The sequence below is a fragment of the Cololabis saira genome, chromosome 9 (assembly GCF_033807715.1).
Source record: "Cololabis saira isolate AMF1-May2022 chromosome 9, fColSai1.1, whole genome shotgun sequence".
Lineage (NCBI taxonomy): Eukaryota > Metazoa > Chordata > Actinopteri > Beloniformes > Belonidae > Cololabis > Cololabis saira.
Genome location: NC_084595.1, coordinates 11738962 through 11883140, shown reverse-complemented (window position 1 = coordinate 11883140; position 144179 = coordinate 11738962). Strand labels below are relative to the sequence as shown.

General features: G+C 39.5%; 3 protein-coding genes across 4 annotated transcripts in view; 1 reads left to right on the top strand and 2 right to left on the bottom strand.

Annotated features, from left to right (window-relative positions):
* slc4a5a (solute carrier family 4 member 5a) overlaps positions 1-7369 on the bottom strand; it is a 77709-nt gene extending 70340 nt beyond the window's left edge. For both annotated transcript variants that reach the window (XM_061730496.1, XM_061730497.1), the window contains exons 1-3: positions 7141-7369; positions 1439-1497; positions 436-642 (exon numbers count right to left, since the gene is read on the bottom strand). In XM_061730496.1, coding sequence (XP_061586480.1) covers positions 436-642; positions 1439-1496 — 265 coding nt within the window. In that variant the 5' untranslated portion in view covers position 1497; positions 7141-7369. The remainder of the gene's footprint in view (positions 1-435; positions 643-1438; positions 1498-7140) is intronic.
* A 6740-nt stretch (positions 7370-14109) lies between these two features.
* On the bottom strand, positions 14110-39206 carry zgc:110329 (uncharacterized protein LOC550500 homolog). The gene is made up of 8 exons (XM_061729843.1): positions 38928-39206; positions 34251-34436; positions 31112-31186; positions 30887-30982; positions 29359-29475; positions 27369-27419; positions 16942-17058; positions 14110-15241 (listed from the first exon to the last, which is right to left on the bottom strand). Exons 1-8 carry the CDS (start codon positions 39012-39014, stop codon positions 14906-14908), a joined length of 1065 nt encoding a protein of 354 aa, XP_061585827.1. The 5' UTR covers positions 39015-39206; the 3' UTR covers positions 14110-14905.
* Positions 39207-56877: 17671 nt separating this feature from the next.
* tacr1a (tachykinin receptor 1a) lies at positions 56878-117199 on the top strand. The gene is made up of 5 exons (XM_061729763.1): positions 56878-57266; positions 77612-77806; positions 107705-107855; positions 112351-112547; positions 116857-117199. Exons 1-5 carry the CDS (start codon positions 56878-56880, stop codon positions 117197-117199), a joined length of 1275 nt encoding a protein of 424 aa, XP_061585747.1.
* Positions 117200-144179: the final 26980 nt, after the last annotated feature.

Sequence of the window (144179 nt, the reverse complement as noted above, 5' to 3'; positions counted from 1 at the left end):
GTTAGGATAAATGATAACATGCCTCTGAAGTTTGACTTTTTGCACCATTACAATACTTATAGGCAACTAGTCATCATATCTCCTGCTCTCTGAAACACATGTTAATGCTCAATAGTACACATACGTATATGGTTCTTTAATATATTTGCATTATACTAAGATGCATTCATTTTTAATGGCTTTTGTCCTTAATGGCTTTTTCCCCCTTACATTACTTTTACTTTTATACTTTAAGTAGTTTTGAAACCAGTACTTTTATACGTTTACTTGAGTAAAAAACTTGAGTTGATACTTCAACTTCTACAGGAGTATTTTTAAACTCTAGTATCTATACTTCTACCTGAGTAATGAATGTGAATACTTTTGACACCTCTGCTCTCAGGAGGCTGACCTTCAGGTGGCTGTCGTGTCACTGCTCTCCGTCCTCAGACCTACCTGTGCGGTTGATGTCTTGGAGACTCTGCTCCGTTGACTCCATCAGTCCCTCTTCTACGTCTATGTCTCTGTACCGGTCATGGTGTCCGTGGTGACTGTAGTGTCTTTCTCTGTCAGAACCGGGAGGATCACGAAGGGAACGCCTTCGCCTGCGTTTACGTCGATATCCCCGAGATACCGGGACACCAATATAGATGGACTGATGGTCTGGAGGAAAAAGATGGCCCTGATTGTTATAGCTGAACATGTACAATGGATATCAGTTGCACTGAAAAGTGTTTTTATGGGCAATTGTCTTAAAAACCATTAATAAAACCAAAAGTTTTTTACGATTTAAGTGGGCTGAATGAATATTTGAATATTCTGAGAAGGGAATGTAAAGTGGTAAACCATTTCAGCATACTGTGAATAAATGAATCATTACAGCCTGTGTCGGCTTGTTAAGCGCGGCTTCATTCTCCAGGGGCCCGGCCGCACATCAAGACAACTAGTCAAAGGCACATGTTGGCTCATTTAATTCCCAATTTGCTAAAAAAAAAATCTAAAATAATTTAAATTGGATGTTGCATTTTTTTTCACGTATCATATTGCTGCAATGTTGCTGTAAAACTGATTTAACATACAACTCCAGGTGGAATCACTAAACAACAGGGAGGCACGAAACAATTATAGACGTGTTGAAGAGGAACATAACCTCAGCATGAGGCCGCACAATTATGCATTTACAATCCCCCAGCACCTGAAAATACAAGGAAACTCTCCCAGTTGAATCTCCGCCTCTCATTTGCAGCCCGTTATCAACACCCACGTGCAAAAACTCTCCGAAGAAAACGCCCAGAGAAAAAGACACTAATTAGAAGCAGAATTTCATTCATGCTCAAGCAGCCACTTGTATCAGCTCTAAATGTCAAATCAGGGGGAGAGACTGATTCTGTTAGCGGATGACAAGTCAATAACAGAGCTGCCATCGACTGGACTGACACAAACGTGCATGCACTCTCACCCTCCTCGTCCTCGTAGCGAAGGTGAGACATCCCCATCCCTCTGTCTCCATGGTCCATCCTGGAAGGAGATTGATTTGATTGATTGAATTGTTTATTTCGAACCCATAAGGAAAAAAAATATAAGATTTTAAAACAAATTCAAAACATACAGAAAAAAAAGCAACAACAACAAAAACGTAATACAAACAGGGGGAAAAAATAGTGTCCGAAAAGGAGCAGGTAGAAGTAAAACTTATTTAACCCCGCCCCTTTGTTACCTCTATCATAAATTAAACATAAATATTAATAATAAATAGCTGCAATTACCTAATAGGCTACCGATTTTCCCATTGGTTGTGCCTTTGCACATAACCAGCTAACAAACACCATATTGCATTAACATAACTCCTTCTCAACCAAATAACTTCCCAGAACTTCCTTTTTGTACCGTTTTTTAAATTGATTTATATTTGTACCGGTACATTGCTTCAACCCATCACCCAACCCATTCCATAAATCTACTCCAACAACTGAGATACACATGCTTCTCCTTTTAGAATGAAAACATTGTTTTTTGAAATTATATTTTCCTCTTAAATTATAACCCCCCTCCCTGTCACAAAACATTTTCTGTAAATTGCCTGGAAGTGAATCAGTTCTCGCTTTGAATATGATTTGTAGAGTTTTTAGTTTGACAATGTCCCAGAATTTCACATGTCTGTAAATGTAGTAGTGCACCAGTTAGCCATTGTGTCTGTGTCTCTCCTTTCTTTGTTCTTAATTCTCTCTGTCTGTTTTCTCTTTTCCTGCTCTGCCCAGCTGGTCTTCAGAAGGAAGGTCCCCCTAAAGATCCAGGTCCTGGTCCAGGATTCTTCCCTTCTAAAGGGGAGTTTTTTTTGCCACTGTTTAGCTTCAGGTTTTTCTCCCACTAGAGGAGTTTTTACCTGCCAGTGTTTATGTTATGTTTATGTAATAATTGCTCCGGGGTCATGTTCTGGGTCTCTGGAAAGATCCTAGGGACAACTCCTGTTGTAATAAACGCTATATAAATGAAATTGAATTGAATTAAATGCAGAGGTTTTGACCTTTTTGAGAAGTAGATTAGTTTATTTGTAATATCCATCTTTGTGTGGGCATTTGTTGTAATGATTTGTGTGTGTGGTGTTGCAGAGGGTTCTATCTGGGACATGAGCCTCCAGCTGCAGCAGCCGCTGACCTCCATGTTGGCTTACAGTGCAGATCAATGGGAAAATAATTAAGAGGGTGGCCAGATCAATAAAAATGTGCATAATTAAAGCAAATGTAAGGATAACTTATCGCACGTGCCACCAGTGCGCACACTTAAAGCCACCAGCAGCGTTTAGGGCTGCCCCACCCGTGCTGGGTGGGGGTGGGGTTGTACGGAGATAATACTGTGTACATTCATGGTGCATCACACACAGGGTTGGACAACCTGAGGCTTCACTGTCACGTCATTTCCAACTTCTGAACGGGTTAAAGAAGAGAATCAAAGGAGAAGTCAACAAGTCCCAGTTCACATGTGGGACATAACAAGTACTGATGCAGAATTATCTGCTTATTTCTTTTTCAGGTTCAATAAAGTGTTTCTAATATCCGTGTTGAGCTGCTGCTTCGGTTGGAGATAAGGATGAAGAGTTGAGACGTGTTTACACTGAGGAGAAATGTAACGTAACAGAACGCTCGCAAATGGATCACTGAATCATGTCATCAACCTCGGCTTCCTCAATTAAACAACAACGCAGAGCTTTTTATTAAATGTAATCCTGTGCTTTCAAAGACAGAATGATCGACTTTTTAACGACATCCCCCTTTAGAAAAAACTGTTTAGCTGCAGTTATTACTGCTCAGAGCATTCAGTATCAAATAATTTTCCTTAAAAATGACCAGTGATTGATTCATATATATATATCTCGATATTTTCTAGCTGAATGGCGATACTCGATATATATCGATATTTTTTCTGTGACATAATTGGGGTTTCCCCTAAAGCATTATAGCATAGCATCTCTGTTAGCTTCATTTTTTTCAGTTTTTCAGTTTTAATACAAAGCCTCGTGCCAAATGTCACAAAGGTACCTTTACTGCACAATATCAAAATGTATAAAACTAATGAAATAAAAATAAACTGCCTGCATAAATAGAATAAAAATGCTTCTTGAATAAAATAAAACAAATATCCCTTTCCTGCATTAAAATTCAATTAAAATACACTGTGCACTTAATACAATGTAGACAGTAACAGGCAGACTTTTCCACTGAGGTTGACAGTTGTGCAAATAACAAAAAATGTGTTCAAATCTCAAATAAAACATGTAAACAGATATTGCATCTCTTTGAGCAAATCTCAAATGATTACAAAAATTCAACTACTGTACATTTTACAGATTTTGTGCCAGGAAAACTAACCTGTCAACACTGTCAGGTTTCAGCACACAAAGGTACTTTTTTGCCAGCGTGAGGGGTCAGCGTTGATGTACAGTCAATTTGTCACAAAATAAGCTATATCGATATAAACGATATTGTCTCGTACCATATTGCATTTGGAAGAAATGGATGTGGTGTGCTCCGGACCAAAGCAGAGGAGCCATACTGATTATAGCCACAAGTCTAATTGCCAGGCTTTGCGATGTTGTGGGGTTGTATCAGTGCCCCTGGCAAAAGTCGTTTACATGTCTTTGATGACAGTATCAGTGCAGAAACGTACACTGACATTTTAGATCAATATTATCTGCCTTCAAGGCACATCATTTCATGTGTTCATTCAGTTTTTCCATCAAGACAATGTAAAACAACATTCTGTGCCGGATATAAAGACAAAGCTGAGGCTGTAAGGGATTCCTGCAGTGGCCTGCATGCAGATCTGACCCCAACCCAACAGAGAACGTGTGCAGAATTTGGAAAATAATATGCAACCTTGCGCCGCAGTGCAGCTTAGGATTTGCTTGCAGGAAGAATGAGAAAAACAACTGAAACGCTTCATCGCTTGGTATCCTCAATGCCAGAATTCAATTTAAGCATCGTGATCTGGTATGGCAGTGCTACATCAGTGTCCCAACTCTCTTTGGAGCACTATTGTAGCATTCAGAATGGATTTAAATAAACAAATGACTTGAAGGGGTTCAGAATCAGAATCAGAAAAAGCTTTATTGCCAGGTCAGACATAATCAGACGAGAGAACTTGACTCCGGTTTACACCGATGGCACCATTAATACGGACGCCATTTTATGAATCTACATATACAACTGGCCCTGTGCAGTCAGCACTCGTTTTTCTTTTTTTAAATAAAAATAAAGTCATGGGTTCATATTGTCTGAAACAAGATGAAAACCAAGCTTAGAAGAATCTAAGCACTTTTTTTAATTTACATTTTCTCTATCCCTCTCTCAAGACTGTACAGGACTGTCTCAGAAAATTAGAATATTGTGATTTTCTGTAATGCAATTACAAAAACAAAAATGTCATACATTATGGATTCATTACAAATCAACTGAAATATTGCAAGCCTTTTATTATTTTAATATTGCTGATCATGGCTTACAGTTTAAGAAATCTCAAATATCCTATCTCAAAAAATTTGAATATTCTGGGAATCTTAATCTTAAACTGTAAACCATAATAAGCAATATTAAAACAATAAAAGGCTTGCAATATTTCAGTTGATTTGTAATGAATCCAGAATGTATGACATTTTAGTTTTTTTAAATTGCATTACAGAAAATAAAGAACTTTATCACAATATTCTAATTTTCTGAGACAGTCCTGTATTTGATCTCTTCTTTTGAATTCCCCAGGGTTTTTTCTTTTTTAATAAGCATGATCTATGCCACACAGGAAGCACCAGCCTCGGGGTGGTGGTGGTGTCTCTGGTGGAGGGAGGGACTTGAGCTGCTGCTGTGAATGTTTGTGTCTCTGGCTTCCTGCCTCTGTAATTAGCAGTGTCACATCAGTGTCCTTCACACCCAGTGGACAGCTGGGTGTGTAGCTGCAGGCGCTCCCCTTCACCAGCTGATCGATGTGCTCGTCATGCCGAACCACCCGCCCCACATACACAAATATTACACGCTGTCACAGAACTGCGCGCACAAGACAGGCCGCGCCGGTGTTCTGCCAATTTCTGCTACCTGCCGAGAAATGCTACTTTGTGGTTTTGCGCATGCGCAAAGTCGATTTTCAAAGTTTGCATCATTTCTTGCACGATGTAAAATGGATAATAGCCTATGGGATGTTGAGTATTTGATCCTTCAAAATACACTACCCCATGACATGAATTACATTACACTTCGTGAACATTATATGATAAAGAGAAAAAAAAAACTATTATATCGCTTTATTTGATATTCATTCAGTTATTTGCCTTTATTTAACCAGACAGGTCATTAAGAACACTTGGGGGAAAATAAGTGGTTTAGCGAGTAAAACACAGTAAAATCGTAGCTCTGCAAAGGTAGAAAACCATTAGGTAGCATTTTTTGGCAAAGCAGCAAAAAATGGCAGAACACCGGTGTTCTGTCGATTTCTGCTGCTTTGTCGAAAAATGCTACCGCCGCATAAACCGATAGCGTCTGTCTATCGATTTTTCCTACCCTATCAAAAATGCTACCTAATGGTTTTCTAGCTACAATTTTACTGTGTTTTACTCCCTAGTCCACTCCCTTTTCCCCTCCAAGTGGTCCTTGTCGCTTGCCAGGCCTTTATTCTAAATAAGAATGTGTTCTTACCTACCTGGTTAAATAAAGGAGAATGACTGAATGAATATCAAATAAAGCGATATGCCAGGACACTGCCAGGATGAATGTCAGCTGACTTACACCCCCCAATTTATTAATTTTGTAAACACTATTTTTGGATTGATATTAAGTATAAAATATATATCTTCTTACGGATTTTAAGGATGTTCCTCATCGTTAATAGCAGCGTGGACTGAAGGGATGCAAGAAATGATGCGCGAGGCAATCAAACTTTGAAAATCGACTGTGCGCGTGCGCAGAACCACAAAGTAGCAGTTCTCGACGGGTAGCATGGATTAGCAGAACACCGGCGCGCATCTGACTGACTCAAGCTGTCGTGCAAGTAAAAGTTTTAGGGCCCATCGAAAAACTGCATGAAAAATGATGTTTGTTCACTTCAGTGACAAGTTTACTTCTAGTGTAAAAATATTACACGCTCCAGGTAACACAAACAGATGCTCATCTCCCAGAGACAAAAACACCAGGTATGAAGTCTTCAAAGGCCCAATTAATTTTGATGTACTTTTCTCCTGGTTACAAGAAATATTAAAATGTGAGGTGAAGTGAAAAGAATAAGAGGAATTCATTTGTGCTTGGGTCAATTTAAAGACATCTCAATAGCTAACCCTATTTAATTAATTATATTTATATTCTCACCATCTTAAATGAAAACTGTTCATTAGGCAGTATAAATCAAGAATATGCTTCCACCTACAATGTTGTGCTGGTTTTTCATAAACAGATAACGTCTTCCTAAAGAATTGCTCCTCCAGTTATTAGACAAAAGGTTGCAGAAGCAGGATCGCTTTCTGAATTTGGGCCTGGTCCACAGGAAAACTGACAATTTTAAGGTTTTGTCTCTCTCAACATGCTGAAAGAGTGAAATGACATCCATCCAAGCTCAGACAGATGGAAATCAGACGTGCAAAGAAAGACAGATCAGACCGTAAATCACAAGAAGAGGATATCCTACCTGATTTAGTTGTGTGCTGGGATGAGAGACAGAAGAAAAGACTTTCTCTTCTCATTGAGTTGCATCAGTGAAAACATGCCAGTGAAGCTCCAGTAAACTATTGACTGGTACAGCCTCAGCAAAGAGGAACGCTTCTGTCTGTTTGTCAGTATCTGTCTGTCTGCCGGGCTCTTGCTCGTTCTCTCGCTCTTTGTCATAATGGGGTCAGCAATGGGAAAACGGGGGATGAGCACAGAGCTCTCTGCAAGCGGCTGCCCCCAGATGTGGTCGACCAGAGCCAAAGAGATGGATCTGTTCACCACACGAGCAGGTCCACACGTAAAGCTGCATGGACACAGTGTTGAAGGATCGAAAGATAACGGGATGAGGTTCATGCAGACATGTAACTGCTGATATGCTGTCCGGAGAGAGAGAACAGCAGCAGGCACAGATGCTTTAACCTTCTTTCTTCTTTGAATCAGCTTGTTTACTTTTTTTAATTATTGATGGAAATGCAGAAATAGCTTGTTGCACATCTGAAATGTGGGCATATGGATCCCTACTGATTTTACTGAAGCTCATGTTTTGGTCTCCGCAATTCAAGTGATACCACATGCACATTATTCCGATATCTTAAAGCTTCATACGTTTTATATACTATAACTTAAAAAAGTGAGACTTTTTGACATTAGATTTTATTTTTTTAATGTCAGCAACACATCTAAAGAAAAGTTGACGTGCAGAAAAAAGACAGGAAAAGTAAGAGTTACTAAGATAAAGTACCTCAAAGAACATCTGGGAAGTAATTAGATTTTAAACCGTTGTTAGTAAACCGTTAAAGGTTGTTAATAAACCTTTGGGGATCGGGCCATTTGGCAGGCTTTTTGACTTAAAAAATTTATATAAATCACAGCTACATGATATTTGAATATGTTGTAGTAGGGAGGCGAGTTTTAAAACATTTGAATCATGTCCTTACAATAACCTGTTGCCTAGCAACAAGCCTCCAAAGTCAAATGAATTTTTTTTTTTATTGATAGTTAAATATCGCAAAAACTGTAATAATTGGCATAATGAGGTTGTATGGTCCTTTACTGCCCATCGGGCCGGGTGTTTGAAAATTTGAACAATGTCTACGATAAAGTTCGGCCGAGCAATAAGCGCCACAATTTTTGCCATCTTTTTTTGCTTTTTGCATCTAGCGTTGCCATAGTAACACTTCTGACTGAGAAAAGTAATGCCCATCGAGGCACGATGGAGACGCATCTAATGATGTATGCCATGCATGGGTGCACGTTGCGGTTCGGGCCGCATTAACGGACGAAAAAAGCGTGCAGAATAATAATAATAAGAAAAGGGAAACCTTTTCTGTATACTATTATATCGCCTTCATTTTCATGTTTTTCCTCGTTTTTTCGAGCGTGTTTTATTTTTTGGGTATTTTTTTCTTCCATATCAGAGCGGGGTCATGCTGTACACCCGCTGGTGCACCGTGCGCAGCGGGACTTTAGCTTGCTAGCAAAATGCTAGCAACATTGCCCTTTGGGCCATTCTGGACGATTGCAATATGGGCATGCCACTACTTGACTTCCCCAACCTGACACCCGTCCTCAGCACCTCATCGACAGAGACAGAGACACCCCAGAGGCCAGGGCTGCATGACCCGGGCAGATTCCTGCTTCTCACTCTCGTCAGATGTTTTTATGTTGTCTTCTTCTCCTCTGCTTCGTTTAATTTTAACAAACTCCATGTAGCAGCAGTGCAGCACTAGTGAGGAGGGGAAAGAAGGAAATTATGTTATTCATAAGGGTTGATTCTCGTGATTATTTGGATTATTTCAGGAGGATGAAAGGCAGAGTCTTTGGGAAGCAAAGATGGACAGAGCGTCAACACACGTTACCATGAAACCTTTAACATCAAAGTCCAGAGTTAAAAAGATCTGATGAACCTGTTTGTTGCACTCAGGTGTGTTCAGTCCACCTTACAGTTTTTCACTATTGCTTAAACACATTTCACGATACTGCCCTCACTTTTCACAAAACTCTAAACACAAAATACTTTTCTAAAGCTACGTACACTAAACCTCACAGTTTCTTTTCAAAACCAACCCATCACACCAAAACAGATGCTCATATGCTCAAAAACCAACCCATCACACCAAAACAGATGCTCATATGCCCAAAAACCAACCCATCACACCAAAACAGCTGCTCATATGCTCAAAAACCAACCCATCACACCAAAACAGTTGCTCATATGCACAAAAACCAACCCATCACACCAAAACAGTTGCTCATATGCTCAAAAGCAAACTCTGACACCAAAATACCACTCAAGGCCTGTGAAAATGTAAACACTACTGAGCATCATTAACCACATTACCAAAAAAATTTAAAACACAATGTTCACAGTGTGAGACTGTTCTTTTTACAGTTTCACAACTGCCAGGATGCATTTGAGCAACCCTTATTTATTCTCAAATATGTTTTGGGCATTTACTATAGATTTGTGCATTTCATGGGAATAGTTACATAATGCAGAAAATGCAGTAATATCACAACTCAATGCAAAAATTAGTACCGTAAACTCCATAGAGGATCCATTACACTCAATAGATACAGTACAGTAACAATTGAGAACACAATGTTCAGGGTGGTATTTCTTTTATTACAGTACGTTTGAAAATTGACACAGTATGTTGTATGTTGACACCGAAATCATGGGGCGGCATCACGTTGGGCTGGGTGGGGCCACAGGACCTCATCAACGTCACAGGCAATATTGTCCATAGCCAAACAACGTGGGAAGAATGCCCTGGCATGCCACACCCAGCCTTGGAACACCTCCACAGCCACATCATCACAGGCCAGGTCCATAGCCCTGAGAAGGTTCTCTCTGGTGTAAGGTTGGCGGTCATAGACCTTCCACCGCCATGATGAGAAGAACTCCTCTATTGGGTTTAGGAACGGAGAGTAGGGTGGCAGACATACACTAATGAATTGCTGATTGATGTTACAGTTTTTCACAATTGTTTAAACACATTTCCTGATAGACTACCTCACTTTCTCAAAACTCTAAACACAAATTACAAAACTCACACACAAAATGCAAAATCCTACACTTCTCTTGCAAAAGCACACTCTACCCTCAAAACAGTGTTAACTCTTCACTAAATGGTATTTCCTTCTCAAATGCCAAACACATCTGACACGAACTCCTCTTCTCCTGTCTTGATCATCCATTTTTGTTTTTGAGCCTTCAGCAAACTGCACTGACTTATATAGGTGTGGTCACATCATTTGCAATAGGTGTTTTCAATTATGAGTAGTTGTGTTTACTGATTGACACCAGGTATGTTCATTGTGTTCAAGTTTTGCTGATTGTGGGTAGCATTTTGCATCACATGAGCTTCACGATGGATATTGGAGCAGAGTTATATGCAAAATGTGTTTTAGCACGGTAAAATGTGTTTAGAGTTTTGAGAAAAAGGGGATGGGTTTTGTGAAAAGTGTCTACAGGTGAATTGTGTTTGTGGTTGTGGCAAAAGGGGGGTAGTTTTACTAAATGTGTTTAGGCAACTGGTCATTTGGTTTAGAGTACTGGGTTTTGTGTTTTGGCAATAGAGAAAAACTGTAAAGCTGCTGGATGTCAGTAGTCACGTCTGACCACTGGGGGGCAGCGCAGCACGTTGCTGGTGCTGGACGGTCACGTGGTCGGCTTTGATTGACAGCTCTCCCATCGTTGTGATCTGAGATCATCGTGGTTTCATCGGAGCAGGAATCTGATCCCAGAAGACCGGAGACGTTTCTAAAAAGATGTCTTCTGGGGAAGTCTGATCGGCCAAAGGACTTTCAGTTCCTGCTTTTTGGAAACAATGGGGTTAGCTTCATCGGGGCATGACCTCCAACTTTCCTCGGAGTAGTTTTAGCTGAATAACGTAACGAGGGGAGGAGCCCAATGTAACAAGGGGATGGCCCCAGTAACGAGGGGGCGGGCCCCCTGTGACGAGGCGAGGGGCCTTGGAATGAGGGGGCGCAGCCCCTTGTAAGGGGGGGTGGCCCCAGTAATGAGGGGAGGGGCCCCCTGTGACGAGGGCGTGGGTCAACTTCGGAGGAAGTCCATCTCAACCGTCTGTAAACGCAGTGTTGTTGTTGAGCTCCTGAAGCGGTCGCTGCTCGTAGCTCTGCCTCTCTGACTCTGCCCCCTCTCTCTCCATCTGCTGGACTCTTTCAGAGTGTTGGAGCCAAATAAATAAAAATACTACAAAATACTTTGATTTTATTTTGTTTTATTTATTTAAACTGAATAGGAATTGTCACCCCCCTTTATGATGACGTCATGTTTAGCCTGTCAATCAGCCATGGTGGGTGGTTGTCCTGGTAACCATTATAGCCACCTGGGTCGTGATTGCACTCAGGTGCGACAGGGGGAAGACAGTTTTTCGACCGTGCAAGACGTGCAAGGAGGGCAAGACGTGCAAAGGCGTTCTGTCACTCAAAAGTTTATGTTAAGTTTAAACAGTGGAATTATGTTTGCTTTGACTACTGCTGAATACGGAATAAACGGATAGGCATATCCGACCCGGATCCTAAGTCTGAGCGTTTGAATCAATTTGGAGCACGCGTCCTAACAAACCCAACCCTGTTGCCCTGCTGTACAGCCTATTGGTACAGGCTCTACACAGAGTTTTCCCCGAAGCTGATCGGCCTGATGGGGGCGCCGGCCCAGGTGGAGTACGTCTCCAGGGCCTACCGGGTCTACTACAGCCAGGGGCCCAAGGACGAGGACAACGACTACATCGTGAGTTCTGACTCCTCCGCCGGAGACGGTTCCAGGAACCCAGAACTCACCTCCACCTGTGTCTGCTGGTGGACCACACATATCCATATATATATATATATATGGGGGGGGGGGCAGGGAGGAGGCGGCAGCCTGTGTGTGTGAGTGAGACTCTGTGTTTACACACTGTACCCGTATCTATCACACAGACATCCGCGGTAAAGTAAAATTTGTCCTGATGGACATACATAATCTCAGCAACCAGCAGAATGAAGCCTCATGACAGCTCATAAAAGCTAAAACCAGGACCAACATCAGGACTGATGTCGGCGGTTTCCTGCACCTACATGTATACTGTGCAGCAGCAACCGAAGGATTTGGCTCCTCAACAAGGCAAACGTTTGGGCCCACATTGATGGTACAGTAGGAACCGGAGCAGTTCTCAAGGAGGGGAGAATTTCCTTGAAATAACATTTCCTTATGTCATTTCTTTCTTCACATTAGAAGAAAAAAAACATTGTATAGCCCTGGGTAAAGATGCAAAAATGCAAATCATGCCATTGTGAAAATTAGCTTTTCATCATTAAAGGATGTCTGAACTTTCTCCCTTAACTTCTCCCCAGTGTCTTAATGACTCTTAATGGGATATCATTCATCACGTCTGAAGTCACAAGACACACAGAAAAAGATCATTGACTTCTACACACCGAGTGGTAAAATAGTGTAAAATAGTGATGAAAGAGGCAGAAGCATCAAGTCTGAAAATAAAAATGACCAAACTGGGGACATGAGAGCAACAGATGATGATTACCTGAGTGAAAATCTGTCCCCATTGGGATTGCTTTTGAAAAATGTTTCCATTTATTCCACACACCCCATCACCCATCAGTGAAATAAAATGTCAGCCTTTACATGTTCATATGCTGACATGAACTGGGAGCAATAATTCACCTTCTTTCATCTGTGGGGTTAAATGAGCCCCAGTGAGAAAACATACATCTGTACTTGAGGTATATTTGGCACAGCGAGGGGGGGCACACTTTATCACAGAATAAGTCATAAACGCTATGACAGGCACAACACAGAGCATTTCTAAGTAACAGGAGTGTGCCCAGACGCCTTTGACATAATAAAATGATGAATGAGAGTAGCTCTTCTTGCTCGTAAAGTAGTCACTCTTCAACATAACAAAAGTTGAAGTTTGCTCATTTGATGACGTTGATTATACAGGACTGTCTCAGAAAATTAGAATATTGTGATAAAGTTCTTTATTTTCTGTAATGCAATTAAAAAAACAAAGATGTCATACATTCTGGATTCATTACAAATCAACTGAAATATTGCAAGCCTTTTATTATTTTAATATTGCTGATTATGGCTTACAGTTTAAGATTAAGATTCCCAGAATATTCAAATTTTTTTGAGATAGGATATTTGAGTTTTCTTAAGCTGTAAGTCATGATCAGCAATATTACAATAATAAAAGGCTTGCAATATTTAAGGTGATTTGTAATGAATCCAGAATGTATGACATTTTTGCATTACAGAAAATAAAGGACTTTATCACAATATTCTATTCTATTTTCTGAGACAGTCCTGTAATGACCACTGCCTCTTCTCTGACTGCTGCCTACAAATATACATACCTTAACTCCCTCCCATTTCTGATCTCACCTGATCGTCATAAATAAAATGTATTATTACATTGACTAGCGTGTTTACAATTTGTTATACCAATTTATTTCCGTTAATTATAAGACAGCATGATAAATAAATAACAGTAAAATTATGACCAACCTCTCTCCTGAACTTCCATCAGGCAATTGGTCTGTCTGAATGTCAAAAAGGTGAACTGATTCATGGTGACATGGTGAGACAGGCGGAGACCATAGGCTGTATAAAACCGGCATAATATATATATATATATATATATATATATATATATATATATATATATATATATATATATATATATATATATAAAGCTGAACAGCCAAAGGAGGAGGGACTGCAGTACTTCTTAACAAAAGATAACGCGATCCCTGACATGTCGTTGTGAAGAAGTGTCTCACTTTAATTTTGATCTACTGAATAATAAAGTCATTCGTTTAAATCGAATCAGTGCATTTCAAGAAAACCCTTTCAATTTTGACAAATAAAAAGAAGCCCAACCATGCAAGAAAAGTAAACAGTAGACAAAAATCAGCAGTAAAAGTAGACAAATTCAGTTTTATTGACAAGAACAGCTGTGCTGACACAAGGCAGGAGTTCGCTCAAAACAAAGCAGAACTCATACAAAACTGTCAGTTGTCTTTTACACGGTTTATAGTCTGTAGTTATTTTTTTTTGAAAAGATGGAATGAATAAAAAGATTATTGAAATGGAATAGCTTCTTGATGACAGCCTAACAAGTCAACAGTTTTTTTTTCCCTCTTTAAATTTACTTCATATAGAGTACAAAACATGCATCCCAAATGATTCAACAACTATCACTCTTACAATGTATAGTGATTACACAAAATCATAAAAAAACAGATATGACAACTTGTATACATCTGTTACAGATGCTACACGCAAGACGTACTTGGCTAGTTCTAATTTCCAAACAATGAAAAAACATCTTTTCAAACCACCGTTATCTATACGACCAAAGAGTACCGTCCTCTGTTTACTGGGCTATGTTTAAAATAGCCTGAGGTAAGCTTTAGCATATGAGACATGGCTCAATCAAGGCTAAAAAAATAAAAACACAAACAAGACAAAGAGTTTTTTTTTCCTAAAGAAAAGCCAATGTCACATTTTTCTGTTTTAATTTAGTTGTAAACAAATTCAAAGTGCCAAAGTATATGTGATCCCTTTTGGTCACCAAATCCTTCCCGATACAATGACCACTGTTCCACCGTGATGTAGTGCAACACAACATACCAAACAAAGTTACAAAGACAGGAAAAAAGGCAAAAAAAAAAAAAACTAAAAAAAAGGCAAAACCAGGCAAAAAACAAACCCTTTAGTGGTCCCTTTTCAGCTTCCGACCGACGTCGACCTCGTCCAGCCCGCTGGCGGATCTGGACTGCTGCAACTCCCGCAGCTGAGCGTGAGTGCGGGGCGGCTGCTTCTTCAGCTTCTGCAGGTGAACGTCAATGGGATCCAGTTCGGGCTCGGCGACGGGCACAGGCAGGTAGCCACCGTCCCGGGGCAGGCACATGCACCAGCCGGCGCCGGCCAGGTCCAGCTCGCTGTACTCAAAGTCGGACTTCTTCAGCTTGAAGTCCACCATGTCGACGGACTCGCTCATGTCCACCAGCAGGTTCCAGAAGATGCAGCTGAGCATGATGCCCAGCAGCTGCAGGCAGACACAACATCCTGTCATTGCACTTGTTCACTTGTTGTAGATTTTTTTTATTGACTAATGAAGGATGAGCCAAATAGGCCTGTGTTGAAAAAATCGATTTCCCAATTCTAAATCGATTCTCATGAATTCCTAAAAATCGATTTATATGTCTAAAGATCGATTTATTTATTTATTTATTTTTTTTTATGTTTTATGTTTTTTTTTAATGTATTTTTTTTCATCATTACATTACAACTTTTGGTTATTTTTTTGTTTATCCCCAAAAAAGTATTGTTTTGTTGGACACAAGAATAACTGGTGCCATGTTTTTGCCTTTAAATATGTTTACTGTAAAGGTATGAAAACATGAACGTTTTCAGTTATAATTGCATAAATTGTCTATATTTCATTACTTTATATACTGTCTTGGGGTTACATTTGCAAAAAATGCTAAAAACCAAATTCTCAAAAATGAAAAACACAAGTAGACCAAAAATGGCACAAATAAAAACGGAATGTAGGAAAAAATAAAACCGATTTCATCCGTCTCTGTTTGCTGCCCTGGATCTGTTTGGTAATTCTGACCCACATGATGTTTCTGAAAGCAGTTCTATCAGCATTCTGGGAGCTGATTGGTCCTTACAGCATCATTAGCTGCAATACTTGCTGTTGAATCTTAATATAATACTAGTATAAATATGTTGCAGAACTACAGTCATATAATTCATGCAACAGCTCAAAAAACAGTTATTTAATAACACTAACCCAAATCAATATCGGAATCGAATCGGATCGAATCAAATCTTGATAATCGATTCTGAATCTTAAGAATCGGAATCGAAACGATTCTTGACATTTGAATCGATCCCCAGCCCTAGAGTCAAACATGATCAATTACTCAACAGGTATTTTTCATCATATAATCGCCCCAAGTCAAGAATATTTTCCTGAAACAGGAATTGCAACAGTCCAATGACAACAGCAGGTATGGCAGCTAAAACATGCATATAAAGATATTTCTTTTGCCATTTTAGTATACACCACACGATTCTTCGGTATTCGCCGTACCTCTTTCATTTGTTTAGTTCATAAAAGATATTGTAAGTAAATAATTTACTCATCATTTTAGGTTAAAATACTTTGTTTCAAAAGTTGCAAGTGAATCTTCATCATATATACACAGTGTGAAAAAAAGAAATCCTGTATTAAAAAAAAAAAAAAAAAAAACTGACTCAAGATGCATCAATAATAGTTTAAATGTCTCACAGCAGCCCTCTAATTAAATGTGTTAAAGTTAAGAGCATCTTCAAATGTATTTTTTTTTTTAATTTATGTACAGTACGATACAATGTATTCTGCAGAAGTTGTGCTGGATGAGCCGAAGATATTTATTGTTATCTGAACCAGCTGCCACAGACACCTACATTTATGCAAAGGGAGATTTGTTTGCAGCGGCATGTGCAAGAGATAAATTCAGGTTTACCGAAATAAATCAACAAGATAAAACTGGCAAAATCCCTAAAGGAAGTTGCTGGAAACTTTGAGATTCATCTGTGTCGAAACAATCTTAAAGTGCTAAATACTTTAACAACTTTCACAGGAGGTGGTGATGGTGGACGGGCTGCAGTCTCAGTAGAAGATGTGCATTTAGTTCAAAAAGTTCAATTCAAACACTTTAGCTCTGGTGGGACTTTGCTTGAGTTTTCAATTACCTGCGGCAGGCCGATGGCGCAGCAGAGTGCGATGGTTATTCCAATGTTGTCATTCATCCAGAGGTTGACTGCATGGATGCAGCCTCGCACGTGGATCTTCTCTTGCAGGTCTTCACGCTGATGGGCAGAAGAGAGGAAGAAATAAGAAGAAAGTTTTACTTTTAACTCAAAGTCAAAGTCACTTCATTTTCACAAGAAAAGAAAATTCAACCAGTGAAGTTCTACAAACCCAAAGAAGCTGTACAAAGAGTTTGTTCTTACTTCAGATTTGACCTGCTTATTTGCAGTCAGAGGAAAAATCTAAAAGCTGTGGGATATTTTTGCTACACTATATTCTTTAAGAACTTAACATCTGTTAATTATCATAAGCTGTGTGATCATAATTCCATTCTCAAAATAAACTACTATTCTGAGGCTCTTTAATGTGAAATACACTCGTGCTAAAGTTGGATTTACTTATTTAAATCAAACAAGCCTTATTTATAGATGCAGCCACTTAAGCAACGGCCAGTCAATATCCACCAGGGGAAAACTCCCATAAGCCATCGATTTGTCAGATACAGACTTGGCTGGGAAGGTGTAAGGTCCATGCATGAAGTGGCTGCAGGAAGATATACTATACTGCAGCATATTAGATCAGAGGACAAGATGGTTCATAAATCACATGGTCATTACGTTGTGCTTGCATGAAAGCTTCACCAATTTTACCACGTCTTCCCTATTACCTAGTCTATTATGTTTTATTTGGACGTTCAAACGGGGCACTTTAGGCCAGTTTCAATTTACAATTTCATTTTCAGAAGAGTGAAAGGACCTGTTAAAACCTGTAACAAAAAAAAACAAACAAAAAAAAAAACACACACAAATGGGGTTTTTCCCATCGTACCTACTCGGCTCGGCTCTACTCTGTTTTAGAGGTTTTCCCTAAGTGATAGTACTGGTAAGCACGCCCGCCGATAGGGGGGGACAAACGGGTCTGTTGTCCCGGGCCCAGGGTAGAGGGGGGCCCAGAACTGAAAAAATAAATAAATAAATAAATAAATAAATAAATAAATAAATAAATAAATAAATATATATATATATATATTGTGAGATACCAGTCCTGTGCCCAGTTGATATTTGGGCCTTGGGGTTTGAGGTGGGTGGATAAAGAAGGGTGTCGGCAAGAGAAGTTCCAGTTTTTATCAAAAAAGGTTTATTTTCTTTAGTTTTTCCTCAGGCATAAAAAACAGAGACACATACTCAGAAACTGCCTCCCTCTAGCAAAAGAAAAGAACATCCAAGACTGTCAGGTGAGGCACCCTCTTAAATAACCCAAACCAAATTGGTCCAATTGGGCAGCTACCATCTGCAGGGGTTTACTCCCATCCATAAACATAACAATTTCAAATCACAAGGTAACAAAAAGACAAGACCACAAAACCTTAATCATTTAACAATAATCATAACACTTAAACATAATCCCACATAAATCCCAAACTGAAAAATGACAATAAATTGGTACATTTACAAATCCAATCACCCCTCACCTGTCTGACACATTCACACCTGTCTGCACTCAGCATGAATAAAGGCGTGGTCCCACTGCGGTGCGCGCCTCCGCAATGGGACCCAGCTGCCTGACAGCTGCGTAGCATGCAGGTGAGCAAATGCTGACCAGTTTTATTAAACAAAAACAAAATGAATTGTGACTAGTTAATACCACACCACATTGACTGCAACTAAATAAACATTACAATAAACCTTGGTCCCTGAGCTCATGAGGGGGGGAGAAATGTGCATGTTCACTTTCTCACACTTCCCTCCCCCTCTAAAGTCTCGCCAACAGGGTGGCGAGACAAAAAGTCTGCCACCACATTTTGCTTGCCCGCCCGATACTGGACCTTGAAGCGGTAGGGCTGCAGTGCCAGAAACCACCTGGTTATTCTGGCATTAGAGTCCTTCATCCGGCCAAGCCACTGAAGAGCTCGGTGATCAGTCTCCAACAAAAAGTCTCTGCCTAGCAGGTAATACCTAAAAGTGTCCAGAGCCCATTTCAACGCAAGGCATTCAAGTTCCACGGCGGCATATTTGGTCTCCCGGGGGAATAGCTTGCGGCTAATATAAGCCACCGGCTTCTGTTCGATCCCTTCCCCCTGGAGCAGCACCGCACCCAGTCCTACACCCGAAGCATCCGTCTGAACTGTGAAAGTCCTATCAAAGTCAGGGCTCTGCAGCACTGGATCTCGACACAGGGCCCCCTTTAGGTCATTGAAGGCCTGTTCCTGCTCAAACCCCCACTGCACCCGGTTAGATCCAGTTCCTCGGACAAGATCAGAAAGAGGGGCTGCACGGGTGGCAAAATCTGGTACAAACCTCCGGTACCAGCCCACCAGACCCAGGAATGAACGTACATCCTTCTTCGTCTGTGGCTGGGGACAGTTCCTGATAGCTTGAACTTTGTCTTGTTGAGGCCTTATCACCCCTCTACCCAGCACATGGCCCAAGTACCGGACCTCTGACTTGGCCAAGTCACACTTGCGAGGATGTACAGTAAGCCCAGCCCTCTTAATCCGCAGCAAAACATCAGCCAGATGACACAAGTGATCACTCCAGGTAGTACTATAGATCACAATGTCATCCAAATAAGCTGCAGCATAGGTCTCGGTGCCCTCCAGAACACAGTCCATAAGCCTTTGAAAGCTTGCAGGGGCCCCCTGCAGGCCAAACGGCATAACCACAAACTGGAAAAGTCCCTGAGGTGTTCTGAAGGCCGTATAGGTTCGGTCCTGCTCAGCAAGGGGCACCTGCCAGTACCCCTTACACAAATCCAGGGTGCTGATATAACAGGCCTTCCCCAGACGCTCAAGTAACTCATCCAGCCTGGGCATAGGATAAGCGTCAAAGTGTGACTGGGCGTTCACTTTGCGGAAGTCTATACAAAAACGGACACTGCCGTCTTTTTTGGGCACAAGGACGACTGGACTGCTCCACTCACTGTGGGAGCGTTCAATGACACCTAGGGACAACATCTCCTCTACCTCATCCTTAAGCAGAGGCAGAAGACGTTCTGGAATCCGGTACATCCTCTGCCGGACCGGTGTTGTATCTTTTAGGGAAATATGATGTTCCACCAAGGTAGTAAAACCTGGCTTTTCTTGGAACAAGCCCTCAGGAAGAACAGCCTGCAGCTCCCCCTGCTGCTGTGGAGCCAAGTGCTCTAGGTCAAGAGCTGCCGGTGGCTGGGCTGAGGGAAAGAACTGCTCCGGATGGTCCTCCTCTTCTCCCACAGCTTGGACCAATAACTGAGTGCTGTGCTGGGGACCTGGCTCCTGCCACTCCTTTAACAGATTGACATGAAACACCTGATGCCTCTTCCTCCGACCAGGCATGTCAATCTCATAGGTGGCGCACCCCACCCTGCGAGTGACAGTAAAAGGCCCCTGCCACTGAGCGAGCAGTTTATTCTCAGAAGTGGGTAGGAGCAGAAGGACCTTTTGCCCAGGCTGGAGTATGCGCTCCCGGGCAGACTTGTCATACCATACTTTCTGCCGGTGTTGCGCTTGCTCCATGTTGCTTTGCACCAACTCTGACATCTGCTCCATCTTCTCCCGCATTTCTAGGACATGGGACAGGATGCTGTGGGTTGTCTGGGCTTTCGGACCCTCCCAAGCCTCTTTCAGTAGATCCAAGGGCCCCCTCACTGCTCTGCCATATAAAAGTTCAAATGGAGAGAACCCAGTGGATGCTTGCGGTACTTCTCGATATGCAAACATCAAGTAAGGCAACCAACGATCCCAGTCCTTCCCATTGGCGGAGACATACTTGCGTAACATACCCTTCAGGGTTTGGTTGTAACGTTCAACCAAGCCGTCAGTTTGGGGGTGATAGGGAGTGGTCCTGATTCCCTTAATTCCTAATAAGCTATAAACCTGCTTCAACTTCTTTGACAGGAATGCTGTTCCCTGATCAGTTACAATTTCTTCAGGAATTCCTACTCTAGAGAAAAGCTGAAGGATGGCATGTGAGATAGTGGAAGCTGTCACTTTACGGAGAGGGAAAGCCTCTGGATATCGGGTAGCATAATCACAGACAACTAGGATGTAACGGTGCCCTCTCTGTGTTCTTTCCAGTGGCCCAACTACATCCATACCTATCCGCCTAAAGGGAATGTCTATGATTGGGAGAGGCTGAAGGGGAAATGGACTAGCCTTATGTTTGCTAGTGAGCTGGCAGATGCTACAGGACCTGCAGTACTCTTGAACATCTCTATACATTCCTGGCCAATAAAACCTGGCAGCCATTTTCTCAAACATTTTAGCTGTACTGAGATGCCCAGCCCAGGGGATGCTATGGCTAATAGAGAGTACACGTCTTCGTAGTGGACCGGGAACAACCAACTGTTCTGCCAAATTCCCCTCTGGCTGGTGGTACAGCAGCCCCTCTCTCAACAGAAAGGTTTCACCCACCAAATTAGGCTGAACCCCAGTAGACACACCATCCACACTACTGACATTGCTACGTGCTTCTTTTAATGTAGAATCCTCAACCTGCGCCTGCTTAAAACCCTCCATTCCACTCTCACAATCTCCACCGCCCGCCTGAGTGCTCTCTCTCAGTTTTAATTTCTGCAGAGTCCCAACGAGCTTCTCTCTGCGCTTCTGCCTACGACTCTTTTTGTTCTTGTCAGGAGACGTTGCTATCTCACTATCAGAAAAAGCCAACTCTTTCAAAAGAAATCTGGGGTCAGTTGACTGAACTTTTGTCTGTGATCTGGTTATGACCGTATTAACTGGTTTCTGGGCCTGAACCAACTCGGGTAGGATTAAAAGGTCCTGCCCCAGAACCACTGCATAACTGAGACCTCTCACCACTCCTACAGTGAGACAATAAATCTGTCCCCGCACCTCGATGTAAATCCGAGCAGCCGGATACACATGCTCGTCACCATTTACACAAACCACCGTCAGCTTTTTGTCAGGGAGATACTCTTTTCTGTCCACTAGGTGGGGCTGTACCAAGGTCTGGGAACTCCCCGTGTCAATAAGAGCACTGACCCTCTTCCCCCCTATTGCCACTATTACAGTCTGGAGCCTCATCACAATCTGCCCCTCTAACCCAGGGAGACAACAATTACCATCCTTTCTAGGCTGCCTGGCTGGACAGTTTGGCTTGATATGTCCCTCCTGGCCACACTGGTAACACACAGTTCTTCCCTTAGAAGAGGTAGACTGTCTATGGGACATCTGAGAGCCTCTCTCCTCTACTCTATTGTAGTCACTGGACCTGGGACCACTCGCTCCACCAGACCCGTCTGACTTACCCCTCGCCGGGGTTCGGTGTCCGGGATCACACCGGAATGTCTTTGGTCCACGGCGAGCAGCAACAAAGTTCTCCACCAGCTCTGCGGCTTGTTGGCCCGACAGCGGATTGTGCTCCTTAACCCACACTCGGACCTCAGGCAACAGGGTGCGGATAAACTGTTCCAAAATGAGGACTTCAGCTACCTTCTCCCCCGTCTTCTCCTCCGGTCTAACCCATTTACGGAACAGATCCTTCAGGCGCTGATAGAGTTCTCTCGCGGTTTCACCAGGCTGGATATCTGGTTCTCGGAATCTTCTCCGATAAACTTCCTCATTAATTTCGTATTTCTGCAGGATTGCCTCTTTAACTTTGGTGTAATCTGTGCTATCATTAATGTCCATCGCCACATAAGCGCCACGCGCCTTGCCACTGAGATAGGGCACCAGATACACAGCCCAATCATCTCTGGGCCATCGATAGGCGGTAGCCAGTCTTTCAAAAGTGACCAAATACTGTTCAATATCCTCACTCCCTTCCAACCTGGGGATGGCAGCCCGTGACCATGAAACCGGGGAAGCTCCAGCCCCCGACGAGCTTTGACTGGCTGACGATGTTGGCCGTGGTGATGCATACAACTGCAATGGTGACAATACGGCAGGTTGCTGCTGCGGCGGTCCAACGGCATGATGACCAGGCTGCTGCTGCTGCTGCTGCGGCGGCGGCGGTCCAACGGCATGATGACCAGGCGGCTGCTGCTGCTGCTGCTGCTGCTGCTGCTGCGGCCCAACGGCATGATGACCAGGCTGCTGCTGCTGCTGCTGCTGCTGCTGCTGCTGCTCCACTGGATGCTGGACGGGTTGCTGCGGCGGAGGTCTGGCAGGATGCTGACCCCCCTCGAAGTCCTCACGGAGCTGGTTAAGCTGAACCTGCACGCTCCTCCAGCGCTGCTCCTGCTTAAAGAACTCCCTCTCCTGAGACTTCAGTGTCTGCTGCAACAAGGCATATAGACCAGCAATGTCTGATATTCCTCCCTCCGCTCCAGGCAGCCCATCCTCCAGACTCACTGCCTCCTCTTCATCCTCATACCGGATAAGCCGCCGACAGGCCCCTTCCTCCTTGTCTCGGTCATCCATTGACACCCGAGTCCAACTCTGCTTTGCACCCCGACCTCGTTTTCCACCTCGTTTCCCCAGCGGCGTCTAGAATCCCACCACTGCCACCAAATGTGAGATACCAGTCCTGTGCCCAGTTGATATTTGGGCCTTGGGGTTTGAGGTGGGTGGATAAAGAAGGGTGTCGGCAAGAGAAGTTCCAGTTTTTATCAAAAAAGGTTTATTTTCTTTAGTTTTTCCTCAGGCATAAAAAACAGAGACACATACTCAGAAACTGCCTCCCTCTAGCAAAAGAAAAGAACATCCAAGACTGTCAGGTGAGGCACCCTCTTAAATAACCCAAACCAAATTGGTCCAATTGGGCAGCTACCATCTGCAGGGGTTTACTCCCATCCATAAACATAACAATTTCAAATCACAAGGTAACAAAAAGACAAGACCACAAAACCTTAATCATTTAACAATAATCATAACACTTAAACATAATCCCACATAAATCCCAAACTGAAAAATGACAATAAATTGGTACATTTACAAATCCAATCACCCCTCACCTGTCTGACACATTCACACCTGTCTGCACTCAGCATGAATAAAGGCGTGGTCCCACTGCGGTGCGCGCCTCCGCAATGGGACCCAGCTGCCTGACAGCTGCGTAGCATGCAGGTGAGCAAATGCTGACCAGTTTTATTAAACAAAAACAAAATGAATTGTGACTAGTTAATACCACACCACATTGACTGCAACTAAATAAACATTACAATAAACCTTGGTCCCTGAGCTCATGAGGGGGGGAGAAATGTGCATGTTCACTTTCTCACATATATATATATATATAATTTGTGTAAAAAATATGTAGTATTTGAGTTACATAAAAGCTTGTTATTTGTTTTCTTCCTAATTGGCCTTGTGGTCAAGAACCCCCAACACAAAAATGGTTTGGCCGCTGATCAAAATTTGATGTTATCATTTAATTCAACCATTATAATGGTCAAAATGTCCGGTCAGCACAAGTCTGGTGCTCAGAAAAGAAGAGAAAAGAGAAGAAGGGAAGAAGAAAAATAGAGGATTCTCTACACAAATATTTTAAAAAGGGTGGTGACGGTGAAGCTGGAATTAATAAAGTCAGCGTAGAGCAAGGTAACAAACAGCGCAGCCAACGTTTACCAACCTTGTAACTTAACCTAACTGGCTAGCTCTAATGTTAACGTCCATTAGCTTGTATAAAAACCTGAAGAGCAGAGGGAGAGGAGAGGAAGAGGAGAAGGAGAGATCCGGGCGCAGGGGGGCCCATCTTAGATTATTTTGTCCGGGGCCCAGGCAAGACTGTCAGCTGGCCTGCTGGTAAGTACCTCCTTTTTTTGTACCTACTTCCTACATCCTTTTTTTGTACCAACTCGGCTCCTTAGTCTTTCCAACAGGTGCTTCAAAACAGATGCAAAGAGTTTAGGGAGTTTTCATTTTCAAACTGAAACAAGACTATGTTAATAAACCTGTTATTTTACATATTTTATCCCTAAACCCTGGCCAACATGCAATCATAGACTGTAAAAAGAACCTGTTGTGAAATCACTCATGGCTTTACTGGGGAGGAGTTTTGAAAGATCTTTCTCCTGCACTATACGGAGCCGTGTTGCAAATGGCTCTTTTGTGCAGTTTAGAGTCTCGTTTTTGATGACAATTGGCTTGTAGCTTGTTGTCTATGATTTGGTGGTTGTTCAAAGGCAACATTCATACTTTTACGTCTCTTTATTTAGGAGTTATTGAGCATAGAGCTGAGAATCTGCCAATATCTGTCCAACTTTACCGGACCTGCACGATTCACGTATTGGAACAGTCTGGGGACAGAGAAGGGCGATCACTAACGTCACTCTCCTGCGACACTTGGGATTGCCGACTCAATTTAAATGATGTTACGCTTTTTGTGGGGCGGACACAAAAACAAAGAAGTAATGTCCTTTTCTTTATCATTTTAATTAAGTCACAAAATGAGCAGTGGTAAAGAAAACAATTTAAATACCATTTGGATGATTTATTATTAATTAAGTGACTGGAAGACATCAAAACAGTCATGTAGTGGCAGGAAGTTATACAGCTGTTGAAAAACTGCTTTCTCTATGATTTTACTAAGAAAGGAGAAGTTTAATACGGGCCTATAGCTGTTCATGACTATTCTTTTAGTGGCTTAAGGACGTCTGTTTTTAGGCACTGAGGAAAGATACCTGAAAGCAGAGAAGCATTTACAACATCTATAACAGGGTCGGCAACCCAAAATGTTGAAAGAGCCATATTGGACCAAAAACACAAAAAACAAATGTCTGGAGCCGCAAAAAATGAAGGCAACACATGCTGCATGTATCTATATTAGTTATAACTGGGGGAAGATTTTTTTTTTTCATTATGCACTTGTGTCGAGAAAAAAGTCGAAATCTCGAGAAAAAAGTCGAAATGTCGAGAAAAAAGTCCAAAAGTTGAGAAAAAAGTCGAAATGTCAAGATTAATGTTGAAGTACAATTTCGCCAAAAAAATTGGAATGTTGAGAAAAAAGTCGAAATGTCGAAAAAAAAAGTCAAAATGTTGCGAAAAAAGTCAAAATCTCAAGAAAAAGTTGAAATGTTGAGAAAAAAGTCAAAATGTCAAGGAAAAAGTCAAAATTTTGAGAAAAAAGTGGGAATGTCAAGAAAAAAGTCAAAATTTTGAGAAAAAAAGAAGAAAAAAAAGGAGAAAAAAAAGAGAAAAAGAAGAAAAAGAGAAGAAAAAAAGGAAAAAAAAGAAGAAAAAAAGAAAAAAAAAGAAGAAAAAAAAGAAGAAAAAAAGGAAAAAAAACAGTCAAACATATTTGAAAAAGCTCCAGGGAGCCACTAGGGCGGCGCTAAAGAGCCGCATGCGGCTCTAGAGCCGCGGGTTGCCGACCCCTGATCTAGAAGATCCGAGGACAAACAATGTGGAACACTTTTCAAAAACCTGTTGGCAGAGTATCAAGGCAGCAAGTGGTGGAGTTCAGGTGATGTATGATGTCATCCAGGTTCTTATGGGTGACTGGACAACATTGTGTGAAACATATCCTGCATCTAGCATAGGAGCAATGACTGTCTGATTTTCTGAATTTTGTCAGTTAAATCATTGCATTCACGGTTGGATAGAAGTTCGGGGTCCACAGACTCAGGAGGGGTTGTTAGCTTGTCAACAGCAGAGAACAGAATGCGTGTATTATTGTTGTTTTTGGCAATGATATCAGAAAAATATGATTGCCTTGCATCCCTCAGCTCCATATTATGTATGCTTAGTCTCTCTTTTTAAATGTCACAATGACTGTAATTTAGTTTTCTGGTGTGATTTCGTTGTTTGCCACCTGTGTTCAGCTTTTCAACTCTTTTTTTCGTAGATATGATTCTACAGGCCGACGCTGCAGGGACACACACACATGATCCACTGAGCGGTGCCCCTCACTCCTTCTTATCTTCTCCTCTTCTCTTTCCTTTCCTCAGATCAACCCCCAGTTATTAATTAGAAGTATCTCATCACCATCATTGTTCTTGTACAGGACTGTCTCAGAAAATTAGAATATTGTGATTTTCTGTAATGCAATTACAAAAACAAAAATGAAAAATTACAAATCAACTGAAATATTGCAAGCCTTTTATTATTTTAATATTGCTGATCATGGCTTGCATCTTAAGAAAACTCTAATATCCTATCTCCAAAAATTTGAATATTCTGGGAATCTTAATCTTAAACTGTAAGCCATAATCAGCAATATTAAAATAATAAATTTAACCCAGGTTCTGCTCAAGGTTTCTTCCCTCCTATAGAGGAGTCTTTATGTGCCATTGTTCCTTCTAATAATTGCTTGGGGGTCATGCCCTGGGTCTCTGGAAAGCGCGTTGAGATCATTTGTGTTGTAATAAAAAATGCTTATAAAATCAAATCGAATTAAATTGAATTAGCCCAGCATAAGTTAAACTAATAGTGGAGGAAACATGATTGGGGACAAAAAGAGAAACATTTATGTTGTGATCATGTTGTGATTACCTGATCATTCAGAGTTTTGTAGCCACAAAGGGTGTTGATGACCTCTCCCACCTGTGAAACGAGCCAAAAAGTCAAAAGTCAGGAACCAGAAAAAGGTGATCCCAGATAATAAGAGATGGTACCTTGCAGAAGGTAATGATCCCCGTACGGAGGTGTTGTTATCTGTCCCTGCCAGCTACGGCATACACTTGAAATAATGGCTGCATCTATGGCAGGTAGGACTGATAACAGCTCAAAGCTAGGACACACTTTTGAAACATCTTTTCGGCCCCTGTGAGTTTGTGAGTTTGTGAGTTTGTGTGCGTGTGTGTGTGTGTGTGTGTGTGTGTCTGTGTGTGTGTGTGTGTGTGTGTGTGTGTGTGTGTGTGTGTGTGTGTGTGTGTGTGTGTGTGTGTGTGTGTGTGTGTGTGTGTGTGTGTGTGTGTGTGTGTGTGTGCGTGTGCATCATTAATTTATCCAGCAAAGCTCCACTGCCTCAAGAGATTATCAGTGCTTTGAGACCTGAGTCTCAGTGAGAATGTGTTATGGAGGTTAAACGGGGCCACGAGGGGCCAATGTTTCAATTAGATAGATATATCTCCACAGCACCGTCCACCTCTAATAGCAGCACAAAATGCTCCTCTTCAGTGCAGTCTATTATAACAGTTATAACTAAGGCAATTCTAATTAATAAGAGTTACTCTTGGTTTGATAAAGTACAAGACGTTATTATCCAAGTGGATTTTCTGTGGATTTAAGCTGGCTATCTACATGTGTGACCAGCAGTCGGCTATGGGCAGCCGGTGAAGGTCAATGGCAGCTTTATGTGATCACATGGTACAGGCATTTGTTTATTATTTAACTGAAGGGGCTTCTCTAAAATGCGTTATGTGAAGGTGGAATTATTTATTATTTAACTGAAGGGGCTTCTCTAAAATGCTGTGCAAACATAAATCTATACAGAATGCTTTTTGCTGCCCATCTTACAGGTGGCTAAATGCTTAAAGGCTTACGCTGCCAGCTGCAGTTATATTCCAGGTGCATCAGTTAAAATGATCGAGGTATTCATTTCCAAAGTCCTTTTAACTAGAAGCAGGCCTTTACTACGGAAAATGATCAAAAACCTCCCAGGAGGTATCTCGTGGTTTGTCTCCAACTAAATTACAAACTGTGGTGTGGAAAACAAACCACCTCTGTCTTTCTGCCGTGTAGAAAAAAGGGAACTTTCTTTATGCCCAAGACTTTGTATTGACTGGTAATGAGAAATAATGTTTACTAAACCTCAAAGCACATATGGATCATACCTGGTCAGATCAGGCAAGCAAAAGTCATAGTTATTGTTCAATAAAGGTGTCAGAATCTGTGTTTAGTTTACAAGGGAGTAAATATGTATGGACCTTGTGATGGGCTTACCGGCCAAAAATATACCTGGATTTTCTTGCACTGACGCATTTACAGGGTCATGTACAGGGCAGGGAGAGAGTCTTGTGGTCATAAATGTTGTTTTATTGTACTTTATGGGAAAGTCTAGCAAGAGTTAAGTGTTCTCATGGCAACAAGCTGCAAGAGTTGTGTATCATTTTTGCGTCATATAGATCTCTTACATAACCATGTCACAAATCCTTGAATTTAGACAGTTTAAAGGTCACGCAAATTAATTTAAGAAGGAAAAAAATGAATAAGAAGTTGTGAAAAAAATAAAACATGGTTTGCCACCACTTCCAACTTATTTTCTAGGTACATGTGGGACTAATGATGGTAATAAAAGCTGTGTAAATATGTGTAAACAGTTGTATATTGCACTTGGAGCTGATGCTTCTAGGTCTGTTTATTCAATAAAGTAAGTGTGAAAAGCAACTAGATCAGAATCAAAGGCCCTAACTGATCTTTTCTCTTTTGATTGAGACCAAAAGTAACTGAATACAGCCGTGAACCGCCCCAGGAGAATGAAAACCATCTGCTGGTGGAGGTTCCTACAGCCTGAGTGTGTAGTAGTGTTGCCAGCACTCACCTTGTGTCGAATACAGCAGGTGTAAGGAACCCCACAGGCCAGAGGGCCCGTGCCATTGCAGAAATGGTACTGGTTGACTCCCCAGTCCTTATACTCATCTCCCCCACAACAGGAAAACTGCAAAAAGGGAACAAAAAAATAAAAAGTCAAAACCCAGAATCAGATGAAATATACTAACAAAATAAAAAAACGCACAAGCAGTGAGATGCAGCCTCTGCTGTTCACTCGGAGCAGAGTTCACTCCCCAACCTGCCATCACACTCTACAACCCCCCAACTCCCAGACAGACCAACTCCGAGTGGATCCATCCCTTAAAGAAACGTCACTGTCATCTGCACGAGATGCTCACACCAAGACTGTTGCTCCTCTAACCGTTACGGGCGTTTCCTTTGGAAAAATAATCCTGTGAAGTTTCCTACATGTTGAGATTTTTCCAAGAACGACCTGCTCATCTCTATTATCCCCTGATCTGATCCGCGTCCTGTTACACCAGCCACCACAGAAAAAAAACAGATAAAACCTAAATGAAAGGATGGACACAGGTGCAGAAGGAGGATTTACTGACACAAAAAATAGATCAAAAATGGAGGAGGATATTAACTAATTGTTTTTTGACCTCAAAAAGATTAAACGTTCATTAAAAAGCCTTTCGCCAAAGCAAAGTCACCTTAAACATCCATTTTTGATCTCTCTTCCAGCACTGGGAACGTTTAAGGTTCGCTGAGAAAACTTGGAGTTACAAGTGCGTTTTAGAAGCTTAACCATATTGCATTTGTCAGTTACTGTGACTTAGATGAAGATCAGAGCATATTTTAGGCCAAAATAGTGCAAAAACCCAAAAGGTTCACATACTTTTTCAAGCCACTGCAGCTCTATTAGTAGCGGTCCCTCAGTCAACCCCAAGAAAGAATTCTGGTCTTGAACTCAGCTGAATAGTTGTACATTTCATTATGATTCATTATAATAGACAACCAATTACAAAATGCAGGTCATCTAATAAAAAGGAAATGAAGCACTAACAAAAGCAGAAGATTTAAATATCACATCATTATTTTATTGGTGTTCTGCAGCTCTTTTGCAGAGACATTAAACCTGTAGAAAGTTTGTTTCATTGCTACACCAGCTTCAGTTTTACCATCATAGCACAGATGAAGCAGAATAAACATTTCCTTCATTTTCACCTTTTGTCTTCATTTGATTTGTTGTTAAAGAAACCTTTACATCTCTGCTGGAGCTCATTTCAGATCAGCAAAACATTTCAGAGATGTTTGTCCTTGCAAGGACTGAAGATTACGTCGTTCTCAAAAAGCTCTACTTGTCTTGCTGGATGTCGTCAGTATCTCGTGCATCAATTATGCACCAATACAGAGGAGGCGTGACTGCATTTTTGCAGTGAGATGTTTTTTGTTTCTTTTAACATGCAGCGTGACACAAAAAAGAGGAACAAAAAAACCTCTAACTGGCACAACCCACTTTTTTTTTTAATATCCCACACCTATCAAAATAACAATAATGAAAATGGTTATACCTTTTGCTGTACATAGTCTAAGATGTTTTTGAAGTCAAGATCATCGTAGTAGTGCTTTATTCCTTCTCGTATACTGCTCTGGAACAAGGCAGACGTCTGGATAAAAGACAGAGGTTATGAACACAGACATAAATGATACTGCAGTTAGAGAAGAGTCACAATCTCCTAATATTCCCACTGTTGGGCTAAATATAAAGACGTAACAAGATGGAAGACAAAATTTACCTTATTTGCGAAGATGAGCGACAGGACGAGAGCTACGGCCTGCAGAAGCAGCAACACGCACAGAACACACAGGAACTGTGGAGAGAAAGACTCATTCAGCTACATCTCTCCAAGGAGGAAATCCCTACTATGGAGGATGGTTGTTTCTGATTGAAGCATCTTTCTGCGGTGGAGCCGTTTCATTGGGGGTTTTTCTGAACCATTTCTCATCAGTCCGCTCTGCTCTTGGATGTGGCATGTGCCTGGATATCTTTGGCTATGGTCAGACTGCAGCCCAAGTCAGACATTTAGAGCCATTCAATCAAATCCCATCTACCTGTCTGGTTGTTCATATATCACAATCATATAACCAGTACTGGAGTTGAGGGGGGATGAGGGGGGATGGCATCCCCCCGGAAATAAAAACGGTCAAAATCATCCCCCCTGTAAAACTGCCATCCCCCCTTTCCATCCCTTATGTCATTTCATCAATGAATGTGGTTTTACTGCTATTTCAACATTTAGAGTCATCACCAGAAAAATAACTTATTTGACAATTTTCACCTGTTTCAAGTAAATTTTCACTTGAAATAAGTAGGAAAATCTGCCAGTGGGACTAGATTTATCTTCTCATAAGCAAAAAAATCTTGTTCCACTGGCAGATTTTTCTACTTATTTCAAGTGAAAATCTACTTGAAACAGGTGAAAATTGTTGTTTTTTCCAGTGATGAGTCTTGTTTTAAGTGTAATAAGATTTTTTTTACTAAAATGAGACATTTTAACTACAAATAAGACAAATATTCTTGTTAAGATTTTGAGTTTTTGCAGTGATCCATTTTACTTATCCTGTGGACAGAGTCATATTGATAAGTTCAGAAAACTGTTTTTTATTGTTGTGTTTTGATGTATTTGATGTAAGCCCAGTGGATATTTAAAGCTTACAGAAGGCTGCATTTAACTGCTGCTATGTCATTCCTGCAGTATTTCTGCAGGTGTTTTGGTCAGTCATATTATTTGTAATATATTATATTATTTGTAATCAGCACAAATTATCTGTCCCCATATGAGAAAATCCACCATCCCCCCTGATTCTTTTTTACAACTCGAGTACTGCATATACCACAATCATATAACCCATGTAAACAAAAAAAATTAGCAAAAACAAATATATTAATGGTATTAAGCATTAATATATATGCAGACAAAAAAAATGCTACTGCTGAAAGAAAACGTACTTAATAAATTAAAAAATTAAAAAAATCAACAGATTTGATGACGACCAACTATTCAGGAATATTGTAAATTTGGAAAAAGATGTGGCCAGAAACTGGAAAGACACAAGACCTGTGACAGAGGACAGAGGACGAGGTCTCTCTGCAGATCAGAGACACTGATGCAGTCCTCCAAGATAAAACTGTTTAACCGCTCCATCAACAGGCCTTGACAGGAGCAAATTGCATCAGTAGTAACAGTAACACATTTGAAATCATTTTACATTAGTGACGGTCGTTGATGAAGCAGCGGAATACAAGAGTTCCCTGCTGAGCCGCCAGCCTGTCCTGCAGCTCATAAGAGCTGCCGGCCTGCTGCTCTGGTTGGTCTGGCAACGGGGCTGAAACCTGAAGATAGGTTGACTGGTTATTACCAGATAAATGACTGCAGTGGGAGAGTGAGAGAGCTAGACATATTTGATATGTGAAGTCCGATGTGGAGCAACAATCGGCCAGCAAGTCTCACCGCTGTCGTAAGCAGCTTGAATGATCGGTAATCCAGAGAATGACGAAAAGGTTAGAGATATAGAAGTACTGTGTAGTGTAGAAGAAGTGTAGACGTAGGGCTGAATATTGGCCGAAGTCATATTAATACTGTCTAAGACGCTTCCTAAATGGACACATTTTCTCTTTCCCACTCGTTACAAAATGTTAAATAAATGGCTTTTGTGACTGAAAGCAGTAAGTAAAGCGTTATGGCAAGTTATTCTAATACCAGTACCAATGTGAATTAAAAATGAATTAGCATCAAAAAACAGCTTAAACAACTGCAGGGCTCGGCCTTTGTTAAAAAGTATGAAATTAAAAAATTACTGGTTAATTAAAGACTTAATAAATCAAAAACCAGATACAGTAATAACCGTTGCACTGCAGTGATGGCTGGGCTTCAGGTTACAGCTGGAGAATATGTATCAGAGCGGGATTTTCATGCAAATCTAAGCAGTCAATTTAATTGTAGATTGAGGTCATTCCTCACAAAAACATGTAAGACCTTTCTGATATAAAAACAGCCACAATCCACTGTTTCAGGGAAACAATGAATTGATATTTTTCTCATTAACTTTCATGACTTTTTTAGGAAAAATCAAAGCACACAGACATCACTGACTTTTTCAATGCTAACATTTCATTTTCTTTTTCATTTCAGCTTATGTAGGTATTGACTGTTGCATAGCAACCCCAACTACACATCACTTCTCCTTTTTGAGCTTCTTATATTCACAAGACCAGCAGTTGTGTCCTGTCCATGTGAGGGTGGGAAAAAAAGGGCATCTGACTGTTCATCAGATCTATAAACTGCTGCACAAATATTTCTTTCTATATGAAAAAAAATGAAGTAAATGTACAGGACTGTCTCCGAAAATTAGAATATTGTGATAAAGTCCTTTATTTTCTGTAATGCAAAAATGTCATACATTCTGGATTCATTACAAATCAACTGAAATATTGCAAGCCTTTTATTATTTTAATATTGCTGATCATGGCTTACAGCTTAAGAAAACTCAAATATCCTATCTCAAAAAATTTGAATATTCTGGGAATCTTAATCTTAAACTGTAAGCCATAATCAGCAATATTAAAATAATAAAAGGCTTGCAATATTTCAGTTGATTTGTAATGAATCCAGAATGTATGACATTTTTGTTTTTTTTTTAATTGCATTACAGAAAATAAAGTATTGTATTTTGAACCTGCACCTGATAAACCTGATAAAGGTATTTGTTTAATTTTATGTTGCACGCAGGTCACTTATGTTATGTTGTATTGCTCGAAATAAAATATGAATTGAATTGAATAAAGAACTTTATCACAATATTCTAATCTGAGACAGTCCTGTATATCACATGTAACAAACTTTGCAGACATGCATTTGCCTCCAGCATCCGTACCATGTGGAGCAGGGTCTTGTTGTCCCTCAAGGATCCAACCATTCCCACTACGGACACGGTGAACATGACCAGCCCCAGCAGGATGAGCACCACAGCAGGAGCCAGAAACAAACCCTCCAGGGTTCGATTCTTCTGCCTTTCCACTTCCGCATACACTCCCACACAAAGCACACAGAGACCCATCAGCTGTGTGAAAAGAAAGCAGAAAAGAGAAGGCACTCGTTAGACCTGTGAAATACATGCACCCAAATTAGGGGGTCATTTCAAAACTTCTGCAGTTCCTGATGGCGGGTGAAACAAGTGATGGATTCATTTGAATCAGGTGTGTTGGGACAGGGAACACATCAAAAAAAGACACCAGTGCATAATTCACTTGCTTTCAGTTTCTTTTGCCACTATTTGCTCGATTACAGCAAGAGGATAATAACACGAGTCATGGCGTGTTCTTGAATGATATTTTGAATCAGCATAAAAGACAGTAGACTGTGTAAAACAGTAAAACAGAAGACTGTGTCCTAATTTTACAGCATTTACTATTTACTACTTCCAATCCAGTTTATTTGGAGGTCATTCCAGGACAAAGTGATCTGAAGGGATCTTGTAAATAAAACATTCAATGTTTCTTTCTAAATCCCTTCCTGACTGTTTGACTCTTTGTACCCGTGTGTCCTGAAATGACCTGAATGTTGACAGCAGAAGTTACAGGGAGTGAGAGGATGTTTATAGACAAATAAAGAACTGGGCTTGAAATTGTACTTATTTTGTACTTTGATTATGGTATGTAATCATAATCACCACCAGCTCCAAGTACACCTACATTCATAAGCTTGTTTTACTCTTGATTTAAAAGCTTTATTATAACACATATTACACTTTAAAATGCATTAATGTAGTTTGTAATTAATCATTATGTAATCTGCTAAATATCAATCCAAAGTTGTCTTTACCAGGTGATGTTTTAAAACTTATATCTAACAGGTAAAAATGTTGACTTAAACTAAGTTGTTGCTCTGTTCAGTTTTATTTTGAAAAGAACATTTTAAAAAGCCTTGAAAGAAGCTGCTTTCAGTTAGGAAATTTAAAGAAACCTGTCTTTTTCTTTTTAGACAACCAGATTTCGGTGTCTTGTTGGGAAACGTGGTGCTGCAGCATCTCTTGCCTCTGCAGGTGAGTCTCAACATGAGGCGGACTAAACCACTTTATGCAAAGCTGCAAGGGGCAGAGAAGCTGTTTCTGTTGTGTGTTGGGGGTTTTATTTATTTTTATTATATTTTAACAGTTATCAGAAAAAAATCATTTTAAGCACCTGTTTAAGGTAAACCAAGGGCACCATATCTCTTTGGTCCATCAGTACATGGTTTCAGTTTTACCCTCACTATGACACCCCTGTGAGCTTCCTAATCAACACCAACCTGTGGCTTGTGAGAACATTTACTGTATATGATGCAGAAATATGAGAAATCAATGAAAACTTATGTTGAAAACTTTGGCCCAAATTCTAACATGTTCATATGCAATAAACTGATTTTTTTTTTCTTTTTCTTTTTTAGTTTTAACAAAACACAATAGTATATTTGATACATTTAAAAATGAAGGACTCAGTAAATCCATGCAGGTGGAGGTGATTAGACTAGAGATGCACCAGTTGGTCCACTTTTATTATTTATTTATTTATTTATTTTTTATTTATTTATTATTACATTCAGACAAAATGTGAAACTCTTCTCCAATACGGTTGACGTTACAGAGGTTACAGAATCTCTGACTTCTATCCAGACCTTTATACCTTCCAGTGACTTTTGGTATTGTGCTGTTATTCGTCCTAAAATTACAAATGGCCTGTCTATACTTTTGATTTTGACATAGTAAGTACTGTACTAAGTACTTTTACAACCTATGACGTTGCACAGTTGTGAATTTGTTGCAATAACTACAGCGCCACTTAAAAAAATAAACCTGACATTTTACTGTACGGACCCATCAAGTGGCATTTTATCTAGTTTTATGAAACTGACTCCGGGATACAAACACACTATCAACCCTTTTGAGCATCTCCAATGTCAAAAACCTTGAAGTACAGTACAGCAGGAGCAGAGGAAGCCTTCAATCTCCCATTTCTAAATTACCTCTTCCTCAGGTGATGTGCTGCTCTGTGCTCCTTCAGCCACTCGCTGAACAAAATTGTAGTAGATTAGTCAGCCATGGCATTTACAGGAAACAGCCATTATTAGGATCATTACAGTAATGCACCAATGTACTATGTATGTGTGAGGGAGAAAGGGACTGAAACAGAGTACTGCACAGGGCTCTGCAGCCATCAATTTCACTAATTTGCATGATAAGAATAAAAACCATGGAGGTGGAGTAGAGACATTGTGCAAAAAAACTAGAACTATTGCTAACCCCCACAAAGTCACCAAACTGTTGGTTTGCACAGAATATTTGAGCCAAGTCATGTGTTCAAAACACTATGACAGACTTGTTTCTATTTTTACTAACGAAAGATTACTCCCCTCTTTATTTATTTTTAATCTCAAACGCAGGCATTCTGCTTATAAATTGAGAGAATTTAGTTCAAGTTTAATTACTCCCCCAAATCCTCTGCATGGGATTATCAAACACCTCTTGTTTTGGTTTGATGTGATAAAGATGATAATAAACCAAAAAAGGATCTTGAAAGACCACCCCAAACAAAAGCTGAGCTTTGACCAATGAACAGTGACACTCTACAAGGCCCAAACCTGCGTACAGCAACAGCATGGATGAGTAAGCGTTGATGCAAAGTCAGAAATGTGCCATCAAGCCCACGGGACACTGCAGCTTCATTTCTTTCATTAGAATCCCACTTAAACTGCATTAACCAAACTCCAAATTCCCACGGCAACGATATCTTTAATTAAGTCTAAATGTCTAGCTTGAAGCCAAAGGTGCCTTTGTCCTCAGAGCTGAGCCAGTGCCCTAAATCACAGCAGCCAGTAGAAGAGAGTAGAGACCACCACATCAGGGTGGGGGGGAGGGCTTCCCTTGAGATTTTCACAGAAACGTCAAATAAATATGTTTTTAATAATCATAAACACATTTCATGTCTGGACAGACTGTTTCTAAAACTACCCAACCAACCCACCTTACCAACCAAATTATATTAAAGGATAATTAATTAATTCATTCATGAATTGTTGCAGGGAAATAGTTGTAAACTGAGGAACTGTAGTTTCTGAACAATTCATTTAGGCAGGTAATTACCCTGTTTGTAATTGAATTAATGAATTAATATTATTTCGAACATGTATATAAAAAATAAAAATAAAAATAAACAGTAACATCTTCATATGCACATAGGTTCGAAAAAGGAGTAGGAAGAAGTATACACTTTATCCTAGTTCCTTCCTACCCCTTTATAACTCTATGAATTTACATTATTGCTATTATTATATCTACACAATATCCATATACATATAGTCTATATAAATACTACGTAAACATGCCTATTACTACATAATTATCCATATAAGTATATAGAAAATATAAATTAATATAATATAATAAATTACATAAATATTATATCAATAGAAAATACAAATATTATATAAATCTATATAAATATACACTATATAAACTACATAAATATCCCTATAAATATATATATGCTACATACATAATAAATATATAACATATATTACATAATTATAACTATCCATCTCAGCATCTCTCTGTGAACATTCCTCTGATATTTTTTGGTAGATGATTCCTTGCTTTGAACATTATTTGCGCTGTTTTGTATTTAAATTGTAATTAACAGAAAGCATTTTTTTCCAATAATAAAAATAATAGTTTTATTATTGTTCCTATTACACCATTTATTATATTATTATAAGACGAGCTCCTCAGCTTGCTGTTTGTTTGTTGTTTTTTTTAAATCGGCAAACTCAAATCATCCCTTTAAGCGCATCCAACGCCCTGCACCACCGTGCTGTGTTTCTCCCTGATCGCTTTGCATTGTTTCAAAATCAGACACAATCACGAGTTCATCGTTAAATAATTTGTGGATTTCCCACTCGTCTCCATCTACAGTTTCATTTGAATAAAAATGCACCGTATTTAAGATATTTATCGTCTACACTGACATTAACCCTTTCCTAGCTCGCTGGTAGTCACAGATTCCCATACCAAATTCCAATCAAATTCTGTGTAATTTAATGTTTCATCGCTCATCGATTCATTCGAATAAATACTGCTATGATCGATGTTCCTTTGCTTATCATTATAGTTTTATGGTGGATTCGGCGTGGGTATAATCCAACATAGGGGCATTGCTATAAATAAACTCCCATATAAACACCATTTCACGGTGAGAAGCTATCGGGTTGAGATCCGCTGTTTGTGAAGGCAAGGTACTGATTTAAAATGAAATCACATCCAATGGTAGTCGTGGTTTTCATTTTATGTATACGCCGAAATGCACAACCAACAATATAGATTCACAATATGAATAGATAAATATATTGCATATTCTCAATGTGTCTGGAGAAGAAGGTAGAGAAAAAACGAAAATTATTTGAAGGAAGTTTGGTGGAGACGCTCCTGCTTGGCTCAACACTATCCCATTTAGCACACTGTTGCTGTTCAAGCTGACCTGTATTGGATGCACACATCCTAAACCGGGGTACACACACTTACCGAGAAGATCATAGAGTAGATATTGAGGGTGAATTTGATGAAGTAGTAGAAGTGGTTGGTTTTTCTCATCTCAGAGTAGGACGGCATGGCTGCTTCCTTTTACCAAGCTAGCTCGCAAGCTCGCCTTCGTTTAATGTAGTAGAGCTGGAATTTTTTTCTAAATGAAATATCCGTAATAACACAAAGACACATTTATGTGTTATAACTAGATTAGTGCGTGAACAGCAGCTTTCATTTCTTGTATAATAGACGACTGATTGTAGCCGTCGGAACGACAGCACTTCCGCGCATGCGCGCAGCCGGCCACGCTTTGTTTTGACTACATCCTTAAAGGGACAGTACACACAACCTCATTAGTGCCTGTAAGCCGACAATAATACCTTTAATACCATCTGCAGGGCAAGGCAAGGCAAAAGTATTTATAAAGCACATTTCACATGGACTCAAGAGTTCACAGAGTTCACAGAGTTTATTATTACAAATAATTAAAAAAAACACAAATACAGATAACAATCAATCAATTGGTTTGTAAAATGGGACTCCCCAGAAGCTACTGTAGCTTATGAATAAGGGCCCAGTCACACAGCAAAACAACTATAAATTACACATATAATACATACATATAATAACCTTATAACCTAAAAAAAAAAGAAACAACACACAATAAAACCCTGAGACCTCCTCAGATTTCCTAGATACAAAGATATTCTTGTAAAAATAATACATCAGGTATTGGTACATAAACATAATTTAATAAGAAGAGACATCATTTAATAACATTTTTTGTTTTAGCCTCTTTTTGAAAATTGAGAGAGATCCAGACTCTTTTATAGCACTATCAATCTCATTCCAAATTTTTGGACCTTTGCAGGTTACACTGAAACTTGTACATTTCAGTTTCCTTTTCTTTCCCTTTAAAAGTTGTTTTCCCCTTGTGGTGTGTTCATCAGTGGGAGCACAAATGGGGATGAGATGACAGAGTCTGTCATTGAGTCTAAACACTACATTATACATTACACAGGCATTGTGGAAAATGTTACACTCAGTAAGTTTCAGAGGCTTATATCCATAAAAAAGAAGATCAGAGGGAGCATTAAATTTGCTCCATGATATAACTCGGATCACTTTCTTTTGTAAGATCTTTAATTTGTCAACATAACTTGGATATGTATTACACCATAAAACATTACAATAATTTAAATGAGGTCCAAATGGAGACCGGTACAGAGTTAGGAGAGCTTCAAGAGGAAGAAAATGTCTCAGCCTATAAAATAAGCCAACATATTTAGATAATAACAATCAAAAACAGGAGTGATGTGTTCATAACTCTTGGTTTTGGTTAGAATTCTGGCTGCAGCATTTATGTAACACTTGCTTTGTTAGTTCTGCAAAAAGTGCATTTGAAATAATCTAATCTACTGGAGATAAGAGCATAAACCAACTTTTCAGAGTCTGATTGTGACATTTAAATTCAGTATTTTCGATTTTTCATAAATGTACATAAACATCGTCTAAACTAGTTCAAACATTTAAAACATCTTGCATGTTGATAATTGATCAGATCAATTAAGAATCAGAATCAGAATCGGAAAGAAGTTTATTTGTTGCAATACAAAAGAGCAAATAATATTAAAGAAACAAATGTACAACAAGTTGGTTCTAAAGTGCTGGAGTAATGAGTCTGTAGGAAATAAAATGTACATGAGGTGACCTGGGATGTGTGTTAATGTGATGCATAAGGTCAGGAGTGAAGTCTTTACGTTAATGTAACGTGGGGTGGGGGGGCAGTCTGTTGTAGACGGGGGAGACGGGGGTCCGGGGCCTTTTGATGAGGCCAGCTGCAAGATACAGAATACTTTATTAATCACCAAAGAGAAAATAATAGTCATTATAAATAAATTTCATTTGGTAGCAAAATTGTGTTTTGGCAGCAAAGGAAATAAAAACAAATAGAAAAACCTAAAATTAAACCATAAAATTGTTAAAAGTAAAAAAAAAAAAAAAAAAAAATGTTTTTTTTTTCCTGTGAAATGTCAAATATCAAAGGAATTCAAAGAAATCAAGTCAGAACGTGTGTGTTATTAAAATAGATTAAAATGGAAGGAAAACATGTATAGATATAGCCAGGGCTCCTTAGAGTATTTGTAATGCATTACCTCTGTACTCAGTACAGCTAATCTCAGCTATTGCCTCAGGTTGCATCATTGTCCACACTTGTTGCTTGTTGGATATATTTGGCATGCTGACGACTTTACTGATGTAGCCACAAATAGGTTTACACATTTGCAGAGCTGGCCATGTGTTCAGCCCTTTCTGTAGTTAGGAGAAGTGTTTCTTCTTTAACCTCCTAATACCTGGCAAGGTTGCATGCTGCCTTAGTTCGTTGTACAACAGTTTCAGGTTCATATTAACAACTTTGTCATGCATTGTCTCAGGTTTTAGTTGGTGTCCTGGGTGCACATAGTAAAGCCAAAACATGAGCCAAACAGTCATCAGTGTACTTTTTGTATGATTATGTCACTCTAGGTACACTCCTGTCCCTGACATCTGGACTGACAGATAAATATGGGGTCACAAATCCTTAAATGCATTCATGAACATTGTCATGCACCAACATGTATCCTCAGCGTATTCCTTAACTGATGTTCATTAATGCCAAGAAAATATTGGTTGTTCCCCACTTTAAACCACACCTCTTATAAGGATTCTCAAATTGATAAAGATATTCATTTAAAAAAAAAATTTAAATTTAAAAATCTAAATTCGGTAAAAAAGTATATACTGTGTATATATTTATTTATGTTTATTTATTTCGATCATGTGCTTAATATGGTACACTCATTCATAGCATATCGAATGTTGCAGGGGAGTGAATTATTCTTTGCTTTGTATATTATCTGTGCCGTTTTAAATTCAACTAAGTCAGTCAATTTTAGTGCGTTTAATTTCCAGAACAAAACATTAGTGTGATGATAAAATCCTACATTATTTACGATTCTTATTGCTTTTTTTGCATTAGATAAATGGGTTGAAGATTGGTTTTAAAAGTATTTCCCCAAATCTCCACACAGTACGTCAGATACGGTGAAATTAATGAATTATAAAGTATGTATAATGTTTTTAGGTTTAATATGTGTTTAGTTTTTCCTAGAATGCCGATACTTTTAGCCAACTTTGATCTAATATATTTCATGTGGGGCTTCCAGTTAAGATTGTGGTCGATTATTACTCCTAAAAAAGAAACATCATAGACTCTTTCAAGCTTTACATTATCAATACTTACTTCAACCAGTATATCTGAGGGTATCAACTTCTTGCCAAACAAAATAAATTTGGTTTGACTTATATTTAATGATAGTTATTTAATGATATATTTTTTCCAAGGTAGTCTCACATCTTTCTCAAAAATTCTGGCTTAACTTCCTATAAGTACAGTATTAAGTTACTGAAAACCCAATTAAATGAAAAGATATTCATGTAATTTGAAGATTTGTTTTCCCTCTCATCAGACTACTCTGAACCACTGATCCAACTGTTTGCAAAGGTGAGGTGAACTTTAGTTTACAAACCTGATTAATTAATTATGTCATTTGACTCAACGCATGTCACAGACATGACACACAGAGCAACTGCCTGACTGGTGACTATAAACACTAAGGAACACAGATACTCTTCTCTGAAATCTGATTTGTTAGTTTCATAACATATAATGAATACAAGTATTCCAGTCGGATAAAAGCCTTTTTCTAGGGGATTCTTCCTGGCATGGTTGAACCGAGTAAAATTTTGCAAAACATGGTAACATAAAGTACCCCTACTGCACAACGGTAGGAGATTATCACAGAAGCTTCTTCACTGAGAAGCCTTTAAGCCTCTGTTGGGACTTATTAGATAGATAAGGTACGTTTTATTTTGTCTGACCTGTTGGATGAATGAAATGGCTTGTACCTGCAGAGTTCTGTTCACTTGCTCCCACATTAACATCCCTCTCAGACATCCCTCTCCAGTAAGGAAAGAGTTTTGCTCTGTATCATCTTCTGCCGTGCCAATTTCCTCCCTGGCCAAGTAGGCTATTGTAAAAGCTGCTAATTATCTCTGATGCTGTGAGTTTCTCCTGAGTTGTCTTGGATTAGCAGAATTAAAACCTTCTTGTTTATCAATCCAGCATCTGCTTGGAGGAACTTCAGATCAAACCTCTGCAGAGCGGCTTAAACTGAGCTGTTGTTGTTTTCTCAGTTGCACTCCTCGCTTCAGTTCCCTACACAATTTATCTATTGGATTATGGTCAGGCAGTGGATTTGACCAAACAAAAAAACATTAACTTTTATTCTTCCCGGGCCATTCTGTGGGAGAGTGATATCCAGGCTTTGCGTGCTTCACTTGCTCCAAGACCAAATTTCCCTTGTATTTTTGTTGTTGAAAGGACAGTCGCCACTTACTCTCAGAATGTGCTTGTATAATCCTATGGATAGTTCATGCATAGGCTGAAATTCTATCTTTGCCAAATTGCAGCAAAATAGCTCCCACCCATAATACTACAACCCCAAAGAAGAAAAGGCTGAGACAACAGAAAAAATGTGAATTCAAAGAAATACAAACAGGCGTTGCACCTGCTCATAAAAACGTGTTCATTTTGGGCTCTGCTGTGGTTAACAACAGGTGCAGGAAAAATCCTATTTAATAGGGTTAAAAAAAACAAGGCTCAGGGTGGTGACAGAAATGAGAAACCAACACAGTACGGAGCACATGCAGCATAAAGAGAAAACACAGCACACTTTATCGCAGAAGTAGGCACATCTTAACATCAAGGATGGATGAGAACTGTCAAGTTGTGTGTCAGACCCTGCTGTGGATTAACTTTGAGCGGTGTTTACATCAGACTGTCTGAGCTGAGGCAGTTCTTCAAACAGGAACAGCCAAATATTTTCCAGGGCTGATCCAGAGCCCCCGAAAGCGCTTTCTTGAAGTCATCGGTGCTTCAGCCAGTTGTTAACGTCAGGGGATCACTTACGAATGTTTAATGACTGTGTTCAACACAGACACAAGATGTTAAAATAGCCCGTTTATCATCAAATAAAACACATTATGTCTATCTTTTATTGTGACTCAGGTGATGACATCACATTTTATTGAAAATAGAATCAGAAAACTTACCAAATACAAGGGGTTCTCATAGTGTGTAAAAACTCCTTGGACACAAATGTATTTCAAGGAATGTATGTTGCAGTTTCCAGTGATATCCAAGTGAGCATCTTTGCTGTAAAGAAATCAATAAGCTGCCCAAGCTGGTAAATGATCAGTGACTGAGTAACGCGACGCATGTAAGATGTCACAAACTGTTCACACATGTTGTATAATGTCCAGAAAATAAGGAATGGAAGGTTGTCCAGATAATGTTCTACTTTAATTGCTCTGTGTATCTTGGATTTGTTTAATTCTTAATAGTAGCAGCATAAATAAGTGAGGTTTTTTTTAATGTATCATAGCTTTATCTTTTCTTTGGGACCAATCTTTGTTTGTGTCAGAACCCAGGTCCCTGGAAAGGTAGTGTCACGTTCTTTTGAAGGTATTCGCTTAAATAAACACACAGCTACAGTAGATATGTCTTGAATTGTATCTTACCCTTTTCTCCTTCCCAAACAGAATCTGAGAATCATTTGTTCTTTAGTGTCTGTTTCAGAACAAAATAAGAAAACTGTGATAAGTCTAGATAATTCTTGCTTTTTTGTTTTAAAAGAAGATGAAAAAAACAGTAGGCCTACAAGGTAAAAATCACAAAAGTTGTGTATCAATCAATCTGTCCGTTTTCTCTAGTTCATGATAAACTTTGAAGAATTGAGATTTTTTTTTACAAAATTTCTGTTCTAAAAACACATGAGAAAAATAAGATTGACAAACAATAATGATAAATAAATGTTTGTTTGAGTGTGAGTGGCGGTTGGTTGCTGTTTCTGCCCACCTTGGAGCCATGCAGCTCTCTCTTCATGACAGCTGTGGTGGTAGGACGTGATAGCGGCCATGAGGGGATGTTCTGTGGCTGAGACCTAACTGCATCCTCCAGGGGATGTGCTCCACAAAGGCATGTTCTTCAAAGACCACCGAGGCCAAAGCAAGCTCTGACCAAAATGAGGTGTCTAAGCTTTGAAGAACTTCCTGTTGCCGTCACTGTGTGAGAACTAAACTCATAACGGGGATGAAAACAAAAAATGAATAAAACATGAGCGCTCACCAGGATAGATCCTCAGAAGTGACTCCACACAGTTTCCCCACAACTTTGTTTATCTAGACGATGGCAGGATCAGCTTTGTTGCATCTAAAATCCATGGTCAGAAACCAGATACTGAATCTTAAGTACGCCATTGAACTTAGAAAAGCCACAATCCTCACATGGGAATAGTAAAACTTTTATTTTGAAAGGGTTCTCACTCAGTAACATTCAAAACTGAACAGCTAAACAAGATGCATGAGGGCTGTACATTATACTTGAAAGACGACGCATTGGATTTAACTTCTGATATCAAGCCATAACAATGAACATTTATAAGACAAGACCACATAGTTGACCTTTGAGTGAATTAGATACAAAGTTCATATAATAAAGTTCACATAATACTTGAGATAAAGAAAACTGAAATGATCAGAATGATGTGACCTGATATAATAAAAAAACTGTGAAATGGGTTTGCTTGCATTCTTATAATTCAAAGGAAAATACCAAACTTCATCCATCCATCCATCCATCCATCCATCCATCCATCCATCCATCCATCCATCCATCCATCCATCCATCCATCCATAAAAAAAATAAAAAAATTTAATCCATCTTCCTCCACTTATCCGAGGTCTGGTGGCGGGGGCAGCAGCCTAACCAGGGTAGCCTAGACTTCCTTCTCGCGGACACTGCGGCCAGCTCATCATTTCCTTTGGGTGATAACTACAGATGGAAAAAGGAAAGTGGGATTTTTATCTGCAGGAAGATGATAATTGCATTGGGAGACTGGACGAGGGTTTCATCTGCAGGTAGATGTTACTCGGTGCAGGGGGAGCTGGAGAGAGCATTTTTATCTGCAGGTAGATGTTAATCATTGCCGTTGGAGTCTGGACGAGGATTTCATCGGTGGGCAGATGTTAATCGCTGCTGGTGGACCCAAAATTAGGAATTCTATGTGTACAGTAGTTTTGAAACACTGCACATGAAACCACTGGATGCAGGTGAAGAAAATCAGATTCATTTCTGCATGTTGGTGATTCCTGAATGTTGATTTTGAACATGGAGACTGGATCATAGTGGCGTGAAGGGCGAAGGAGGGTGGATGAGTTATTTTTCAGATGTATTTTTGAGGCTGCATGTGCACAAACGAAGATGCTCTTTATCGATTTGGGTTCCTGCTGGCTTTTCTGAGAGAAGCTGGACTCACTAATTAAAAACAAAAAATTAAAAGTTCTCCAAATCTTTTAAAGATACATGATTGTTTACAGATCACAGATCATGTTTCACTTTTATCTAGTTTAGTTTTTCTCAGTAGCTTTAAAGGAAATGAAAGGAAATCTGATATGAGCACATGATAAAGGGCAGGATGAACTCCAGTCCCCCATGACTGTCCATGTTGACGTACATCAGTCTGTACTGACTGATGTGATGATGGTTGGTTTAGTCAGAGTTTTTGTGGTAAAGGTGCAGGGCCAGGCTGTCAGGATGGACACAAATGTTCCTGTGAGAACGAGAAAGTATTTTCCATATGAACTACTTCTACAAGTACCCCTCAACATGCCATCAACCACTTCATGGTGAGTGAGTGGTTGTAGATCTTTGGCAGGTATTTGACTTGCTGACCGCACCTGCCACTGTCCGACAGTCTCTGCCATGAACACGCCCTCATCCCGGATGATGGTGATGATAGCCACACCCCAGAAAAACAGCTGATTAACGACACGCGGAAAAGACTGGAGCCATCAGTCGAAACATGAAATGATAAAGAAAACATCCCCTTTATTAATTATCATCTCCTTTATTGTTGCTGGAGGAAATCCTGAACTGTTACCGTTTGGAAAAAGTGCTTGCCTGGATGACTTTCGAACCTTTAATATAGCTTGACTTCTATTATTCCCTATAGTTTCTGTACCATGTGACTTCTAGGGTTTTTCATCTCAGGGCTCTTTGAGCAGTACATCAGGACATTTTAAGGTCTCGATACTAAAACACATAGAAAACAATGCAGACTTTCAAAGCGCTAAAATCTCACATGTTTACATTGGAAAATGGCTTTTTGACATTTGGCATTTTCTGGTGGTCTGTAGCTCTCGCCAGGATGCAGGTAGGGGAGTAAAGACGCAATCAAAACTCGCTGAGTGAAATGGCACATAGATATTCTGAGATTTGCCACCCGGGCAATTGTATTTATCAGAACAGGTGCAAAAGGTGCAACCATACCAACCATGAAATCATGTAAATCCTCTTTCGGTACTGGTGTTTCCACAGATGTGGATAACAGGCTTGCTCAAAAGCGGGACTTAAACTTGCATCATGACAGCTGTTATTGTTAGTGCACCGTCTGATTAATCCCATGGCATGTGTCTTCAGAAAACTAAGGCCGGACCAAACTTCCATCACCAACTATGTGGTGCAGCTTATGTGCACGTGCACAGGGTGCAAGTAGCTTTTGCTCACCATGGTTGTGGCAGCTAGATTTCCACCTGACAACTCAAATCACCTCCAGCTAACGATGTCTGACGGGGGCGGGGGGCACTAATACATTTTATGTTTATGTTTTATGAAAAGCACTTTGTGTTGCATTTTTTGTATGAAAGGTGCTTTATAAATAAAGTTTGATTTGATTTGATTTGAATAGAGTCAAAAACATTTTCACAATTTTTTGGGTCCAAAACCATCACTTAGAACTTTCAATAATTGCTTTGTTTTACTTTAGTGTTAATGCGCTCCCAAAATGTTACATGGCCATGTTTACAATGGAAAGTTAAACCCCCATGAGGGGTTGTTGCCTTGCAGAACATCCCACCAGAAAGTTTGAGCCCTGTAAGGCTGAAAATATTCAATAACATTTCCCTACAATATTTTTATCCCCAGTTTTTTCCCATTTTTACCACCCCGTGCTAAGTCAGTCCTTGGTATTGCCATCCTCTACCAACCCCGGGAGGCCCTGCACTGAGCTCAGGTCTCTTTCTTAACCTGAGGAGTGAACAGGCCGCTTCTTTTCACCAGACAGGGTGGGGTGCCCCAATATTCAATAACATTTCAACGTTTTTTATCAGCCTCAGTTGGTTAGGGTTAAAAAGGAAACTCTTTGCGATAATTCTGAATCAGAAAGCACACAGTTTTGCTGAAATCATGAAAAATGCATAGTTACAGACTGACAACCCCTAACCTGAATCCTGCTCTGTAAAAAACAGGAAACTTATTTTACTATTACAGAAGTTTACAAACGTACTTGTTAAATACCATCTTTTTTTTTTACTGTCTGCATATATATATATATATATATATATATATATATATATATATATATATATAAGTATATAAGTGGTTAATACCATGATTTTCTTAAAACCTTTATCCATTACATATATGTGCATTTTAATCAGGCAGCAGATGTTTTTTTAAGGTGTGTGCATGTGTGTCCTTCACCGTTCCTCTTTGACACATCATCTTATGATAATTTGACTGTTACAGATCACATGATTTACTGGCTTTTATTAAACAATTCCATCATTTAAAGTAATTTATTTATGAATAAAACTTTAAAGATGGAGGGAACTTTTCAAATAAAAATTAGCTTTCAGAAGAAGAACTGACTTCAAGGAGAAATAATTTACAGAAGAGTTTGTCTCATACACTTGGAGGATAGAAGTTGTCCAGTGTTTAAAATTGGAGGATGAGGAATAATTTGTTGAAAATCCATAATTGTGTAGCACAAAAGGATAAATCTGTAGTTAATGTTATATTCATATTGAAGCCGACTCCCTGAAAGAAAGGCAGTAGAAGTTAGTCACTCATTTGAAAAATCATTTGAATAATTTCGTTGTAGCCAATTAAGGCCAAGAAGTTTTAAAATTGAATGTTTAGAAGAAAGTCTTTTTAGTATTTGATAGCCAAGCTCTTTAAAACAATACACCCACTTCTGCTGCAGACGTCACCAACACTGTTTCAGGTGAGTAGTTTCATCAGACATTTAAAAGGATAAAGAATGGATTCATGTTCACATGTTTTTGCTCAGCGGCTGCAGTTCAGGTTGACAGTCAGATTCATTCCAGTAATGAAGAATTACCTTCATTTATGTTTAGACCTATTTGGGGGATTTGGGGATTGGCAGTGACACCTTTGCCCTTTAATATACTTTAATTATAACTTGTGGCTTGTTTCTCTGTATTCTCATGTTTCATGTGACCTCCGGGGTCAGGACTTTTCATTTCAGAACTCTTTGAGCAGGACGTCAATGAATTGTGAGGGCTGTGGAACTCTCCACATTAATACAGATAGTTCAGTGCAGACTTTCAAAGTGCTCAATATCCATATTGAAGGTTTGTTCTTTGACTATTCACATGTTCTTGGGGTCATACAATTGTATTGAAAAGCTAAATATCCAGAGCAGAAGTGCAGAAGTGAAGACAGTAGAATATTGAAACTGGTGGTACATTCTGTAGCTACTCCTATATGTCATATATTCAATCAGTGTTTAAATAGAGGGGTACATCCAACAGTATGGAAGGATGCTAAAATCATCCCACTTCCAAAAGACAAGAATAAAACATTTACTGGTCCAAACAGCCGTCCTATCAGTATTTTACCGTTGCTAAGCAAAATAATAGAAAAAATTGTATTCAAGCAGGTCATGGACTACTTTTCCAATAATGATTTACTCTCACCCTTCCAGCATGCTTACAGGGAAGGTCATTCCACAAGCACTGCACTTTTACAAATGAATGACGATTGGTTATCTTCTATGGATAATAGGAAATTAGTAGGTGCTGTTATGCTGGATTTTAGTGCTGCTTTTGATGTAATTGATCACACCTTGCTTGTAGATAAGTTACAGTGTTATGGTTTCACCTCCAATGCATTATCTTGGTTTATTCATTATCTCTCAGGGAGGAAACAGAGTGTCTTCTTTAATGGCAGCTATTCAAAATGGAACCCCATTAACTGTGGAGTTCCACAAGGTAGCTGCCTAGGGCCTTTGCTATATTCTATTTTTACAAACGATTTGCCATTGGGTATAAATAATGTTAATACAATTATGTATGCCGATGACACAACATTATATAGCGCGGACACATCTGAGCAAGCTGTAACTGACACCTTAAATATGGCTTTAGTAGACACTTACAAATGGATTGAGAGCAACAAGCTGGTGTTAAATATTTCTAAGACAAAGGCCATTGTGCTTGGATCTAGACACATGTTAGGTAAGAGTCCTCAGTTAAAACTGTCAATTGGCACCACACAAATAGAACAGGTGAACACTATAAAACTTCTGGGAGTAACTATAGATAGCTCTCTATCTTGGTCCAAACATATAAATAATATTGTCGTCAAAATGGGAAGAGGAATTGGGATGACTAGGAAGTGTTCTGCATTCATCACTCCCTCGATAATGAAATCTGTTATTCATTCTTTGGTTTTGTCTCATTTAGAATACTGCCCTGTTATCTGGTCATCAGCTACACAATCGGATCTGAAAAAGTTGCAGATTGCGCAGAATAAAGCGGCTCGTCTGGCATTAGGCTGTTCATACAGGACAAGTATTAGTTATATGCATGAACATCTGGCATGGCTAATGGTTGAAAAGAAATTAGCAGTGAGTCTTATAATGCTACTGCGGAACATTATTTCCACTGGCAAGCCGTATAGCTTGGCTCACCAGTTAGAAATGACTTCTGAACATGGTTACAACACCAGGGGAGCAGCTTCTGGTAACATAAGAATACAAACCACACCTAAATCAAACTGTCTGAAACATACTGGTATATATAGGTCAATAACCCTCTGGAATGCACTGCCCAAAAATATATTTTCTACAATACATAGCAAAATTACTTTCAAAAAGAATATCAAGATATACCTAGCCAATTTGCCAAGTACATAACTGTGATTTGTAAATCTGTTCTTTTGATTTATAATGTGAATTTGTTCTTTGTATCTGTGTTCTTTGTATTTTATTTTATTTTTTATTTTTATTTTCTGTTTTTATTTTAAATTGTATTTTTAGCTGTACATTTGTATTGTATTTGTTTTATTCAGGACCCCAGGAAGACTAGAGGCTCAGTCATGTGTCTCTAATGGGGATCCTTCAATAAACATAAACATAAACATTATGTTACAAGTGAAAACATTCATGTAACTGAGTTCACTGCTGCCAAATTTTGCTTACTTTTTTCTCCAGCCCAATAAACGTTTAATGGGTCTTTTAAATAACTATATTTAAAATGTTTTAATTCTTCAGACACAAATGTTACTCAGGAAGATGAAGAACTGCAGTTTCCAATCATCACCAGTAGAGGTCAAAGTGCAAATTATAAAATGACCAAACCTTTCTTTCTTTCTTTCTGGTACAGACACAAAATCCATCAGTGATACAGACAGTACTAGGTCCTTTAGATCTTAGTACAGTAGATCTGTGGAAAAAGAGGAATTAAAAAGGCTAAATTGGATAAAAATAACATCACATTATTTTTATATAATACTCTATTCTTTAACCCCTAAAAACAATTGTGGTGGCAGGTGCAAGCTGGGATAAAATCCTAAATGTCTCTGAACAATGGAGAGTTGAACACACTGCTGTGACTGTGACTTAAGCTCATAGCTTTAATTCTGTAAATCCATAGTTACGTTTTATATTAGACAACACACATGTCTCAGGATTTTCATGTTTGAACTGGAGTTAAAAATTGTGGAAGATCTAAAATTGGGAGATTTTTCATTCACTTATTTTGTAAAGAGTCCATTCACAACAAAAGGGCCTCTCAGGACATTGTACAGACAGCGGGAACAGATTCAGTGCAGTTAAATGTAATAGACCAGTTCATTCCAGTTATAATGAATTAATAATCCTGTGAAGTGTGAAATTGATTTTGTTGTCATCAATTTATAATCCATCGCAGTCACATGTAAATTCTTACGATGTTAAATAATAAACAATAATCCAGCGGATGACACTGAATCTTTACTTCAATTTGATGGCCCATCCCAAGCACAGGGTGAATGTAGGAGTGAGTCTTTTACAGGGAGCACCAGACCCAGGGAAGGAAAAGATACCAACATAAAGAAAGGGATTAGTCCAGGAAGTGGTGTAGTGCAGGGTTTAAGCAGGTATAAAGAATTTACCTGCTTACTTTTCAGTCAGGATTGGGTATCCCCACTCCTAAATCCCCTCTGATGCACATCCTGTAGTGGTGTCTGCAAGATAAAATGCATGACCCACTCTAAGCTTTCTCTAATTGACTCGTTGCCTTCATTGGTTAGTTAGTTAGGTTTAGGCATGAGGACTGATTAAATCATTAGAGGCAGAGTGGGGCAGGTCAGGCCTGGGAAAACAAATATTATTACCATAATTTTTTTCCAAAACACTTTTCCTCTCACCTCACCTCCTCACCATGTTCAGGCTTCCTCTTACCGGCCAAAATGGATGGATGGATGGATGGATGGATGGATGGATGGATGGATGGATGGATGGATGGATGGATGGATGGATGGATGGATGGATGGATGGATGGATGGATGGATGGATGGATGGATGGATGGATGGATGGATGGATGGATGGATGATATAATCTGATAAGGAAGTACAGTAATACAGAAATGCTACAGAGCTTACTTTAGTAATAAAAAATATAGCCATAAGAGAAATGTTCTTTGAAGTGAATTTTCCAGTCTTATTCGGTTACAAATACTTGGTTCACATAAATCAGGAATAAGATATATCAAACTATCACAGCACTTTTTTATGTGTGGATTGTGGAAACTTTAAGTTTATAGTGATGCACGAAGAATGTTAACTATCACTGTGTGTGTGTGTGTGTGTGTGTGTGTGTGTGTGTGTGTGTGTGTGTGTGTGTGTGTGTGTGTGTGTGTGTGTGTGTGTGTGTGTGTGTGTGTGTGTGCATGTTTCACTTTGAAATCCCACTCTCTTAACATGACACCATCTGAAGTTACGTTATTTTCAGAGGGTACAATGAGTTTTGGGGGGGGTATTGGGGGCTTTCCATCATAGGAAAATTTAAGTTAAAAAGAAAAAAAGTAAGAAAACAGTTACAGAAATCAACGTTGAATTGTAACGTGCCCTAGTGTGCACTGCCTTGTATTTTTTAATTCGTAATACAGTAAGAGTTATGAATCCTTCAGCTCTATTTCTGACATCCTACAGAAGACATGATTAGCTGCCTCGAACTCACTGAAAATGTCATAGAAATTGGACTTTTATAATTGTCATGGACGTCAACGGGCTATTATAAATAGAAATACATCAATATCAAAGTGCAGCCCAAACTGGAGAAACATTAGAGAAAATGGAAAATTCAAATTAAAAAAGGGATTCTCAGATTTACTTTGACTTCTTTTTCTTGAACATGGTGTTAACCCAAGACATTTCTCCTTATTTTCTCATCATTCATTTTTGCATTTAGACAACAATCCGCCTCCACCTCCCTACCTGCCTACACATCTCTATCCGTATTTCCTGATTGAACCTCGGGAAGGACTACAGACGCAGCCGTGTCCTCCAGGATGTCATATGGGGCTCGTTGGCGTTAGAGACCAAACGTGCTTGAAAGCAGCAGCATTTCGATCAGTGAGTGACAGAGAATAGAGACAGAGCAGTGTCAAAGATCTGCAGTACCCAGATCAGTAAACCATTCATATGAATGCATGTTTGTTCTTTGATCAACAGCTTTTCTTTTTATGGGAGACTGTTTTTCTTTAAAAATCTTTGCCTTAAATGATATTAAGCTTATAGCTTATAGCATTCGGAGGCTGCAGCTTTTCTTTGTATTTAATCTTTTCCTTTCTCAATCAATCATGATGCAAAGCTCATTGGCATTTAAAGGTTACAAACGCCACACTAAGCACTCTTCCTCGGAAAAAAAGCATTTTCATAAATCTGCACATTAATATGTGTGAATAAGATGATGTATTGTACATTATAAAGATCAGATCATTCATTTTGTATTTTCCTTTTGCTTTAAATCTCTGGAAAGTCTAAAATCGTCCCTGTGAGGCGGTACTCCATTACTTTAGCAATATGAACTAAACATAAACATTGCCATGTCCTCACTAGTAAAGCATTTTTCATGGTTATAATATGCTGTTTAGTAGGGATGAGGATCGATTCAAATGTCAAGAATCGATTCCATTCCGATTTTTCAGATTCAGAATCGATTATCAAGATTTGATTCGATCCGATTTGATTCGATTCCGATATTGATTTGGGTTAGTGTTATTAAAACTGTGTTTTTTTTCATGAATTATATGACTGTGTAGTTCTGCAATATATTAATACTAGTATTATATTGAGATTCAACAGCAAATATTTGCAGCTAATGATGCTGTAAGGACCAATCAGCTCCCAGAATGCTGATAGAACTGCTTTCAGAAACATCATGTGGCAGAATTACCAAACAGATCCAGGGCAGCAAACAGAGATGTATGAAATCGGTTTTATTTTTTCCCACATTCCGTCTTAATTTTTTCAATTTTTGGGGTATTTCGGTTTTTAATTCTTGAGAATTTGGTTTTCAGCACTTTACGCAAATGTAACCCCAGGACAGTATATAAAGTAATGAAATATAGACAATTTATGCAATTATAACTGAAAATTTTAATGTTTTCATACCTTTAAACATATTTAAAGGCAAAAACATGGCGACACTTATTCTTGTGTCCAACAAAAAATTCCTTTTATGGGCATAAACAAAAAAATACCAAAAGTTGTAATGATGAATAAAAATCTATCTTTAGACATACAAATCAATTTTCTAGGAATTAATATGAGAATCGATTTAGAATCGGAAAATCGATTCTTTCAACACAGGCCTACTGTTTAGGCACTTAGGAGAAGAGTGAGGATCAAATCAACTTTCATTGTAATTCAGCTGTACACCTTCAGTTTTAATCAAAGTAATACACCAGCTGAGAAATTAAAATGCACATACAACAAACAACAAGTGAAGATTTGCTAAATTAAATTCTGAAAACTGGTCACATACCAAGATGCCCTTTCACTGAAAGCCATGCTTCAGTGTCACTTAAACTTCCACACTCTAAACAACAAAACTGTAGCTATAGAAACGCCCCATCTTTTTACACAGGCGCAGTGATGAGAGTAACGTTTCATTCAGCTTCAGAATTCATTTTGGTACCACGAAGCAGCCTTCTGACTGAGCTCGTCCATCCTCTGCTGGGCAGACGTCAACATATCTATAACACATTTGCTCTTGCTTACAGTCATGGCATTTCTTAAACTCTGCAGGACTACGAGTACACATCTGTTTGCTTGAGACTGGAGATCCACGTGTGGATTTTGGTACGGTGCTGAGCCTCCAAGATGAGAAGGAACAAACATGTCCCAGAGCCTCCGCTCAGTGCATGGGCTATCTGTAAAAAAATGCATTGTCTAATTTTCTTGTTTGTACTTTGACGAGAGACTTTTTTTAGTGTGACAGGTGAAGGAGCCTTCAAAAGTGCTTTTGACAGCTACTGAGCTTTTTTGGTGCCATGTGCACTCATTTCCCACAACAGTTCAGACTGTGAGACCGTGAGACCACAAGAGGGGGCAGTGAGTGGAAAGTACATTCAGTGATGCACTCATCATATTACACACAACGTGAGAAACACTGTCCCTTGAAATCTATAAGAGGACTACAGTGCTGCCTTCAACACGTGGATATTATTATCAGCACAACTGCCCTGTCGTTCTTCTTAATTCTCATTAATCAGCTAACTAGTGGATTCATTTAGCTGTGCTCTCTTGGTTTTGTTCTGCTTTGCTGCCCTGCTTAGGAAATCAGACAGAAGGTATTTAGACAGGATGATCATTTTGAACTCCCCCCGCGGCTTGAACGGGTGAAATGACTTACCTGAGCTCATCTATAATCGTACACTGCAAAAACTCAAAATCTTACCAGGAATATTTGTCTTATTTTTAGTTAAAATTTCTCATTTTTAGTCAAAAAATCTCATTACACTTAAAACAAGAGTCATTACCAGAAAAATAACTTGTTATTTGACCATTTTCACCTATTTCAAGTAAATTTTCACTTGAAATGAGTAGAAAAAGATTTATCTTCTCATTATAAGCAAAAAAATCTTGTTCCACTGGCAGATTTTTCGACTTATTTTAAGTGAAAATCTACTTGAAACAGGTGAAAATTGTTGTTTTTTCCAGTGATGAGTCAAAATGAGACATTTTAACTAGAAATAAGACCAATATTCTTGTTAAGATTTTGAGTTTTTGCAGTGTAACCATCGAGCCTTTCATTGGACGGCTGTGTATTGGCTCCATAAGTGGGTGCGCAGCAGCCCCTCAGTTGGAGCAGAGGAGCTCTAAGACGCAAAGAGCGAGAAGACGAAGCCGAGCTTTCTCTTCTGTGAGACAAATGGAAGGAGCGCACGCGTGTTCCGACGCTGTGCCGCGCGTAAAATCCGCCTCTCGGTTTTTACGCATGGCGGAAAAATGAAAATTAGATTTTTATGGAACTGTTGCTTCAAATAGATAACAAATTTCCAATCCTTGAACCTACGACACTAAAGAGAGCGGACACCTCGCAGACCACAATCAAAACTCCGATCAGAAAAGTACTTGTGGCGCTTCGGGCGTGCGTAAAAGGCGGAGACGTTTTCCGAACCTACCTGTTGTTTTGTTTTGTATTTGGTATCGGAATCATTACCTTTGTAGGGCATTGATTTTAGGGTTTAATCGCGTCTTTTAGCATAAACACCACAATGGATTCTGTATTCAGTACCACCGATGTGCCAAATGACACCATCAACTTTAATGAAACGAGCACGAACGTGTTTGTGCAGCCGGTGTGGAGAATCGTCCTCTGGACCATCGCATACATGTGCATTGTGGTCGTGTCCATAGTAGGCAATTTTACAGTGATGTGGATCATCGTGGCGCACAAACGCATGAGGACAGTCACCAACTATTTTCTCCTGAACCTGGCGTTCGCCGAAGCCTCCATGTCCGCCTTCAACACGGTCATCAACTTCGTCTACGCGGTGCACAACGAGTGGTACTTCGGACAGATCTACTGCCGCTTCCACAACTTCTTCCCCCTGGCTGCGGTGTTTGCCAGCATCTACTCCATGACTGCCATCGCTCTGGACAGGTATGCTGCGGGTTAAGCCGGAATTTTATGGTTCCGCGTTAAATCGACGCAGAGCCTACGGCGTAGGTTACGCGGTGACGCACACCGTACGGTGTGCGTCGCCGCGTACCCTACGGCGTAGGCTCTGTGTTGGTGTAACGCGGAACCATAAATCAGCCTTTACACCGCAACTCTGCTGTGCACGAGAGGCGCCAGGCAAGGCATTTCATGTTGTCAAAATCATGTTTCCACGTCTGAAACCTTGTGAACAAAAGATGATTTATCCTCCACAAAGTCATTAACAGCAAAAAGGAGTGTTATGAAGATGTAGCAGCCAGGCTTGCTGAAAAAAAAAAATCATGTAAAGAACTCATAAAAGGAAAACTAAAGAATATTACTAACAGAAGTCCAATAGGAATTTTGTGGAAGGTGGAGGTTACTAAGTGTGATGGCTCACACGAGGAATCCGTTTTTCCTTTTTTCCTTTTTACTTTATTGATCCAGTTTCATACCCTGTCAATCATGGGTGGTTCCTTTTGGACATGATACTGAATAAAAACCAAAGCACTGAGAAGCCAGCTCTGTAGTATACAACCTCTTAGGTTCACAGTTGTTTTTCTTTGCATCTTCCTGTTTTTTTGTTTATTTATTTATATATTTATATATTTTGCATAGCATCTGTGTGCACTTGTCTGTGTGGGGTCTATGATTACATGCAGGAGCAGATATATCTGTACAAGTAATCATCTGCATGTGTGATTGCAGTGTGGATGGATAACTGTGTGCCTTTATCTAAGGAATATGGAATATGTTTATTATTTATGCTGCTGTTTGTGGATATGTGCCTGCGCTTGTGTGTTTGTATGTTGTATGTTCGTCACACTGCAACGCCAGATAAAGCCATCTCCATGACCTCAGCTGATCACGCTTGAATCGCTGTCATTTTAGCATCTCAGGGCATGGATAGACAATAATGATCTATGTCTGCAGGATATCCATCAGCGTAACCTTTTCCAAGATCAAGTTCGAGCTGTCTCGTTAGGAACTGAAAATAAAAATTAAAGATAACAACAGGCTGCATTCACATGTTGCTCACTTACAGTAATAGCCTCGCCACTCTCTTGCTATTCATGGTACCAATCAAGAGATGCAGAAATCTAGTTACATGCCCCTGGCTCCTGTCACACACACAGGTAACACTGAAACCACAGTAGAGAAGCATGGAAATCACTGTGATTTAATCACGCTTCTGCAGCTGAAGAGGTACAGTAAGAAAAGGGATTTTAGGAAAAGGTAGGGGAGACGTTCACCCAGCAGGATCCCAACACTAGCAGCTGTATCTCTCACTGCTGCAAAGGCACCACTTAATGTTTCCCCTTTCAGTTTTTATTCACTACTTCTTCTCTGAGACATCACATCCATACTGTATCTGGATGTTGCCGGTACATTTTCTTTCTGCTAGAAATAGATGACATTCGTAGGATATCATCACAGTTAGCGTTAAAGCCCAGTTTGATCATCTCTTTCATTGCTTTGGTTATTTGTTCCCAAATTGCATAGTTACAAATATTTAATTCAAGTTAATTCAGTTTAATTCAATTCATGTGATTTGTAGTGTACTAATTAAAACAAATACATTTAAATTAAAATAATGACACAGAAATCCTATACAGTCCAAATCAAATCAATCCAGTTATGATTACCATCAAAACAAGGATCTTTGCAATTGTAGAACACGAAGGTTGTCAGGCTGTCTTTCCGGAGGAGGTGAATTAGTTTTTTTAAAGAGCGGAACATCACTTTCCACGTTTCTCAGAGTCCTCTTTGAAATATGCAGCTTTTATCTGCTCCTGTGACTGGAGGTAACCTCTCCTGTACTGGCACAATATTAAAACGGAAGTGATTCTTTAAATCTGGTTACAGATTTCTAATAAATCGCTGATAGAGTGAAATGTCCTCTCACATTCAGTGCCGTCAATTAATATCAATTGAAAGATTATTAACGGCTGGTCGGATGATACAAGACTGCAAGAAAATACTGGTAGTTATTCACTTTCTTTGCCATATGTCAGAACAACATCAATAAATAATAGAATTTGTACATTTTAAGAAAAATTGGAAAATAAATTGAATATTATAGAAAACTCAGCACACTAGCTCAATCCTCCTGCAATCTCCAAAAGCAAAAATCTGTTAAAACCTTCTCAGTAAGCCCCATTTAATTGGTTTTACTTTCCTGCTATAGTTGTGTTTATTTATTTTATGGGATAGAATGTTGCTGGTCTTTTCTTAGATTTTGATTTATTTAATGCCAGTTGTGTGGGAACAGACACAGCAGCCCCTTTGGCATTTGGAAAGGGTGGCAGCAATGATTAAGCCAGAGAGAAGTGTTTGTTACTGCTCAGGTGTGAAGAAAAAAGAATGATTGAGGTCCGTAAGCCCCCGTGTGAGCATCACCTGGGACTTCGGCCTCCATTGTGGGTCGATGTGAGGCCTGCACACTTGAGAGCCTTTCTCACCCAATTTTTGTTTTTACGATCAATGTTGAAATTAAATTTGCAAATTTTCATTAATTTTTAAAGCTGAGATTTACAAAAATGAATGAATGAATGAATGAATGAAATGAATACTTTTGGTAAAATGCTACAGTCATTCTGCTTGTGGAAACCTTGAAGAGGTTGGGCAGTTTACCTCTGAGGCACAATAGAGCTGCGCTGTATTTCTGTCATCTCTCATTTTGCTGTGTGTCCAAGTTTAGAGTGTATAAATGTATCCACCGTGACACCCTCAGAAAGTCCCCAGCAGGCCAACGTGGACACCTCTTTCTGCTAGCAACAACTCAATGCATTGGTTTGCACTTTACAGATACCAAAAATAGGTTTTACAACAACAGCAAGCAAAATATTTTCACTAAGCTTTACTGTTTGCTCCTTGTCTAATTAAAACTTGTCAAAACCTGAGATATAACAGCACTACTTATTAAACAGCATAATCAGAAATAACTATAGGCAGATTAATTATCCGCAGTTTTTTATAGAAAATGATAAGATCATACATAACATGGATGAAGTGGTTAATAAATGTAATACATTTTTTTGTAAGTGTTGGACCAAATTTAGCACAAAAAATCCCAGATCCAGTGACATCTAATGATAATCTTATAGAAACAAATCCTAACACAATGTTCCTTAAACCTGTGGAGGAAAAGGAGATTATAGATATTGTGAATAAATGCAAAAACAAAACATCAACTGATTATAATGGAATAGACATGAAAATAGTAAAAAAGGTTGTTGATGAGATTTCCAAACCTCTAACGCATATTTTTAACTTATCGTTGCAAACTGGTCAATTCCTCAATGGCATGAAAATAGCTAAAGTTATGCCGTTGTACAAAACTGGAGACAAACAACACTTCACAAATCACGGACCTGTTTCTCTTCTCCCACAATTCTCAAAAATTTAGAAAAACTATTTAATAACAGATTAGAAAATTTCATAGACAAACACAATTTACTATCTGACAGTCAGTATGGATTCCCGAAAAACCTGAACAAGCGCAAGCTTTAACTGAACTCACTGAAGTAACCATAAATTCCATAGATGAAAAAAAATACGCAGTTGGTTTATTCATTGATCTAAAAAAATCTTTCGATACAATAAACCATGAAATATTATTCAATAAATTGGAACTATATGGGATAAGGGGGTGTGCATTACAGTGGGTCAGAAGCTACTTAAAGAACAGGAAACAATTTGTGAAGATGGGAGAAAAATCAGTCACAACGTTTGGACATTGAGTGTGGAGTCCCCCAGGGGTCAGTGTTGGGTCTTTTTTGTTTTTTTACATGTACAAAAATAAAATAAATCAAATCAACTTCAGCCTTTTCTACAAATTCTTGGAAAAATCAGGATATTTTAGTGATGGGTTTAATTACCTGATTCTACTTGGCCCAGGAGTTTAAGTGCATCAAAGGTGAAGCTCCGGAGACTTGTGAATCAGGTGAAATGGAAGCCATAAATGTCTGAACATGCAGGTTTTTTGATATATTTACATATACGTTGTCCAAAGAGCAGGTGGTTTAGGAGTAAAGACAACAGATCGATGGATATTGTTAAACAGTAACCGTACGTAGAGCAGTGTAAAAGGCTGACTGAAATGTATGATTGTTTCATCAGCGAGGCCATTTGATCACCCGTGTCATTTCCGTCTTGAGCAGAGCTGCCACTGATAGCTGTCTTTGGTCTTTTGTTTGAACCGCTGATAATTACTTTCAGATCGTCACGCTTGAGTAATGGCTGAACAAATCAAGTTTATTAAAGCTGAAACTCCAAATACTGATAGCTCTGAATCTTCAAGATGGCACCACGAGGAAATTAACATAATCTTCTCTTTTCACATAAGTTGAAACCGCGTAAAATTCCTTGACGACAGAGAGCATCAACACTAGCAGGTCTCTTGTTTCCACACTGCTCCACTGGAGGGGCCCGGAGCCGGAGTTGGCTTTGTGTTGCAGTTAGAGAAGTCCTTCGGTAGAGTTGTTTATAAAGATTTCAGTAGTTTACAAGTTTGAGAGGAGAAGTGCTTCCCATACATGCATCATTGTAAATCTGATAATGCTGTTTTATGTATTTGAATGAAATACATTTGAAGTGCAACTCCTAATATTAAATGCCCAAGAAAAGGTTGCAGATGTTTTAAAATGTTGCTGCTCTGTCTTCCTGCCTTTGACCCAGAAAACAATCTAAGAAAAATATTTTGCAGAAATTGTCTGCGACTGCTCTTGAAGGAGGTAGAAACAAATAGGACTGGGTATCGATTCAAATGTCAAGAATCGATTCGATTCCGATTCTTAATATTCATAATCGATTATCATGATTCAATTCGATCCGATTCAATATTGATTTGGCTTAGTGTTATTTAAAATGTTTTTTGAGCTGTTGCCTGAATTATATGACTGTAAAATAACTAGTGAAATAATAATTTCACAATAATTATTGTGAAATAACTAAGAAATAAATAACTCAAACAGGCCTTTCAATATCCATTTAAAGTGCAAAAAAGAAAGAAATTGCAACCGTTCATGCAGTAAACAAATCATTTTAGCTTATCTAATTTATTCTGTCACCACGCACACATATTGCCATGAAGCACCTGGCATTTTTCAGAAGTGTCATGACAAACTGTGTCCGACTACTGGGATTAAAGTTCACCTGGCGAAAATGATGAAGAAAAAAAAAATTTAAAAAAATCGATCTTTAGACATGAGAATCGATTTTTAGGAATTAATTTGAGAATCAATTTAGAATCGGAAAATCCAATTTTTTTTCAACACAGGCCTAGAAACAAAAGGGAGGGGCACTATTTTGCCTTTTATGGAGGACTTTCTGGCATCAGTGGCATCTGTAAAGAGGCTGTGACTGTTTAAATGGTAATTGTAACCTGCATAAAAAATAATATATACATTGGTGATGTATACATCACCTGGAGCTTTATTTAATCAAACAGGTGTTTGTCTTGTAATAATGTATCTCTAACATAATATAGATATTTTTGACTATATATGAGACAAAACTCCAAGTTGAAACAGTAACTTTCAGGTTTGTTTCACAGGGATCTAGACTTTAAGATATTGATAAAATTGGATCTGCTGTCTCCGGAAAACTAAAAAAGAATGTATTTGCTTTAGCTCAGGTGGGAAAAGCTCAGGTGCGTCTGCTACTGCTGAATATTAACTACATTTGTTGATTTGGTAGGCAGTCAAGTCAATCCACATGGCTGAGAAAAAGGATCAGATTTTCATAATGGAAAAGCAACCAAGAGCAGAACAGCAACAGCCAGAGAGGCAGACGGTCTCGGGTGTATTTGTTCATCTTGTATGTCTTTAATGAAACATGAAGCCCTTGTACAAGCGTAGACGCACCATAGGTGTTGTGCTGAATAATATAGAGTTCTACAAATGAAAACACGCATCGATTCAAAGAAACGCAGCTTGTTTTCAGTGATGGAGGTGGAAGGTTGAAGTCAGGGAGAATGCTTGAGACTTCAAAAGACAGCACAAGTAGCAGGACCAGAGCAGATGATGCCGACTTCAGCATAATACCCACAACCTACACATATTCCCTTGAAAAAAAAGTATTTTTATTGCTCCCTTCTGATATTGAAGTAACATTTCCACCCTCGTTTGCATTTTTTCCCCGTGGATGTGGGTTTTCTTTGGGTTCTTTGTCCACAAACTTGCAGTTATAGGTTTCTGGTGTTTCTAAAGTGAAGTGATGTGTGAAAGGAGGCCTGGATGGTGCCGTGGCTGATGACCTGCAGTCATTGCCTTGTGCCAGCAAGCATTAGCGCCAGCTTGCCTACAAGACCTGGACAGTATGAAGCAGGAATAGAGAAAATATGTTAATATAATTGCTTATTTTATTTCAGAATCCATAACAACCATGACTCAGGCAGTAGACCAGATTGTCCAATGTTCACATCTGGTTTACTTAAACCGTCACACACACTGCTTCCTGACACATTTACCTTATAGTCTGGTTAGTTTGGGGCAAAAATGGGGTCAAGGCTGCAAATTATGATTAACATTTGAGCCAATGTTTTTCTGTTTATTTAGGGTCCAATAAAGAAAAAAATGCAAGGAGCCCAAAAATTTAGGTAGGCGAAGGGTCCAAAACGACCACACCCACTTTTTGCACGCAACATTCTGTATCTCAGCTCCTGAAGGTCGTACAGAGTTGACTTTGGGCTCAAAAGATGCGGGAATGACACATTTATATTAGTGTTATGAAGAAACACATGGCCTAAAACCTTTACTTTTTGGGATATTCAAGAAAAACCCTTTTTTATCACTGAATTGATCAATACCCAAGCCACTTCAGCCAAATCTGCTCATGAAGGCCATGCAGTTTGTTTGGGCCAAAGTTCTAGATCTACTCATGGGGCATAGGCCCCTACTATTGTTTAAGTTGAGTCATTGTTAGAAGATGAGGACCCCAACAACCACCTAAGAAACAAAGCAAACCATGTGAAGCCTCAAAAAACTTTATTTAAACATATCACACATCCCATCACACAGGATTCAAACACTTGCTTAGGCACTTGCAATATATGAGACATTTCATCCCCCTGCCAGCACAAGAACATGAGGTGCATTTATTAGTTCTGCAGCTACACACCCCTGTTACCCGAGACAATGTGTCTCCTGCGGAAATTGTGCTCCACCTGACGAAGAGTTCCTCCCCATCGGTAATCCATCCCCATTCAACAACCGGGGGACAAGGGAGTTGTAGAAGGCTGTTCCCCCACAGCCATCCTGCCTGGAATGCAGCTCTCAACAGATGCTGTAGAAGTGCATCCTTACTTGGGGGCAGGTCTCGCAGCTCATCTTTAACAGAGTGCTTGAACAGCTGGAATCTGAGTCCATCTATACTCACACAGTCGTACAGTCCAGCCTTGTTGTACCAGCTCATTACCCAGGGTTCAATAACTTCCATGATGTTCTTAATTGTCTCGATATCAGGGCAGCAACTTAGTCCTCTCAATGCAGCAGTGAGCTCTGTCAACTTACTGTGGTTCATCCAGGCTTTGAATTGAGCATTCTTTGAGTGGCCAAAGAAGGCACTCGCAGAATCACAGCCACTGAAAGAATGGAACACAGGCATGGCATCAGCCACATCTCCACCAAGCTTCTTGTGTGCTTCTGTGATTGAGTAGAACTTGCGTTTGTCCGGAACGGCAAATTCAACGATAAGTTGCAAGTCACAACATACTGACAGGAACTTTGTAGTGAACCCTAGCAGGATGACAACTACATCAGAGTCGACTGTTCGAACTGTAACTGACCTGATCCCCTTGTTTAGCATGTCCATCACATGGACAACGATGCGGTTGTCAGCCTCCGACTCCGACCCCCGATTCTTCCTAGTCGCAGTCTTAATGCTCATAGTCTGGTAGAGGTCAGCCACAATGTCAATATGATTGGCTCCCTTCTCATGACCAATCTTGGAAATGCTGTTCAACACCTTGATGACAAAGTCCCGAAATGTCATGCCTTTGGTGAGAGACTTTGCCAGGATTCGTACTTGCACAGATAGATCTATCAGAAGTCCCTCTGAGGGTGTAGATTGAACTTGTACTCCGATGTCCTTCAGGATTTGAGACTTTTGGCTGTGATAAATGTCTCCATCCTTTGTTGACAGGGCTTCTGGTAAACTTGTAATTGAAATGAATAGTTTAACCAAAATTAAATTAGTACTGTTAAATCAATTCACCTATAAAATGAATATTGAATAACTTTGAAATTATATCAACTAGATTTACCCGTGAATTCACCACCAAAGAGCCCCCTTGTCTCTTCTTCTCTCGATCTGCAGGCCTCCTTCAGCTTTGCAAAGGTTCCTTTCGGTGGCTTGATTGCAGGGCTAGCAAGCTGGACTTTTGCACCTGAACTTGGAAGTTTCAGGGCATTTCGTGAGATGTTCGCATTGACATCCTTCTGAGCATATACAAATCGCTCCTGCACAAACTGGTCATGCTGTGTTTTTCCGACTGTAAAAACAAGGCTGGCATCTTTAGTTATGACATCTGGGAAGGGAATGGATGAGTTCAACCTCATGAACTGAGCTTGGTTGAATAGGTTGGTAAGGATCCCCTGGTACACTTTGAGTATGTGGCTTGAAAATGTTTCCTTGAACGAGTCCAGCATTTCTTTGTGCCCGTGTGCTAGATCTGACCTTCGATCTCGGCGAGGTAGCACTGGATTTCGGGTAGGGCAAGTTCGAGTTTCCTGAAGAAGTCCTGATCTTCCCGATTGATAATATCGACGTATCCATTGCCAGACTTGATGACCTTTATATTATGCTCCTGCTTTTGATCACATGCAATCTTCGAAAATGGGTTACCTCTGGTGTTTACTGCGAAAGAGCCTGATAGAAATTCCTTGAACAACTCTGGGTGTTTCCATTTGAGCTCTTTGAGATCCTGAAGAAACACTGATGCCCATCTGGCATAGTGTGTATGATCAAGTGCAAAGAAAAGAGGAATGAGCTGCTCAAGTGCACTGATCATCATGATAAAGTTGACCTCCCGGAAGGATCTGATGAAGATAAGAACTTTCTTGATTGCTTCAAGGACATTGGTCCAGTAGTGAAACATGGGGCTGTTTTCATTGGCCACCCAATTGCTCCAAATCAAACTGTTGTCCTCTAGATGTTTTTCCTGGAATGCCTCGTCTCTCTTCTTGGCCAGGACCACAGCCAGGATTTGAATGCAGTATCTAGCCTTCTTTATGGAATTCACATCACATACGGCAGTTGTCAGACCAGACCATTGTGGTCAGAGGCGGAATTAAATTTCTAGTGATAATACCACCATGCATCATGTGAAAACGAGTTTTTCACAAATAACTGAAAAAATAATGGTTTTAGAGTATATGTTTGTTAATAACACTAATATAAATGTGGTGTTTCTGCATCTTTCGAGCCCAAGATCAGCTCTATGCGACTTTCACGAGCCGAGATACAAAATTCCAGGTCTAAAAACTGGGCGTGGCCGTTTCAGGGACTTCGCCTAGCTAATTTTTTGGGCTCCTTGCATTTTTTTGTTTATTAGGCCCTAAATGAACAGAAAAACATTGGCTCAAATGTTAATCATTTTTTGCAGCCATTTTGCCTAAACTGACCAGACTATTATTTTGTAGTAACTTCTGTAAAAGTTACTGTGCTTAAATATCTCTTGGTGTTATGTACTTTGCATAGTTTATTATAAGCTAAGTTTTCAGGACTTGTTTGGGAGTAGCTAGAAAGTCAGTCTACTTGAGTTTACTAGATGGACATTGTCACAAAATGGGCCTCTAACAGATAAATGAGCTGGAAAATGAAGCAGGGCGCTGTCAGCAGATCTTCATGTTTGGAGGACACGCACCAAGTCGATAAGTCAGGGATTTATTGTGGGACATGGTCATGTTAGGATTTGAAGGAGAGCGGGGCACGGTGGCGCAGCAGGTAGTGATCCTTCCACGCGCTACGTCCGGCCAGAGAAGCCCCCACCTTAAACTGGAAAAAAAATCAAGCTTGAACAATTTATGACTTAAACATAAAAAAAATAATATAATATATATATAAAAAATTACAACCAAAGAAGCTAATTAGTCATCATCTATCCTTCTTCCTCATAGTTCATCCTGTAAGTTAACGGTTAACTGTCCCCCGTGGTGACAATATATATTGTTCCTGGATTTGCACGCATTGTGGCCATGAAATGCATCTGCATTTCACGGCCACAATGTGTGTAAATTTAGGTGAGGTGAACTGTAGAATAATTTTTATTATAATTTGATATAGGTCTTTTGTTCATTGTTTTAGTTTAAATGTTGAGACAGGAGGAAGCCTTAGAAAAAATCTGTCAAGTTGTTAATGAGAAACAGGGGTGGGATTAAATAAGTTTTCTTCTTCCCACTCCCTTTCGAGTGTTAACAAATTAATTTGTATTTTGAACCTGCACCTGATAAACCTGATAAAGGTATATGTTTAATTTTCTGTTGCACGCAGGTCTCTTATGTTATGTTGTATTGCTCGAAATAAATATGAATAGAATTGAATTGAATTGAATAATTCATCCTGAAAAAAGCTGTTTTCCCCTTCAGCAGGATTATATGAGGATGAGGGGGAAAAAACAATGGGAATTAAGTTTTGGATGGGTATATAATCCACGTTAAGTTTGCCTGGCTTTGACTTGCAAATAATTAATAAAGAATAAGGAAATAATAAAGAAGAATTTGAACATTTCAGTTTTTTCTTCCATTAATCCTGACCGGAGCCTTTTCCATATTACACATAAGCGTTTGTTATGTTTATTTTATTTCATTTATATTAAGATCTGTAAGAACAAACACATCTGGTATGAATTCCAATTAGACGTTCCAGACATTTAACTATCAGGTTCAGTTAACTGTCATGGGGGGATCGAGCAACATTATTTATACAAGGCAGTTTGCTTGTATACACGTTGGCTTCGGTGTTCCACATATAATGAGTTTGGAGCGTCGCTATCAGTAAACGTAAATACTCAGGGTGCTCTGCACGCTCTGCTTACACTCAAGAGTCTTCATGCATCTTCATGCAATCATACATATATTATTATTGAAAATGAAATACCCCTCTACCAACGCTTAACGCCTAACAGACGGAGACAATAATAATGACACAAGGGGCTTCTTATTCCATTCCTCAACACACAACAATACAGTTAAATATCCATCTGTCTCGTTACAGAAATGAAAAACAATGTGATGGTATGAAAGGACATATTTGTAAAGAAGCTTCAGCACACAACGCTTTTAAAAGTAAAATTCACTCTGCACTGACTGGTAATCTACCTATTGGTAATTTTGTCCCATCCATCCATCCATCCATCCATCCATCCATCCATCCATCCATCCGGTTTAAAAAAACATGTTCAGTTTTTTCTACTCACCATCCAATAAGCCAATGGATGGGATTATTGAATAACTTTTTTTTCCCATTTTATCACCCAGTGCTCCTACCTAACTTCAAATTTGAAACCATTTTTTTTTTTTAAAGATTTTTATTCAAGCTGCCGATATGAAAGGGGTAGAGAGAGAGATTGGGGATGACATGCAGCAAAGGTGCGCAGGCTGGGATTTGAACCTGCGACCGCTGCAGGAGGACTGTAGCCTCAGTATATGAGCCGCTGCTTAACCCACTGCGCCACCGAGCGGCCCACCATTTTTTATTTTAACAAGGTAACTGTCTTTTTTCAAGAAGTAGACCTGCAGCGCATCTTTCTTTATGTACTGTAACCAGCGGTTACAGAACCACTTATATAGCTGCCATTGGATCTCTTGTCTCGAGTAAAAGCAGATAGGATAAGGGGAAACATTTCTTGTTCGAGTCCAGGGGAAGAAATGACTGTGTCTTTTCTCTCCCTGTTAATTACAAACTGGTTAAATGTCAAAGAGCGACTCAGGCGCAGCTAAGAGATGCTTCAACTGCTTCTCAGTGGGACGTGTACTTGATTGCTTTTGAGTGTCACGATGGTTGCCAATGTAATAAATGAAGTAAGTGTTTGTCACAGAAGCAACTAATAGCTGATAATTCTAAAACTAATTTCACAGCAAGAGAGAAAAAAACTAACCATAAGAGAAAAATATTTTTCCTTTAACAAGCAAGAAAATTCATTTTTATGAGTAGGATCAAACTTGTGCTCTGTGCTATTTTTAACATTGGGATCCAGATCACTTCACCCCCTTCATTGGTAATCTCACTTTGCAGATGAGAAAAAATAAACAGCTTGACATCCGTCAGAGTAAGTGACACTTTTAGAAAGTCTTGAACTTCCTCAGAGCCATATAACATCCCAGTGAGTAAACACCACTATCAACACTTGACATTTCCTGTTGCAGGAAAAATCAACACAGATTTGTGTTTAAAAATAGAAACAAAACTGTGCCTAATTGGGGGCACGTTGCCAACAGGATGCTAATATTCAAAAATGAGACCTCTAACTTGAGAAACGCAGAACAATGAACCTCACACGATGGGTCTGTTTGTAGCTAAAGAATATTTTCTCTTAGTCGGAGGAAAATCTTTAACGCTCTTGTACTGCTAATGAATTACCCCGCCTCCATGGCCGCCTCCATGGCCGACTCCAGCGTGACGGACAGAAACACAGAATAAAGGAGTTTCAATTACTACGAATACAAAGCAAGGCTGACTTGGCTCAGGGCACAGCCCGTGTTGAGGGCAAATAGTTGTTTGTGCTCGACTAGAATTCAAATGATCAAATCCTCATCATCCTCCAAGGAGACACAAATGTATACAGTCAATTACATCAAGCAACAGCTGGAAGAATGAAATAAAATGAAATGGCTAATAAGGAGGAAGAAAATGTGAAATGGAAAGCTAGTTACTTTAGCTGTTGATTTTGTATTGGATGTGTTTTGTGTGTCAGGAAACCCACGTAGCGAGGGAGAGATGCTGCACTGCAGTCCACTTTGAAATAAACAGCTGCATTTGTATGCATATAGTTTTGCATAATTTCATGTATGATTTCTTGTATCATTTATTACGTGTAAATAGTTAACAAACAGGGTTTGGCCACTGCATCGAGTTTCAGGGTGAGACTTTAGACCAGGGGTGCTCAATACGTCGATCGCAAAGGTATTATTGGTAGATCGCGTGACATTAAAAAAATTGACGTCAACCTATCATCCATCCCGTCTTTTGATTGATATACAGGGCAGCCAATCAGATGACATCTGAATTTTGTCTGAGGTCATAGGTCGCTGCGCATGAGCAAACAACTGCGCTAAGTGCTAACTAACTAGCAAGCTTGTCAGCGAGTTACGGCCAGTTTTCAGCCTTTGGTTTTTTCTAGGGCTGAAACGATTCCTCGAATAATTTGAGTAATTCGATTACAAAAAATGATAGAGGAATTTTCTCTGCCTCGAGGAATCGTTTAATCTCTTTTTTTTTTTTTCGTTTAATTTCACCAGCTCAAATCCTCGTATTACGCCCGGACTACATTTAATGCGAGACAACGCACTGACGCTGCGCCATACATCCATGCGCTGCGCACGTTAAAGGGGGAAGAAAGAGGCGGCGGATATGTATGTTTTGTAACATTAATAATTAATAATGACTTGGATTTATATAGCGCCCAGAGTGCTTTACAGAAATCATTATTCATCCATACACATTCTCTCTGGTGGTGGTAAGCTACATTTGTAGCCACAGCTGCCCTGGGGCAGACTGACAGAAGCGTGGCTGCCATATCGCGCCTAACGGCCCCTCCGACCACCACCAACATTCATACACATTCAAACACATTCACGCGGGGCAAGGTGGGTAAGGTGTCTTGCCCAAGGACTCTACGACAGCAAACTGGGACAGAGCGGGATTCGAACCGCCGACCTTCCGATCATTGGACGACCCGCTCTACCACCTGAGCTACTGCCGCCCCTTTCATGCTCAGGCAGTCTGCAATGGCCCAGACGGGAGACACATGTAGTTCAGTGCTTAACTTTTATTTTTAATCCACGCTATATTCTTCTGGTCCGTTCTCCTATGTTCCCCCTCTAAAGCCAAAATTGTTCCGCGTTAAATCGACGCAGAGTCTACGCCGCTCTCCGGCGAGGGTGGAGAGCGCCGGTCCGGCTGGCGGTGCTGCGCTGCCGTGAGGCTCTGTTGCCACGGCTACGCCGTAGGGTACGCCGTAGCCTACGGCGTAGGGTACGCAGCGACGCGCACCATTCTGCGTTGTTGTAACGCGGAACCATAAATCAGCCTTTACCCGGTATATAAACCTCTGTTCCCACTACAGTTTTAACTAAAAGAAAAGGCAGAAAATGTCAGAAAAATAAAAACGTAATAAAGCTAACTGGGTAGTTTTCAATTTTAGGTCTGTAGTCATTCATGGATAAAAAAGCAGCACTGGTGTCTAATGTGCTCCAATACAGCAGGGCTCATCATTTTATTTTGAACACTGCCAAAACTCTAACTTAAAACTTAACTAGAACTTCAAATTTGCTTGACACAAATGAAAGTTCAATTGAAACACGTGGGAAAAACACCTAACCTTTTAAGTTATGTGTGTTATCAGGTGTAATGGCATTTTTAGGTTAGAAATAAGAACAAATAATAAAAAGAGCAATATAAAAAGTAGAAAAAGAGTATGTACAAGAGAGAAATGGATAAATAAAAAAATGGATAATATTTACAAAAAATGTAGAAATATTTTCAAAAATAGGTGAGGTATTAGTGGTTATTGCACTTATAAAGAGACAGGTTTATTGCACACGGTTGGCTACAGTTTCTTGTTATAGAGTCTGATTGCTGTGGGGATGAAGGACCTGCGGTAGCGTTCTTTCCTGCAGCGCGGGTGGAGCAGTCTTTGGCTGAAGGAGCTGCTGATGCTCCCACAGTGTCATGTAGGGGGTGAGAGGGTTGTCCATGATGGAGTTCAGCTTGACCAGCATCCTCCTCTCACCCACCTCCTCGGCAGAGTCCAGAGCACAACCAAGAACCGAGCCAGCCCTCCTGACCAGTCGGTTCAGTCTCTTCATGTCTCTCTCCGAGCTCCCGCAGCTCCAGCAGACCACTGCATAGAAGACATAGCAGACGCTACCACAGAGTCATAAAAAGTCCTTAAAGGGAAAGTTCGGTTTTTTACAACCTGGACCTTATTTATGACATTTTTTATGGTTGTATACTCACCCAGAAAAGTTTGGTGTTATTTGGAGTCCTTCGGAAGATATTAGGAGTTTTTTTGCGAGCCGCTTCTCCGTGTAATGGAGCGCATGAGGGCATAGACGGACGCAGACGATGCAGCGTCTAAATAACACATGATTGCCACGAAACTCGTTCATTTCTTTTATGAATCACTAGATCTGCTTCCAGGACCTGTTGTAACATTGTGGCGCGGTCTGTGTATTAAACAAATCCGTTTGTAAACAAGACCTCTGAACTCATGACGTCATCTCTGTGCGCGCATCGCAGACGCAGCTCCGTGTACAGAAACCTCACGCTACTGTTAGTTTACTGTTAGTTATTTGAAACATGTCTGAATATTTGTCAAATTCTGAGGTTGTGGACGACGACTTTGAATATGATGGACGTCCTTACCGTTTTGAGCCAGAGTATACGGCTGAAGAGCTCACTGAACGGAGGACAGAGTGTGCGCACAGAGATGACGTCATGAGTTCAGAGGTCTTGTTTACAAACGGATTTACTTATTACTACTTATTATTTACTTATTTACTTATAGAGCTCCCTGCACACGCCGAAGGACCTCAGTCTCCTCAGCAGGTGGAGTCGACTCTGGCCCTTCTTGTACAGGGGGTCGGTGTTATGAGACCAGTCCAGTTTATTATTGAGGTGAACACCCAGGTACTTATACTCCTCCACCGTCTCAATGTCCAGCCCCTGGATGTTCACCGGTGCAAGAGGCAGAGGGTTCCTGCCGAAGTCGATCACCACCTCCTTATCATGTCCAAGAGAAAGCGTGGTTATGTAACACACTACATGAAGATGATTGGGGTCTCCTGTGTTGGTCTGCTGGTTATTGATGAGACAGGGTGACCTTTTGTGTATATAAGAACAATAATCGCAGCAACTGTGGCACTCTATCATATTACTTACCACTCACCACAGAGACACAGGAATCATACATATTCACTCACACAAACCATGGACCCTCCCAGCTTCATTTGTCCCATCTCCATCCAAGTGTTGATGGGAATTTTACTTAACACTGCAGAATAACAACAACGATCCCTCGAGAGGCCAATGAACCAGAGGAAAGGAATACGTGATTGAATTACCACAGCTTACCGTCAAACACTATTTGAAAGAAAATGGAGGCATAGGCAACCCTTAAGGCAGGCAATTTCATCTGTCACCTTTGCTGCTTCTTTCCTAATCACTTACCTCTCAGGAAACCAGTGTACAAGCCTTATGGGGTTTATATCGAACAGCTGCATTGTCTTGAGATTTTTTATCCTATTTGAGGTTACATTAAGGTGTGTCTCTCCCACAAAATCCCGTTCTGCTGCCCATTCTGCTCGATTCATGATAGAGTACCTACTGAGTGCAATAAAATATGTCTCACAGGCACCCATTTGAAGTAAAAGGGTGTGATTGTGAAATGAAAGGAAGAGTTATGCAGGAGAGCAGAACTCTACCCACAAATAATAATCAGTAAATAAATAGATACACAATGAAGGATCCACAGAATTTAATGAACTTACTCACTCTTCTGCAAAAAACAGCCCTAATAAAGCCTATTATTCCTAAATCTAGCCAAATTTGGCTTATTATGAGCAAAAATATCTCATCCGATGGAGTAAGAAATATTTTTCTTGACTAGAACTTTTAAAACCAGAACCCCCCCCCCCCCCCCACCCCCCACCCCAAAAAAAAAAATAAAAAAAAATCACTGGGTCTGTATGTGTATATTTATGTATGTGTATGCATATGTATGCGTATATATATATGTATATATATTAAATATAGTAATAATGCACATATATATACCTTTGGTTTCTACCGTCATGGTATCAATCATTAATATGTGTGCAGACAAGGTAGAAAAAAAAAACAAAAAAACAGAAAAATAGTCTGATAACAGTCTTATATACTTCTTGAAACAAGGCTTTTTAACTTTCTAAGGAATTCGTTTTTGCAGTAAAGGTGCTTCGTTATTTAGCCACTGTTCTGTCAAAAAAAGTTTAAAAAAGGCTGTTTACTGCAATCACTTAGAGCTAAAACTATTTGAAGTCAACAGAGGATTTGAGAGGATTCAGATGTCACGAGGAGAGGGGCTCAGGGTTTATGTACATACACTCCCAACTTATTTTTTGGTTGATTTGCAGCTTTTGTTGCTCTGATGTCCAGCATGTGGTGAACCTGCACACGGTGCGTAAACAGCAGCAGGAGAGCTGGTTGTTTGACCTGCAGGAGTGCGATTGATTCGGACATAGACAGCTTTGTTGTGGCTCACCTGTAAAGAAAAAGCAGCACGGCTTCCATCACCATCTAAAGTGGGACCGACTGCAGCCAAGGCTTCGATCTCCAGATTTTAGCGGACCGCAGGGAGTATTTGATTTCAGAAGTCTCCTCTTGTGTTGGATAATGTTACAGCGAGCGCATCCATTCAGCAAATCCATTTGAGTTATTGTTGAGATTAAGCTTTTAATTAGACCTCTGTGGCTCACAGCAGGGATTTGACTGAAGTTTGCTGCAGTAAAAAAAGACCTTTTATCCCTTTTATCTCATAAACTGAAGAGGAGAGGTTGGAGTTTTAGGGACTGCAACCAAATGTTCTTTGAAACATGAAAAATATCATTATGACCAAACAATTCAATTTCAGTCTTATCTACCAAAAATGTGTTTTGTACACATACATTGCATCGTGACTTTATCGTAATTGTTTCTGTTGCCATGGCGCTTTTCAAGTCTCTACAGAATGCACTTGTTGTAGATAATGATTCTTTCTTGTTTTTTTGTTGCTCTTCTGGGGTGTATTTACATGTTTTTTAGAAGAACATTTTTTATCTCCGGGTCACAGAAGCTACCTCCTACCTGAATGGTGTGATGACTTTGTGCTCCCGTAGTGTTTATACTTCTATATCAGTATCTGAAAAAATGAACGTGGGACCTTGGGGCATGCAAGGATGAACCAGCCGTCTGAAGATTCGTGATTATTTGGTTGATATCCTTTGATTTTCCATCATGTCGTGCAATGAGGCCCTCTAATGCCAAAACATCTTTGTGCAGAATTTCCAAGCTGTCAACGACTACAGTCAGCATGAGGTATCCAAACTACTTTTTTTTTAATAAATATATATTTTTATCCTGATTTTTTCCTATTTTTAATCACCCGGTGCTCCTACCTAAGTGACAATCCTGGGCATTCTTATCCTCTACCAACCCCGGGAGGGCCCTGCACTGAGCTCAGGTCTCCTCCTTAACCTGAGGAGTGAGCAGGCCGCATCTTTTCACCAGACAGGGTGGGGTTTCTCTGGCCGGACGTAGGGCGTGGAAGGATCACGTTATTCCGGCCAGATCCTCCCCACCCCATCTGGCACCCGGCTGGCCAGAGGGGGCATGTATAGCCCAGGACTGCTGCATGTTTTTGTGAGGGTAGCTCACATTAGTTCCCCAAGGGAACACGCGGAGAACATGCAAACTCCACACAGAAAGGCCCTTTCCCCAACCCCACCCAGGGAGTGGGTGCCGAAGTCATAGGGGAACTAACACGCACTTCAGCGCCCACAGTGTCCCCAGCGAGAATGTGTCCCCGTATCCAAACTTCTGATTGCGAAGAAAATCATTGAAAACACAATGAATGAATAAATAAATACATAAAAGTCTATGCCATTATGATGACAATAACTGAATTAACACAGGAAACGGTTCCTCAATTTTACCGTCAGACCAAAACCAAAAGGTTCGTGTTGTGTTCTAACTTGTAATGATGGTTAGAACTGGTTACAACTATATTCTCTGTTTACGGGTGAAGAAATGATTTCCTCAAGTAAAAGGGTTTAATACAGTTTAATTACCCAGTGAGGCTCACTGATAATGAAACACTAGACTAGATCAAGACATTCATGCTCTGTTGGCCTATTTTATTAGGGAGATGATTATCAGAATGTGAAATTATTATTTCAACCCGGTCAACAATCATTTGTTCAGATTTCTTGAAATATGTTTCTGTTATTATAATACTTTATAAGAAGGAAGGGTCATAAATATCACTGTGTGCAAGTTGTGTTTCTGTGTTTGAGTTACCTGCAGGAAATCTGTTTTAAAGATTTATAACACAAATGTTTTATTTTTCACACTTTGTGTACATGAATACGCTGTGGTTCCACACTGAGACGTGTTTTCCATCAGCGCAGCTTTATATACTTCTTCTATTTGTCTGTAAATGAGTGTTGATATAAATTTTGCTGCAGTCAACATTTGTAGTTTAAATCTTTTTATATTCATATTTCTGAGATGCATGAACACTATCAAGTGCAGCTGTTTGTCCTGTAGGTACTTTATTGTTATCAAATGTGATCTAATGCAGTAAAGGTAAAACTTATAATGCCAATAGTATCATCTTAGATAATGATCAATGATCAAGATTGTGGTTTCAACAACATTGTTATACTATCAATATTAGTTATTATTAATGGCAAGATATTTACACTAGGCCTGTGTTGAAAAAATCGATTTTCCGATTCTAAATCGATTCTCATATTCATTCCTAAAAATCGATTCTTATGTCTAAAGATTGATTTTTTTTTTGATTTTTTTTTCATCATTACATTTTCGCCCGGTGAACTTTAATCCCAGTAGTGGGACACAGTTTGTCATGACACTTCTGAAAAATGCCAGGTGCTTCATTGCAATATGTGTGCGTGGTGACAGAATAAATTAGACAAGCTAAAATGATTTGTTTACTGCATGAACTGTTGCAATTTCTTTCTTTTTTTTGCACTTTAAATGGATATTGAAAGGCCTGTTTGAGTTATGTATTCCTTAGTTATTTCACAATAATTATTGTGAAATTATTATTTTACTAGTTATTTTACAGTCATATAATTCAGGCAGCAGTTCAAAAAATATTTTAAATAACACTAAGCCAAATCAATATTGAATCATGATAATCGATTATGAATATTAAGAATCGGAATCAAATCGATTCTTGACATTTGAATCGATACCCAGCCCTAATTTACACCATCTTCTTCTAATACCACAATGATTAACTGTGCAGTTTCCAGGTGGGGCCTTATTTTAGAAGAAATGGATCAAGTTTCACTGCATGATTTGCTGTGTTTTGGTGTGCGCAGGTACATGGCCATCATTCACCCTCTGCAGCAGCGCATGTCGTCCACAGAGACCAAGGTGGTGGTGGCGGTGATCTGGGTCCTGGCTCTGCTCCTGGCCTTCCCTCAGTACTACTACTCCAACACAGACCAGTTCCCCGACCGGGTGGTGTGCTACATCGACTGGCCTATCTACACTGTGTTTGACTTCAAAAGATTGTGAGTTTCTCTGTGTACAAAATATTCAAATATTTCATTGTTAATGACTTCTCCGACTCCACTGAGTGCAGGAGGATGTTATTTACATCCAGTGGAGGTGTGTGTAAGGAGTGAAAGACTGGAGGCGTATTGTGCTAATGCTACAACTGATTTTTAAAAATTTTTTCCTCTGAAAAAATGCACTGAGTTGGTCTGAATGAAATAATGGTTAATGAAGACAGAAGTTTTACTGCTCCATTTACTTCACATTTATAATTCTACTTCTCTTCTGTAGCTTCCAGAGTTGATGTTAAGAAAGTGATTCACAGTTAAAAAATACCCATCAGTCACGTGGAAACAGGTCTATAAACACTTCATAATCAGGAAAAATATATTTTAGGCTAACTCAGGCCCAACTGGCTCCATTCACATCTTCCAGGTGCCAGTTCTTTAAAAAACGGTTTCCTCTCAAAGTTGTCGTGAACACTTTGCTAAGCTTTTCACGCTCATTCAGCTTGATACATGTATTTGGGGAGATCTCTTGTCATCCATTCGTTCAAACCTGGTGTTTGACAACAAGATAGAAGGTACAATGTCAATAGAAGCTGTACGACATACTCAAGACTGATGCAGTGTGTGTTTAAAAGGAAAAAAACAAATGTTTTATGGAGCTGTTGATTAGCACTTTTATAAAAAAAAAACAAGTGTTCATTCTTTAAATAAAAGATATTGGTTTAATCTGCTAAATAGACACCTGATGTTTTGATTAAGACATACTGGATGGTGCTGCTTTGTAGAATAACTCCAGTCTTTCCTGACATTTTGGAAAGGGAGATTAAGAAAAATGCTCTTTTTTTTAAAACAAAAAGCTGTGGTTGTAATTTGGTTTTTACCAACATCCTTTTCACTCCAGCCCCACTTTTTCAACCTCGAACCGCTAAATTCTGTCCCATTTCAAAAGGTTTCAAAAGCCTTAAAAGATTTTCCAAATGTGCACAACATAAAAATAATCGTAAATTTAACAATTTTATTTACATATAGTGTGAATTCTCTGCTTTATGACATGAAGAGCAGGCAACAATAAAATATTTCATGTGCACAGCTGCAGTGTAAAAGAACATGGCTCTCAAAAGGAAAAGTGTCAACTTTACTGTCTCGATCTAAACACAAACCCCTAAGGAAGACACATGACCTCTTAAACACCATTGCACTGTAATATACAGTATGTGTGTGCTTTAATCTGCAGCTAAAGTTTAGAGTTTTAAAGTTTTAAAGTTTAGCGTGGTCTGAATCTGAATTGCTGTTCTCTAAAAATCACACATTTCACAGTCCAGGTATCCTCCTGTTTGTTCGCTTAAACCTGATACAAGTAAGTTTTGAGTGCTATTGGTGTCATGAACACCAGGAGACATGTATCTCCCCCTGCAGGCTAATGTTGGCATCTCCACGGACACAAAGAACACCGAGCAGCAGACGCCACCTCGGCAGTCGGCAGATTTAATTGATGCTCTTTAGCTCTAATTACAACCAGATCCCATCAGTAGGAAAAGACACAGCTAATCACATTAGCGCATCTGTTTTGGAGATGGGACCTGAGGAGGAAAACGTCAACTTTATCTCAGTGTTTACCTTTGTATTAAGCACTTTTTGTTTTAATAAAAATGAGCAGAAGCTGAATATTGGTAGCGACATGTCTCTATAGTGATACACTCACAGTCACTGGCATTTTGGGCACTGTGCATGTTCGATGTCTACATTACCTATCAGCAGTATGCCGTTGCTTAATCTTTTAGTTCTTAACAAATTTGGCATACCATGCATTGCAGTAAATGACTTTGGCTGGCTTTAAAAAGGCTTAAAAAAGTATTTTAGTTTGACTGGATCAATGGAGAATTCCTGGAAGTGACTCTCACTTGCTCAAGTTTTACATGTATGAAAAGAAAGAGAGCAGTGTGTCCTTATACGAAGCCTGAGAGCCTGACATGCTGTGGTCTATTCATGAGATACTGTAGCCTTACGAGCAGTGGAAAAAATGATCCACCATAATCGCCTGCTTGGTTGGCAAGCTGTGGAGGGGTGAGAGGGGTGAGAGGGAGTAGAGGTACGTCAAGGCCCAGGTTGCTCACTGGGGTGTCTTCTTTTCAGTACTCGAACCGTAGGACTGGGACTAAAACTGAACTGAAAACTGAAAACAGAACCAGCTCATGAAGTGGTTGGATGGATGGATCCATCCATCACTGATCCTGAGGGAGACTTGGGGTACAGTAAAAAAAAAACATATAAAAAACTACAAATACAAGATCAAATGAAAACAGATACAGAACTGTCTCAGAAAATTAATTAAAAATTAAAGTTAATTAAAACAGCTTAAGATTAAGATTCCCAGAATATTCTAATTTTTTGAGATAGGATATTGGAGTTTTCTTAAGCTGTAAGCCATGATCAGCAATATTAAAATAATAAAAGGCTTGCAATATTTCAGTTGATTTGTAATGAATCCAGAATGTATGACATTTTTGTTTTTGTAATTGCATTACAGAAAATCACAATATTCTAATTTTCTGAGACAGTCCTGTATATAAATTGCAAATGCATATTCAGGAATAAAATACAATAAGGTGAAATAAAGTGACATCATGTAAAAAAGTAAGTTGACACAAGGAAGTTAAGTAAAATGGCTTAGGCACTTGAAGTGACACCTAAAGTGTCAAATAGAGAGACAAAATGAAGTGATGAATTACAAATTTAATGAGGCTTGTTATCATTGTTTAAGGGAGCAAATGAGCAGGGTTAGGGTTAGGGTTCTGTCGTGGCAGAGCCGCTGAAATAAGAGCAGCATGAAACACTAAGATGTGTCTGGTACCCTTCTGAGTCACTCTCATTAGTGCCGCTTGTTTGAAAAGTCACATTCATTAGTAAACCGTGGTCTCCGTGCCAAACGTTATGCTTTCCACTAAAATAGAACAGACTTTTTATGAAACCACACCAAATGACTCGAATAAAGCGGTATGAAAAGATGAAATATTTATTTTTGAACAGGTCCACAGGTCTGTTGTTTTTGTACTTTTCCCTACTTGAAAATGTCTTTCTTTGAAAAAGTAGAGAAGAGCTTACAAATTGCAGGAACATCACACTGAATTAGACAAACCCAATTCACAGACTAATGAGGAACACAATTAAAGCGCACACTCCGAGGAAATGGCAGATCCAACACAACTTGTCCTTGGAGATTTCCGTAGCCTTGCGCAGCATGGAGCATGGATCCTGTCATAAGTGACAGTAAAGCAGCATGCTAAAAACCTCTGTGACCTACAAATTACCTTTGCTTCTGCTGGCAGAAAAGAAAATTAAGTACGACTTCCCTTCCTCACAACACATGCACTCATTAACACTGCACAGTTCTACAAACTTGATGTAATGAAAATAAACCGTGAAGGATACATCTTCATCTGATAATGAACAGAGAGCATCCTCATTCACCTGTTGGCACAGGCTACATATTTATTTAGGATATTTACGTGAATTACAGTACATGCACATTCGCGCAGACACACGCACCAAAGGCCAAGAAATAAAACCCTTTAAGTATGCTAGCCTACCCGAGGCAGAGGAAAAGCAGCAGAGCCCAAAATTGAAACAATAACAATGACTGCTTATGATTTGCCGGCGTGTCTCGGGCCTCTGGGGAGGGAGATTTCATTAGTTCTGCTTTTATGACAGCGAGGTAACATGGCACAGCTTCACTCCCCTGAAACCTCATTCATCAGCGGGAGCTGAGTGTCTGGGTGGGCCCTCTTATGACGTGGCTTCTGTCAGGAAGTCGGTTTTTCTAAAGAAATCTTTAGTTGAAAATGGCCAATTGGAAACGATGAAAATATCTGATCCCAAGAATCAGACGTGAACCAGCGTGTAAACAGACGCCCATATTCAAATGCATTTAAAGGTTATATGAGAATTGTATTAACACGATCAGAAACTAATTAAAATAACTGCACTTTGGGGGAAAATCTTACTCAGGGACAAATACAGGCCCACAGATGTATTCATTCATTATACATACTTTTCCCTGTCGAGAAATGCTGAGATCTGGAGCACAACTGAGATTATGTTGGCTAAGAGGCAGGAAAAATCCTCAACAGGTCGCCAGAGCAACAATAAATAGAGAAAAACAACAATAGCAATTAAGAAAATCTGACAGATAGTCTATCTCGGCTATATTCACAGAATTCTCAGACAAAATATATGAAAAAAAAAAAAGGAACACACCACGACAAGTTTCATCGGGTGCTGGGTCAATTTGTGGTTGAATTTAAATAACCCGTTGAACTTACATGTAATGGAGTATGTGGGTCCAACATCTAGTTTAGAGTGATTTTAAAGAAAATACCGAAAGAAGCCTGAGTTGTGTTTGATAAATTATTTGAAATGCCATGAGGGGAATTTACGGTTAAAAATATTACTAAAATACTTGATCAATTTACTTGATCAAGCAAATTAAACAAAGTTGATTCTGGTCATTCAGATATGACTCGTTCCACACATTTATTGGAGAAGATACGGTTATTTTCAGGAAATGTTACAGTTTCACGTTGAAAACATCTTACTGTATCTTTTAGGTGTTCTTGGTTAGTTTTTCTGTCCTTTCATTTTTCCCAAAGCACATTTAGCTTTAAAGCACTTGTGTTATCCATTCTGATAAGTATTCAAATTGACTGCATGACAACGTGCTCATACACTAGTAAAGATATAAAACAGCTGATATTGTAAAAACAACCTTCAGCGGACAGACAATTACCCTCAAAACAGCTGCTGCTTTTCACTGCAGTAGGAATGATATCATTTACAGTGTCAATGTGAATATAACCTGGACCCTGGCATAGATACGAGCTATTGTTGCCTGGACAGCTGTACACATAATAGATGCATATTAAAAGAACAGGATGTGTGTATATATATATATATATATATATATATATATATATATATATATATATATATATATATATATATATATATATATATATAGAGGTGATTAATGTCACTTTATTTATATAGCATTTATTACAACACAAGTTGTCTCTAGGATCTTTCCAGATACCCAGAACATGATGCCAGAGCAATTATTACATAAACATAACTTAAAGAATGGCAACTGATTGTGTCTCCCACACGTGTGTCCAATCAGTCTGTGTCTTGTCTCGTTGCCAGTTCGTTGTTCTTCACAGTTCACTTATCAGCATTCTTGTCATAGTCATAACCTTTTGGACTTTCGATTATTGCTTGTTTTTTGACCTTGTCTTTTGCCGTTTTTGGATACCTTTGCTATTCTGCCTGCTTACCCGTGTACCGACCCTTGCCTGGACTAAACCTTGTCTTGTGCTACGTTGATGACATGAGCAGGACCTGGATCATAAGGGGAGACCCTCCTGTCCAAGGCCAGATGGGCAGAGCAGGAAAAGATTAATGAGTAATGGTATAACCAGTGGGATGCTCGTCAATACACAACTCCACCTACTCTCGATAATCATCTGTAAAAACTATTTTACACTGTTCTCGGTGTTTCGTTTCTTCAAACTTCAATCATCCAATCCACCAGAGTCAAATTTTTAATGGGCAACCCACAAACTCAGTTCTGCTGCTCATCCCACAAATGCATGTTCATTACCAATGTGCTACTATTTAACAGGGAAATAAACAGGCTTTCCAACGGTACTAGATTTATTACCAAGAAGCATACAACAAAGAAATATTCTACCAAATTATACATATATACTGTATGTTTATTTTTTAAATTCTTTTTAATTTAATCTTTTGTCAACATGCTTTTCACAGACATTTAAACAACATGCTAGGTTATTGTTTCTGTGGAGTTATTTAAACTTCAGTAGTTACTGTTGAAACAACCAAAGACGTTGGTCAACTCCACTTTTCCAGTTTAATTTGCTCACAACAGACACACATGGCAAGCAGGCTGATAACCTGAAAGAACTCCAGTCCAAACAAAATGTTAGGTTGAGCTTTACTGAATCAAATCAAACATTTGCAAGTTAATTCCACATACCAGCAGCAACCTGGTGCTTGAAAACCACAGAAGTGATGTGCAGGCTTCTCTACAGGACCAAGCTGCTGCTAAACAGCAGGAGTCACAGCGAGTCTCCTGAGCCTTATCTAGACTAACTTCCTCTCCGTCCCTCCTCCCTCCTCCCACTCTGTCTCCTCTCGCTCACTAACCTGATTGCAGAGTACATGTAAGAGCAGAAAGAGAAGAAGAAACCTGGAGGAGGGAGAATAGATAACAGGATAAATAAATAAACCTATTAAGCAAACACATGAGTCCATTTGTCTTGACAGTGTCAGCTTTTTAAAACCGAGCATTTTATTTAATGCTTTATTATGTATCTAATTGAAAAGCTTGTGTGAGAAAATACAGATGCCATACATGATAAAAGAGTAAAAAAAAAGAGAGGATCTCAGTAAAAGCAGCCCTCTTCTAGTGTAACGCTGGACGTGATAGTGGCCCTCAAACCATCCACAAAGTCACCGTAATCATGCAAATCACTGTTATCAGCAAATCAGTCGATTCAACAAACTCAGCTTGAGCTCTGCTCCTACTCGTCACCTCCTACCTGACTAAGTTAGGAGGAAGCAGCATTTCAAAATGCGTGCATGTATGCCGTTTAGAGGGGTCGTTTTCTTGCATTGTTTACTCTGCTTTGATTAAAGGGTAGCATATGCAAAGATGCAGTGTGGAGGCGCAGTTCCACGCCGCAGACTTTTCTAACAACACTATTAGCTGCTCTCAGACAGTACGTGCACATGCAGCGATTCAACCTGGTTGGAGATCATTTGCACACATCGTACTGACTTTTAAACTGCATGTGAACACCTTAAGTCAGTCAAGTAATCTGATCAGACTGGATTCATCAACCCGCTTGGAGCACCTAGATAAGCCAGTCCCAAGCCAGTCGCAACCGCCTTGTTAATGCCATGTGAACGGGGACATAGATATTACAGTCTGCGCATGCTCGAGATTTTCCCCCGGGTGGGGTTTTCCCCCGGGGGAGGGGATTCACCTGGAAGTGAAAGGAGACGACGACGCTGCTCAGTAGCACCTTGGGGTGTCGTGTGACTGCTTCAGGGGTGTCGTCAAAATATTTCCTATTCTGACATTTCATATATAAATACTGTATTTTCGCGACCATACGGGTGTCATTTCTGTATTTGAAACACACACGGCGCACCGACCGAAAAGGCACACACACAAGAACACACACACGCACACAAGCGTGCCATTTAAAAATACAGCGGGAGCAAAACTTTGTTTGATTGTAGGCTACTTTATTTCAGTTTTTACATTAATCAAACCCATTAAGTCTCATCCTCTGTTTCTGCATTAAAGAGCTCCGCTAAATCAGCTGTGCCAGTCCAAACTCCTCGCTGTCAGAGTCTCGTTCCGTGCCGTGCGGCGCCTCGGAAATGCACGCTTTTGCAAAAGCTCGCAAAATAGTCCCAGCAAACACGTTAGCCCACGGATCAACAATCCATCTGCAAACTGTGGCATAACTGGCCCGGCGTTGCTTCCACTCCTGGAGAAACTATTCTCCCTCTTAGTCACCCGTTGCTCACACGCCGCCTGCAGCCTTAAGGCTGATTTATGGTTCTGCGTTAACCAACGCAGACCTTATGGCGTAGGGTACGCGGCGCACTCACCGAACGGTGCGCGTCGCCGCGTACCCTACGCCGTCGATTTTACGCGGAACCATAAATCTGCCTTTATTCACCCGCCCGAGACTCTCCTTTTATTCTCCCCACCAACCGCCCGTGCGCTCCCTTTGCCAGCTCTCTGGTGATCTCCCTCCAGCAGCTGCCACTTTATTGAGGTTTTTGTAGTGAAATGAGGAGGAATCATAGAGATAACTTCTCATTTCAACTAACTGGATCAGCCGTTCCTCATCCATGACTGTTTCCTACAGCGCTTTTAACGCAGGCGGCAGGAAGAAAATATAAGCAGGTCTACCGTCCGACCAAAGTGGGGAAAAAAACAACAAAATAACGGCGTGAGGTGACGCAATGAAACAGCGAACAGCTGGAGTGAGCGGCGTGTTCGTGGTGTTAAATGCAGCAAACATGTCACATCATTACTGGGATGTGGGGAAAAGCAGAGGACACGAGAAATGATCAAATAGGTACCAGATCTTGTTGGATCCGGCACAAATTAAGCCCAAATAAGATTAAGATAAGATTCTTGTTAGGCTATATCTTATTATTTTATCAGAACCTTCCAGCCTGGCGATCTCCCTCCAGCAGCTGCCACTTTATTGAGGTTCTTGTATTGAAATGACTGTTTCCTACAGCGCTTTCACCTTTTTTTTCCAACTTTCAACCGGCTTTCAACGCGACCGACAGGAAGAAAATAGAAGCAGGGCGTGCGACAAAAGTCCAGCTCAAAACGGCGCGCCGCGTCGCTCGCAACCAGACAGTGCAAATAAAACATAAAGCAATGGAACTGTTTTTGACGCTGACGCTCGCTCGCGCCGCATGCAGTGTGGACACGGTGTAAGATTCGCATTTACAGTCAGAGCGATGCAGCGCGGTTTTTAATTATATTTTACTCTGGGGTGTCGTGAGATTTTATTCACCTTTGAAAGGTGTCATGACTGAAAAAAGGTTGAGAAAGGCTGTTTTAGACAGATTATTAATAGGAAAGCAGTGAGAATGCACTTTTTCCATTCCTTGTTGTTGTTAAGCGGAGGTCAACCGGAAGTGGCTCTTTGTTGAAATGGTTACCATGGTTACCTCGGGTACAGCGCCACCTAGCGTCACGGAGTCAGTCATGCTCTGGTTACAGTGGCTTATTCAATCTGATTCAGTCTGATCTCAGAACAGCATGTGTACTCAGACAAGTTGATCCAATCTTCTGCATGTCATTATCTGATCAGATCTGCAACCAGCTTGAATCGCTGCATGTGTACGTACTGAGAGTCTCACAGATTCAGCTGAGTTTTTCCAAGGAAAGTAAAAGAAAGAAAATGCCCTTTTAATGCCATTTTAGTTTAGCTAGTTTTGTTTATCTAGTTCAATTTCCCAAAGAAATATTAACTTAAATTTTATTTCACTTTTCTCCGGCTGTTGGACACCTTTGTATAAACTGAAACCACACGGCTATCTGTTTTCTGGATATTAATCCTTTTTACACTCGCTTTGTTCATGCCATGAAATTAACTGTTGCTGTAAATATCTCACATCTCTGAAACCACCTTTTATAAAGCCAAAAAAACAAAAACCACGAGGACAAGACTAATACGATTTATTCTTTCACTTACTCTTTTTAAAACTTCAATATCTTCCAAAATGCAGTATGTGTTGTGCAAACAAACAACTGTGATACTTCAAAGGAACACACTCAAACATGGCCCCGCCAAGTTGACACATGTACTTAAGAGTCTTCCAGTAAAACATTACTCCCGGTGGCACTTGCATGCTCACAAATCACATTGCTGCTAATAGAATTGCGGCAGCTTCCGTTTTGTCAGAATTGATTTTCCTCAGACTTTTGGTAAACACTCTCAGTTGCTTGTGTCGCCTGTTCCAGCTCACGGTGGCTCTAATGAAGATACGGTGGTTGATTGCCAGTTTTACATTTTGCTGGATGCCTTTCCTCTCAGCACTTTCAATAATGTAATCGTGTCATAGATGGTTGAAATTTATATGTGGTGGGAAGGTATAAATGCTGGATATTCATCTGTTATGAAATGGTAAAATCCAAATGGGAAACGGATGTTTTTTGAAAAAGATCATTATTTGATGCACATATACCCAATCACGTCATGGCTTTGTGGTTGCAAGGTTACTATCAATTTAAAAAAAAAGAGGCCTCTCCCAGTTTGGGCTCCATTCCCTGTTTTCAAGGAATAACACTCTCCAGATGATAAGCTGTGCCCTCATCCAACAAAATGACTACGTTTACATGCAGTCAAAATTTGGGTTATTGCTTATATTCCGGTTACTGAAACATTCGGAATATTCCATTTCCATGCATGAGCAAACAGGGTTATCCCTGTTTACATAATAATTAATCATTCAGTATATCTCGATCAAACCACCGACGCACAGAGAACGTGATGACGCAATTAGCGTAATTTCCGCTTCTTCTTCCTGTATCCAAATTCAAAACAAATGCTGCTTTGCGCAACTTTTCGTTCGCCTTCTTGTAAATCTTGCTATCCCGGTACTTTCTACCGTCTACAAATGCAGAAATGTTCATATCCTTCATTACATTTATGAAGTGATTAGTCTCCTCCTCACTCCAAAAGTGTGGCGTGGTCTTGCGTTTTTCAGTGTTTATAAGAACTTCCTGGACTCAAAAGACCAGGATTCCTTGGGAAACAGAGGATGCGCAGAAAACAAATTCATGTTCCGTTTGATCGGAAATATTCAGGTTTTAAAAGGAGTAACCCAGGGGTCATATTCGGGATTTAAAAACCCGAATATGAGCAAATTCGGGTTATTCAAAGGGGTTATTGGTGTTTACATGGCCGTGCAAATTGGGGTTATTGCCAATATTCGGGTTTTAAAAGGGTTATTGAGTGCATGTAAACGCGTTCACTGATTCACTTTCACCCCCTCCAAGCGGACCAGTAGTGTAGTGTCTGCAATAGTTCCAGGTGTTGATGCTCTGGCCCCTCAACTCAACCATGTGGTCAGAAATCTGGGTATGACCTTAGACAGCAGCTTCAAATTTGATAAACAGATCCCTGCCAACTCCCTGCCAAAGTCAAGCCCTTCCTGCAATTTAAAGAGCTCGAAAATGTGATCCGTTCCCAGCTCGATTACTGCATCACTGCAACTTGTACACAATGCTGCTGCTCGTCTGTTGACGATCAGTCAGAGATATGCACGCGTCACACCTGTGCTAAACTCCCTCCACTGGGTCCCAGTACAGTTCAGGAATCATTTTGTTTCAGCTCTTGATTGTTTTCAGTGCATTTCACGGCCTTGCAGCTCCATATGTGAGATTGGAAGTTTTCACCAACCCAGCAGAGCTCTCAGCTCTGCTGGCCGATATCTGTTAGAGGTCCCGCGGTGGAGCAGCCAGCAGTCCGGTGATTCATTCCTCTGCATTAGCACGTCCAAACTCTGGAGCACTCTTCCCTCTGAGCTAAATACCCTCTCTGATCTGCCACTGTTCAAAGCCAAACTCAATATCCACTAATTTAGATTGGCTTGTGGCACATTATACTACCATGTCTTTATTTGTCTGTTGTAATGGGTTTTGGTTGGTAGTTTTATTGTATTCATGTATTGATCTCTTACTTACCTACTCTTACTTACTTATTAATAATAATAATACATTTTATTTATATAGCGCTTTTAAAAGATCTCAAAGACGCTTATTGACCACAAAATTCCAACATGTCTCACCTTCAACATCTGATATCTTATATTTTCAGATTTTAGATTAAATCAATGCAGACTGGATCATTCAGAGCAAAAACAGTCAATTACAGAAATTCTAATATTAAATCCCATATTTTAAGATTCCTTCTGTAACATCTGGTGTTTGCATCGATCAAGACGTTTTTATGTCTAATTATAACAGAACTGGCACTATAGAAGTTAAAACCACCAATTGAACTGCATAATCTAATATTGACCTCTGAAACAAGTTTAATATATGAATACAACTTTAGAATTTGATCAACATATGAATGCACACCATGACTCCACTTATCATAACACAAATACAAACGGCAAATGTGACAATAGAGCTCGTCACAGAATATCTTAAAGCCGTGAAGGACTTGAAATATGTTATTTAAGCAACGACTGATTTGATCTGACTTCATCCTTAGAAGCAAATACACTGACACCACATATTTTTCTGTGTAATTATCATATTATAATTTCTGATGTGATTCAGCCTTTAAAGTGGATCTGCTTCGATCTTTATCACAATATTTTGGAGGATTGTTGTCATCATGTGATCCCTCCAACAAGGCTTACATTTACAGGATCCTCTAAATCCACCCTTAAAAATACTAAAAATACCATAAAGGACAATTGTTGATCCCTGAAAACATGACCCATCTGAGCTTTTTAGCATCGGGGTTAGTCCCTAAAGGTATTTCCGGTAACCGGATGTAGAGAAAATCCTTTTTGGGATCTCCACAATAATCCTAAGTTTTCCATTATTCCAAATCGTCTAAGTTTTTCCTTCATCCGTGGACTTGAAGAAAACACAGGAGTCAAAGTTTCGGCTGGCATTCGTCCAACAAATACTGTGGAGGTCCTTTATTCCAAAAAAAGTACAAGACGTCCACAGGAGAGCATCGCATGTTCCGCGGTCCAAGGAAAACTCTGAAAACTTATCTCCGGGACCACGGCTTTTATAGGCAGATAAGAGACATATGACAATAAATGCATTATTTTCTCTTTTACGATTCTACACATCTGTTCAGCAACTTCTTTGAAGTTCTTTCTTTGCATCCTTATCATCACTAGAAAACTGCCGCTTAGGAAAATGAGGCTTCTTTGCTCATTTACTATAATCATTCATTATTTTGCCACTTTGCCACAGTTGCTCAAGGCCATTGGCTTGCAAGTGCAGCGGACTTCCCCCTCCCTTACCCGTGTGTGTGTGTCCGGCCAGTGTTTTTTTCCACTCTCTCTGTCTCTCTCTCCACTCTCAATATTAGTCTTAGTTAAATGTTTTACTTAGGTGTTAGATGATTATAAAATATTCACATAATTATATAAAAATATCCTCAACAATCCCCCCTATGATACTAAAAAGTATCATCTCCAACCCACATAACTCGACACATAGTCCTCCCCATAAGGATTCATTAGTACAACACACAAACTTTTTAGGGTAAAAGCGTCACCATCATGAGTACATCAGTAATTTCAGCTCACAGTGAGAATCACCATACGAGACACTGCCCCAGCCGCCAAAGTGGCAGCAGGACCACGACTCGAACCACCCCGGGACTAACCCATCCCAATGGTGTAGCGATCAGTCACTGTGGGCCTTTTCATTATCCGACCCTTGCAGACATGGCCAGGGAAACTTCCCCTCAACACCACAGTGATGAGTGGTAAAACCCTCGCCAGGTGGCAACGTCAGCATTACACATTTCAACAGTTTACGAGTAATATACAATTCATAGCATTATACGTGAGCATGCAATCAGATACATTGGTGAATACTAAAATTATAACAGCACACATCAAACCATGCCTATTCTGTTTACAGAGCTAGGTACTGTTGGTTTGTCCTAGGGAAGATTCCCTGGCACACTAATGAGGAGTAATCTTCTTAATTCTTCTTTCTTCGGGGTGTCAGTAATTCTTCTTTCTTCGGGTGTCAGGGGTGTAGACTATTCTGACACCTGTTTGACCTGCCCAGGGGATTATTGTGCCCCTTTGTCGAAGGCTTAGGTCTGATGTCCGCCGCTGCGCCAGATCCAGCCGGATCTGGGGTACCGATCTTTGAGGTTGGTCGGTTGGGGCCCACTGCGACCAGTGACACCACGTGTCTCTTTTCCCGTGGAGTCGAACGGTGTGAGTGGTCCGTTCTGGGTCCCGCCCGCCTCAGCTCCGAGCACTTGCTTCTGATGACTCTCAAGGGAACCCACTCCGCCTGTGGTGCTGGCATCTCCCCCCTCTGGAGTCTCTGACCTGTTTGGAGTAAGAAGCACCCAAACTCTGCGGTTCGGAGAAGTAAACTTTCGTTCCTAAAGTTGCTGTTGAACGCCTAGCGGGAGAATTACCTTCCCATCTAGTGTTTACCAAACGCCCTCATGATCTTTCCTACTCCACGCAACTTAACTCCAAATGATTTAATACATTAGTTACTAGTGTATAATGATAAGCTTGCTAATTTCTTTCCTCTTGGGTATTGGGTGTACACACCTGAACAATCAGACCTGCAAATTGCCCTAGTAACTTCTTTGAGGCGGTCAGGGGGTACTTAGGATTATCTACAGTGAATAATGTTTTCTTCATGGAAAAATGGCGTTTCTAAACAAAAAAAAAAATGTATTAGCTCCCACGAAACATTAGCCCCAAACTACTGGCCGATGATCAAATTAATTGTTACAATAAATGAAAAACATCAAATTAAGATTCCTTGTTAAGCTCATCAATCATTTAGTTCCAGTAAAAAATGAATAAATACGGAAAATATTTTGCCTTTCAGATCAAAAAATACAAAATGATGAGAAAATAGAAAGTAAACTCTACAAATTTCGTTGGGGTCCTCATTGATAATTGTCTAAACTTTTAATGTCATATTGATCATCTTGTGCAAAAACTAAATAATAAAAAATAAAAATAAAATCTGACTATATCGGTCTGTTTTTCAAACCGAGACACCTGCTTCCACATTCTGCCCTTCTTATTTTTTATTAGGATTAGTATTAGCTAATATTATAATTTCCCCCCTTGTCAATCCATACAGGATTAACAACAACATGCAGTTAGTCTTAATCGGAGGAAACCCAATCACGCCCCAGAGTCGGCGGAAAAACAAATGCCGGCGGGCCAAACGAGCCCGGCGTTTCCTCCTGTGTAGTCTGGATTGGCTAGAGCGGGGGCAGTCCGGAAACCTCCCTTCTTAGCAGCTGGAGAGCCCCCGTTCTGCCCGTCAGTCCACTGCAACCGGGCTGACTGTCATCCTTGTCCACCTGCTCGGATTAAAACTCTCAATGGGACTGTTTTGGTAGCACAATCACACACCCAGGGTCTGCTGTAGCCTGCCAAAGAAAGACAATCAAAATACCGTCCACGTACATTAAAGCCGTTGATTGTATACCTAAATGACTAAGATCATCCGCAAGCGCGTGATCAAAGATGGAGGGAGAGTGTACGATTGTAGGCCTTTACAAGTAAAGCAAACAAATGCTGAGAATTAAGATGAACTGGCACGCTGAAAAATGCTGAGCACAGAGCTAATACCATGTGAGGATCAGGTAATACTGGCATTTCCTCAAATCATGCACTAGTCTATATTCGTTACCACCTGGTCGGTTGATGGGAAAGATTGAGGCATTGCATGCACTATCTGTTCTCATCAGGGCCCCCCTATCCACTGGCCCTGCTATAGCCTCTATAGCATCTGCTTCTACATAGGGACCCAACTTGTGACGGGATCTGTTCTATTAGCACCATGTGTTCGTTGGCCATAACCATTTGTTTATCTTTTCGTCTAGATACTATAACCCTCTTTACGTCTTCTTACGACTTAGTCCACCAGTGTGAGTGCAATTCTGAAAAACAGTTCATCTGAAACAATACTCCCATGAGGTGTCGAGTTGGATTTGAAACCAGTCTGTGATATCCACTACTGCAAACTCAAAGTCCTCATGAACTTGGTCTCTGTCAAAGGCATAGCACAAAGGAGAGGTGGCGTTGGTTTTCTAGCCGTGTCACCACCAGTGGTCTCCATGCTTCCCACTCATGATGAAGGAAGGAGTCCGGTGTTGTTAGCTTCATCCAGTGTACTTGTGCCTCCAGGTCGCTCGTCGGTACCTGTGGAGATTCTGCAGGAATCGTTAGTGGCATCATGGGAACAGTCATATTGTCAGGTTGGTCTTGTACCATCTCAAAATATACACCATCCGGATTTTTGCATTGGGCTGACACAACGCATCTCTTCCCAAACGATTAACTGGCGTGTTGTCCGAATCTTCGAGGCAGCACGGGGAAGGTTGGCTCCATCTTCTCCTATTGCAGGAGTAAGCTGCCCCCGTGTCCCCCCTCCAGGGTTTGGAGGTCCTGACCCAGGATTTTGGGGCCCTGTCCCCGGAATGATCGGACAGTCCATCTGTACGTGTCCCATTTGTCTACCTCCCCAGTAGTGTAATCTTGAGTATTACTGAGGCATTGTCGAAGCTGCTCGTGGTGTTGTAGGAGCTGCTTGCAGTATTGGCAGATGCGGTCCCCTACCGCCTGTAGGCTCCCAGGAATCACCCCCTCGGTTAAGATAAACCTGGATTGGAGGAACCAGCAGAGTCCGGGCCCGACCTGTATAGGGTGCTATAGGATAAGCATTAAGCACAACAGGTATTTGTTGAACAGGAGGGAGTGATATTGTGGGTGTGCCTGTGTCACCCCTCCGTAAGATGGTCCCGCCTCTGGCTCTGTCAATCAGCGATGTTCTCTGATGTGGAGCTGATCGCATTCGTACTCACTTCTGTTCCGGCGTGGAGTCCGATGACTCCGGCTGACCCGTCCCTCTCCATGCTCAGAGTCATCCGGATCTTTGCTTCTCGTTATTGAACCTGCTTCTGGTACATCTGGACAGTCAATTAACCATTCATCCTCTGTTCTACAGCACTCTTCTTCTGATTCGTCAGTAGTACTGTCAGACGAATGTCCTGACTGGTCTGCTCCCTCCTTCTATTAACTTATGGCACTTGACCGTGATGGGATTCACTTTGCATGCTATCTTTCTAAAGTCGCTCAATTTATTATAACTGTTTTCTTTCCATCCTCAGTTATCCTGTCTTTGACACTTTTACGTGTCATTTTGTCATATATTTCCTATCTAGTTTTCAGCTTTGATATTAAAATACTACAATATATTGTGTTGCTCAGCATTTTCCTGCCTTTTAGAATGACAAATTACAACATACTCTTTTTTTTTTTTTTTTTTGTATTTCGTTCCAACCCTCCGTCAACCCCATCACAGCACCCAGGATCAAAGCAGCCGTCGAGAGGCCAGTGTTTTCGTCCAGATGACATTTTGTGTCATCTTCTCATACCCCTTTAAAAACTTTTGTTTGTTAGACGGATGGGTAACCACTATTACCTTCTGCCAGTGTTGTCTTCTTCGCCTGTTTTACTTTCACCGGTACCCATGGTATTTGGCAGTTCACAGCGATCCTCACGGCCCGTGGTTGCTTAGTTAATTCTTTTAATCTTGTCCCCCTGTTTTTTCCTTTTTTCCAATCTGCCTCGCTCTCAATCAATGCAGACTCATAATAATCCTTTTGGTCATTTTTATGCCTAATGTTCTGTTTCAAAGATTATTTAGTGTATCTGTATTCTATTTTACCTTATACCAATATACTGTGCATCTTTTTTTTATTCTCTAACACAGTTTATTTGTTGGGTCCAACTCCCTTGCCATTTAAGCAAGATCTGCTTGTACAGAACTGACTATACGCCTTTGCAGGCATCCCAATCATGCCCATGTTTTAACAGGCTAAACTTTCAAACTCCGGGGTTAATTCCCCTGCTACTCCAACAGTCATACTGTTATATAACAATACACTAATTCACTGTGCTTATGCACTAGTGAATACATCACAGGGCCAGTCACCTAGTCTGGTCCTTTTCATAACCTTTTAATCATTATTTATAAGTAATTATCAGTTATTCGTTATTCATTCCTTAATTGTCCCGTAAGTTTTCGTCAAGTCAAGTCAAAAGTCAACATTTACTATCTTGAACAATCTCTACTATGAATCTCAAACGCTCTTCAACTCTCCGCACCATGGAGAGAGAAGGAAAAAATAAAACCACTTTTCAAACACTAAATAGCAACTCTTTTAAATCATAATCTTCTTCACAACTTCAAATACCAAAAACTTTTCCCAACACTAAAACAAAAACTCATCTCTTCACAACTTCAAATACAAAAACTTTGTCCAACACTAAAACAAAAACTCTTTTAAATCATAATTTCGATAACTTCAAATCCCAAAAACTTTGAACTTCAAATCCCAAAAACTTAAATAATAATTTTTTATAACTTCGAATCCCAAAAACTTAAATAATAATTTTTTATAACTTCGAATCCCAAAAACTTTGTACTTCAAATCCCAAAAACTTAAATCATAATTTTTATAACTTCAAATCCCAAAAACTTTTTCAAACACTTAAACAGCAACTTCCGTATAAACACATTAAATCAACCACTATTGTTTAAATCATAATCTGTTGTATACATTCCCAGTGGTACTTTTTTCCACAGACCCAAACCTCAGAGCAGGTACTCGGAACTGATTCTGGGCAGGTACTTCTTTCCCGTTCTGTTAGAATTATACACACAGCCGATAACTAAAATTAAAAATCCGTGCCACACCAAAAAAGAAAAAAAAACAAATAAACTCGAAAACTTTTTTATAACTTCAAATCCCAAAAACTTTGAACATCAAATCCCAAAAACGTAAATCATAATTTGTATAACTTCAAATCCAAAAAACTTTGTACTCCGAATCCCAAAAACTTAAATCATAATTTTATAGCTTCAAATGCCAAAAACTTTGTATTCCGAATCCCAAAAACTTAAATCATAATTTTATAACTTCAAATCCCAAAAACTTTGTATTCCGAATCCCAAAAACTTAAATCATAATTTTATAGCTTCAAATGCCAAAAACTTTGTATTCCGAATCCCAAAAACTTAAATCATAATTTTATAACTTCAAATCCCAAAAACTTTGCATTCCGAATCCCAAAAACTTAAATCATAATTTTATAACTTCCAATCCCAAAAACTTTGTATTCCGAATCCCAAAAACTTAAATCATAATTTTATAACTTCCAATCCCAAAAACTTTGTATTCCGAATCCCAAAAACTTAAATCATAATTTTATAACTTCCAATCCCAAAAACTTTGTATTCCGAATCCAAAAAACTTAAATCATAATTTTATAACTTCAAATCCCAAAAACTTTGTATTCCGAATCCCAAAAACTTAAATCATAATTTTATAACTTCCAATCCCAAAAACTTTGTATTCCGAATCCCAAAAACTTAAATCATAATTTTATAACTTCCAATCCCAAAAAACTTTGTACTCCGAATCCCAAAAACTTAAATCATAATTTTATAGCTTCAAATGCCAAAAACTTTGTATTCCGAATCCCAAAAACTTAAATCATAATTTTATAACTTCAAATCCCAAAAACGTTGCATTCCGAATCCCAAAAACTTAAATCATAATTTTATAACTTCCAATCCCAAAAACTTTGTATTCCGAATCCCAAAAACTTAAATCATAATTTTATAACTTCCAATCCCAAAAACTTTGTATTCCGAATCCCAAAAACTTAAATCATAATTTTATAACTTCCAATCCCAAAAACTTTGTATTCCGAATCCCAAAAACTTAAATCATAATTTTATAACTTCAAATCCCAAAAACTTTGTATTCCGAATCCCAAAAACTTAAATCATAATTTTATAACTTCAAATCCCAAAAAACTTTGTCCAACACTAAAACAAAAACTCTTTTAAATCATAATCTTTTTTGTAACTTCAAATCCCAAAAACTTTGTCCAACACTAAAACAAAAACTCATCTCTTCATAACTTCAAATACAAAAATCTTTTTCCAACACTAAAACAAAAACTCATCTCTTCATAACTTCAAATACAAAAATCTTTTTCCAGAAATTCTACCCAGTTAAATACGCTTCTTTTTCATCCCATTGGCCACATTCATTCATCCACACATTCTGAATTTTGTGCCGAATACCAGCCGATACCGTCCATACATTAAAAAAATTGTTAATTCTAGGTTTTTTAGAAAGTTTATACCAGCATTTTCTGACCATTGGAGCCGGCCAGAGGGAGGATATTAGGGGTGCAGCGGTTCAGGCAGCCCACGGTTCGGTTTCGGTTTGTGTTAACAGTCCTCGCTTCGACACTTACCCTCATAAAAGGATCAGTACCAACAGCACGGACCCGGCAACTGCACACGACTCAGCGGTAAGTAACGTTAATCTTTATGTTATTTATATTTGTCTACAAGTATGATCTTTTGCATGGGCCAAGTATTTAGATTAGCACTGGTGTGACTCCGTGTTACGGAGCTCTATTAGTATCGTAATAAATTTTTCCTGTTTATGTTTTCAGATTTTTCAAGCAATGCACCTGAAACTGTTCAACGACATCTCCCGAAGACACAGGGTCCTTCATTGAGCCAGCAATAGTGCATAAATGTTCTTTATCCTCCTGGGACCCTAGGGTCACATATGGGGACCTACTTCCCTGACTTCCCCAAAACCAAAGAAAGTTATTGAGCTTTACTCTGAGACTTCCAGTCCTCAGGGGAGGACTGGTATATCCATCTAGTAGTGAATATTCATCCCAAACTACTCATGCTGCACTCACAAAACAGCGGAGATATCAACCAAACGCTTCTATGGAAGCTTCCCAACTAGATGTCACCAATGTACTGATAATGGTAGAATTTGTATGGTTGACTCATGTTTAAAACCCTTCTCCCAGTCCAGCCCTGTTGTGAGTGTTAGTATGTAGTGATTCTGTTTAGAAGCGCAGTGGTGATGATTTATGGGCCTAAGTTGAGATCTCTGTCCAGACGACTTTTTTTTTTTTTTTTTTTTCCTATCCGGAGAGGCCCATATGCCCTCCCCTCCTACACGTCATTCCAGCAGCCAATCAGCACAGAGCCTTATCATAGTCACGCCCCTTTGAATCAACCAGCCAATCAGCACAGAGCCTCATTACCAGTCACGCCCCTTGGAATCAACCAGCCAATCAGATCATAGTCACGCCCCTCGAAATCCACCAGCCAATCAGCACAGAGCCTCATTACCATAGTCACGCCCCTTGGAATCAACCAGCCAATCAGATCATAGTCACGCCCCTCGAAATCCACCAGCCAATCAGCACAGAGCCTCATTACCATAGTCACGCCCCTTGAAATCCACCAGCCAATCAGCACAGAGCCTCATTACCATAGTCACGCCCCTCGAAATCCACCAGCTACCCATTCCCTCAGAGAGACATGTCAGGGAGACATGTCAGGGAGACATGTCCCACAGGCTGAATTTCTGACCCATGCAGAAACAAACAGCCCCAGATTGTTTCTAAGACATTCAAGGCCCGTTTAAAATATACATTAAATACCGTAATAAATCTCCCTTATCCTGAATCACAGTCCCGTGTCAGACCAACGCTGAGCCCGCAGCGCGGGGGCGCGCACCCTGCGCCCGCAAAGCCCAGCACCGGCCCTTATCACGGAACCACAACCAAGCTTTAATTTTTCATTGCTGATTTAAACTGTTTTATGCTGATCAATGCAATGTGTGCATGTGCTGAGCCTACTCTGAAACTTCTATGGAAACAGCATTCCCGTATCCCTACCGGGGAAGAGATAAGATAAGAGACCTATCCCCCCACTTTGAAAAAGCAATAAAACTTCTCTCACACACAGCAGCCTCTTAAATCTTAAAAACTCAGTCGTAGGTATACACTGATGGATGCCGCGGGGGCGCGGACCGCCCCGACGCTAAGCGGATGACTGTCCTCCCGCTTCCGCGAAACTTATCGTAAATAATTACAATTATTATTATTTATAATACCCATAATAGTACAAAGTATCCTAATATAGAGCGAAACCAGATAGAGCGAAACTACCGGAGTCAAATTCCTTGTTGGACAATGTTCGAATCACAGTCCCGCGTCGGACCGAGGCAGAGCCCGCAGCGCGGGGGTGCACCACCCCGCGCCGCGGAACCCGCAGCGGCCACGATCACGGAACCACAACCGAGTCTAATATGGGAGACTTAAAATAAAAAAATGGGTGAGATCCGCCTAAATTCTCTCGTGTCATACCGAAGATTTAAAGCCGTGAACTTTTCCTCTTTTTTTTTTTTCTTTTATTTCCTCAAACTCCCCCCCGCCACAGGCATGAGCATGACCCTGATATGGAAGAGTTAAAAGGCGGCGTGTCTAATTTAATTGTTAAGGGAGTTTGCTCGAGACTAGGATTCTGCCTTTATTTATTTGCCACAGCAAAACTAAATTTATTTATTTATTTATTTATTTATTTTTATTCCCGACCATAATCGGCCAGCGGAAACCCAGCCCCCGAGCCGCTCGGCAGGCTGTCCTCCCCCGAGCGGGAGGCTCCGATCGTCCCACCGCTCTCAAACAATAATTTCAAACAGGAAAAACTCTGTTCAACTATTTTTCACTCCCTGATCTAACCCCGAAGATTTAACGCGGTTCTTATCTTCAGACCCTCTGTTTTAAACTCCCTCCGCTCCGCTCCGTGTGAGAGGAAGCAGGCCGGGCAGAGCGCCGCTACCGCTCCGCTAACGGCAGCGCAAACACTCGGATTTTAAAACATAAATTTAATAACAAAACCGAAAATCCGTAGCACACAAGGGCAAAGTGAACCGCGGAGGGCGAACTAAACTGTTTTAATTTTACATCGAGAACCGCTGCAACCTCTTTTCCTCTCTTCTTTCTTTTTTTTTTTTTTTCTTTAAAAAAAAGAAAAAAGATTTATCTCCTACCTCCCACCGGGATCCGTAAGTCCTGAAATCCGGTAACTTTCTCCTGAAGCTCGGCTCGCCAAATGTAGAGAAAATCCTTTTTGGGATCTCCACAATAATCCTAAGTTTTCCATTATTCCAAATCGTCTAAGTTTTTCCTTCATCCGTGGACTTGAAGAAAAACACAGGAGTCAAAGTTTCGGCTGGCATTCGTCCAACAAATACTGTGGAGGTCCTTTATTCCAAAAAAAGTACAAGACGTCCACAGGAGAGCATCGCATGTTCCGCGGTCCAAGGAAAACTCTGAAAACTTATCTCCTGGACCACGGCTTTTATAGGCAGATAAGAGACATATGACAATAAATGCATTATTTTCTCTTTTACGATTCTACACATCTGTTCAGCAACTTCTTTGAAGTTCTTTCTTTGCATCCTTATCATCACTAGAAAACTGCCGCTTAGGAAAATGAGGCTTCTTTGCTCATTTACTATAATCATTCATTATTTTGCCTCTTTGCCACAGTTGCTCAAGGCCATTGGCTTGCAAGTGCAGCGGACTTCCCCCTCCCTTACCCGTGTGTGTGTGTCCGGCCAGTGTTTTTTTCCACTCTCTCTGTCTCTCTCTCCACTCTCAATATTAGTCTTAGTTAAATGTTTTACTTAGGTGTTAGATGATTATAAAATATTCACATAATTATATAAAAATATCCTCAACACGGACACATCGTTTCCTTAAGGAGGTCAGTGAGGATGGATAGTGCAATTATACTCAGCTTCTTAAAGGAGCCGTCTGTAATAAATGTCCAAAACTGGTACTGCAGTCACTTTCAAAATATTGTTGAGCGGCGTGTACCCTCCCCCTCCTCCCCCCGACCAGAGGTTGCCAGGTTAGCTGCAGAATGCAGCAGGAACGTAGGCTGCCATGGCTGCGATAATTAGAGCCGAGCTGGCAACCCGGATGCCGAAACATTACTGACTTGGTGATTGGGAGATAGGTGGAGGGTGGAGCTTCAGGCCAAAACAAAAAATGACAACATAAACATCAGTTGAGGGCTGCAACTCCTCTTTTTAAACTGGAATATCCTGGCTTGAGTGCTGTTGTCAGTGACATAAGTATTTGAAATGAACATGATTTTTAAATGTCTGTTGACATATCGGGGTCATTTTATGATTCGTTTTATTATTGCTCTTACATACAGCTCCTTTAAGTTGTGGCACTCAAGTTCAAAACCGATATACAACAACTGATTTTTCACTTTCAAGTTACATTAACTTGATGAAATGGGCCCACATTAGGATAGCACTTTTGTCACGTCTTGGCAGGCTTCTTTACACAAATTATGTTCAAACATAATGGTTCGGGCTAAAATGCATTTTACAATGCCACAGTGAAGTTAATGAACAGCATTTTAATCGTTGCCATGGAGACAAGTCAATATGAAAACACGTAACAGCAATAATTTGTCCCTTCTTGGATGGATGCAAGGAATAAAGAAGTACTTGGTTAGCGCTAGACAGGAAAACTACTTAGTGGGTTATAAAAAGTCATTCGGCTAAAATATGGTTTTTGTTCTTCACCACTGACTGGAGACCATTTGTACACTTCACTTGCAGAGGCTCTTACGTGATACGCACATATTTGATTATAGGGCATGGTGGGGAGAAAGAAAAAAAAACCATCGATGTGGTCATGTTTGGAATAGGACACTCTTGATCCTTAGCGATGTTATAATTGAAGCAGCGACAGAACACACTGCCCTACACCAAATTAGTATTCATCTTTGGACCAGTTCTCTGTGACCCTGGCTTTACTCTTCTACAACATGAATACAGTTTCAGGGCTATGACCATCATCAAATACTTTTTTAAGGAGCATTAAATCTCTGAGACACGCAACATCTGCCACAGTCTAATTAACACTTAAGAGAAAAGAATCCAACATGTGAATTCTTAAAGGGGACATATCATGAAACAATATCACCTTTTACAGTATGTGCTTTCTGGTCCCTGTGGGTGTGTAAAGGGACTGTCAGTTCAAAACCTAACCTGACATAATTTCATCATGCTAGCGAGTTTGGGGTGGCCAAGTTCTGAAAAAGTCTAATTTAGCGAGCCATTCAGATTTGCAGGGCTCAGATCTCAATGATCCAGCTTCTCACTTTATTTTCACCCAGCTTCTCATTACACTGTATTTGATGTTCTTCAGAAGTGGGGCGCACAAAGCTTTTAAAACAACTTCAAAAGAGGCACAACACAAGGAAGTGGACGGCTGATTGGACCCGAGTCCCTTCACTGACTTCACTCCCTAATCGCAGCTGTTACACACATAGCTGTACAGACATGGTCAAAAAGGAGGTTTTTATGCTGCATGTCTGTGGTCATTTCAGCAAAGATCCAACACGGACAAAATAGTCTCAGCCTTTGATAGGAGGACATAATGTGTTATTATAAAGCACTAAAACAACCAACGCTGAAACAAGTTTCTGCACACGGCTGAATACTAAGAGAAGAAAAAGAAGATATAAAAACACGGCTTGAAAACAATTTAAATTCTACACAATAAGACCAATTAAAACACATTAAAGAAACTCACTGAGTTTGAAAGCCAAAGAACAACATGAATTAAGACGGGTTTTAAATAGGCCTGTGTTGAAAAAATCGATTTCCAATTCTAAATTGATTCTCATATTAATTCCTAAAAATCGATTCATATGTCTAAAAATCGATTTTTTTTTATTTATTTTTTTTTATTTATTTATGTTTTTTTTTTTTTCATCATTACATTACAACTTTTGGTTATTTTTTTGTTTATCCCCAAAAAAGGAATGTTTTGTTGGACACGAGGATAACTGGTGCCATGTTTTTGCCTTTAAATATGTTTAAAGGTATGAAAACATTAAAGTGTTAGGTTATAATTGCATAAATTGTCTATATTTCATTACTTTATATACTGTCTTGGGGTTACATTTTCAAAAAATGCTAAAAACCAAATGCTCAAAAATTAAAAACCAAAATAGACCGAAAATGGAACAAATAAAAACGGAATGTGGGAAAAAATAAAACCGATTTCATCCGTCTCTGTTTGCTGCCCTGGATCTGTTTGATAATTCTGACCCACATGATGTTTCTGAAAGCAGTTCTATCAGCATTCTGGGAGCTGATTGGTCCTTACAGCATCATTAGCTGCCAATACTTGCTGTTTAATCTCAATATAATACTAGTAGTAATATTTTGCATAACTACGGTCATATAATTCATGCAACAGCTCAAAAAAAAGTTTTAATAACACTAACCCAAATCAATATCGGAATCGAATCAAATCGGATCGAATCAAATCTTGATAATCGATTCTGAATCTTAAGAATAGGAATCGAATCGATTCTTGACATTTGAATCGATCCCCAGCCCTAGTTTTAAAAGTGGACAGTGAAGGGGCCTCCCCAATGTGCAAGGCAGCAATTAAGAAAGTCCTTTCCCCTCTGAGCTTCCACCTAGACCTCGGTACCTACAGGAGCAGCATATCATATCGCATATTGTTGTCACAGTTTCACAGTGTAGGATAGGTTTATTTTACTGTTTAACTCACTCCCCTGTTTTTCCAGATCCTGCCACCCTAATCAGCCAGAGATCCACCCATTCCCTTCACCTGTGCTTCCCCACCCAGCTCCACACCTGGTTTCCCTCATCAGCAGTTCCCTTCATATACCGGCCCATTTCCACCTTCTAGTTTGCCAGATTGTCGTGGGTTTTTGCCTCGCTTTCCAGCCTGCATATCCTGTTTTGTTTCTGCCTGCCTGCCTGTCTTTGAGCCTGCCTGATTCTTGGGGTATGGATTTTTGCCTGTCCGTTTTTGGTTTTGTTTGCCTGATCTGCCTGACTACCCGGTTTGACCCCTGCCTGCCTTTTGACAAAGATTAAAGCCTCTTGGACTCTGATCCTGCCTGGTGTTGTGCATTTGGGTTCTCTGTCCTGTCTGAGCCGTGACAATTGTGCCATATTGATCACTGTTCATGTTGATCATTGATCAAGCACCAACAGGGATTATACTTCTCTATATGTCTTTGCTTTCAAAATAGTTACTGCTTTATGTCTCGGGGTTTGGGTTTATGTCACAGTTTTGTCAAGGTTTTTGTATTCATGTCGTTTTATTTTGAAATCCCATGTCCTTGTGCTTTAGTTCTGTCTTGACTTCCCTTGTTCCCATCTGCCCTGATCGTGTGCACCTGTGTCTCTTCAAGCCCTCTGTGTATATCTCGTCTTGTCTTTCCTTTGCTCCCTGCAGACGTGTACCGTTCTCTCCATGGGTCATTTCAGGTTTTAGGGTTTTTGGCATGCTTAGGCTCTCCTATTTTGCAATCCTGCTCAGCAGCGCTTTGCTTTTTTTTTTTTTAATAAACCTCTTCTTTTTTTTTGGAGCTCCTGCCTCCTTTGTCTCCTTCTTCTGGGTCCTACTCAACCAAACCCTGACACTTTATCAGCCACGCTCCCCCTTAAGAATGACAAGTAGGCAGTCTGAAAACTCGGTTTATTACACTTGAAGTCAATTTTGAATCTCTGAAAGTCAGCGACAACATAATATGGGACCTTTTTTAAAAAGAGGGAGATAGACTAGTGAATAGAGAGCATTTGAAAATGACATCCATCATAGCTGCTATTGTAACATTGTGGGGATTCATATATTATCAAGTTGTCCTTGTTTTGGCTGCAGCTGCTGTGAAGAGGGGGGGGGGTTGTTAGTGTGATGTGTGCGCTCACATACATGTGTATGGGACGTGTGTATGCTGCTCCATCAAAATCCTTTTTTGTCTCCATGGTATTCAGTTAAAATGACAGGATTGTTGTTACTTGCAAAGCGAACAGCTGTCAGGCTCATTCGTACGATTGGCACAGGAGGGAACAGACTGTCCCTCTTTAGATGCTGGAGTTAGGAGGACTCTTGTCCCTGAGCAACAGTTGATCACATTATGAGCGTTTTCATACCGCTCAGGATGATTTAATACAACTGTTCACATTTTAATGGACATCAGCGCGCGCACATAACGCCCAGAGCACACAGTTCACAAAGACCCACCAGGATCAAACACTGGGTCCGTGACAGATAAGCAAATCATTAGCTAACTATTTAAACTGTCACATTTAATTATTCCATAAATGTTTTTAATTAGTGAACAGTTATTGAAGAAGAGGTCTGACTGCTGCCTTCCATTGTTCAATTACTGTATAAAGCAGGACCTTGTAAAGTCATTAATGTTGATATAATTCATATAAATGGGTTTTTCATTCTGCTACATTATTTCTCCAGAAAAACAGATTATAACTTACCCACCGATATAAACTTTTTTTTTTTTTAAACATGCACTAGAATGTGTATTTGGTGTTTCATAGATATAAGACTTTTCACTCCAGGAGATGTGGACTGGGGCTCCTCTGGGGCTCCGTTTCGCTCTGCACTGCTCTGGTTTCCTCGCTTATATTTTCAGCATTCAATCCCATTGTACTCATTAGTGTCATCTAGCAGGAAGGGATTTTTTTTACAAAAAGATATGATAAACCACCTGTGTTTTCCCTTCCCAGCAACAGATAACAGCTAAACAAAGTTAGCAAGTAGCTGGGGAGAAAAGTGAAGTGTTGAAGTGGTCATATTATGCTTTTCCATGTCCTTTTTTTAATATCTTAGAAATAACCAGAGGTTCAAATAATAAGGCACATCTGTTGTAGCGACAAAATAAAAAGGATAAAGGATATTTATGTAGTTTATATAGTGTATATTTATATAGATGTATATAATAGTTGTATTTTCTAGATATTGATATAACATTTATGTAATATTTATATTGTCTATATACTTATATGGATAATTATGTAATAATAGGCATGTTTACAGAGTATTTATATAGATTATATTTATATGGATATTGTGTAGATATAATACTGTAATAGCAATAATGTAAATCCATAGTGTTATAAAGGGGTAGGAACTAGGAAAAAGTGAACATATGTTTATATGAAGATGTAAATGTTTATCTTTTTTTATTATTATTTTTACTTTTATTTTATATACATGTTCGAAATAAAAATTCATTCATTCATTCATTCAAAATACTTGTGTTTGAGGATGCTGAAAACACTTCGTCTTCTAAGGTCATATTTTCCATTCTGCGGTGACAAAATTCCTCGCTTTTCCATTTCTTTACTGCACTTCCTACAAAATATACCTATTAGCTCGGGTGTATAGTAAAATACACACTCACTAGCCGCCTTATTGGGTCCATATACTTATCACTAAAAGTATGCTTGGTGTGCCTAATAAAACAGCGGGTGAGTATATTAATGACCAAAATGCAAAAGCTCCTTTCTGAAAAATGAAAAAAAAAATAGAGGGAATATCTCCTAATGTCCACTTTGGAACTCATTAATACTTAGTCGGTCTTGTTAGCACATAGTATAGTAACCTTGTCCAATAACAGTGTAACATTTATTGGGTGTGCATAAAAAAATATAATTGTTCAGGAAAAACAAGTTTTTATTTTGTTCTCTCAGGAGACGGCATGTTTCATTTAGCAGGCCTTGCGTTTCATCGATATGTAGACAGCAAGTGACTGAAAGACAATATAATCCGTGACGGAGCTCTATAACAAACACACTGCAAGAGTACTATGACTTGACAGGTACTGAGCATCGGTAGTATTTACCAAACAGAGGCGTGCTGTTGTAATCTGTGTTTTTGCTGTTTGCTCTGGAGCTTCTGCATCCAGGACCTTGATTTTTAATTTTGACAGTTAAATGAAGGTGTAGTGTAAATACACAAAGTGTTAGTTCCTTTGCTCTTTTCCGTGTTTACTTTAGGCTATCAGAAGTAACTCTGAATAATTATGGCAAGCAGTATGCACATTTTTTGCAACAGTTGCACAGCTGGCCATGAAACAGATCGAGGACTCCACACTATAGTGCCAGGGACTGGGATCTAATCTAATCTAACAATCACTGATGATTTATGTTCCTCACTCCTATGGTTTGAAAAAAACTATTATTAACAGCTTGTAATGCGGACCTTTATGTTTAAATGGCATACTAATATACAGGACTGTCTCAGAAAATTTGAATATTGTGATAAAGTCCTTTATTTTCTGTAATGCAAAAATGTCATACATTCTGGATTCATTACAAATCAACTGAAATATTGCAAGCCTTTTTTTATTTTAATATTGTTGATCATGGCTTACAGCTTAAGAAAACTCAAAATATCCTATCTCAAAAAATTTGAATATTCTGGGAATCTTAATCTTAAACTGTAAACCATAATCAGCAATATTAAAATAATAAAAGGCTTGCAATATTTCAGTTGATTTGTAATGAATCCAGAATGTATGACATTTTTGTTTTTTTAATTGCATTACAGAAAATAAAGAACTTTATCACAATATTCAAATTTTCTGAGACAGTCCTGTATGCTAACTGTCATATTATATGAGCCACTGTTTTGTCCAAGTATCCAAAATCATTTTGGAAAAAGATGACATGCAGTGATGGGGTTTACAAAATGTTGATGACAGAGCCAGTGTACCACTGTGTTGGTAGACAAAAGGTGAACAACGACTGATCATCCCTGGAACTCCCCAAAGTGCACGACTCCTTTCTGATGCAGCATCTCCTATCGCAGGTATCATGTGTGTGTGGCCATCCTGATCTACTTCCTCCCACTGTTGGTGATGGGCTGTGCTTACCTGGTGGTGGGACTGACGCTCTGGGCCAGCGAGATCCCTGGAGACTCTTCTGATCACTACAAGGAGCAGCTGACTGCCAAACGCAAGGTGAACTACTCTTCAGATTAAACACACACACATATCATTAGGCTGCTGCTCTGAGTGCAGTGTCACTGTACTTTTTTTACTCTAGTGATAAAACAACCATCGCAGCATCATGAACCTGAACTCCAGCAATTTTCTCCTTTCTTCTTTTTGCTTGAGTTTTCCTGACAAGCTGCCATCGTTTCACACCTATGAAAGGCTTGTCATCATTTCCTTTTCCGGCCTAGTTCACGTGTGTCTCATTTCATTCATCTTATGGGACCCAAGTTTACCCATATTTACCCATGTTTACCTAAGTTTACCCATGTCTTCCCATCTTGTGTCTTTGATGATCAGTTGTCTTCTTATTATGAACATCAATATCTCATTTTGTACAAAAAATGTTATCTGTACTTGTTATGTACATATACGATTTTACACAGATGTATCAAGATATGTGCTAGAAGAAAATCCCATTTTCGCATTGACGGTGCATATTTGCCTCTTGTAAGATGCATAAAGAATGAAAAATAATAGAAAAAAATACATAAGACAAAATGTATACAATGGAGACAAGATAAGATATTTGAACTTCAGACATTTGTGGCATACAGAAATCTTAGAAACTGCAAAATGTTTTTCATATTCAGGAAGCAGAAATCAAATCAAAATCAAACTTTACTTATGTAGCACTTTTCGTACAAAAATGCTGCAGAAAGTGCTTAACAGTAAGAACAAAGCCAGTCCATGCACCCACCCCCTTCCCCACCAACCCTAATCCCTATCAATGATGAAATACAATCAAAGATTAGAATGAATAATAACATGTAAAAAATGGCTGGGCCATGGTCCTGAGGGTCCGCGATGGTTCATAAGGTAAAAGCAAAGCAGTAAGATAAGAAGGCGGATTTAAACTTTAGAAAGTACCATAAAATCGATGATGAAATACCCAATGCAATCATTTAAAAACCTGTCTAATGAGAGGCCGCTTTCTGCTCTTGGTCAATACATGAGCAGCCAAGTTCTGAAGGAGCTGAAGGTGTGAAATGTTTGGTTCTTTTGGGATGACCAGGAAACAAGGGCATTACAGTAATCAATGTCACTTGACATGAAAGCATGCATCAGCATCTCTGCGTTGTCACGTGATGGAAACAGGCAGACTCTGGCTACATTCTTAAAGATAATAAAAAAAACTTGTTTTGTACCACAGGCTCACCATGTAGGATAAAACTAAGCTCAGTCCAGAATGATGCCCAGGTTCTTTACTTGAACAGATGTCTATAAAGATAGCCGATGTAATTCTGACAAATGTCTCTCTTAGTCTTTGGTTTTTGTCCTGGTTGAGTTGCAGGACGTTTTCTGCCATTCATGATTTGATGTCGAAAAATACAATTAATAAGTTCATCATCAGGTGACATGACAATTTACAGCTGTGTGTAGGTGTGAAAATGAATGCCATGTCTCCTAATGACATCCCCAGGTGGAGGCATGTATAACTTAAAAAGAATCGGGCCTACAATTGAGCCTTGGGGAAAACTGCATTTGATTTCATGGATCCCTGGGGAGCATGTACAGGTATTCTTACCAGAAACCTTCCACGGTGATGGATTTGAACCAGAGTAGTGCAAGACAGGCCAATCAGGTGCCTACGTTTATTTAGGATTGGGTGGTCTACTGTATAAAAGGCTGCACTTATATCCAGTAGTACCGAGACTAAAATCATGTGCAAGGCCAGGTTGCACCTCAAATCATTGATGATTTTTATTAGGGCTGTCTCTGTACTCTGGTTCATCCTAAAACCAGATTGAAATCTCTCAAAAATCTTTTTTTTTTTATTATTCAACTGAATAGAAACAACATTTTCTAAAATGTTGCTAAGACATGGCAAGTTGGATACTGGTCTATAGTTATGAAAACCTCAGGATTTAGATTGCTTTACTTCAGCAGAAGGAAAGATACCCGTCTGAAGAGAGCAATTCATAAGATTTCAAAGCTCACCCTCAAAGGATTCATAAAAGGTTTTGAAAAGTGGAGTGAGAATTGGGTCTAAAACCCAGGTAATGGGATTTACTTGGATTAAGACTCCACCAAACATCTCAGCATCCACCAGGACAAAAATGTTCCCTTTAGATTCACTAAAAACTGTTTTTATGGGTCAAGTAAAATCCTGGTTGAAGTCAGTTTTGCTTCTGAAGGGGTCTGCAAATTCTTTGCATAAGAGGTAATTTGCACAAAGTTGTTTGCCCTTGTAGAATTTGATTATTTATTGACAGTTTATGTTTCCTCCATTTTCTTTCAGCTTTCCTGCAATTTTATTTGAGTTGTTTCGTTTTATTGTTTATTAGTTTTTTACCATTTTTGTCTTTAGTGGAGCTACTGAGTCCAGGCTTGACTGTTAAAGTTTTCTGTTAAAACTGTCAAGGACAAAATCACATGAAGCAGGTAAAATAATCAGAGGAGTCTTGATATAGACTCCAATCCAATTTGGAGCCACTTCTGGGGTCAGACACTGTTTCACAGCTCTGACCTTTATTCTGATGAGTTTTCTCGTCTGCTGGAATGATTGGTTTACAATATGTGTGTTACTTTCTCATTTTTGTTAGTTCAAAGCAGTGGACAGTTTTGAGGACAGACAGTTTTGCTACAACACGCTCAGGCAAAAGAGAGTGCTGAGAGTAGCACAACATGTCCAATCAACAAATGAAAAGCTCCTGCAGCACCGTTATTAAAGGGTCTAGATACTTGTAATTACTGTGAATGGTGGTGAGTCTGGGGAGCTCTTACACACACTTCTGTCCCAAGGTCTAATATATGGTTGGAGATTTCTAAAGCACACAGTGAGAACAAATGTTTTACCTGTCAAGGTAGATTCTTATGCTGTTCCAGTTGTTTATGATAATCCTTTTTTTTTAGATCTGATAATACTTATTAGTTTATTTTTATATGTTTTATATCTAAGTTCTGCTTCCTTGGTCCTATGTTTCATATATAATTTATATAATAGGTTTTTCTTTTTACAAGCGTTTCCAAGGCCCTTTGTAATCCATGGCTGATCTAGTCTGGCTTTGTTCTTGGATGTAGCCTTTCTTAACGGACAATGTTTGTCATAACGCTTAATTATATTGGACAGAAAGTCCTCGTGGGCCTGGTTTGGGTCGTCTGTGGCGTAAACCTCATCCAACGTCAGGATGCTCAGGTCTTCCCTGAACGCAGCAACAGATTCGGGTGTTGTACGTCTAGTGAGTTTGTGGTTGAGCATTTTGGTTTTGGTTTCCTTTTTAAGAAGCTGTGGAAAGATACTGAAAACAGGGAGATGATCACTGATATAATTTATAAGTAGTCCCGCCGTGGCTTGGCATTCTATTTCATTTATATAAATATGATCAATCAATGTGGCTGTTTCTATTGTGATTCTACTTGGCTTTGTGATTAATGGGAATTGACTTTTGCTATATATTGCATTAATAAAATCTGTTATTTTAGGATGTCCATGGGGGTTTAGAAGGTCTACATTGAAATCCCCACACATTATGTGTACCGTGTTACTTATGTTACCGAAAAGGTCATCTAGTTTTTGGTTGAATGTATCTAGACAAGATCCAGGTGTTCTGTACACGCAGCTGATTATTATATTCTTTGTATCTGCACCAATAATTTCAATAGTAATCAATTCCATAATACCATCAATGGCAGCTGACAAAGATGGAATCATGTTGCATCTTAAAGTGGCATCAACATATAATGCAGCTCCTCCAGATTTAGCATAGGTCCATTGTGAATAGCTCATCGCCCTCTATTCCCACATTGTAACCCTTTTCCTTTTCCAGCCAGGTCTCGGAAACTGCAATCACATTGAATTTTCTGAATTGTTTCAAGTAGTTATCTATTTTTGAATGATTTTTGTAAAGACTCCTGCTATTAAAGTGTATTATTGACCTCTCATGAAAAAGGTTCTTGGTCTTACAAAACTCAACTTGACCTCTGCTACACTGCTGTTGACGAAACCAGTACCTGGAAATACTTTTCTATTTTTCTGGAGCGTTCTTCTACTTTGATTACATTAGATTAGATTAGAATAGATTCAACTTTATTGTCATTGCACATGTCAAAAGTACAGGGCAACGGAATGCAGTTAGCATCTAACCAGAAGTGCTCATGCAGCGAAATAAACACATATATACACATGTATATATAAATATGTATGTACATAGTGCACATTAATAAATAACACCACCAAGCTTTCGGTCAGAACACCTTGATTATTACCCTGATGAAGGTCTTCTGACCGAAAGCTTGGTTTATTAAAGACCTTGCATTGATCCAAGTGTGCAGATGCTCTTTTTTACATAATTGTGCCTCACCTGCCATTTCCTTACATGTGAGCTGAAGCAAACCGTAGCTAAAAAGTAAAGTGGGAGTACAGTTTTGGCTCAAATTAAAAGGTAGCGTGGAAAGGGGGCCACTTTTGGAAGAAGGCAGGTTTCCTGAAGACGTAACTGAGCTGTCATGTGTCCAATAGGTGGTGAAGATGATGATCGTGGTGGTGTGTACGTTTGCCATCTGCTGGCTGCCCTACCATGTCTACTTCTTGCTGAACGAGTTCTTCCCCAGTTTGTTTGAAAACACCTTCATGCAGCAGGTGTACCTGGCCATCATGTGGTTGGCCATGAGCTCCACCATGTACAACCCCATCATCTACTGCTGCCTCAATGACAGGTGAGTCAGCCCCGCCACACATGCAAATATGTTGATGCATTACTCTTCAGAAAAGTCCCTGACCAAACAGCACACATTCGGGCCTAGTATGGGCTACTTTTGGCTAATTGTATGTGCTTGCAACTGTTATGTGTGTCAGGTATGGCCCCAAGGTCTTACACTGACTTGACCTGGGTGAAATGTCAAACCAGCTCCGATACGGCTCTGGGCAAGTGTTGTTTAGGTCAGGCTTAGCCTGATCGACACATTCAACATATATTAATAAATTATTGATAATTCAAAAAAGGTTTCTCAGAATGATATCACATGCAGATATGAGCCATCTGCTCCCCTTTTCATTAAATATTCATTATTATCCGTCAATAAAATTACAATTTTTCAAACATGTTTATTTATGTTCAAATTTAAAAATTATATACAAGATCTTTCTTCTTCTTTTCATAATTTCTTTTGTGTTAATTCCAATATTCATTCTTTCATCACTTTCAGAGGCCCCCACTTGTGGAATTCACTCAATAAATCTCTTAAATCATCACCATCCTTGCCAATATTCAAAAAACTTTTAAAGAACTTTCTTATTGTTTCATCTTTTTAGTGTTTATTATTTAATCTGAGTTACATTTTCTTTTGTGTTTTTTGTTTTTTTACTCCCCCTTGTGTAGCTTTTGTTTTGTTTTTTATTCATATAGTGAAAGGATTCTATATAAGCCACCAGGCTTCTTCCTTTCCTTGCATGTTATTTCAATGTTTTTACATTTATTGTTCAATTTGTCTTATGTTGCTAAATAAATAAACTAAACTAAACTAAACTAAACTAATCAGTCTAATCAGCTACACTTTATTAGGTTTCCTCTTATAGGTGTCTGTATAATGTAATTACTAAGAAGTAGTATTACCTGGCTTCCAGTCATATTGTGAATGACTTTGGAGATATGTTTTGACAAGGATATGCCTCAAACTCGCACATAAAACAAGTTTATGCAACTGCTGTCTTTTACCTCAGTAACACTGTCAGAAATAAAAACACCCCGTCTCAGAGTAGGGCAGAAAAAGGAGTCCAAGCATTTGTTACATTAATGCTGTTATAGTCTTTTTTATTCTTATGTTTACTCTCATCAGAATCAGGATGAGCCTTTAATTCTCAAACAACCACCATCTCTGGCAAACGGAGAGGTAAATGTATCCTGCAGGAGTTTGAACCTGTCACCAGGTTCACCACTGATTTGTTGTTTAAAACAAAGCTGTCCAAAGCTGCTTATGCATGCTTGCAAGATAAAATCGTGTAAAATTGCTTCATAATGTATTTAGACATTGTTTATGTGGTTTGATGAAACTCGGCAGCATGTGGTTCTTTGTGAAACTTTCACAAAGCAATGAAGAGCGCCCTGCAATCGAAAGATATCCCTCTCACCTACTGAGGGGTTCACCATCGGCAAGAGGTCCCCGATGTCTCTGCTCACCAGTCGTTTGGTGCTGAATGAAACATGGCACTGGCAAAATGCCAGTAAAAATAGACGTTTCTCTGCAGTGGACAATGTGATGCTGACACATCTAGAGGAGGGAGCTTTAGTGATATAGAGATGCTGGCCGGACTTCAGCAGGTGAATTTGTGAGTTTTTTTATTTGCCCTCAGCATCTGGTCTCTGCTTCTACAACCACTGTGGTTGAAAACCTGAGGCATATTTTTTATTCCTCTGCGGGGGATGGCAGCCATCCTCATGGCCCATTCCATTTTTCTGCCCCTGAAGAAAATATCTCACTCTTGTGGACCCAGAGTAACAGTTTTTCACATCTTTTTGCTTCGTGATTGAAGCCACTGACACATAAACACACCAGTGTGAACAACACATAAGAATTAGCATCTCCCTCACGGATCAGCCTGTGACAAGCAGTTAAAAGCGGGATGAAGCTAAAAGGCGACTTATGCTCACTTTGAGGTCTTGTCTGGAAAGTGTCTGCACACTGAGGATTTCCACAAATGGAGTTAAGTAAGAAACCACCTAAACTGCAACACTTACCTCTGGAACTGCTCGAACTTGACAGTGAACACACATCAGCCCTCATCTGCAGTTCTCGTGCAAGCAGAGAAATGAGTTACACACTTTGATGTTTTGTTTTCCGAACTTAAGTTTTAAAAATGCAACAAGGATGAGCGTAGGTTTAGGCAAAATACTTGACTGTTTTGTAGAAGAGAGGTGAACGTGATCACTGCTTGCCTTCTAGTCTATCAATATTTTCTCACAGCTGTCCTCAGAGATCTACATTTACCCCTTTTCCAAACGCTTCACTTCTCTCCTTCTATGGGGTTCACTTGTGTTCACTGATGGGATTTGTCAGTTCAACAGTTTTCTATGATTTATCGTCACGTTTCAGTTTTTTTCCATGCGCACGTGTTTTTATGAACACAAGAATGCGCAGTTTACACACTCTGTCCCCTTACCGTGTTTTTAACATTAAAGCTCTTTACACGTCGGACGGTAAACGTGTTTCTGCCATTCTCACAACAATTACAGATAATCTAAAAAGTCCTGTCAGAAGTTAGCTGCTTGTGATTGTGCTCCCTCTGCACTTAATGTTTTACTCCTTTTTTGTACGTCCTTTGAAATGAACTCTACGTGTCACTTCAAATTTAAACAGGTTTTTGACAAAAGCTAATGAAGCAAATGTTCTGTCCAGTTCCATTACCTTTTGCGCCAGATGCCTCACCATCACGAGGGTCAGATCTACTCAGGTGAAATTACATGTGATAGAAAATCACAGATCACATTTTCTAGCTCAGAAGTCTTAAAAAAATGAACCAATTTAAAAATAAATTAAAAAAGCTGTAACTTAAATTTAAATATTTACAAATTTGTAGCATTACTCATTCACTCATTCAAAAAAAGAAATTACGGCTTGGGTTATCTGAAATTGAAGAAACTTTGTTATCTTCAGACACAATAAAAGGAAAGATCAGTGAAGTTTACAACATCCTATCAGGAGAAGGTTGATCCACTTTTCAGTTGTTAAAAAAGATTTGGGAGAAGGAATTAGGCAGACCCTTAGAAAAAAATGCCTGGTTAAATATCTGTGAAAAAGTACATTTTTTATTTACAAGTAATACAATTAAGGAAGCTAATTTTAAATGTATCCACAAATTCTACTTAACTCCAATAAAAATGCATAAAATATCAAAGGATATTTCGTCAAAGTGTCCCAGATGTAAAAAGATGGAGGGGACATTCATGCATACTGTATGTTCTGGGAATGCGACCGTTTACAAAATTATTGGAATTCAATTCATTCCCTAGGCGGGAGTTGGCATGCATGCACAAAAGAAAATTGTAAGACCTACCGTCATTGCCTTTCTTTGGTGAAATAAAAAGATATATATAAAAAAAAAAAGCTGTAACTAGCTTGTTTCAATAATAACCAGGAACAGAACCAATCAGAAAAGACTCACAAACAAGCAGAACCTCTGATCATTTTAACAGCCGCACAGACACAGATAGTTTCAGGGTTAACTGTTCAGGTAGAATATTTGAAAATTGTTCAGAAAAAGACATCAACACTTTAATAAAAGTCTTAAGTCTCATTTATTTAAGGTTCAGCATTGTGTAGCGCACATATGAGCTAACATAATCTAATGGTAAAAAAAAAATGTTTTTAAATCAAACATACACCCCAATTACAAATAAGAAAAGGGGTTTTAAACTCTAGGAGATATATATATAAAAGCAGTTAATTATTCCAGTAAATCAAAGCATTGGGTTATAAACCTGTTGGTGCGCTGAGTGTGGTTTTATGCTTTGAGACAATGAGAGTGAAAATGGGGACTTTGACATCTAAGCTACTGAATTATTTGGTGTTTGGCACCTCGGTACAAAATAACATTGGAGTAAAATAAAACAAAAAAAAAGTGAATACAGTAGATGGCCATTTACTCAGCAGCAAAGGATAAATGTGTAAATGTAAATGTGTTTCAAGTTTCTATTCAGGTTTAGGGGAATTGATTGTTCTGTTTTATCCTTTAGCATTCACCTTTACTTGATTACCCTTTAGCAAATTTCTACTGTGTGATTACTTTCACGGGTGTAGAGAACTGGGAGTGTCACCTTTCCTTTTTTAAAGTGCGCTGCTGTGGGGGTCCCAGATCAAATCCTTTGTCAGATCGTCTTTCAGGTGCCTGTGAAAGGAAGAGAGAAGAAAGCCTTCACACGTGCAGGCTGCTCTGATAGACGGCTCCTTCACTTGCCCTGGCGGGTCTAAGCAGTCCAGTGTTGGGCCCAAAAATAACTAAATCCTCCTCATTTGCACCTGTCGTCCGCAGGTTTCGTGCTGGATTTAAACGGGCCTTCGCCTGCTGCCCCTGTGTTCCACGAGGCTCGTATGAAGGCCTGGAGTTGAAGTCCACCCGCTACCTTCAGACCCAGACCAGCGTTTACAAGGCCAGTCGTATGGAGAGCACCGTTTCCACCGTGCTTCACGTTGGGGACGAGGTGGAGCAGCCCAAGGTAAAGGCTTCAGGAGGGCTGGGGCCAGCTGGGGCTGAGGTCGGGGCCCGACCACATACCTCATCCCTGGACCTCACGTCAAACGGCTCATCGTCCCACAGTGTCTCCAAAACTGTTTCGGAGACTTCCAGCTTCTACTCCACTAACAACCTACTGTAGAGCTGGAGATCAAGCAGCATTTTGTGGGACAGCAGTGAGACAGTTTGAGGTGACTGTTCATATCGCTGCTTTTCCTCTGCATGTGTTCATGCACCGTCAAGACTGAATGTGTGACTTCATCTGCTGGTGACTGCAAGTTTCACTGGACTCCCATGTGGAAAACCTTTTTCTGAGCTCTATCTCCACCCACAGCACCTCTGTAGAAAATACTCATGCTGCTCTATTTAATGATCACCCAGCATTAGAGAGGTTCTCTCTGCCAAAAAGCAATGAAGAGCACTTCATTTACATGAGCACGTTCCGGTCCAAATCCGAAGCTGCTCTCCAACCTTCACAGCTTCTGCTCGTCCCAGCAGCCTTTTCGCAGCTCAGTGAGAGATGGCTCACACATCCAAATCACATGAGCTGTGTTACTTCACACAGTCTATTTTGGTTTGAAGCCCCCGTATAACATGAGACCGGCAGCCCCTGGTTTAAACAGGGCAGCTCTGCAAAGAAAATAAAAGCCCCCCCTCCACCGCCACTCAAGCTCTGTCCTCAGAGGATACATCTTAGATAAACACACAGGCAAAGGCTCCATTATAATGGAAGCTTAGGGCAAACAAATGAAGCCGTAAATTCATGACTTTGGCGTTTGAGAGTCTGTGTGTTTGTGTGAGCGGCACCGCTTCAGCATCCAGCGTGCAGAACATGCACCTGTTCCACTAAACAGGCGCTCCAAGGATCCCCGGCAGGCTCTGCTGCTTAAATGTTCTGGCAATCAGCAAAAAATGTATTCAAGCGGCAAAACTCTAGTCTTTTATCTGCCTGGGCATGGACTCAAGAAGCCTGCAGCGTCATCCCTGAAACACAGAGGTGTTTCTGGAACGTGAATCTGAGACAGCGTCGGATCCAGACAATGTGTGTACACTGATGACAGTGTGAGCTTCCGGGTGTGTTAACCCGTTCTACACTGATCATGCACACGATGCCCCAGCTGGTGGTTTAAAAAGGAGGCAGCACCTTCTGAAGCTGCTGAAGCCTTCACACCGACTGTAAAAATGCAGTCCGAACAAAAAGAACTGCAGTTAAGATGGGTCACATTTGTGCAGTGCACTGTTGTGGGAAAACCCATCTGTGACGTCCTCCATGGGGGATGCGGGACATTATTACTGTCCAGTATTAATGTTATGAAAGATCAAAATATAATCCATGATGGATGATGTTTAAATGTCTTTGTGGGCCTTTTGGCCGGGAATGTGCACATACAACTACTGTACGTGCCCCATGGCTCAATATAATGTATAATAACAAGGGTGTCTGAGGTAGGGCTGGGCGATATGGACCAAAAGTCATATCTCGATATTTTCTAGCTGAATGGCGATACTCGATATATATCGATATTTTTTCTTTGACATAATTGGGGTTTCCCCCAAAGAATTATAGCATACAGTAGCATCTCTGTTAGCTTCATTCTTTTCTGAGGCAAACCCTTAAAAAAAAACTGTTTTATACAAAGCCACGTGCCAAATGTCACACAGGTACCTTTATTAACAGAGGCCTGCACAATATTAAAATTTATAAGACAAATGAAACAAAAATAAACTGCCTGCATAGAATAAAAATGCTTCTTGAATAAAATAAAACTAATATCCCTTTCCTGCATAACAATTAAATTAAAATACACTGTGCCATTAATACAATGTAGACAGTAACAGGCAGACTTTTCCACTGAGGTTGACAGTTGTGCAAATAACAAAACATTTGTGCAAATCTCAAATAAAACATGTAAACAGATATTGCATCTCTTTGAGCAAATCTCAAATAATTACAACAAGTCAACACATTTTACAGATTTTGTGCCAGGAAAACTAACCTGTCAACACTGTCAGGTTTCAGCACACAAAGGTACTTTTTTACCAGCGAGAAGGGTCAGCGTTGATGTACACTCAATTTGTCGCAAAATAAGCTATATCGATATAAACGACATTGTCTCGTACCATATCACGTTTGAAAATATATCGATATATATTAAAATCTCAATATATCGCCCAGCCCTGGTCTGAGGAGCAGCTCCTCTGCTTCAGTCCTGGACGGACATCAGGCTGCAGGAACCTGCAGGGACAACCGGTCCTGATGTGATGGGATTAGATTTTAAGATTGTGCCACATTGTTCCTCGTCAAGCTGTCTTAAAACAGATTTAGCAGGCTAATGTGGACTGCTTTTACGTACTACCATTATGGTAACTGTGGAGAAGTTGATGTGTAGTGTGTTTGATTATTACTTCATGAACGATAAGTGGAATCATTTGGAGCCAGGTTGTTTTGACGAATGATAGCCAAATCCAACAGATTTACATATTTTCTGTCCACAAGCTCAGTTCAGCACTTGCCGAGCAGCAGGCATAAGATTTGCCAACGTTAATGCGCACAAGGCAGAAAATACATTTTTAACCAAATGCTGTTAAGAAAACAGCTGTCATCACTTTATCACATATTCTCCATGAAAAACACGGCTCTCCAACGCCATCTTTCAAAGTGGACACTGCTGCCAACATGCACATCATCACATTCAGTATTCATTTACATGATAATCAGTGTCTTCACAAAAATGATGGTTGTACCACTTTCAGATAAAGATAGACACACGAAAAAGAAAGAAAAACACAGTTATGAGGGAGGTGGTTCATTCAATATGGGGTATCTTTACATCAGTATTGGACAATAATATCAGCTAAATGCTTAGCCATGAGGTAAACATGACCCTTTTTCAAAAATATTTGGCCACTTAATATCTGAATAGTTAAAAACAGGAATGCTCAGATGCTATTTTAATATATTGTCTGTGGGTGCAAATGACAATACGATGTGAAAGTAAGTTCATTTAGAGCTTGGATTGTGCAAAAGATTTGAGGAATATATTTCAAAAAGCAATTGAGTTGAAAGGTTTGGGGGGTGGAAGAACAGAGGCAGAAGACAGATGGAGGCTCAGCATGCAGCTGGAGTGTTTGAAGTGAAGAGCGGGTCAAGAGGAGACATCCAGAACAAAGACTTTCAACTCAAATAGTGTCACACTGAGAACTAAAAAAGATACTGTACATCTGCTACTGAGATAAAATAACAAATGGATGAAGAAAGGTGGAGACATTTCTGAGTTATGATCAGAACTTTGTCAAGCAAAGATTATTTCTGAAACAAAACAGCTTCACAGCACAACAAAGAACTAGTAGTAAAATCTGCTCTAAGATGCAAGCAAATCAAGAAAATAACTACTTTATTCCTATATTATTTTTTCTAATTACCATATATAGTTTATAATTGGAGGTTCTTCAGAGGTTCTTTCAACTCAGATATATCAGATTTATTTACACAGTGTTCTCCCTCTTTTGACAGATATTGAATCAGAGACAGTTTTCAAATTTGCTGTTTGTCTGATTAGTTTTGTCTGAATTGGCTCAAAAACACCAACATCAAACAATATTTTCACTTGTTCCGGACCACCTAAATATAAATCTATGTCCGTCAGATTTGCAGGGTATTGTGAAATCAAAGACTGAGGTTCGAGCAGAATTATCTCCACCCCAAATTCTGGAGAAACACCTTTCAGTAAAAGGGGATGTGGCTTGAGGTCGAGGAGATGATTCCAGCAGCTATGAACAGATCAGAATCAAAACATGATTGAAAAGGGTGCTTTTGCTCTTTTCAGTATTTTCTTTTCTTTGCAATAATTACAGTGACACCATTACACAAAAATATAATGTTGGGCTGGTTCTGATAGAGATAGGCAGCATTTCCACCACAGAGACCTGAACAGGTTGAGTCAGGAGAGCTGGAGAGCCTTGTGGAGGAGCAGTAATGTGGTTACACTCTGAACAACACCAGCACCCGCGATGCCTCCGGTCCCGGGAGGGCGATTCGGGGCAGTGAGCAGAAAAGGAAAAACGTGCCTTGTCTGTTTCTAATTCTACCAGTAAATTAACTGCTGGAGGGGGATAAGTGTCCCTTTGTGCTTCAGCAGAATGAAGGATTTCATCCCTCACCTCTGTCACAGGTTACCATTGAACTTAGGATACACTGCAATACAGCACTATTGATGATGATTAGTTTTGAAGGATTGCAGTGAATGAATGCAGTGTAAGCGACTTCTTCTTGAAGTCACAGTGTCCCAAAAGTAGCCCATCTACAGCTAGATTTGAATATATTTTTATTGATTTATTGGTATCGCTATATTGTGAGTGTCACTGGGTGACGACTGTGTATACAGAGGTATTTAATACAGTAACAGTGGCCAAGAAGAGATGCAAAGCTTATGATTCTTTGCAGGATCTGAACTTGGGTGCCAGCTGACACAAATGCACAATGGGATTCAAGAAACCCCAGTCAGGCAATAAGAATTAATCTCAATTAGTTAGTATTATTTATTAGTCTTGTGGTTCAGTATGAACCTACATCTCTGCACTTGAATTATAGTGATGATTTGAGACATTTTGGTCATCCTCCCTTCAAAAAATACTACCGATTTGTGCAACTATCCTGCTAACGGTGACCAGACAAACTGGTGGGGGAACTGGTAAAAATAAGGCTACATTCCTGTTTACCTCTCTGCAAAGGTCACAGAGAGGCAGACCACATAGAGGTAAACACAGTGCCCCCCAACCATGCTTCCTACTGACTCACTCTGTGGTCACAGCAGGGGACGCAGCCTGATCCTGCACCCGCAGGACTCCCACTACTGGAAAGCAGTACTCGAGTTGAAGGGGGATGAGGGGGGATGGCATCCCCCCTGAAATAAAAACGGCCATAATCATCCCCCCTGTAAAACTGCCATCCCCCCTTTCCATCCCTTATGTCATTTCATCAATGAATGTGGTTTTACTGCTATTTCAACATTTAGAGTCATCACCAGAAAAATAACTTATTTGACAATTTTCACCTGTTTCAAGTACATTTTCACTTGAAATAAGTAGGAAAATCTGCCAGTGAAACAAGATTTATCTTCTTATTACAAGGAAAAAAATCTTGTTCCACTGGCAGATTTTTCTACTTATTTCAAGTGAAAATCTACTTGAAACAGGTGAAAATTGTTGTTTTTTCCAATGATGACTCTTGTTTTAAGTATAATGAGATTTTTTTTACTAAAATTAGACATTTTAACTAGAAATAGGACAAATATTCTTGTTAAGATTTTGAGTTTTTGCAGTGATCCATTTTACTTATCCTGTGAAGGACAGAGTCATATTGATAAGTTTAGAAAACAGTTTTTTATTGTTGTGTTTTGATGTATTTGATGTAAGCCCAGTGGATATTTAAAGCTTACAGAAGGCTGCATTTAACTGCTGATATGTCTGTCCTGCAGTATTTCTGCAGGTGTTTTGGTCAGTGCTATTATTTGTAATATATTATATTATTTGTAATCAGCACAAATTATCTGTCCCCATATGATAAAATCCACCCTCCCCCCTGATTTTTCTTTTTTACAACTCGAGTACTGCTGGCAAGTAATTAGCAACCATCGTTCTCAATCTTTTTTACTGTTTGAATCCAAAGAGAATGCTTGAGTGCCCCCTTATCACATGACGAATGTAAGCTGCCTGCGACTTATTCATACAGTGATTTATAAGAGGCTGTTTTATTTTATCTGAAGAACTAAAGTTACACAGAAGAGAATCCGTTTGGGGGCAAACAGCCTGGTGTTGAGTCGAAAATCCAGCGTTCATTCCAACTATTTAAGCCACCACCTCATCATAAACTCATCTTAACAAGTGCAGCAAGGATAGGCCTTGTTCTACATCCCAAGTGCAGAATGTGTTCTCTCATCTGCCCATCGCTTGGACAGGTCAAGTGGTGTGGGTGAGTGAGAGCCTGGGGCCTTAATGAGTGCGTAATCAACTTTGCTCAACCAGTGCTTCTTAAATGAGCGTCTCTCTTTCTGCCTCTTCAACACACAACCACGCGCTCTCATCCAGCTGATGAGGGCTGAGAATCAGCGATGGAGACAAAGGATGGCAGCGTGTTGCTGGGGAGAGGCGCCAGGGAGGCTGCACAGAAGGGTGAACAGCCTCATCAGCACCATCTCTTCCTGCACTTCTATCCATCTCTTATTCTCCAATCACATTAATTACAGCAGAGACGTAGAGAAGACAAGCACACGCACACACACACACACACACACACACACAGTATGTCGCCTGTTCTTGCATGTTATGTCGGATCAGTGACATGGATGCATACTCAAGTGTATGTTAAGATGGGAAAATGAACTTCCTCCAGACATAAAAGCGGCTTTCAGAATACCATACGAGTTATTCAATGTCTTCACAGAATGTGTATCCATTTTAATACATTTTAATAAAAGAAAAAAACCTACAAAGAAATGTTACAGTATTAAAAGAGAGACATTCTCATCTGAAAGGATCGAAACCTCGACAACCTGCAAACGTTCAGTAGATATTAAATGTGGAGATGTTGCAGCAGTCAGACTTTGTGTTTGTTGCTTTGACGACCTATGATGCCGTTTTCTTCACGTCTTACAAATGCCAACCTCTAAGTGGTCTCTTTTGTAATCTACTTCTGAATGTGACGTTTTTATTCTTAGCCCAAAAAAGAGGACATACCTCGACCTGTGACTCACATGTGTATCGTGCTGTAAAGTTGTTTAAAATGTGAACAGTGAATAACACCATGTCACAGCACGGGAAGTTAGAGCTGTGTGTTTTACTCTGTAGAGAGAGGCCAACTCTGTGCCAAGATTAGATATGCTCTTACTCTACTAGTGCCTCTTTACGGAAGAGTATTAGGGCCAGGCGGGAGAAAAATAAAAATAATATTGGAGGAGGAAAAAAGTTGAATTGTCGAGAAAAAAGTCGAAATGTCAAGATTAATGTTGAAGTACAATTTCGAGAAAAAAGTCAAATTGTCAAGAAAAAAGTCGAAATGTTTGGGGAAAAAAGTCAAAATTTCGTGAATAAAGTTGAAATTTTGAGAAAAAAGGCGAAATTTCGACTTTTTTCTCGAAACTGTATTTCAACATTATTCTCGACATTTCCACTTTTTCTCGACATTTCAACTTTTTTCTCGAAATTGTATTTCAACATTAATCTCGACATTTTGACTTTTTTCTCGACATTTCGACTTTTTTCTCGAAACTGTATTTCAACATTATTCTCGACATTTCGACTTTTTTCTCGAAACTGTATTTCAACATTAATCTCGACATTTCGACTTTTTTCTCGAAACTGTATTTTAACATTAATATGGACATTTTGACTTTTTTCTCAAAATTTTGACTTTTTTCTCGAAGTGCACAATAAAAAAATCTTCCCCTCTCAAATATTTTTTCTCCTGCATGGCCCTAATACTCTTCCATACCTCTTTGATGTGTTGAAAACGAAAGATCGCTGCCTTTACGGGACCTGCTCCAGTAGTTCTCTACTGTCATTAGTTTTTTTGCCTCTGCAAGCTTTACTGTTGCACTCACGTGCTGCCATTTTACTGCTGCTTTGTGTTTGCCATGCGGCAACTTTACCAATATTTATCTGCAAACCTTAATCAGAGTCCGTGTCTGTCTGTTTATAGGGAGGAGATGGATCAAAACAGTGTGGTAGCTTACTAAGCCTGCCATACAGGAGGCATAACAGCAATGAGATTCATTTTGTAAAGATTTGTATCGTCAAATACAGTCTTCAGAGAATATGTGGTACCAAAAAAAAAGCCATTAGTATTTTACCAGTTTTCACACATTCATGTTTTAGGCGGGATCAAACAGACTTGCAAAAAAGAAAGTGTCCAACACCAGCTGTGTAACAGGTCACAATGTATGAGGAGGAGGAATTATTCATTGTTGATTGTGGTCCTTCTTGAGTGCGGAAAATAAGCTCATCACTTCTTTTGAAGTGTTGTACTTTGCATCCAATCAGCTGTGAGGAACGTGGATTTCTTTGAATGCCCCTCCAACGCTTTTCTTTGATTGTTCACATAGTCGATTAAGACTAAGCGCTTGAATCTGAAAGTCAGTGTTACATTTTAAGTTCAGTGAACAAAAATGGTAGAGCTGGCAAACAAAGAACAAAGAAAAAAAGCATTGATCTGTCATTTTTATTTGTGACAGAAGTAGTTTTGAAAGTTACCGTGGGTAGTGATCTGGCACTTTTCACGCACGCCATTTCTATCATGCTCATTTACAAGGAACAAAAACAAGTTTCTGTGCAGGTTTTGCTGTGGGATGTTTCCTCTTTTGTGTTACCGCCTCCTGTTATTTCCCATTTACTTATTTGTAAAGTTGCATTAACTGTAAAATGTGTGTTTTTAACAGATTTTCTGTCAAAATAGTGGTGTAAGTTTCAATGTTTATTAAAAAAAGTTGTTCCTGTATTGATTTACAGTTTGTTTTCATATCCCGTAAAATAAAAGGTGTATTGAGCCTGTGAGGATTTTTCTTTTCTCCAGATCAAAAAGGTGTCTGAAAGCAAACATCTGGCACATACAGCGCCCCACAGATTGTTCAGAGAGAGGACTTCTCCCAAAAACAAACCACTGTTCTGTGTCCGAGAGCTGCATCTCTGCCTTTGTAAATCCTGACCTGCACTATGTTTGTTCAAAGATGAGAGAGGAAAGGCCAAAGAAGCAGCAGCACAGACAAATAGAGGCTGTGTGCGCGCGTGTGTGTGCGTGCGTGCGTGCGTGCGTGCGTGCGTGCGTGCGTGCGTGCGTGCGTGCGTGTGTGTGTTATGCTGGAGTCATGTCAGGTGGACTGTGGGTCAGACAACACTGCATTCATAATGAAACATAGCTCTGTTGCCTTCACAAGCTGAGTGGTCTGAAGTTACTGCACATACATCACACGTACTGTAGCTTTTCTTAATATTTAAAACCATGCCTGACTATAACTTTGAGGCAATGTTCTAATGCTACAAGCTTGACAGCATGTATCCTGTGTTTTCAGTGATGAAGCAGTTTTCTGTCCCGTCAGACTCGGCATTGTGTTGGCATTTTGCATCTTTATTGTGGTTTTTGAGCTTGAACTGTTTAGTTCAAGCTCGCTCAGTAAGCTTAGGATATGGCAAACAAAGTGAGTGCAAGGGCGTGACATCTGGCCTGAAAGCCCAAAGTCACTGTGACCAGCCCAAAGAGTGTCGGGGCAGGAAGAAGACTGAGCCACAAAACTGGCCAGAAACCCTTGCTGTGTTACACTGGGAGATGAAATTATCATAGGAAAAAAGCCCTAATGATTATATGTGGAGGACACTTAGAGATTTACCACAGTGAAATTATAATCTTCATCAGTCCAGTCAAGTGTTCAACAATGAGCAGTGATACCGAGTCAAGAAAGAGATTTTCTTAGGACAGAACCAGCTACGATGAACAGGTGTGGATATGGTTGAGACAAGTGTTGACAAGTTTTGTTGTACTATTTCCCTGTTGTATTATGATCAAAAAATTTGAAAACGTTCAATTAAAACTTAATTCCAAAAAAAAAGCTCAGAATCTTAGAGCTTTCTCTTTGGGAAAAGGAAAAGAAAAGATATCACTTTGTGCAGGTCATTGTCAATTTGATGCCTAGTATGATATAGCTATATTGTAAAGTTGTTTTAAAATAAATGGAAGGTAATAAAGAAAAAAAAAAAATATATATATATATATTATATATATATATATATATATATATATATATATATATATTTATCAATTAATCAATCAATCAATCAAATTTTATTTGTATAGCACCTTTCATCCAGGTACATGAAATACAAAGTGCTTTGACATTTTGACTGAAAAATAAGCATAATAAAAACAAAAATAAAAAAATAATAATAAAAACTGGGAGACCAGTGCACACTGACATACAATATAGATTATATAATATCAGTCCACAACAATAAAATATAATAATAAAAACAAAGAAATAGATAAATAAATAAAACAAATACCTTTAAAAAATGTTAAACAGAATAAAACTATAAAATAAAATGTATATATACTGTATGTATATATATATATTTATATATATATATATATATATATATATATATATATATATATATATATATATATATATATATATATATATATATATATATATATATATATATATATATATATACACATATATATAAACTCTAAACATGCCAAAAAATGCAAGTGAAACGAATAGCCATGAGCAGTGTTTCGTGTTGTGTAAATGTGCAGATGTTGGTTCTGTCCTGAACAGGCTTAACCTCGGGACAGACAAGTCATAGACTGACCGGAGACGACCTTTGGGCTATAAATGTCTGAAAACTGACAGCTTCTTAGCCATACCGAGGGACACTGACTGCGGTTGAGTATGTGATGGTCAGGAGCGTTGCTGTTACTTCCGGACCATCCAGTCGTCAAGGAAGAATAATAATCACCATCATAAGGGTTGGACCTATGTGGGATTTCTGATTAAAAAAAGTCATACTACCGCTGCTGTGAGCCTCTGGGACGCTGGGGACATACCGCGTCTGGTTCCTGCCATTTTCCAAACCAGTGGAGAGAGAGTCGGTGTGTAAACATCAGAAGCCAGAGGAGCCAGAACCTCCAGGTAACGCCATCTGTGCTCATTGTCATGGATTCCTCATCATTATTCCATGCACGTTGTCCACAGAAAGATTAATCACAGTAGCTACTGGGATGTTCTGTTAAACCGTTTTTTTTTTTTTTTTTTTACAAAACCACCTCATAATATAAATTATAAATTGAATCTGAATAATAACGTTCGCTCACAGTTCATGAAGACACTGAAGCAGGGCTGAGAGACTGTGTTCGTCCTGGGCCACATCCAGAGGTGTCAAAAGTATTCACATTCATTACTCAGGTAGAAGTATAGATACTAGAGTTTAAAAATACTCCTGTAGAAGTTGAAGTATCAACTCAAGTTTTTTACTCAAGTAAAAGTATAAAAGTACTGGTTTCAAAACTATTTAAAGTATAAAAGTAAAAGTAATGTAAAGGGGAAAAAAGCCATTTAGGACAAAAGGCATTGAAAATGAATGCAAATATACTAAAGAACCATATATGTGTACTATTGAGCATTAACATGTGTTTCAGAGAGCAGGAGATATGATGACTAGTTGCCTATAAGTATTGTAATGGTGCAAAAAGTCAAACTTCAGAGGCATGTTATCATTTATCCTAACCTTTATTGGAATGGACATCCAAGTTTAGTTGCAGGAATCTGAGGGAACGGATGTAAGAACAAAACTGGACAAGAACATCATTCATTGTGCCACAACCACAAGCAAATTCACAATTTAACTGGATAGTTTTTCTTTAAAGGCCGAAATGAAATATAGTAACAGGGCTGTTTTTAAAATGTACGGAGTAAAAAGTACAGATAATTGCGTGAAAATGTAAGGAGTAAAAGTAAAAAGTCGTCTGAAAAATAATTACTCCAGTGAAGTATAAATAACCAAAATTTCTACTTAAGTAAGGTTACGAAGTATTTGTACTTCGGTACTTGACACCTCTGGCCACATCAGCATCATAGTTAGTGTGAAAAGGCCATTCGTACAGCACCTACAAAACTAGTTAAATCCATCAACGTTTTTAACATAACTGCCTCTCCATTTAACTATAACAGATACTGTATAACTCGTCAACACTTGACACTTCACAAACAAACTGGCCTGCAGGCCTGTTTGAGTGAGTGTTTAGTCCTGCTAGTTCTGCTCCTCGGAAGGAGCCCCCTGCCTCTATCTGGCATATACTGACAGTACGCAGACGGTGGCGTCGTCCACGAGGGCCAGCAGTCTGTCCAGCAGAAAGTCCAGTTCCAACCACAGAGCCAAGTGCATCTTAGCCTGAATGAGGATAAAATAGAGATTCCTTTAGTTGGTCCAAGTGCTCTGAGGCAACATATTCTCCCTTTATTAACTCCTCTGTCAGTAAAACCTTGTGAGTTTGTCAAAAACATGGGTGTTATGTTAGATGCTGATCTTAACTTCCTGAAACACATAGCTAATGTCTCCAGGACTGTCTTCTATCATCTCAGAAATATATCTAAAGTAAGATGCTTTCTGTCACAATCAGACTCTGAAAAGTTGGTTCATGCTTTTATCTCCAGTAGATTAGATTATTGCAATGCACTTTTTGCAGGACTGACAAAGCAAGTGTTACATACTGTAAACTCCAGCTTATTCAAAATGCTGCAGCCCGAATTCTAACACAAACCAAGAGGTATGAACACATCACTCCTGTTTTATCCTCTCTTCACTGGCTCCCTGTAAGCTCCCACCTGTACATACCGGACAGATCCCTTATCATCCAATAAGAGTCTTCTCATCATACCTAGAATTTACACTAGATCTGCTCATGGTGCTTTCACTCACTACGCTCCAACTCTCTGCAATTCCTTGTTGCAGGAATTAAGGTCTGCTCCAACAGCCCTCTTTCAAAAGCAGACTAAAACGTACCTTTTTGCACAAACGTTTGAGTAAACTCTACATGATTGGCTGAGGCGATAGCACTTTTGTTGTAATGGAATTATTGTTGTCATTGTTGTTTTTTATTTTTCTCTTGACATCCTTTTGTCTGTTTCTGTTATTGTAACCCTGTAATTTTGTTTGTTTGTTTCTATACGTATATGAGCACATTGAGTCCATGCTGGTCGTGTGAAAGTTACTATATACATTTGCCTTGCCTTGCCTTGCAGGATTGTAGAGGGTGTTCAAAATGATGCTGGCGACCAGACAGGTAGAACATCCACAGACATTTGCAGCAGATGTAAAGTAAGTTCATCCTTCTCAAGAAATACGGCCTGGTCTGTTTATTTTCAATATCGTACTTCTCAACTTCTCCAGAACCCAAGACTCTCATCCGGTCTCCATCACCAGCCTCAGCTCCCTCACACACACGTCAATCACGTGCATTACTGAGACCAGACAGAGGGAATATACAGTCACTAATTCATGGATATTAACTCGCTTTGTTTAACTTGTGCACAGACTTGCTGTATAAGCATTCACATAACTTGTTGGTTCTGTCAATGCTTACACTCTACATTTACTGTACCTGAGGACCGAAGCAAGAATCTTTTAATTTCCTTAACTACATACTGTACAATAAATACATTCAAGTTAAGACCTTATTTGCTTTTTCTTTTTTTTTTTTACATAAATATAATATGAGATGGAAGAAGAGCATGAGAAGATATGTGAAATACCCAATGGTTGGAGCATTTTGGGAAGTACAGAGAAAACTATATCAGCACAATTTCCCTTAAACCTTAAGACATTAAAAGATTCAGATTGGGGGATTTAACTTAGTTGGCATCCTTCAGTCGAAGAGGTGCTAAACTTGTCTTTCGGTGTTTTTCCTCCCTCTAACTTGAATATGACATGAAGTAGGAGCAGGGCAGAAATTGCTGCAGAGAGCTGTCTCTGTTTTTCCTCACAGATGAGTGACAGATCATATGATGCACAGAACAGATTCAAGACTCAACCATCCTTCTTTCTAATGATCAGATAGTGTTTGCCCTTCCACAGCTATCACTCACACTCACTCTGACACCCTTCATTAAACATGGCAGAGTGATGGTTGAGGAATCTAAAGTTGTGTGTTTACAAACCTGCTGGAGCAAACCCGATCCAGTTAGGTCTGAGGTGTGATAATTAGCCATGGCAAATCTCCACAAGCTTATTTTTTCTTTCCCAAAACATCCCCAAGCCAAATTCGATCCCTCCATGTTTTTGAAGAGAGCTCAAATCTGTAAAAAGTGCCAAGAGAAGAGGGGTTGATCTTTTTAAAGAGCCACTCAAAATCCTCGAGTACCAGGGGAACATTTCTAATAATTTCATTTGACTAATTTAATTATTTTAAAACATCTCAATTGGTTGATTCTGTATACCATATTTTTGTGCGTTATAAGGCGCACTTAAAATCCTAAAATTTTCAAAATAAATTGTTAGTGCGCCTTATGTATGAATTCTTGTTGAGCTTACTGACCTCAAACCAGTTTTATGTGATACTGCGCTCAAAAGTCTGTCAACATGTTTTAGTGACTTTGGTAAGAAGCCTCTCTGCTTAGTTGATTACGCATTAAAGTCGGTCCTTGGTTGGATACGGGTTGCAACGTCAGACAACGTTAGATAACTAATTATGTAGCGCTGGCAAGCAACCATCCTCCAACATCTAGTCACTGTTACCTTACTGTAATTAGACACCAAGCCAACGTTATGTTTTTAGCATAAACTCAATTGTCAATTTATTTCATTTAGACCTATTTGTTAAATATCAGGCTTTTCCCATGAGAAATAGCACCCATGATCACTCATAATAAATAATTAAAACAAGAAAATTCCCACACCACTCTGGGATTTTGAATTCAACATTTTGATGTCTTCAAATGTAATGGATGGACTTCTATCTAACATTTTAGTGAGACATACTAAACGATATATACATAGAACACAATAGAATATATACATCAGCTATCATTCACTTTACTTATTCTCAGCTGAATAATTTAGTGAAACCATCCATCCATTTCCTCCTTATCCGAGTCCGGGTTGCAGGGGCAGTAGCCTAAGCAGGGTAACCCAGACTTCCCTCTCCTCAGCCACTTCCTCCAGTTCATCTGGGGGGATCCCAAGTCCCTAGTCGAGACACAGACCCGCCAGCATATCCTGGGGTCTCCTCCTAGTGGGACATGCCCAGGAGACCTCACCAGATACCTGAGCCACCTCACCTGTCTCCTCTGGACATGTGTTCAATTCAATTCAATTCAATTTTATTTATATAGCGTCTATTACAACAGAAGTTGTCTCTAGGCACTTTCCAGACAACTTCTGTTATAATAGATGCTATATAAATCAAATTGAATTGAATTGAATTGAATTGAATTGAATTGAATTGAATTGAACACATGACCGCACTCAAGTCATTCTTTTGCAAAGTAGCTGATTTACTGTTTTGCTGACAGGCTGTGGCAAACGTTTAATTTACTCGTCCACTCAACACAACCCTGTGGACTTTCTGTTCAATTTTTAAACAAAAAGTCCACATTTTTAACAGTTCCATCTTTGATACAGTTTAAATACAAAAAAAAAAACATAACTGGTCTAAAATTACACAATCTATTTAGATAGATATAGACACAACAGTCTGTAACATCATTTCTGAGCTCTATAATAGAGAATAGACTCGGCGGTCTAGTTGACAACAACACAAAGCACATTCAAATAGGCAGGTGGTCAAAGCTACCACAACATTCTGATAAAGAAATTAACGCAGAACCATGAATCAGGCTTTACAACCAATTAGCGTTGGCTCACAGCCCTAATGCGTTCAGGACAGTTGTAAAGTAAGAATCAGCCTACACCGGCCGCACAATGCACATTTTATCGTTATAAGCCTACAATTTACGATTATATATGAACGTATCACACAAAATGGGGCCCTATCATTGGGCCCTATGAGCTTGTGGGCCCCGTGGCGACCGCCCCCTTGCCCCCCTCTGGCTCCGCTACAGGTCTTATCCCTGGCAACAGTGTGGGGTTATCAAGAGACATGGATTCTCTGGTATGCAGTGGGAATTGCTTTCCTGGGTGGAAAAACCATGTTTGCATTTCATTTTGTGTTTATTCAACCCTGACTTTCTATTATTTCTTTCTGATTCAGAATGTAAATTCACTAAACAGGGAAACAAAAGCTGTTTAATCTTTGTCCAGTGTTGTTCCTACAGGCAACACACAAAGAAACTTTGCAGCCATTTTTCCAGTGAATCTCTGTTTTTTACACCCAACATTAAGTCTTCTGTAAAGAATCTTGGGGTAATATTTTATGACCAAATTTGATCCCCAAGTAAGCTCAGTTATAAAAAACTGATTTTATCATTTAAGGATTTTATCACAAGTAAAGGGATACGTGCCAAAAATAGATCTGGAGACTGTAATCCATGCTTTTATTAACACCAGACTGGATTACTGCAAGTCTCTTTATTTTGACTCACTCTTGCACATCCTCCAGCTGGTACTAACGCCGCTGCCCACCTCCTGACTGGCAAGTGAAAGCGTGACCACACATCCCCTGTCCTAGCTGCACTGCACTGGCTCCCTGTTGCTTTTAGAATAGAATTTAACATTTTATTGATTGTTTTTAAAGCTCTTAATGGACAACCCTCCCTCCATTATCTGACTGAACTCCTCAATACCCACAACCCTGCCAGGTTATTGAGTTCCTCCAATCAGCTGCTACTGGTCGCCTCCAGAACACGACTGAAGACCAAAGGTGACAGAGCCTTTGCGGCGCCTAGACTCTGGAATAACTTTCTGTTTCCTGTTCAATCTGAGGTTTTAAATCAGCTTTAAAAACATACTTTTTCTCCCTGACTTTTGACTAGTTTTAATGGATTTTGGCAAAATTTTATTTCAAACATATTCTAATTTTTAATAATTGTACTCAAATTTTTAATTTTATTGCATTCTTGTATTTTGTAGTCATCTTATTGTATTTATTTTATCTTTGTAATATATGCCTTTTATTCAGCTGTTTTTAACTGTACAGCACTTTGGTGAACCTCAGTTGTTTTAAACTGTGCTCTATAAAAGATTGAGTTGAGTCGTGTTGAGTTTTTTAACTATATGTGTGGTTTAAATGGCAAGAACTTTGATCAAAGACATGAGTCTTTCCAGCATGGACCAAGACCATAGCTGGTGCGGAGGAAATTGATCGTGGTATCTGGGCTGAGGAGAGCAGTCAAAATAGTTCTGTGATTACTAAATATCTGTTTTTCTCCTCAAAAAGAACTGTTATCCATAAGCAGCACATCACATCTTGTATGATCAATATTTTCTTTCATTCATTTTAGGGATCTGCCATGCCAGACAAGTAGAAATGTAAAATGTGAAAATCTGTACTTAAGGGAAGATGTCTTTTATTTATTTAAAGCAAAATCCTATAAAAATTGTTAACAAAATGCGTTGTTTTCCATCTTTATTTCAGCACACCCTCTCTGTGTTTCCATGACTTGGGTCTTGAATCCAAGAGGTTAGTTTATGAAGACAAAAATAACTTCAGTGTTGTTCAGGCAGGTATGGCCTAAAGACAAAATTAATCCATACTTTGATCATGTCTTTGGGCATTTCTTTCAGTGGTGACACCCTGCAGGAGTAGGACAGTCCAAAGCCGTTTTAGTAATTCATTATTTTGAGGTCAAGCGTAGATTTTCTACAAATTCTCAACAAACTTGTTGGTACAATGTCAATACAACAGCAGCTGACTAGATAAGGTTAAACATAGTTTGAAATTCAATTCAAGAAAACGTAATCAATCCCTGAAAGGAAATGAATTAACAAAAGATTCAGTTTGATTTGAGAACATCCATGAATGTTTTTTCCTGCACAGCTTGTTGTATTGCTGTATTGTTCAGCAGAAGTTTGTGTTCTGGACAGAAGAGGCAAGACAAAGAAACCTACATCCTCTTCTACCACATCTGACATTCCAGTCAACGTGGGAACTGTCACAGACTGCACCACGGATGAAATCAGTGTCTGAGGGCACTATAAAATGTCCAGATTTACTCACCTGTACAGACTTGCACACAACGGATTCAGCTGAGGTCGTCTTTGCTGTATCATCATCAACGGATATTTGTTCTATGCAGCCAAGTAATTCTGACTGTATCAATAATGTATGAACAATGTATGATTGTAGAAATATAATCCTAACAAACTTTCCTTTCTTCCTTTTCTTTACCCACAGGATATACTTCTAAGTGGTTTCCTCATCAGGTCGGTACTTATCCCTCTACACTGGTCTTGGTCAGTGAAAACAGTGTAAACGATGTGTGGACATGATTGTTCCTGCTTACGTGGTGCAGTTAAATATCACAGCCTTTTGAACTGAACTATCAATTTTTTTACTGGTGATTAATACCATTGTAGATGAAAAGAGATATAGTTTTACTCATACTAAGGTCAGTCGAGGAGACACACGCCTGCACCCATATGAGATGCTTGTTTTTTCAAGAAACAATAGTTTCACAGAAATTAATTGACTCTTTTACTAATATAGAAACGTACCAATTAGTATAAGGATTTATTTAAAACACACATTCATGGAGGCAGAGTTTCACAAGAGGAACTGTGATATACAGGACTGTCTCAGAAAATTAGAATATTGTGATAAAGTCCTTTATTTTCTGTAATGCAATTAAAAAAACAAAAATGTCATACATTCTGGATTCATTACAAATCAACTGAAATATTGCAAGCCTTTTATTATTTTAATATTATAATATTATGGCTTACAGTTTAAGATTAAGATCCCCAGAATATTCAAATTTTTTTAGATAGGATATTTGAGTTTTCTTAAGCTGTAAGCCATGATCAGCAATATTAAAATAATAAAAGGCTTGCAATATTTCAGTTGATTTGTAATGAATCCAGAATGTATGACATTTTTGCATTACAGAAAATAAAGGACTTTATCACAATATTCACATTTTCTGAGACAGTCCTGTATGTAGTAATATGAACACCTATTTTTTTTAAACATCGTCGTTTCTTTCCCCACTTTAACGTTGTTACGTCCAATAACTCAATACATGAATGAATGATGATCCCACTTCAAGATTCACAATCTAGACTGAATTTGGCTGTTTTTGGCTGTTTATCTAAGGCTGTTGCCCTGAATGTTATTTGCATCACCCCAGTTTCTAAAAATAGAAGAAAAAAAAAAGTCCATTCAATGCAATAGAGTTGGGCAAACTCACAACAGTAATGCCAAGACACTATGCAGAAAGCACAAACTGTAAAATATATATAATATAATATAGTTAATTGTAAATCATGTTAAATCCAGTTCATAATCCGACAACATCAGATCCTCACGTCAGTGCAATCCTTCATCCTGAGACAGCACGAAGTCACCATGGTGAGGAGAAAACAGTTTAAAGGGATAAAAATAAACAAATGGAAAAAAAACAACTCCAACAAGATGGATTCAGATGTTTTCAGTTCAGTGTCCAGCCTTATTCATATGTCGAAATAGATGTGTTGCATAAATACGCGTCGAAAACCGCGCAACCGCTGTCTAAGCGGACGGATCAGATCGTCTCTGTCAATGCAAGTCAGGTGGTGGTGAGTGACATAAACACAGGTGGACAGGCTCCCCTTTTTCTCTGCTTTAGGAAATATCGAATCCTTTTTTTCTTCAGGAAGCAACAGCTTGGATAGTTTGTTCTGTGTCTTTAGCAACTTAACAAGGTAGAACATTTACCTTTTACTGAAATAGCCCACAACATTGCATTGTGAAAATGCACATACTGTAGAACACGGGAGGCCCATCAGTGCAATGACGGAAATACATCCGTGTACTACGTCTTCTGTTTCACCTGCATTCATTGAAAATAGCACCTTTTTTTCCTCTTTTGTTGCCTAACTTCACAGTCAGAGTAGCCTCTGACAGACACCTAGTGTGATGAAGAAAAAGGTGCACCCGTGTTACTGCAGTTCCCATCGTGGGTTTTTTTCTTTTGTTGATGGTTGGGGCCAACAAAATTGTTCACATGTGTATATAAGAGCAAGATCAAGGGAATGGAGAAAACAATTAGGGGGCTCATGTACATTTTGAGAAGAGCCAATGGAGGCTAACAGAGAACTAAAAGCAACATTCAGGCTGTCATTTTCATTATCTTTATATATGTTAAAATCTTCCACTATGATAACTTTATTTGCACTCAACACTTATTAAAAAAAGTGAGAGAGGAAATGAGTGAATGCTCCACGTGGATGATGCACCTCTACAGGAACTGAGAGATACTCAGAAGCGGTAAACGTTGAGTCTAGGGTTGATTAATTGACATGAGCGGTAGATAGCTGCCAGTCCCCCTCTATCGGCCTCGCTTCAAAGAAAATGATAGTTCAAAAAACTAGGGGAGCCTTGATTCATTGATACTAACATGACCCTCCTACTGCAGTTCGGTTTTGGTCTTCAGTTTGTTGATAAAATGTGTATTTGATTTGATCAGTTCCAACTTGTGTCATTGTTATTAAGTTATTAAATTTATTTGAGAGATACTTGAGATTACAAAGAGAGGCAGGGCAGCAAATAGAAAATAGATGAATATCTTTGAGAAATTAAGTAAAAAAAAAAAAGATTATTTAAATTAATCATAGTTTAACTTTTTTTTATTCTTTATATTTTATTTATTATGTATTCACAACAAATAACAAAACCCTATTAAATCTGCAAGCAGCGATGAACGGCCCCTCGCACCCTTGTGCACGTTCAGACGTGCTGCAGTGGAAGCGCTTGTATGACTTGCATGTAGATTTTAGACAGTTTAGAAAGTTTTTATGTCAAACCATTCAAAAGTTATGGCAGAAAGTAGGAACTATCAAATATGGACCAATCAGATGAAGTGGGGGCTTTTTGGTGTCTATCGTCACCACGGTAACACTTTTGACTGAGAAAAGTAATGCCCATCGTCGCAGGATCTAGACGCACATTTTGATGTATAACACACCTGGGTGCACGTTACGGTTCGGGCGAAAGAAGCGGCCGAAGAAATGGCATAAATTGCGGCAAAATTACACGATTAATTCAAAATGGCCGACTTCCTGTTCGGTTTCGGCCATGGCGCCAAGAGACTTTTCTTTAAGTTACGACATGATACAGGTGTGTACCGATTTCCGTGCATGTACGTCAAACCTTATTGTGGGGCTTGAGGCACAAAGTTTTCTAGGGGGCGCTGTTGAGCCATTAGGCCACGCCCATTAATGCAAACCATTAAATATCAAATTTCTTCGCTAGGACTGGCTTGCGTGCAAATTTTGGTGACTTTTGGGGCACGTTTACGGGGGCAAAAAGGCCCTCATTTCGTCGGAAAAAGAAAAAAACGAGGAAAATTAAAAAAATAGGTCCTTCGCACTGTAAGTGCTCGGGCTTTAATTATAAAGACAGTAGGATCTCCTCCAGGGCAGACACTTCTGGAGACAGGTTATCATACACACTTTGCATGTTCAGATTTCATGTTCCCCATTTTTACACGTCAGTCTGAGAATAGTGTATTTAAAACCCAGTGACAGCATGAAAACCGGCGGGATAAAGTCCCTAAATAATTTCACACATAAATCCTGCATAACAAGCAAATGGGAGAGACGGGTGGTATTCATTGTATTCCTCTGGGTAGTTCACACTTGGGGGAGTTTTAATCTAACTGTTAGTCTAAACAGGAACAGAAACTTGATAATACCACAATATACTTTATATGATGCATTTATTGGGATTTCATTCTTTCCATGTTTAACACTGGCAAACAGAGTATGAAGTATGAACTCCTGTTGCTCCTTCTAGCCTATTTGGGCAGCAAACACTGAAAATTGGGAAGTCCTTTTAATCTTACGTGACTGTCAATCACGTATAATGTGCTTTGCAGGCAATTTTATGGGTGAACTGAGTTATAATCAATCCATACAGTACTTGTTATTCTTGTCAGCAGTGAGACAGCGAATCATAACAGCTCTCTTTGTCTGACAGCTGCACACTGGTCGTTATTTCAAGGAGGAGAGTTGGTTCACATGAGACCATGCGACGTTGATACGGCCATCAATAACTGGCAGTGAGCAGGCAAGAGGCCCCTGCCTGACGTCTGAGGAGATTTTGATGAGTCCACAAACGGTACAAACAGTACTCGAGTTGTAAAAGAAATCAGGGGGGATGGTGGATTTTATCATATGGGGACAGATAATTTGTGCTGATTACAAATAATATAATATATTACAAATAATAGCAGTGACCAAAACAACTGCAGAAATACTGCAGGAATGACATAGCAGCAGTTAAATGCAGCCTTCTGTAAGCTTTAAATATCCACTGGGCTTACATCAAATACATCAAAACACAACAATAAAAAACAGTTTTCTAAACTTATCAATATGACTCTGTCCTTCACAGGATAAGTAAAATGGATCACTGCAAAAACTCAAAATCTTAACAAGAATATTTGTCTTATTTCTAGTTAAAATGTCTCATTTTAGTAAAAAAAATCCCATTACACTTAAAACAAGACTCATCACTGGAAAAAAAACAACAATTTTCACCTGTTTCAAGTAGATTTTCACTTAAAATAAGTAGAAAAATCTGCCAGTGGAACAAGATTTTTTTTGCTTGTAATGAGAAGATAAATCTTGTCCCAGTGGCAGATTTTCCTGCTTATTTAAAGTTAAAATGTACTTGAAACAGGTGAAAATTGTCAAATAAGTTATTCTTCTGGCGTTATTGTTCTGGTGATGACTCTAAATGTTGAAATAGCAGTAAAACCACATTCATTGATGAAATGACATAAGGGATGGAAAGGGGGGATGGCAGTTTTACAGGGGGGATGATTTTGACCGTTTTTATTTCAGGGGGGATGCCATCCCCCCTCATCCCCCCTCAACTTCAGTACTGGGTACAAAACCAACAGGAAAGAAACCCAAGAGGAATCCATCTTCATTGCCTGATCAATCACAAGGATGCATTCAACAGCTGTCTGCTCCTTTCTTTGAACATTTCTGCTGTGAATCTAACACGTTTTAAACCCTGCTCTTGAGCACAACACAACTGCTGGACTTTAGCATCATGAAGGGGCAGTACATTTGCTAATTTCACATATAAGTTTATTCGGTTGGTCCAAATCACCTTAAAGATTTGTAAACCTGTAGCAGTTTCACTTAGGCAGTTGAGAAATGATTCTCACCAGATTTTGGTCTGAGTTGTCTGCTGCATTAACAATTATCAAATGTAGATGTGTTGTCCGAGTATTATTTTAGCTATTTTTATTCTAATCTATGGATTTGATTTTTATCACGCTTTTTCTTGGACACTCAAAGCGCTCACATTCATACTTGGTGGTGGTAAACTACATGTGTAGCAGCTGCCCGGAAAAATAGCGGTATTATTGGCATTAACAATGTTTGTCCATTGCTTAACTGAAAGATGTTTTCTCAGTTTTACTGTCTCAAATGACAACGTAGAGGAGCATGACCTGGTTACATGTGCATGTAACCATATGAATAGTCAGTTATGAGAAAGACAACAACAGTGTGGGCTCAAGCAGAGGTGTCAAAAGTATTCACATTCATTACTCAGGTAGAAGTATAGATACTAGAGTTTAAAAATACTCCTGTACAAGTTGAAGTATCAACTCAAGTTTTTTACTCAAGTAAAAGTATAAAAGTACTGGTTTCAAAACTACTTAAAGTATAAAAGTAAAAGTAATGTAAGGGGGGAAAAAGCCCTTAAAGGAGCATGAGGCTCCTTTTAAGAAATGAGACTCTCTAGCGCCACCCTTCACCACGACGACCGTCAGGGGTACTGCAGCCAACAGCGAAGCCGGCACGGGAGAACGGGGAGAACGTGCATGCAGCGTCATGCAACGTCACATCCGCAGGGCAGCGCGGGAAAAGCGGCCCCAGCCTTGCATCACATTTTGCAGCACACAGCCTGTTCAAGGCAACGGACAGATATACTAGAGGGCTCACTCTTTTTGGTTTGGATCGCTTCATCTGACATTATTACTAGAAAAATTAAAACGTATACAATTTTTTTTCATAAATCCTGCCTCAAGCTCCTTTAAGGACAAAAGCCATTGAAAATGAATGCATCTTAGTATAATGCAAATATATTAAAGAACCATATACCGGTATGTGTACTATTGAGCATTAACATGTGTTTCAGAGAGCAGGAGATATGATGACTAGTTGCCTATAAGTATTGTAATGGTGCAAAAAGTCAAACTTCAGAGGCATGTTATCATTTATCCTAACCTTTATTGGAATGTACATCCAAGTTTAGTTGCAGGAATCTGAGGGCAAAGGATGTAAGAACAAAACTGGACAAGAACATCTGAAACAACCACAACCAAATTCACTCTATCCGGATGGAGCAATTTAACTGGATAGTTTTTTTTAAAGGCTGAAATGAAATAGAGTAACGAGGCTGTTTTTAAAATGTAAGGAGTAAAAAGTACAGATAATTGCGTGAAAATGTAAGTAGTAAAAGTAAAAAGCCGTCTGAAAAATAATTACTCCAGTGAAGTATAGATAACCATAATTTCTACTTAAAGGAGCTTGAGGCCGGATTGAGGCAGAATTTATGAAAAAAATTTGTATACGTTTTAAGTTTTCTAGTAATAATGTCAGATGAAGCGTTCCAAACCCAAAAGAATGAGCCCTCTAGTGTATCTCTCCTTTGCCTTGAACAGGCTGTGTGCTGCAAAATGTGCTGCAATTCGGAGTCCGAATTTCCCGCGCTGGGCTGCGGATGTGACGTCACATGACGCTGCATGCACGTTCTCCCCGTTCTCCCGTGCCGGCTTCACTGTTGGCTGCAGTACCCCCGACGGCCGTCGTGGTGAAGGGTGGCGCTAGAGAGTCTCATTTCTTAAAAGGAGCCTCAAGCTCCTTTAAGTAAGGTAACTAAGTATTTGTAATTTGTTACTTGACACCTCTGGGCTCATGTTACTAAACTTTACAAGACATTTTAAATGCAATACACAAATCATAGGGGGCTAACACTGGCAACATCCTAAAGCCCCTGCAAATAAGACACCAATCTAAAGCAGTATGATGTAGTTAACTGCTTTAGGAAAGCCACTTCTTCTTCACCTCAGCCTCCCGGCTCAGTCTCGTCGAGTGAAGATGGAGCACTCATTATAAAAATAAGTCTTTTTTTGATAAATTGTCAACACTCCATTGCTTTTTAAAATGTCAATAACTCCACAGGCTGAGGAGTCTAGGGATGGATCACGCTGACGCGTAGCAGGACGGCTACAAGTCAGGATTTTAGACACTTGGCTCTCAGTGAGAGGAGCCCACTCAGAGAGTTAAATGCCAAGAGAAGTCAGACCAGGAAATATAGTGACAGATTAGTGGAAGGCAGAAGAGTGTCGAGCTTATCCACAAATGGACCCAATTGACTTGTTGAAGCAAATGTCAGTAAGCTACTCTGTGCTGAAGTGCTGGATAGCATGCTGGAAAAAAGCAAGCTGTGAAGAGAACGAGTACTAATATTGCAGCTGCACTCTTTATAGAGACATATAGAGAGACATATATATATATATATATATATATATATATATATATATATATATATATATATAAATGTTTATATCAAAAAGATGGCATCTGCTAGTTAATTCTAATTTTTAATCATAAAAGGCTGTAAAACACTCTTTTTCCAGCATAGACTGGTTATGTTTGTATTAAGAGAAAATCTCAGTCACAGACAGATTTACATGTGTTCCTCAGAAGCATTATATTTGAACAAAGCATTGCACTGTGTAACGTCAGGTTTGAATCAATGTGTTGCTGAATATGTGGTTGCTTTTGGTGGTAGTTTCATGTACGGCTACAGAAAAGCCTCGGCACAGGCACCGCTGCAGGTACACAGCCACATCAGACTGAACACATTAAAAATACAATAGCTTAAAAAAAGAAATAAAAAAAAAAAATACAATAGCTTGAGTCTGTTAATTCGTTTCATTTTAGTGTTTTAAAATAAGCCTTGGAACTGTGGTCAACACATTGATTTGTTCCCAAAATAAAAGAAACAAAAAAAATATTTTAAATAAATGTTGTTACTATAAACTATAAATTACTCTCAATTTATTTTTTCAGTTTCCAGCATTTTGCCAATTTAGCCATTTTGAGCCAAGTGAGGTAGTCTGCATACTCCAACAGAACAAAAACACCAATAAATAAACAATGACGGAGGCAACTGACACTGTAAGTCCAAAGACAAGGACCCCAAACAAGAAATGTTTAAAGTCCTCCACCAACAACGCAGTGTCCATCCTCATACACAATCATTTTGTAGAAGGAGTCGGTCTGTGATTACCTGGTTAGTGGTTGGATCGCCTGCTCCACCACATGTTGTCCTCGGGCAAGACGCTGAGCAGCCTGCGCTGGCAGGCAAGCACCTTGCATGGCAGCTGGACGTGCAGCTGTGTCATAACTAGAGTAGGATGAACCGCCAAATGTGAGAGCAATGCCGTCTTTGGAAAGACTGTCCTGCTGGGGACCTTGAGACCTCTGTGTCAAAGCCGAGGGCTGAATCCAACTGTATCTTTGGTCCACCATTGCAAAGCTAACAGAGTAATCTATGCACTTTGCATCGGTTTGTTTCCCAGTCTAGGTTAGTTTAGGTTTTTTCACTTTTTGTACATAGCAGTGTAAACTCTTCTCCAGATTCAAGGAATGCCACAAAAGCCGCAGAGGTTACATCTCATAATTGGCTGCACTGATTCCAAAGAAATGAGGATTATGCACTCAGCCAATCAATAAAAGTGTATTGCTACCACAACAGTCACATTAACACATTTGATGCTGCATGAACTGCATTGATTTGTGTGTAAGTGCGTCTCTGTGGTGGAGCAGTCGGTAAATCAGCTCTTCAAGGAAACAAAAACTGTGGGTTCAAATTCCCCTGGTGGCCAATGACTATTGTCACGATTATTGAGAAGCGGTTGACACTTTCTGACATTGAAAATAAAAATCCTGATTGTTATTTCCTGTGGCTCCCACTGAGAAACACCAACGTTTATATTCTTCAGTTAGTGGCTTTAGTTAATCTGCAGTGGAGTGATTTTATTGAATCGGTTTTATCCGATTGCCTGATGTCTTGGTTTGGAAATCTGTCTCTTAGAAATAAGAATATTCTGAACCAGATAGTGAAGTGGTCCAGTAAGATAAGGAGAGAGCAGCAGATGATGAATCCGGACAGCCTTTGTATCTGTCTGGATCTATATTAAAAGACACCTCTCATCCACTACACAACTAGTTCCAGCTACTTCAGTCAGGCCTCATGCAGATATAGAGTACAACAACGTTTTAAATATAGTTTTATACATACTGCTATAACCCTCCTAAATAAGTAGGTTTTAGCCTTTTATGTTGTGATTATGGTTTATGTTTACGTTGTATGTACTGATGGTGTCTTGTTGCTGGACTCGCTATACCACCTTATTGCAAGGCAAATTTACCTTTGGGTACAATAAAGT

What these genes read in the sequence shown, in the direction of transcription:
- tacr1a (XM_061729763.1), top strand. Translation starts at nt 56,878, where the DNA reads ATGGATTCTGTATTCAGTACCACCGATGTGCCAAATGACACCATCAAC. An exon ending in ACTGCCATCGCTCTGGACAG is followed by an intron (nt 57,267 to 77,611) that starts GTATGCTGCGGG and finishes TGGTGTGCGCAG; the next exon opens with GTACATGGCCATCATTCACC. An exon ending in AGCTGACTGCCAAACGCAAG is followed by an intron (nt 107,856 to 112,350) that starts GTGAACTACTCT and finishes TGTGTCCAATAG; the next exon opens with GTGGTGAAGATGATGATCGT.
- zgc:110329 (XM_061729843.1), bottom strand. Translation starts at nt 39,014, where the DNA reads ATGCCGTCCTACTCTGAGATGAGAAAAACCAACCACTTCTACTACTTC. An exon ending in CCTGCTGTATTCGACACAAG is followed by an intron (nt 27,420 to 29,358) that starts GTGAGTGCTGGC and finishes CTCGTTTCACAG; the next exon opens with GTGGGAGAGGTCATCAACAC. An exon ending in GCGCCATCGGCCTGCCGCAG is followed by an intron (nt 15,242 to 16,941) that starts GTAATTGAAAAC and finishes GTCTGCCTGCAG; the next exon opens with CTGCTGGGCATCATGCTCAG.